The sequence below is a fragment of the Talpa occidentalis genome, unplaced genomic scaffold, assembly GCF_014898055.3.
Source record: "Talpa occidentalis isolate TD23 unplaced genomic scaffold, MPIMG_talOcc4v2.1, whole genome shotgun sequence".
Taxonomy (NCBI): domain Eukaryota; kingdom Metazoa; phylum Chordata; class Mammalia; order Eulipotyphla; family Talpidae; genus Talpa; species Talpa occidentalis.
The window spans coordinates 44,032,027-44,176,205 of NW_026555331.1; the positions used below are offsets into that span (position 1 = coordinate 44,032,027).

Genomic DNA, 144,179 nt, shown 5'->3' on the forward strand with positions numbered 1-144,179 from the left:
AGAAACTAATAGAATCAAAACAGTGAATGGAAATTGAAATAATTTTATCTAACTCATCTTTTTACTGTTTAACATGAGGAAACTAAAGGCCCAGAAAAGAGAAATAGCTTCTTTTTTAATAGCAAAGTTGTGATGAAAACATGATATTTAGTCTAAAGCCCTTTCAACCATCTCATCATGGAACAAAACATTATACATGACAACATATTTATAATAAATACAATAAGAAATTGTAATTGCACAGCAAGATAGTCTTCTATTAATTCCTGACCTTCCCTAGACATTTTAACAATAACTAAAACACAGAGAACACATTCTATTTAAATTCTATTTACAGAGATTACAGGAATAAATTTCACTAAATTAAAGTAAGAAAATAACAAGCATTAAATCAGTAAATGACACATAGATACTAAGGTTGCTTACACAATTAAAAATTCTCCATTTTTGGAAAATCTCTCAGCAAAAACAAAATGATCAGAGGACAGACAACTTCTTTTCTTCCCTAACATACTGCCTCTTTCTTGGGAAACTCCTGGCTCTCTCACCTTTCCTTAGGTTTTAGTTTTATGAATCCTCTCCAACTTTCTGAGACTGTACATCTCATTATGCACTATAGATAATATTTGAGTTTATAACTCCCCACTCCTTCTCAAATCTTACAAGGGAAAATTTCTTTGCAGGATAATAGCCATGTATTTTCTCAATCTTAATAAATATGTTGATGGTTCTGCATGTTTTTGCTGCCATGATGAATAGATTTATTTCTAAATGGGAAATGATTAGAAAGTCTAATTTAGTAAATAGACAAAATAGAATTATACAAAATTCATCTGGGAAAGGGGGTATAAAGGAAATGAGGCGTAATCACTTGAAGACTATTAAAGAAAAATATAATTTTTAAAAGTTAATACTTTTAATCTGAAGATTTTGTTTACAAAGGGAAGAAACATAAATTTCAAAGACATCAGAGACTGGTATTTAAGGTGAAGAACACCCCAAGGAATAGGCAATCAACATTTGGAAGTATTCAAAAGATATATTACTACAGATCAAGAGAGAAATGTTTGTCCATGGACAGCTGAAATTCAGATTTAAGCACTTGAGAGATAGGCTAGCTATTAAAATGCTATTAACAGAGAATATAGTGTTTTCAAAATTAAATTCAAATCAATTAGTTAACACAGTAGAGTTACAAAATAAATGTCTACTACTACAAGATGTGAAAAAAATATGATCTTTTTCATAAACCACACTCCACTGCATAATAGGGAAATTTAAACTTTTCAACTATTATCTCAGTCACTTACTTTTTTTTTAAAGATTTATTCACTTATACAAGCACTGGGGTACAAGCCAGAGGTGCGGGAGGGTGAGAGAATTCACCAGATACAAAGCAGGGAGCAGAACAGGCAGAAGGACCAAAATTCACTGCTGAGAGAAGCAGTAGGTGAGACAGGAGAAGTTTGCCACGCCATGTGGGAATCTCCCCGGCCGGCTGGAAATTGAACCAGTGCTGCAGAGGCTGCTGACAGCTTCACAGTGCTGCGCTCAACCCACTGCACCACTGGGGAGGCCCTCAGTCACTTCACTTTTAACTACTCTCCTTTTAGAGTACAACACTCCCTTTCTCCAGTAAGTATGGTCCATGGATTACCCCTCTATTTTCCAAAGTTTGACTGAACAATATCTCCTATTCCACTTTTTCTTCCACAACATGACCTTGCCATTCTCCATCAAGAAAAGTGATCTAAACACAAAAATAAAATAAAAATTATGTGGAACCATAAGTCCTTAAATAGTGAAAGCAATTCTGAAAAAAAAGGAGAAAAATGGAGGCACGATGTCTCCTAGCTTTTAACTATACTATAAAACAACAGTAATTAGAACAGTATGATACTAGAATAAAAATGGATCAATGGAACAGTATCATAATCCCCAGAAGTAAGCCATGCATATGTTAATACTTAAGTCATGATAAAGAAGAGACCCATAACCACACAATGGAGAAAAAAGAATCTCTAACAAATGTAAAACTGGACAGCCATGTGTAAAAGAATAAAACTTTGCAATGTTTATTGCAGCATTCTTTACAATTAGGACATGGAAACATACACACACCATGGAATATTATTTAGCCACAAAGACATGAAATATTGCTATTTATAGCAAAATGGAAGGAGTGCTGGGGAATTATGTGTATTGAAGCAAGTCAGAATAACAAAGACAAATTGGACATTTACAAAGAGGACAATTCAACAAATTAAAATACTTATAAAAAAGCAGCAGACACTAATAAATGAAGTGAGATTTCTGAAATTAAGAGGGAGGTGCATGAGAAAGGGGTAAAAAAGAAGAAATGGAGTCTAGGTACCTTCCTTTCAAATCGGGATGACCTTCTAATTGCTCCGAAACAACAGAGTCTAGCAAAAGTGACATATGTTGAAGTTCCAAACTAGGTTATAATAAAGGATGTCTACGATTCATCAGCTCCATATACATCTTTGCTCTAGTAATTCTGTTCAATTGATAAATATGCTCAACTACATTTGTATTATTTACATATTTTGCTTTTTTTTTAAATTTTTGTCCTTCTGATAGAAAGATCTGAAAATAATCAAAAAAGAGGAAGAAAAAATAATTCATGTAATATAATCAATCTTCAACTTCACTTACAACTTCACTATACCTAAGCTAAAATTTGTTTTTTGGAGGTAATGTACAATAGACACTCTAGGAAAATAATATAATTTAAGTAATCCTGAATATTATAGCCCTTTGATGAACTCCAAAATCTTAAAATGTTTATGATTACAAAACAAGCTTGTAGCAAGTCTCTATTATTTTACATTATATATTATATATAATGTGTGAATTGTTTACCATTTGTTGAATAGAAATATATATGTTAAAGAAAAAATACATTTTAATGTTGATTATTTCAAGACCCTTTTACAAAAAAGTCTTCAAATTTTCATTTAAATTCAAAAACAGGGCCTCCCCTGGTGGCGCAGGCAGTTGAGCTCCGCGCTGTGAAGCTGTCTGCAGCCTCTGCAGCGCCAGTTCGATCCTGGCCGGCCAACGAGGGTCCCACATGGCAAACCAGACCTCTCCTGTCATGCCCACTGCTCCCCTCAGCAGTGTATTTCATCAATCTGCCTGTTCTGTTCCCCCCTCTGTCTCTGATGAATTCTCTCACCCTCCCGCACATCTGGCCTATACCCCGGTTCTTGTGTAAATGAATAAATAAATCTTCAAATTTAATTAATTAATTAATTAATTAAATTCAAAACATATTTATGTGCCAATCAGAATTGCCTAACTTCATAGTGTTTACAATCAAAAAGGATAAAGAAACATGGGGTGGAGGGGAAATGTGTGTGTGTGTATGTTTGTGTGTGTGCACACGTGTGTGTGTAACTGAAAATGTCATGGGTGACCTATATAAAATGTATTATGAAAAAATATGAGAAATGATTAACTGCCCCTGGGAAAACTATGGAAGTTCTTTTAGATGAGGTGGTTTTGAGCCAGGCTTTAATTTGTGGAGGAATCTATCAGATGTAAGAAAGCTAGCAGAAAGAAAATTCCAGGCTTAAAAAAAAATGTATAATTAAAAAGTGAACCACCCAGCAAGTATACGGGACATTCAATGGTTTTGTGTGACTCTAACAAGGTATATGAAGGGATGTTTTACCAGTATGATTCTCAAAAAATGTCTCAGTTAAGATTACGATGGAGTTCTTACATCATGATAAGGAGTATTAACTAAGATCTCAGAAGTAATGGAAAGCATTTTCTAAGCAAGAGTGTAATGTAATTTGGCAAAAAGATTTGGAAAAGAAGAATCACTTGGGATAATGAAGACACTGAAGACAAAGATTATAATAAGGCTATTCAAATGGATCAAATGTGATGACAAAAGCAGCATCAGAAATAAGGGAACGGAGGGAATAAATTCTGGGCATCTTTCAATAGCGCATTTGAAAGAACTTGATGATTGATTAAATGAACCATGAAGGAAAGAGATGAATCAAAATATTTAAGCTGGGCAACTGAATGGATGCTGAAGAATTTAACTAAGCATGTAGAAATGCCCTTACAAGAAAGACTCAAAGGTCATAAATGTAAAATACATCAGCAATTATTTGCAATTTAAAAACTCCACAATCTTCTTCAACTTTTAATATGAAGCCATAGATAGCGAAACTTATTTCCCAATCCCAACATCATTTTCCATGTGAAGGGAGATTTTGTCTTCACACCCTTGTCTCTCTCCTTCTCCTCACTCAGTTCTAGGACAAATAGGAAGACTTAACCGATAATTCAATGAATTTAGAAAGTGTGTTATTCAAGGCCTCTGAGAAGCAGATACAAGATGAGGTTAGACATGTAAGAGGCTCCTTGGGGGAAATGCCTGATAAGGAAGAAGGGACAAGCACCAGGGGAGGGGGAAGAGAGGCTTTAGAATGCAATGCAGGCCTGACACCTGCTAAGAAGAATAAGTAAGAAGAGTCTCAAATTGCAGTGTTATTCCATGAGAGGTTAGGCAAGGCCAATGGGGCGGTGGGGGGGGGGGGCACTTCACACCAAGGTTTTCCATTAGAGGAGTCTAAAGGATCAGGCCAATACCAGTTCCCAATCTGTGCACAGACACTTAACACAAGCAGCTGGCAGGTGGCTTCAGGGCTATTGCAAAGTTGACTCCAGAGGGGCAGAAATTTGGGCAGTTAGATTATGCAACCTACTGCAGAAGATGGACGCTGTGCATTTTTCATGTTACCCTAGAGGGAAATTCTGAATATTACCTAGCTCCTTCTCTCTCCTTTCTCTTGGAAGTCATAGTCCCTTCAAAAGGTTATAATCTTGGGGCCTCCCTAGTGGTATAAGGGGTTAAGTTGCAGTACTATGAAGCAATCTGCAGCCATTGCAGCACAGCCACTGCAGCACAAGTTCAATCCCTGGCCAGGGAGGTGACCCACATGGCACAGCAGACCTCTCCTCACTTGCCCACCCGCTGCTTCCCTCAGCAGTGTATTTCAGTTGATCTGTCTTTTCTGTTCCCCACTCTGTCTCTGGTGAATTCTGTCACCTCCCATACCTCTGGCCTGCACCTCAGTTCTTGTGTGCATAAATAAATAAATCTGTAAAAAAATAAAAGATTATAATCTATAGTGCCCCAGATCAGGACATAAGGCTTATCCTATAGTGAGTATAGTGAGTAAGGAAGCCTGTATTTGGTGAGGGGGTAGAGGGGCAGTGAGATGACAGGGAAGGAAAAATGTCTTGTACATGGGGGCAGGATTCTCACAACAAAAAGAATTAAAATTTGAGGGATTAACATACACCAAGAGTGACTGAGACTTGTAGGAAAGCTATGATACATGGATTAAGTTTTTTCATTTTGACCATGTAGAAACTTATATCAGGCTCTATTCACATTTACAATTATAAAAATAGTTTTTTAACTGCCCTGGATTAAAAGACTTTAAGCTTTAAATCCCTCACATGGTGGTAAAAGTTTGTTGTGTTGGTTTTTTTTTTCTTCCCCACAGCTTATGGAGGCTTTCTTCGAGGGCAGTGACTGTATACCACTGCTAAGCAGATGATAACCATAAGGGATGTGGGTTAAGGGTTTTACCAAAGGACTGACTTGCACAGGGATACTGCTGCATGACACTGGACCATATAGGTACAGCTTCCAAAGCAGGTGTGGCTAAGGAAACCTCTAACTGTATGAAGCAGCCCTCTTCACACGCAGGTCTAATAGACAGAAGGCAGAAAAAAAAAATTGCTTCCATTACATTTTAAGGGTTTAGCATGCATTAAGAACAGATTTATCTACTACAATGTACTGGTAAGTTTCTAAGTTTAGATTATCAATGTCAGGCATAGATAAGCATTTCAAAGGGGAAATGCAAAATTAAGGGCCTTTGAATATCTGGCCTCCTCAAAAAAGATTTTCTATCTAGATTTTCCACCATTAAAAATTTCTACACTTTGAAAACAGCAGCAGTATCTAAAATACCACTGTCTTTGAGAGGAGCTAGCATACAGAATTGGATTTCTCCAAATATGCTGAATGAAAAAGTAAACCTCTTGCTGATTTCTCCTACTTGGGTTTATAAATTCTGGACCAAGTGACATCATGATAGCAAGGCTAAATCATGAATATATTCTCAGTCTGAGCTCCTCTTCAGATATTGAAACTACACCGTGGTCTCTTGCAAAAAAAATGTTTAGATAGACTAGATCCTGGGTTCTAGATTCTGCAAAAATTGTTTTGCTCCGTGTAACTGTTCTAGGTACTGGGGATTGCCTCATTTCAAAATTTGCTAAGCCTAGAATTGTGGTAGTCTGATATGCCCATTTTATCATCTGGTCTCTTTAAACATAACTCACAAATCATTTGGCATTAAGCTAATACAACTTCTAAGGCCCTGATGGATCTCCAGCCATTCCACAAAGGGACAGTCCTACATGCAGCTTTTAAAAGAAACTTGACTTTACCAAGTACTGAGAAATTACTCTAGCTGGGATTAAGCAGAATATTAAGTTAAAAGAATGGACTTCGGACTTAAATTTCTTTGGCATTTTACAACACAAGAGCAAGAGAATTTGATTTGGGACTTTATTTCCTTCACACTGTTCCTGAAACTTGAATTTATGAGCTATTTTCTTCTTACTCTCCCAAATCATTCTTTACTGTTTTGTGCCCCAGAGGCTGCATAGGCCCTAGTTCTCTGACTTCCTCTAGATTCAACCCATGGAAACAGCAAGAGGAGACAAATTAGATCACAGAATTTACTCTCTTGGTCTCTTTCCTGCCAGGTCATTACCATTGCAGTTGGTTGCATTCTCCTATATAAGGTATCCCATCCATATAACTCTTTCTTCAGCTTCCAAGGCTTTTTCCTGCCTTGTGCCTCTTCAGGGCTGCAGTAGTGACAACTGCTGTCCACTCCAGAGTATTGTCCACCATGTTGCTTTCCTTCTACCCTGACTCCCATTTGGGAGGTAAAGCAAATATATAAACAAAGTTCAAAATGGACTTAGAGGAGTTAATATAACTAATCATTGTTATAATCTATTTTAGAACTTTCTGGGTGAAAAATCTAAACTGCCTGCACATGGTACCAGTAGGTACTCAATGGAGTAGTGATTAATATTTGTAGAGCACCTTCAAGCAAGTGAGAGAAAAGTCATCTGAGGGATTGCTGTTCCCCTTTCCTGGTTTTGGGTCCCTATCTTATCTCATATTAAATCAAAGAGATAATAGTTAAGTCAAATGAATTAAGAGTAAAAAAACTTAGGAAATGTTAGTGGTGACAGAAGGAACCTCATTAATAAGACACTCCTGACCTCTCCCCAACCCCTCATTATGATTACCTAAATGACTGACATGACTGATGAGTCTGAAAGGGAAACTTGGGTATGAAAGTCTTCTCTCAGGAAGGCCCTGCCTATTGTGACTGGGCCATTGGCTCAGTTCCAGTCACAGACTCTTGCAAGTTGGTGTATGTTCAGGAGGGGCTACCTTAATCTAGACAGTTATACCTTGGTGAGAAATTTTCCCTAATCCCAGAATTCGGTTTTAAGAAACATGTTTGAAATATTCTGAAATATTAGCTTTAAATGTACTAAAGACATTATTTGAATTTCTATCTATCCTTCTCCTTAGGAAAGAAATATTTATTTGTCCTCTCAATTTGCCCCCAACAAATACTATTTTAAAAGTTTCTCAGACAAAATTCATATTTTTCTAATATAATCTCCCTGAGTTTACTGCACACTGTACAAAGCTTAAGATAAGTAATATCATTAACCTACTACCAAAGACTAAGTTGCAATTTCATTACTTGTTTAAAACTATAATGCCCAGCAAAAATGCAAAGCATTACAATTATATAACAGTAAGTAAAATAAAAAATAATAAATATGCCATTGTTTGAAAGATTTCAATAGTTTGTTAAAATGGGTATGCAATTTTAAAAAATCACCTTAAAGTTACTAAATTACAAAAAAAAAAGGTACAATTTTTCATTTAGTGCTGCCTTTTCTGACTCTCCCATCATTTTCTGCTCAGATAGTCTCATGCTTTTTCTCTTTGTCCTCAATGTGTAGAAAAAAGGTCAAAATCTGAGAATACATATCTGTGGTTTACTGTAAGTACTGATGATGGTATCTGGCAAAATAGCTACTGACACTAGGTCAGCATGAGTGATAGAAAGAAACATTGAACTGATAAAAGTATAAGACCTTTCTTGTCTTGTGTCAAGTTTGATATCCAGTGGAGCACACTCAGAAAGAGCGGGGTGACAAAGATATATTATTATGTGAAAATTATTAGTGTTGAAAAGAGGAAATTTTATACTTTGGAGAAATATTTCTGTATTAAACAATTGAAGAGTTGCCGGAGCAGGCCACTAAAGTTCTACTGAGTAGTTTATTCAGATAAAAATACTGCTGGTGGGGATATTTTCTAACACAAATCACCATGAGTCCAACATTAGCACTGGTGGCTTTATAAGACATATCTCTTGTAGATTTCACATCCCAAACAAACCCTCCATTCAACAAGGTTTGAGCTAAACTATACTTGATGCCTTGGATATAAAAATAATTGTCCAGGGAGGGAAACTAGCTTACAATGTAAGCTGCCTGAGCAGAAGGAAAAGCATGGAACAGTCCGGCAGGCAACATGGCCAGGCCAAGAGAACCCCAATATTCATGGGAAGTTATTCTATGTGTGAACTACTGTTCAAAAGGAGGAAATGATTAAGAGGAAGAAAGGGAATTTCACTTTTTCAGTGTTTGGTATTATCACCTCACATTCATCAACCACATTATTGTATTGAACACCATCCTTGTGTCAGAAACTTTGCTAGGCAAAGGAAATAGCTGCTCCCAAGGAACAGACTGTCAACTTGAGGATACAAAAGATATTTATTGAAAGATAAATAAGAAGCAAATAATATATAATAGATGATGGTGAATAAAGCTAACACTGTTTTTACATACACCAAGCTCAAGCCATTATGATTATCTTCACAAGAGCATTGACCCAAATTACACTCTTGAGGATCAGGGTGGCAGTTCCCCAGGAAGCAGTAATAAAGGTTATACCACAAGGCTGGGAAGAGGAGGGGAAGTGATGTCCCCATATACTTGCGTATAGAGAAAACTTGTCTCTTTCTGGGCAGTGGCATTTGTTGCATGAAGAGGGCTGCAAATTCTGAAAGGATTCAAATGGTGGATTTTGAGCTGTGGCTGATCACAGTGAGGTTAAAAGCAAGCAAAGAACTGACTATAAGTGACATAAATGTGAGCATAGGTTTGAACAGAGGTTGTTAGGTATTCACTAACTGAAACCCCTCTTCCTTTATCCATGAAGTCTCAGTAAAGTCTAAGCAAGAATTATCATGGTCTCAGTTGTGTTGTAAACCATTAAGAAAGGCCTGGTGCATGCATTTTGGGAAATTATGTTACAAAGGTAATTAATTCCTTCTCTCCATAGCTTAAAAAAGAATGCCAGGGGGCCTCCCTGGTGGTGCAAGAGGTTAAGAGGCAGCTGCCCGCAGCCACTGCAGCACCAGTTGGATCCCTGGCTGACCAGAGAGGTGACACACATGTCGCAGCAGACCTCTCCTGACTCGCCCGCTGCTCCCCTCGGCAATATATTTCAGTCAGTCTCACCCCACCACACCCCACCTGTACCCCAGTTCTTGTATGCGTAAATAATCTTTAATTTTTTTTTTAAAAAAGGACATGAGGGTGAGTGTGGGAGGGAGGGAGAATGTGGGGAGTTTATAGAGTTAGGCAGTGCAGGAGCGCCAGGTGGAGTAGCTGTCTTATAAGCATCAGTGATTAGGATGGCAAGTGAAGCATGAAGTTCAAATGAAGAAGACTGAACAGAAGAAACTGAGGGGTCTGTGCCTGAGCAGATGGGCAGCAGTACTCTAGGAATGGCCAGAAACAGCTGAGATTCATTTTGATGAAACTCATTTCCTGACAATTAAGTTCATGAGAGATTTGTTGTAACAATTTGCATGTAAAGTTTGCTCTGATTTGGTAAGAACAGATCTGAAAACTTAAGGCTCCACTCTTCATAGGATAACTATCTTTGTCCAAGTCAGTTCCAGTATATACCAGCAACTCTACTGTAATTCTCAATAGTATTTTCACTATCAAAAAAATCCCAGCTTGAATAATTATGTGGTCATCCTAACTAAGCAGTACAATGGGGATACAGAACAGAAACCCACTAGTATAGAAGGGAGACATCATTGAAGGATAAAAGAGATTGAACCTGAAATGTGTTTTGAAGAAAGGGAGGGCTTTAAATAAAGCAACAACAGGGACCTGCCTGGTGGCGCAAGGGGTTAAGATGCAGCACTCTGAAGCTATCTGCAGCCACTGCAGCACGAGTTCAATCCCTGGCTTGGGAGGTGACCCACATGATGCAGCAGACCTCTCCTGACTCACCCACTGGTCCCCGCAGCAGTGTATTTTAGTATATCCACCTGTTCTGCTCCCCACTCTGTCTCTAGTGAATCCTCTCACCCCCACCCCGCACCTCTGCATAAATAAAATCTTTAAAAAAAAAAAAAAAAGAAACAACTATAGGAAATTTATAGGAAAAAGGAATGGTACATGAAAATAAATTCAAAAAGGTATATCCGCCACTTGTTGATTTTACATATATGAGCACTTTTATTCCTCATAACAACCCTATAAAATAAATACTACCAGACGTTTTTTCTTAGTGAAGCACAGAGAGTTACCCATGTACCACAGTGAGGAGAAGGCAGAGCAAGAACTGACACCCTGACCTCTACAATAAACTATCAGGGAGTAACAGTAGATTTACTTCGCTAAAGTTTTTTGAAAGAACAGTTATAGTAAAGTTGACAAGATGGATTAAAGGGTCCACAGTGCCTCGATAGAGCATTTATATTTCATTCTTTAAGCACTGTAGTGTTAGGGTTTTGAGATACTAATTTGAGCGATCTTATATTCAGGTTTATCTTTGAGAGTAGCATACAGAAAGAATCAGGATTAGATTTGTAAGGTTGTTTTAATCACACTGGTTTATAATCTCATATTTCTTTCATTTGTTACCCTTATTCTGCACACTGGTATGAAGATAGATGACATCTTTAAGAACTGTTTGCAATAAAGATTTGTGGAGAATAGCTTAACAATCTGAATACAGAAAAATAAAATAACAGAGAAAGAAACAGAGGACTATGAAATGAGATCACTGTTTCAGTAAAGATTAGACCATCTGCATGTTAGTAAAAATGAGTCCAACAAACAAAAGTTTCCATTTAAATCAAGAAAGAATTTTCCAACAACTACAACTACCCAAGAGTAAACAGACTTGATATAATTTTATGAGCATTTGATTTTAAAAGTTTAATCTATGGAATATTACACACAAACGGGACAGAAAAGTGAACCCGCAACCATATATATACACAGAAGATAGAATGTGTTTAGCAGAAGGAAGAATAATACACACAGTATATATACTATGGATAAATTGTTGAAAGATGGACAAATAGATTGGTAGAACAGAGATATTAACTAGAGAGAGAGAGAGAGAGAGAGAGAGAGAGAGAGAGAGAGAGAGAGAGAGAGAGGCAAATGGACATTATTATATTGTTTTACTAAATCTCCCAGATTCTAAAAGTGTAGACTTAATCAAAATAAGACTCCAAGAGTTTAAAGGCTATGCTTGAATAATGATTTACATGGTCCATGTACCAGTAAATGAGAAAAGGAAAATGATCAAAGGCTTTGGTAATTATTTCTAACATCTGGATTTGGACCATTAGTATTTGTTCTTGAGGTTAAAAATGGGTACTATTTCATAGTATTAAAAATCTAATGAGTATTGGAGTTTACGGATATCATTTTCCCTGAAAGGTAAAATGTAAATATTTTAAATAAAGTATTTGCTTTTCCCAGGTGACATATAAAGAAAATTAATTCATCATTTTTCCTTTTAGAATCAACATTTGGGGGCCTCCCCGGTGGCACAAAGGGTTAAGTCACAGCACTATGAAACTACCCGCCAGGGATCTGACTCACATGGTGCAGCACCTCTGGTCTACACCCCAGTTCTTGTATGCATAAATAAAATAAATCTTAAAAAAAGTAATCGCACAAAGTAAATCAATTAAAATCATGAACATGTGGATGCTCTTTCTCTCTCTCTCTCTCTCTCACTAACACACACACACACACACACACACACACACATACACACACACAGTTTTAATTCTTTTGCCAAGGTAATTTATATCTCATGGTGGCCCAAATGAAAATTCCAGTAAAAAAAGTCAGACCACTATCTTCTTTTATTACTATTATTATTATTGAGATGCAATGAGTATATAGTACAGTATTAATTTTACATGTACAACATAATGATTAGATATAGACATATAGAATATTACAAGATGATTACCACGATAATTTTAGTTAACATCCATCTCTACACACATACAAAAATTTTTTTCTTCTGATAAGAACTTTTCAGATCTACTCTCTTAACAATTTCAAAACACAATACAGTACTGTTAATTTTAGCCACCATGTTGTAGATTATCTCCCAGGACTTACCTTATAACTACATGTTTATTCCTTTCGATCATTCGCCTATTTTATCCACCTCTCGTTCCCCACTTCTGGCAACCAACAACCTGTTCTCTTTACAAGTTTGTTTTTTTTTTAAGATTTCACACAGATAAGTGTGATCATACTAGAAACTTGCCTTTTAGTACTTATATGTATTATTATGAGAAAAAAGAATTCTGCAGATAAACAGCAATAGAAATGTGTTCATGTTTAAATCATTCATTTCAGCAAGAGACAACTAAAATAGATTTTTTGTAACTTATTTTTTAGGCTATATAATGAAGTCATTATTTTCAGAGAATAATTCCTCTTTCCAATTGCTTGTAACCATTGTCATAATAATTTGATTTAGATTGGAAAGAAATAATCATAGTCTCTTTTCAATTAAAAGACATACTTCATTTTCCAATACAGTCATTCTCTTCATTTCCTCTAAAACTCATTACAAGACAAACATTTTTATTCAGTCCAAGCAACTTCTGGAAAATACAATCAAGGGTTACAGTATAATTGTAAAGTTTTAGTGTTGTATTTTACTTTTCTTGGGAACATTATAATAGGTAGAAACTACAGATTTTTTTAAAAATATTTCCATAAGGTCATACATCTGCTGTAAAAATAAAGTCTAGGAACACTATAGCTTTCTCCTGTTATTAGTATGATGTAACATTATTTCAAAATACATTGTGAAGACACAGATGTATCAAGGAACAATGATTATTCCTATATGGTCAAAGGAAGTCAAAGGAAATTTTTTAAAACAATGACAATACCAGTTTGTAGATTTTTAAAGTCAGCAAAGTCAAAATTCATTCCTCCAAATACACATTTTTAACCTATAATTTCACATAAAAGACTATTCTTCTGAAAGTTAATAATCAAGCTGGACTTTACAAAAACATATATAAGGGCTAAAATAGGGCCCTTTTTATAATTTATTTTTTTTCTGACATTATTACTTTTTGGACAGTATTTGATTTCTCCCTTCACATTAGTCTCAGTACTTCTCCCACCACCATAGCACCCGTGATCCATCACCACAGTTCCTAGTGCTCTTCCCTCCCTAGTTTTGACCCTTCTCCCTCCATCTCCCCTGCAGTATGCCTCAGGTCTATGGCCAGTTTGCAAGTTTTGTCTTTTTCCTGACCCTTTGCAGGCCTTATACTTTCAGATTCAATACTGAATTTATTTGGATCTTGGAACATGATTTATCTTTAATCCTAGAAAATCAATCCATGCCACATGTCTAAGACCGATAATTAAAGGTCTCCATGTCTTCATCGCAGGTCTATCTAACTAAGCTCAGGACTGAATCTACAACTACCATATAAATCTCAAAGCACATCTGACACTTAACATTCGAAAGCACTTTCATTTGAATTACTTAATCTGGGCACAATAACCATATTTTAAGTTACCCACAGGAGTTCAACAGTAACAAAGTTCTACTATTCTGCTATTTAACCTAGTGTGAATACATATTTATTTTGACAAGCATTTGTTGAAGGTCTACTTATAAGCAAGGTTCTCATAAAAGGAGTTATCAGGATAGAAAGATTAATCAAATTAGACAAAAATCCCACCCTGAATAAATTAAGTATCGCATTTGAAGAGGTGGAGAATCATAAAATATTTTCACAAATAGCACTATTTAAAGCAAAAGTGAGTAGGTCAACTGCTCTGGGTAACTTAAAACACAGTGATTGTGCCCAGATTTTAATAACATTTGCTAAAGTTAAGATCAATTTATATATCAGAGAAGTCCTATTAATTGATTTGTATACAATATCAATACCTTTATTTTGCTATGCAATGGATTTGCTTTAGAGCTACTTAATATTTCTTTCAAAAGAAATACTAAATTTTGCCACAAGGTGGCTCATTTACATTCTAAATTAACTATCATAAGCAGTTCTGAGCATGTAATTTCCATAGAGAATATATTATCTCTTACATGTTCTCCAAAGAAAAGTGGCACAATTTCACTGTGGTCCACTCTTTCTTAGGATGCTGACCCTTAGAACCCAATCACCATGTTGTGAGGAAACGAAAAACAGAATGCAAAGAAAGATATGGGGAGGTGCTCTGGCCAATAGCCCCAGTGAAGGTTCCAAGCAACAATGAACATCAACTGCAGACATGAGTATGAATGAAGCCCCAGATGATTCTAGTCCTGGGCTTTTAGCCCACCCCAGGGGTCACTAAGCAGAGTAGAGCTGAGTTGTCTCTGCCAAGGCCTGCTCACAATTGCGAATACATCAACAAAATAAATGTTGTTACTGTCTTAAGACACTGTTTTTTCATGATTAGTCACCCATCAATAAGTAATCAGAACAAGCGCTGCAACTCACAAGTAAGAAAACCCAATGTGTTCTTTCAGAGTAGCATAGACAAGGACACAGGGTCTAAGAAATATTATGAACTTGGAAGCCCAGTGCTCTCAGTTTACTATCAAATACCTCCTGAGCTCTACAACTGCATCTGCAAAATCAAAGTAATAACACTTGCCCTCTAAGGATTGCTAACTACTGTAACAAATAATCATCCTTTAATCTTACCTCCCTCCTATTTATTTTGGACACCAGAGAAATCAGTTTGAAAGATATTCTGAGTTCCTTCCCCTGCCTTCCCATGGCCCAAGCCTAACGGTTCATTTCTAAGCTTCTCAACCTTATTTTCAAGATCCTCAGTGTCCCAGCCTTTCTTCACTTTTTTGCTCCATCCTGAGTCCTCCCCAATCTACACGTTTTGGTACAAGCCCTGGGATTTTTTTCTTTTTCTCTTCTTACATTTCCCTATGAAATCCAAAGAATTCCCATGGTCCAACAGAGTGCAGTCTCTACATAGTGTTCAGACACAGAAACATGACCCTTATGTTCAAAAGCTTGAAGGATAGAGTGGATCTTAACTATGAGTTTCTTAAAGAGGCGACAAAGGAGTTTACATGGATTTTCACCAAAAGCTGCCTAAACATCCTGCTCATATAATAGTCCTTTCCCCTCAAGAGAAAAAATCTTTTTCTCTCTCAAAACAACTCTTTTACAGCCAGTTACCTTCTCCCTCCATTCTACCCAATTCCCATCATGCACTGTGCTTAGTCCCTAGTCTTACCCTCAATCCTAATAGCAAAATTAATCCCATTCCAGAATAATCAGGGTCAGAGAATCCTGAAGGTACAGGTTCCTAGATTTCCCTCAATTCCTCACAAGGGAAGCATGCATGGAACTTCCAAGAAAAAGTAGTCTCAGATCTCTCTTGGTCGCTTTCCTTATTAAATAATAAGCCCATTAACAGATAATGTAAGAGACCTAATATGCAAGATTAACCCCTTCACCTTAAAGTCAAGGATGGATGGAGAGAACACTGTAATATATATTCATATATTCATGTTTTGCCCCTAATACATTTGACTTTATCATTTTTTTCACCTTCAGACCCTAGGAAATACTTCCTGCTTATAACACCTTTGTCTCTCCTCTTCCAATTCCCATTCCCTTCATCTGCTTAACTTCTAATCACCTTTCAGGTCTGAACTTAGATTCTATTTGCTCTTGCAAGCACTCATGGACTACCCACCCTAGAGCCTGGATTGGCATACTCCTATTGTGTGAACACCCTCTATTTTTACTCAATTATGGTGCTAACTGCACTGTATTATAATTGCCTGTTTGGTCTGTCTCCTTTCAATACACCATACCAAGATGGCAACAACTAATTCTGTTTTAATTATCTATCTGTTGGTTCGGGGGGTGACAACCCTAAGTGCTCAATAAATATCTGTTGTTGGTGAAAAGAATAAATAACATTTGTAAAATGACCTACAGAGAACCTAACACTAAATCCCTGACCACAGTAAAATTGCTTCTCTCTTCCTTATGCTGATCTCTTTGTGAAGTGATCCACCCCAGCACCTAGACATTTTCATATTTTTTATTTAAATGCCTATTGCTATTTAATTGCTGACAGAAGTTAGTAAATATAAAATGCTTATTTTTAAATTGCCAGCACTTAGAATGATTCTTCTCACATACACAGCATTCAACAAATGTGGACTGACTGAATGAATGGGAAGATAAGTATGTTATAAAGGTCAAAATCTATACAAAGGACAAATAAGAACTTAGAGGAAGAAGGGCCTCCCCGTTGGCGCAGTGGTTGGTGCAGCGGTTGAGCGCTGGGCTGTGAAGCTGCCTGCAGCCTCTGCAGCGCCAGTTCGATCCCCAGCCACCAGGCAAGGGTCCCACATTGCACGAAGACCTCTCCTGCCACGCCCACTGCTGCCTTCAGCAGTGTATTTCGTCAGTCTGTCTGTTCTGCTCCCTGCTCCCTGCTCTGGTGAATTCTCTCACCCTTCCGCACTTCTGACTGTATCCAGTGCTTGTATAAATAAATACATAAATAAATAAATCATAAAAAATAAAATAAAATAAAAAAGAACTTAGAGGAAAAAATGCCAACTAAACTTAGGAACATTATGAAAAACCACATAAAGTATTTAAAAATGCGAGCTTTAAGAATGGATTATGTTGAAGGAAAAAGAAACAACATAGACCAATGAAAGGAGGCATTTCACATTTATGACAAGTGCTTCCAGCAAAATATGAACTAGAAAGAGAGAAAATTAAAACTAAAAATGATTGTACTGCAATGGTAGGCAGTGTCCATATCATAAAGGTCTGCAGGTACTGGCTGTAAGACTGAAGAGCTTTACCATTTACCTCCTAATAATAAAGGATGCTTAACAGGTGAATTATAATGCATGAGGATTTGTATTCCAGAATGTTCACACTAGCAGCAAAAATGAAGACTGAATGTCTGATTTCAATGAGTATCTGCATAATATGGAGCTTAATAATTCCAAGGCAATATATGTGGATGTGTGAAGGAAGGCATCCTGTTAATGATTGAAAGGGTAAAGTTTTGAAAGATCATCCAGCTGGAAAAATGGCAAAGTTGATCTTACCCCTAATTATACTTATACCTCTTCAGGGTATATGAAACAGAGAAGGGGAAATCTGGGGCAATTTCCAAGTTTTATGCTTTGAATGATCTGTTAGGTAGGAATAATATCACCAACCAAAGAAAACAAAGCAGACAAGGAAGAAATGTTTTTAACATACTGATGGGACATTTAGGTAAATACTCAACTAGCTATTGGAAATAAGCCTAAGTGGTGTGCTCCTTTCTTTTCTGTTCCAGAGATTATAGCTTTTCACTGTAGGAAAACTAGGGGTAGCATCAACTTTGCCATTTTTCCAGCTGGATGATTTTAGCTCAGCAGATGTTCCTTGCTACAAAGAATCCACAATGAAGTCAATATCCCTGTGGATAGCTAGAGGGACATACACTCCCTCACATCTATTCTACACACCACCTAACCTGATTTTCCACAAATGAATACAGCTCCTAATGGAAGTATAAACTGACCTTTATTGAGAAAGAATTTTTCACAGCCATCCCAACCTCTCTCTAAAAGCTCTTGCAATCAGGGAAATGCAAATCAAAACTACCATGAGATACCATCTTACACCAGTGAGAATGGCACATATTAAAAAAACTAGCAACAACAAATGTTGGCGAGGTTGTGGAGAAAAAGGAACTCTTCTGCACTGTTGGTGGGAGTGCAAACTGGTCCAACCACTATGGAGAGCTGTGTGGAGATTTCTGGACCTACTAAACATAGAGCTTCCACAGGATCCAGCAATTCCACTCCTAGGTATTTACCCAAAGAACACAGAAACATCAATTCCAAAGAACACCTGCACCCCTATGTTTATAGCAGCACTGTTTACAATAGCTAAGCTTTGGAAACAGCCCAAATGCCCAAAAATAGATGACTGGATCAAGAAGATGTGGTACATATATACCATGGAATATTACTCAGCATTCAAAAAAGATAAACACATGCAATTTGCAGCAACATGGATGACGCTGGAAGGGATCATGCTCAGTGAAATAAGCCAGAAAGAAAAAGAAAAATACCGGATGGTCTCACTCATAGCAGGGATCTAGAAAACTTAAATAAGGGACCAGGAAAATAAACTATAAGAAAGTGAAAATCAAAATCAACAAAAACTATGAACCAGAGACACTTTTTGGGGGGTGGGGGGCGGGAGGGGAGGGATTGGGGTCAGAATGGGGGGATTGCAATTGTATGGGGAATATAAAAATAAAATTTATTAATTAAAAAAAAAATTAAAAAAAAATTATTGCAATATTGAAAAAGCATTAGATAAGGGCTTCCTTCGGTGGTGCAGGGGTTAAAGTCTCAGCACTATCATGCTATCACCAGACACTGCAGAATGAGTTTGATCCCTGGCCAAGGAGCTGACCCACATGGCACAGCAGACCTCTCCTGTCTCACCTGCTGCTCCCCTCAGCAGTGGATTTCAGTCAGTCTGCCTGTTCTACTCCCTACTTTGTCTCTGGTGAATCCTCTCACCACCCTACCCCCAAACCTGGGGCTTATACCCCAGTTCTTATACACATAAATAAATAAAAATAAATCTTGAAAAAAAAAATAAATAAAAAAAAATAAAAGCTAGAGGGGGCAAGCACTCCATTGTTTATCCTGACAGCACGGTGTAGGTGGCTTGTTACAATGGTAATGCTAAGTCTTTATCTATTTAATTGGGACATGGTCACTGGAAAAATAATCACCACTGTGATGAAAAGTGTGAATAAAGGAGATTTATTTTCAGAGTCAGAGATGAGGCCTAGTTTGGGGTCCAGTGCAGAGAGTTCTGGTCAACTGCATGGCCCTCCTGAGGTAGGTTACAGCTTCCATACCATTGTGAAAGGTGGGCTGAGCACAGTAGAAAGATCACATTAATTATTCTGTAACAAGTGTTTTCAAAACAGATATCGAGTAATCTCCTTTCACTGGCTGAAAATAAGAGGCAGGGGAGTGCATTACCTCTGTGGTCAGATGCTATCTACATCTGAGAAATGCAAGAAATGCAAGAATCATCTCTTTTATTTTTTTTTAATTTTTTAAACTTTTATTTTTAAAGATTTATTTATTTACTTATGCAAGCACTGGGTACAGTCAGAAGCACGGGAGGATGAGAGAATTCACCACAGCCAGAGAGGAGAACAGAACAGGTGGACAAAGTACACCGCTGAGGGGAGCAGCAGGCGGCAGGAGAGGTCTGCGTGCCATGTGGGACCCTCGCCCAGCAGCAGGGATGGATGGCAGCTTTGCAGTTCAGCGCTCAACCACTGCGCCACGAGGGGAGGCCCAAGAATCATCTCTTTTATTTTAAAGGGTATCTTTTGTGAACTTAGGGTGTGGGCAAGCACTCTATTGTCTCTATTGTTTATCCTTCCTGCAGTGACAGCATGGTGTAGGAAGCTTGGAACAATGGTATGCTGTGTCTGGGGTAGGAGAGCTGACTTAGCCCTCTGCTGCTCCTTCTGTGCCCAAGAACGAAGTTTCTACTATTTCCTCCCACAGACATTATCCAAGTTCTTCTGCCCCTTATCTATGATTCACATATATCTCCATCCTTGAACACCTCTCATTATGTCAGTAACTCTCCTTATGGAGAACATTATTGTTTTTCAACATTCAAGTGCAATCTCATTTCCTAACAACGTCCGGATTTTTATTCAGATATCTACCTCAGCCCCCATGCAACCCATAAATTTGGGTAAAGTCAATTCAAAAGTCTCCTATCTCAGGGGTAGACCTGGGTTGACTTAAGCAAGCAAACATATTTCATTCCCCCAGCCACAGTCAACTGGAGTATTGCTGGTTGAGAGATGCAGTCCAGTCAGGATATAACTCAAGACACTTGCTCAGAATATTCAAACAGAAATCCATTATTCCACAAGAATAAACAAAGAAACATATACCTAATACTATTGGCAGTCATCCTGTATGGTGAGAACCTAAAAGATAGGGTACTGTGAGACTAAACAGCACAGAAAATAGTACCATTTAGTCATCAGATCACCCAAACCTTAAATTTCTCCTACTACTGGACTTTCAGGTAATTGTGCTAATACATTGTCTTATTATTAATGTTTCAGTAAGTATGAGCCATATTTTCTATAAAACGTATCCCTTAGTAATACTAAGTAATTTATAATGTGGTATTTAAACATAAAAATGAGTTGGATGAGAGAAGCATGAAGTAGGGCATATTCCTGACGGCGGAGAGTTGGCCATTCCTGTAAAACTGAAAAACTATTGGTTAAACTGTTGGCTATTGTGATGGGAAAGAAACAGCCTCTTTTCACAAGCACTACTTTCTCCAAAAGGACATGCCGTCCTCCATCTCCAGGCCTCCTCTAATATTAACTGAGTGATGTAGGTGATTGAACTACTCCACTGAGCTAGCACCCCTTAATAAGAATTTTGGCGAACACGCTTGGTCTCAATACTTGTGCACTATATGCCTAGAACATGGAGTACTTAGTAACTTGATTCCTCAGGTTTGGAATTTAGCTGCCACTTCACAACAACATAGAACTTATGTCTCTATCCCTATGCATACAAGTAGCTATGCATCTATATAAATCTATACATTCAGCTGCATACAAAAAATATGCTATTGTACCACTAAGAGTGTTGTAACAGTTCAATGAGTTAATAAATATAGGTGCTCAATGAATATTTCTTCAATGAATGAAAAGTGCTTCTAACATTTTAAGTTCAATAAAGTATGGCATTATTGTATTAATCACAAGAAAGGCAGTAACAACAGAAAATCTCAACTTAAAATGGTTTATCAATGAGGAAATTTATTATCTCATAATTTCAAATCCAGAAGTAGAGCAGACTCTAGGCATAGTAAAAATCAAAGGCTCAATGATTGTCAAGATGTTTTAACCCTCTTTACTCTGCCACCCTCACATTTGCTTCATCTCAAAGTGATTCCCTTGTAGTTGCAAGAACTCTGTGTCCTTGCTTGTACCCAACTGAAGAGAAGAAAATATTTTCCCCCAAGCATAGGAATTAAGTTCTTTTCTCTTGGTCTTTTAGTCCTTCTCTTCCATTGCCTACGTGGCTAGCAGCCAAAAGTGGCTCTGCTGAATTTAAAAGTAAAGGTTGCATTTTTAAAAATAATAATGAGCTCACAGACTCTCTGAGAAGCTTGAGAACAGCACAGCCAGAAACAAATCATAAAACCAAACCACAAAACTACTCTTGTGAGTATGCTGCTACTACTGAGCCCTCGGCCTTATACCTTAGACCATGACAAGCATGGGAAAGGATTCACATGATTAGCAATGCCTGGGGAATGTATCCATACTCTAGTCTCTAATGGAGACTGAGGCAGCAATAAATGGCAATTTAGAATTTTGTTGTAGAAAGCGGGCTGGGCCTTTCATTGAGATTCATTGAACAAATGGCAAGGGAAATAAACACAAAATAAATAAACAAACAAACAGATTACAACAAACTGAAAAGTTTGTGTAGAGCAAAAGAAACCACTACAAAAACAAAAAGGCAACCTACAGACCAGAAGAAGATACTTGCACATCACACATCTGAAAAGGAGCATTATATCATACAAGATCTACAAAGAACTCATACAACTCATTAAGAGAACAAATAACCCAAAAAATGGGGCAGATGAGCTAAATACACTCTTCTCCAAGCTATCTGTAAGTTATAGATAGCTTACAGGCACAAGAAAAATTGTTCATCATTACTTATGATCAGAGAAATGCAAATCAAAACTACAAGGAGATACTACTTCACACCTGTAAGAATGGCCCATTACAAAAAGATCAGAAACAACTAATGTTGATGAGGGTATGGAGGAAAAGGACCCTCATAAACTGTTGATGGGAATATAGACTGTTCCAGCCCCTATGAAAAACAGTAAGGAGGTTTCTTAAAATATTCATTTCTAGGTATCATTGCAAAGAATACAAAAAAAAATTAATTTGAAGGGATATATGCAATCCTGTGTTCATTGTAGCACCATTTATAATAGCCAAGATATGAAAACAAACTAAGTACCCAGAAGTTGATGAGTGGAGAAAGATGTTGTATATACACACAATGAAACTATTAAAAACATGAAATCTTGTCATTTGTGACTACATGGATGAAACTGAAAGAGAAAATGCTAAGCAAAATAAGACAGAAGAAGAAACACAAATATCAAATTATTTCACTCATATCTGAAACACTAAAAGGAAAATAAAGAAACAGACAAAACTAAACCAAAATAAACCCTAGAAATCTGATGGTAGACTTGAATCAACCAGACAGGAAGGGTGGGAGTGAGGAGTAAAGGGGATGGGGGAGGTCTAGTGGATGATAGTGCAGGATTAGGGGTATGTCGGTGATGGTTGTGGTGTGGTAACAACAGACATCTGAAGAAATGTGAACCTATATCCCTAAATCACATGCAGTGTTGTGATTTTTATTATAGTTTTATTTATTACATAAATAAAAAATAATGTAATTTGAAACTAAATAAATCTATACCAAGCCAGTCTCCCTATGTTCTGTAAAATGAAAGATATTATTTATTTCACTATTACCAAGAAAAATATATTTTAGGATTTTTTTCAAATGGAGCAAGAAATATGTTCATTTACAATCACTAATTTTTTTTAATATATATAAATTTTATTTTTATATTCCCCATACAATTGCAACCCCCCCATTCTGACCCCATTCCCTCCCCTCCCACCGCCAAGCCCCCAAAAAGTGTTTCTGGTTCATAGTTTTTTGTTGATTTTGATTTTCACTTTCTTATAGTTATTCATTTTCCTGGTCCCTTATTTAAGTTTTCTAGATTCCTGCTATGAGTGAGACCATCCGGTATTTTTCTTTTTCTTTCTGGCTTATTTCACTGAGCATGATCCCTTCCAGCGCCATCCATGTTGCTGCAAATTGTATGTGTTCATCTTTTTTGAATGCTGAGTAATATTCCATGGTATATATGTACCACATCTTCTTGATCCAGTCATCTATTTTTGGGCATTTGGGCTGTTTCCATAGATTAGCTATTATAAATAGAGCTGCTATAAACATAGGGGTGCAGGTGTTCTTTGGAATTGATGTTTCTGTGTCCTTTGGGTAAATACTTAGGAGTGGAATTGCTGGATCATATGGAAGCTCTATGTTTAGTAGGTCCAGAAATCTCCACACAGCTCTCCATAGTGGTTGGACCAGTTTGCACTCCCACCAACAGTGCAGAAGAGTTCCTTTTTCTCCACACCCTCGCCAACATTTGTTGTTGCTAGTTTTTTTAATATGTGCCATTCTCACTGGTGTAAGATGGTATCTCATGGTAGTTTTGATTTGCATTTCCCTGATGACAAGTGATGTTGAACATTTTCTCATATGCCTGTTGGCCATTTGCATTTCCTCTTCAGAGAAGTTTCTTTTTAGCTCTTCTGCCCATTTTTTGACTGGATTATTTTCTTTGTTGTTGTTGAGTCTCATCAGCTCTTTGCAGATTTTTGTGATCAGTCCTTTATCATTAGTGTTGTGTGCAAAAATGTTCTCCCAGTTGGTGGGGTTTCTCTCTGTTTTTGTTATTGTCTCTTTTGCTGTGCAGAAGCTCTTTAATTTGATGTAGTCCCAGCTGTTTATCTTTGCCTTCACTATCACTGCTTTGGGTGATGTGTCTGTAAAGATGTCTTTGATGTGCATATCACGTAGTGTTTCGCCTATATTTCCTTCTATGTATTTTATGGTTTCAGGTCTTATGTCTAGTTCTTTAATCCATTTTGAGTTGATTTTTGTGTATGGTGTGAGGTAGTGGTCAAGCTTCATTCTTTTGCATGTAGCGACCCAGTTTTCCCAGCACCATTTATTGAACAAACTTTCTTTGCTCCAATGCATAGTCTTTGCTCCTTTGTCAAACATTAGTTACCATAAATCTGTGGGTTTATTTCTGGATTTTCTATTTGATTCCATTGCTCTGTATGTCTGTTCTTGTTCCAGTACCATGCAGTTTTGATGATTATGGCTTTGTAGTATAGTTTGAAGTCTGGGAGTGTGATGCCTCCATTCCCTTCTTCTTTTTTTTCAGGAGAGCTTTGGTTATTTGGGTTTTTTTGTGATTCCATATGAATTTCATCAATAATTGTTCTATTTCTTTGAAGAATGACATTGAAATTTTGTCCAGTCACTAATTTTAAAGAAAGTTTTGCAATATTGTCAGAGAATACTAATAGCTGCTTACTTTCATTATATTCCCTGAAATAAATAAGTTCTTATATATGCTAAAAATTAAAAATTGAAATAACATATGATCCAGCAATATCACTCAACAGATGATAGGATACAGAATCTTTGGTATTTATACCCAACAGAATACTACACAGCTGTTTAAAAGAAGGAAATATTGCACCTTGGGACAACATAGATGGATCTTGAAGTGATTATACTAAGTGTAATAAGTCAGAAAGTGAAAGAGAATTACTGAATGATTTCACTCATTTGCAAAACATAAATAGCAAAAAAAATTTTTTTTTAAACACAGACTGGCAAAATACAATAAAATAACTTAGATTCTGTGACAGGTGTTATGGCTACCATAGGGTATGGGTGTACAGGGGCGAGGGGGTAGGGTAGGGTTAGCGTGATGGATAACACCTTGGTACTGGAGCTCCGGAGGAGGGCAAGTGAAGCATGTGCACAAATTGAGGTATGAAGTTGTACTCCCAAAATTACATCATTACCTAAACAAATGGCAAGTCAAAAAAAAAAATAATAATAAAGCAAAAGATTCAAGGGGTAAGAAACCTAGACACCAAATGATTCAAGTAGTTGGCAACCAATAAGGTCCACTTCATAGCTATTAACTCAGTGATTCACATGCTACAATGCTCCCTGGGGAAAAGAGGTCTGGGTAAACAAAACTGCAACAGGCTGGCTCATCAGACTTCCTACCACTTCAGGATTCAAGCAAAAGTGAAAATCCTCCATTTCAATTGGTGCACTGTGGGTTCAGTAGACAGGAAATTTCACTGGAAGCTCTCCAGCTTGCATCTTGGTATAAGTTTGACTCAAGAAAGGCTGAATGTGTAAGCTGTTAATGAAAAGGCTAATGTAGAACTGTCAGGGCAGGCAGTGACTCAGCCAGCGGCAAAAGCAGTGACAGCAGCTCATCCAGCAATAGTGACAGGGAGCAATAACCAGAATAGATTCCCCAGATGGCAGAATACATCCTTAGGGATGTATTCTAGTCTCCAAGGCTAAAATTCCTTAAAATGAAGTGGGGACTTCAAACTAACAAGATATGGATATTAATGTTAAAAATCAGTGTCTCAGAGATACATGGATCACGTGTGATTAAAGAATTATCTGTCATCTTCTTTCCTGGAATTAGCTCTCAGGAGGAGGAAAAAGGAGCATTTTTCCAAATAGTTCCTTTTTCTTCCTACGGAACTTGTGAGGCAGCTTTCCAAAAATGCTGTGCCATCAGATTTTTGCAAGGTTGTTTTCTTCTAGATAATCTCAGCAATCAAGACACAGTCTCAGGGAGTTCTGATTTGATACCCCGGTATATAATTGATTCACATCCCCCTGCCCCAGCCATTCTGATCATATTTCTCTGGTTTATTGTCATAAAAGAACATAAATTTAGCTAAATTCTTAAAATTTATTTCTTGTTATGTTTATTGTCCTTCTCTACATAAACATTCACCAGAATGTGAACTCCATGAGAAGAATGACTTTGCCTATATTGTTACTGACAAATTCCTGTAGGCTCAGCAAAATAACTGGCACATATGGTAGGCACTCAGCAAATATTTGTTGAATGAGTATTAAGATTGGATTTCTCATAGAGTTGAGGTCATTTGATGCCACATAAAAATGAAAAGTTAATTTCTGTAAGTCTTTAATTTAAACAACTTTGTCTCCCATTATTATGCAGCTCTATAAAAAAGATCCCCACCTTTTCTTATTCCTGGAAAACTCTACTTCCCCTCCAGAAACATACTTCCACCAGTTAATTCCTTCACAGTCTTTCTGGTTCATCCAGTCTTTCAACAAGGAAGAAATGTGACATCAGAACCAGTATCAGAGAACAAGTCAGAATAACAACAGAGAAGCTACTAACAGAACAGGCTCAGGATAAGTTTATCAAGACAAGTTATTTTAGGAATTAAAGCTAGAATACATGATTTACACAAGAGCTAATAATAGGCAAAGAGAAAGAAAAAAAAAATCATTCGAGATAGATAGTAAGATATTAAGAGGAGTGAAGAACCCAGAAGTTCCTGAAACTAAAGTCCAACACTTTGTTTTTTACCAATGTCTTGTTGAGTGTTATTCTTTGAGGATCTAGGTACTGCTCCTCACAGTGATGGAGACTATGTGGTGAAGTAGCAATCTGAACATGGGCTTCAAAGAAAACAGAACCCGGCTTCAGTCCCAGCCCTGTTATCCTCTTAGCAAATAACACTCCCATGTCAAAAGGACAAGCTATTCAAGGACTCAGGGACTCAATCTGCACAGTATCAATTATAATAATAAAATCTATCTCATGGGATTATTTTGAGGATTAAGCAAATTGATGCAGGTAAAATTAATAGTGCAGTTCTCTATTCATAGTTAACTGCTTTTCATTTTTTTATAACAAATAGCTATTTTCTTTTTTTGGAGTAGCTGAGCTACCTCGTTGACTCAAGAAGTAATAACAGTCATTGTTCATTTTGCCAGGCACTGTATTACGCACTTAACAAGCATGATCACTTTCAGTCTTCACAGCAACCCTTTGAAGAAGGACTATTACTGTCATACATGACAAATGAAAAAGCTGGAAGTAATGCAAATAAAATACCCAGATAACCCACATGATTTAAGTCTCCCTGAAGAGGTATCAAGGTCACCTAGAAGATGAGCAGGAATGTGGTGTTGATGGACTGGAGAATTGCTACTTCTTCCAAGGTTATAATTTCCCCTGAAAGCCTTTTCTTTTTCTTTTTTTGAAAGGGTCGCTAATACTCTGGAATGTTGAAACCTAGTACTGGAACCTCAAAAAACAGAATTCCTTCTGCATGTATAAACCAGGAGTTGGAACATATCTCAAACTTAAGACAAAGAATTAAATGTACATTAATATCACATTCATTGGTCTATTTAATTTCAGGAGTTTAGTTTTCTTTTTGCATTTTGTTTTGCTCTGGCTAATGCCTTTTATAGATCTTAGCATTGCCAACCAGGTTGTGATATCTACTCAATTGCCCAATTCAGGTTTCAAATGACACACATAAAATCACAACACTAGATTTCAGAAATCATAATATGATTACTTTGAACAAATGAAGGAGACCTATCTCTTTACCAGAGTTATTTCACTTTGTTTCATAAAGTAAGCTTCCATTTAATGTTTCTTTGAAACCAAATTCCACTGAGAATGTGTATGTATGTTAAAATGTGTGTCAATACATTTTCTAAGCTGATATATTCCTGAACATCAATTGCAGAGATGCATTTGGGGATGAACTCCAATGGCAAAGGAAACAGAAGTAAAAAATAAACAAATGGAACTGCATAAAACTAAAGAGGTTTTGTATCACAAAAGAAATCACCACAAAACCCAAAAGGTGACCTATGGACTGAAAATGTATGCACATCATACATCGCATAAGGGATCAATTTCTAAAATCTATGAAAAATTCAAACAACACAATCAAAAGTGGACATTTCTCCAAAGAAGACATTCATATCCTCTAGACATCTAGACAAATGAAAAATACTCAACATCACTTATTAGGAGGGAAAATACACATCAAAACCACAATAAGATACCATACCCCTTACCCCTGAGAAGGACCTATTTCAAAAACACTAGAATCAACAAATGTTTGTGAGGATGTGAAGGAAAAGGAACACTTATCCCTTATTAGTGGGTATGTAACTTGGTGCACATTCTACGGAAAACAGTATGGAGATTGAATATTTATAAACATAAAAATGTAAGTGACTATGATACAGCAATATCCAAAGAATATGACAACAGTAATATTAAATGATTTGTGAACTCCTGCATTCATAGCAGCATTATTCACAATAGCTAAGACTTGAAATCAACCTGAAGGGCCATCAATAGATGAGTAGATAAAAAATATGTGGAATATATACTGGGTGGAATATTACTCAGCTATTAAAAAGAGAAATATTATCTCTTGGGACAAAATGAATGAACCTTGAGGTGATTATGCTAAGTGAAATAAGTCAGAAAGTGAGACAGTTGACAAATGATTTCCTTCGATTATGGAATAAAAAGAAACAAAGAAAAGAAATTGGCAAAACAAACTGGAAACAAATGTTAAGACTGTGAAAAACATACTGGTTACCAGAGCAAATAAGGGAAAGGGAGGAAGTGATAGGGGAAAGTAGGTGACACCTGGAGTTTTGGTGGCAGGTGAGTGAAGCATGTGTGCATGTTGAGGTACAGTGTTATACTCCCAAAATATAGTTATGCAAACAATTGGAAAATCAATGAAATTTTTTAAATGTAAAAATATTATTATCCCTTCAAAAAAAAAGTGTAATTACTTCTTTTCACCCATTCCTTTATTCAGTTTGGCAAAACTACATGCCAGAGGTCCTGCAAGTCCTGGAGAAGAAAGTCTCTGTCTCAAGGAGCACATGTTCTAGTCAGCGAGGCAGATGCATAGAGTAACCAGATTGCAATGGCAGTAAGGCAGTGAGGGGACAGTGAGCACATGATAGAGGGGAATTTAGTAGGTTTTTGGAGAGGAAACCTCCTAGAATTGAGCCTCAGAAATGGAATGAGAGAAGTTGGTAGGTTCCAGGCAAAAGCAACAACAAATGCCAGTAAAATAAAAAATGGAGAACTCAGAAAGATAAATAATTGATATTGACCAAATGCTGAGGTTCATTGCATGTGATACTCAATAAATAGCTCACTGGTTGAGTAAATCATTAATTAAACTAGGGGAAAGAGAACTATAAAACTAGATGAAAATCAGTTCCTAAAGGGATTCTATAGCCCTATGCAAATAATTTGGATATTATTTTCTAAATCAGGAGTTGAAAATGCAAATGGTTACAGGGATCTTACAGAAAATATGAATGAAGGGGACCAGATTTTTTTTAAACTTACTAATGAGGGGGACTACCCATGAAATACTTGCCTTAATCATGTTCTGATAAAGTACTGTCAACAGACAGCTGTCTAATATATGATCCTTGCTCTTGGGCTACACAGATAAATAAGAACTCACAATATTTCCCCATTATTACTTTGGTTACTTCCTGTTACTCTAAGAGTAGATCACCTGTGATTGTATTTGTGGACTTTTACAAAATAGGGAGCAGTAGCGTAAATTGTTTCCACTCACATACCAAATATGAAAGGATCACAGAGGAGGGGCTTATTTGATTCCATCTGAGGAAATCAAGATGATATTGCTGATAAGATTATGTTTCAGATGAACTTGAGAGATGAGAGTCTATTTCAAGCTACACTCTAACACTCTCCTTCCAATACAATCAAGTTGAACTCTTCACCGTCCCACAACACTCCACACCGTTAATGTCCTCTCTCAAATCTTTCACTTTACTTAATGTACTCTACCGCCTTGCTTTACTTATCCAATTCCTCCCAATCCTTAAAGACCCAATGCAGACCCTCCTCATGCATAAAATCCATAACTATTTCCTAGTTCTCAAGTGATAATTGAATTGTACCAGAGACAAGACACTATTGGAAGGCTGAAAGACAGTTAAGACATAATAGAGTATAGATGTACTCAGGAAAGGGTGTCTTATTGTGTGTGGCAAGAAGTTTGCTAGTATGAGTCAAAGACTCACTGGCTTTGTGATGTCTGGCAGATCTTTTGGCCTCTGTTTTCTTCAGAACAGAAAAATAAAGGCTTATCCACATAAATACTTTCAGTACTAACATTATAACTGCAATTATTTATTTATTTATTTGTTTATTTATACATACAAGCACTGGGTACAGTCAGAAGGGCGGGAAGGTGAGAGAATTCACCAGAGCGGGGAGCAGAGCAGGCAGAAGGACCGAAGCACACTGCTGAGGGGAGCAGCGCGCGGCAGGAGAGGTCTGCGCACCATGTGGGACCCTCCTCCGGTGGCCAGGGAGCAGCCGGGATCTAACCGGTGCTGCAGAGGCTGCAGGCAGCTTCACAACCCAGCGCTCAATCGCTGCGCCACTGGGGAGGCCCTATAACTGCAATTTTGAAAAGAATTTGGTCTCGATATTTCTAGTAGGATTTCCACACATGCTTTCAATACTTTCCTTATGGACAATAATGTGAGTGGAAAATCACTGATCAGAAGTAGCAGTATTGAAGAGTGTCTTCTCTGTGCATTGTAAAAGGTCATATAATCCTTACCCTGAATTTAGGAAATTTCGTAGGTCACAGATTCATAGTAATAAAGTTAGCTGTCTTATTTCCCTATTATTACTTTGGTTACTTCCTGTTACTCTAAGAGTAGATCACCTTTTACAAAATAGGGAGCAGTGGTGTAAATATCCTAAGTATTAAAATTACATATAAATTGCTTTGGAAACAGTCTATTAAATCATGCCAAAACAATAGTTGAAAGTTTTTATGTTAGTTATTATAAATCATTGAGAATGAATTGCTTGCATTTTATCAACTTTTTGCTACTAATATTCAGTTTGCCTCATTCCAACTTGCTGTATTAGTTATAAGCAAAAGAACCAGCTCCATCTAGATTTAAACAAAAAGCAAATCTATTGAATGAACACAAAGGTATTAGATGAACTCCAAGGGAAAAACAAGTATGGAGAAGACTCTATCAACTCTAGGGACCTGAGCAATGGGAATCCATGGACCTTCTTACCAAAGAATGTTATTTTATCTGACTTTAGTTCCTGTGATTTTCTGCCTATATTCCACAACCCTGCATGCCCTTTCAATTCCTAGGAGACAGAATCTTTTCAGCACAACTGGGTCAAATGTCCTCCCTGGGCAAAATCCACTATTAGGAAAAACATGTTACAAGAGTGATATAATATAAACATGGTCACTAGGGTCCTGCATTGTAGAAGAGGGATCAATATCCAGAGAAGGGAGAAAGGCTGGGATCCAGGAAATCACCTCAAGAGTGCTGCTGCAATTACTATTTTCTGCTGATTTTTTACCCTTTCCCACCCCTACTCCCACTTTCCACAGTTACCTGTGCCTATTTAACACTGTCTAAAATTGTGCACTGAATGGGATCAAATGCTTTTCTAGGTAGATATATATTATAAAAATTATAAATGATTTTAATGGCCTTCTGTAACTCTACAAATTAAAATGTATACAATTCCGCCTCCCTGGTGGCGCAGGGGTTAAGACACAACCTATGAAGCTATCTGCAGCCACTGCAGCCAGAGTTCGATCCCCAGCCAGGGAGATGACCCACATGGTTTAGCAGACCTCTCCTGACTTGCCCACTGCTTCCCACAGCAGTGTATTTCAGTCAGTATCCCTGTTCTGTTCCCCACTCTGTCTCTGGTGAATCCTCTCAACCCCCACACTTCTGGCCTGTACCCCAGTTCTTGAATGCATAAATAAATAAATCTTTAAAAAATTAAATAAAAGGTATACTTTGACTCTGCACACTATACAGAGGCAGTCAAGCTTAACTAAAATATTCCATACATGGAGAAGAGCCATCAGATACAGTCTGATAATGTAACTTTTACTCTGGTAACAACAGGATATTCTTTTTTGATTATCACAGATGTTCAGTTCATTTTCTGAAAGCTAAATCTAGACAGCTATCAACATCAGATATTCTGGAGATAAAGGCACACACAGTATGTATCAGTATGTCCTTTATGTGCTTTACAATAACCTGTAAAGGAAGTCATTCTTGGACAATTTTAATAACCTTTTCTAGATTTTTACCCTCATCCTAGCTGGTATCTGTACACCTTTACTTCTTGAAAATTTATTTTTTTCTTGTCTGCCTTCATATTGAACTATCAGTTTTTCCTTCTCATAGGTCTGTTTTGCTGCCACCTGCAGCCCTAACCAGGAGAGAAATATTCTAAGGCTCATTTTTCTTTTCTCTCTATACCCTTACTCACTGAACTCATCAATATAACTGCCACCTCAAGGCCCTGATTGGCAAGCGTATGCTGAAAACTACCCATGTTTTACTCTGCTGTTTCTACAAAATTATTTTTCATAGCACTGGAAGAGCAATATTACCACCCCAAACCAGTATTATGTCACAAATCAGATCACCTCTCCATGTTCATTTTGAAATTACAACTATCAGTTTTTCCTAGTCTTAACAATATTCCTTTTGGAAATTCTAAGGTTTTCCTTAGAAATCATGAATAGTCTTTATGTCAAATTGCACGATTCTGACAGACTTGCAGACTGAACAGAATCTTGGTACTTGACTATCAAAAAACGACTTTCCCGATAACGTTAATGTGAACATCTAAATCTGTATCATTTGAGATAAAAACTGCTCCCCAAATAGTGGAAGGGGAAAAGAAATTCAGGAGTTACGTGCCGATGAGGACTTCTGAATTACGTAGGACCTATGAGCTGCAGCGCAGTGCCCTTTCTCTATCCATTCATAGACTTCAGTGTCATCCCTTCAAGTGCTCTAAATCTGGAAAACCTATAACCTCCTCTAACCAGCCTAAGTGCCCGGGGGGGGGGGGGGGGGGGGGGGGGGGTTGTCATGACTACAAGTCCCATGATGCAAAGCAGGAGCCCGGACCAAGGTAGGGTGTAGTTCCCACTGAAAACTGTAGTGTTCTGATCACCTGCCATACAAATAAGACATCACATCCTCCATTTCTCAAAAGTTAACTTATAAAATAAAAGTTAGGACAAAATGATCAAATTTTTACCATAAAACTGGCGCGAATCCAAATGCAACAGAGCTGGGACCCCCAACTCCACTCTGCGCCTCCGGGGGCGGGCGCGCTTTACGTGACGTCACTTCCTGGAGCTGCGTTCCAGTCTGGCCCCTCCCACCACCTCGCCGGGATCCGTGGCCGGGCGGCCGGGGCTAAGCTGGGAGCTACTGCTTTGGGGGTCGAAGGATCACGTGAGGCTTCTCCCTGCTTGGGGTGGGGACGAAAAGGTGCGGTTAGGTACTAACCTGTCCCGGAGAAGCGTCCTCCAGCGGGATTGCAGGGGGGGCTGCGGTAGGAACAGGTTAGCGAACGTTATGCTGGCGCTTGTGGGGTGACACCTGCGCCCCGGTAGCTGCCTGGCAGTGGGCAGGGTGGACGAGGAGGTTGGAGGGGCGCTGGGGGCGCCTCCTGTCCACCTTCAGGCCACCGCTGAGTCCGCCCAGTTTGTAGGAGTCGCCTGCCGCGCCTTGGCAAGCCGGGGTGGGCCATTTGGGGAGTCCCCGGGAGCCCAGGGATCTCGCCACCAACCCAGCCGAAAACCCGTGACCTGTTCGGGACACCAGTCGGACTTTCCTGGGGTCGAGCTGCCCCTGGGTTTTTTCACTTTTCTCATCCTCATCGTATTGCACAGGCTCAGGCTATCTCACCTGCCCAAGGTTTTCCGGGTAGGAATAGTATGATGGTTCTTTGGAGCATCTCGACCCCTGGGCAAAAGTGATCACGCTCCCAAGGAGCCAAATAAGTTCTCTTAACATTTGGGGAGATCTCACCTCTTTGCTTGTCAGCCATTGTGTGGAAGGTGCTCCAGCCCCTTCTTCCCCTGCCCTGAGTGCCCGGGTAAAAGAGTGGCAAAGGGCAGCAGGGCGATCCCACAGGCCTGGAGAAGGTTGCGTTTTCATACTTATTTATTTCTTTGGGGAGCCATCAGGCGGAACCGAGGAGCAGTTGAATCAGCAGCTCAAATTTTTTGAATCTTTAGTGATTGGGAAGGTTGCCCAGAGCCACGTGCTGGGTTGAAAAATCTTATTTCAGCTTCTTTCCAAATTTGAGCAGTTCGTGTCTTTCGTTTCCCAGCAGTTGAGTTGACTAGATGTGATTGGATAGGCAGACCTGTTGCTTTATATCATTTCTCTGGTCAGTAGTTACTCCATTGTCTTAATTTATTATTTAACAACTTAGTGGTAAACCTTTTCACCTTTGTATTATTATGAAATTATTCGTACTCTAGGTAAACTAGTCCTTTGACAACATAGATTCAAGTCTGAGTTATAAAGTAAGTACCCTCAGTTCATGGCATAGCAGAATTATTGATGATATGGAAACTGCATAACCTTTAAATTTAGAATTATTTAATCTTGTTGGTTATAAATTTTGGGAGTTTTACATGATTGATATAAACAGTTTCATTTTTTTCATATACATTTGACCCTGGGTTTAATAGATTGCTATTTTAAGAGTGGCTGTAGCATATAAACTTCAGGTTCGCTGTTATTATTCTTGTTAATTCTTTAGTTCATTTAATCATAAAGCAATGTAAGTGATTTTCCTCCCTTTCTTTCCTTCCCTACCTACCGTACCTCATCTATTCTGTATTTTATGTATTACTGACAGGACTCTAAGCAAAGGAGTGAAGCCTGAGAAAGGTTTTTACCCTTCTTCCTCTTTTCAGCTCTTTCTCATAGATGAAATCAGATTACATCAAAGGAGATAAAATGGGGGGGGGGAAGTAAAATATGTAATAGGAGGGTCAAGAAAAAAAGGTGTGGAGTAGTTCTGCTCTCTTTAAATAAAGGTCCTTTATGGAAGATATTTTGAGATTAAAGGAAGAGGTTTCAGTGCATATTTTCATTCCAGTAGAGTGTCACAAAATTCAATAAATATGAACATTTTGTTTTCTTTCAGCTAATGCTCTATTTTAAAGGTTAACCTTTCAACATGTCCTTCTCATTTTTAGATAGTGAATTCCTAAGAAGAAAATAATGGATTGCCTAATAGTTATTGTCTAAGTGTTTGGACTCAGCAGCGTGTAGGTTTTTGCACAGGCCAAAAGAAGATGGCAACTCCTTATGTCCCAGTTCCTATGCCCATAGGGAACTCAGCTTCCAGCTTTACAACCAACAGAAACCAAAGAAGTTCTTCTTTTGGAAGTATCTCAACAAGCTCAAACTCTTCCAAAGGCCAATTAGAAGACACAAATATGGGTAATTGTAAACAGACAAGTGTACCTGATCAAATGGATAGTACTTCATCTGTCTGTAGCAGTCCCCTCATTAGGACTAAACTTACAGGTGCAGATCCTTCCATTGAGTATTCTACTAGACCAAAAGAAAATGAAGAACAAAATCCTGAAACAGTGAATTGGGAAAATAGACCTTCTACACCTACTATACTGGGTTATGAGGTGATGGAAGAAAGAGCTAAATTTACTGTGAGTATAGTGACTTATGCTATTCACCAGTAGAAAGTGAGACATTGACTAACTTGTGTTCTAAACCTGTGTTGATTGTTAGCCTATGCTTGTAATTTCTTGAACATAAAATTCAAATGGTTTTTATACCTCAATTCTTATGTGCTGAACTTTTGTTTTACTTGAATGAATTTTCATAAGCCAAACACACCTATGAAACTAGCACACAGTTCAAGAAACAAGAACATTGCTAGTATCCTAAAAGCCCTATCTCCAAGCTTTCTTTCAGTCAGTACTCACTCTGCTGATAATCTAGATTTATTTTGCCTCTTTTCGTTTATTAACTAAGTGGAATTATGGCATATGTACTCTTTTGAGTTTATGTTTGTAAGATTCATCCTGCAAGAGTGCTAGTTATAAGGTTGATCTTACATGTAGTTGTAGGCAGTTCATTTTTAATACTGATGGTATCCTTTATGGCAGTATCACAATTTATCCATTCTATTGTTGAAGAGTATTTGGATAATTTCCAGTTTGGGCTCTTACAAATACTCTTGTTATGAACCTGTTAGTGCTTGTCCCTCAGTAAACACATGTACAGATTTCTGCTTGATATCTCCCAGAAGTAGAGTTGCTCATCATGTGTCCAGCCTTAGAAGATACTGGTGTGAACAGGGTACCAGAATAGTCATACTATAAGCAGTGCATGAGAGTTCCAGTTATTCCACATGTTTCCAACATGTAATATTTTTCCATCTCACGTCACCTGTTTTAGTGGGTATACTGGTAATCATGTTGTGATTTTAATTTATATTTTCCTAATTACTAATTTGAAGACTTTTGGCCATTTCCATAGTCTTTATGAAATGTCTGTTCAAGACCTTTGCTCTTTTGTGTTTTGGGAAGTCTTTTCTATTTTGATTTGTATGTTCTATGCATTTTTGGATTTAAATCCTTTATCAAAACATGTGACTGTCATCTCTCACTCTGGCTTGCCTTTTCACTTAATGATGCATTTGATAAAAGTTTTTTCATTTTAATGTAATCCAATTTACTAATTTTTCTTTTTTGGTTACCACTTTTTTAAATCATTGCCTACTCACAGATTGCAAACATATTGTCCTGTGTTTTCTTCTAAAAGCTTTATCTAGTTTGACCTTTTACATTTAAACCTGTAAACTACCTGGAATTGATTTTTGTCCATAATGTAAAGTAAGGCTCAAGACACATTTTTTTTTCCTCCATATGCGATCAAGTAATCAGGTTATTGAAAAGACCACTCTCTCCTCTACATTTGCACTGTTGTCTGTGTCATACGTTAGGTGGCCATAAATCTGTTTTTGTGTCCCATTTTCCTCTCCTTTATCAATTCTGCATTGTTAATACTAAAGATTTGTGGTAGGGCTTGATATCTAATAGCTTAAGTACTTTAACTTTGTTGTTAATCTTGAATATTTCCTTGGCTGTTCTTTGCCCTTTCCTGTGGGGTTGTGTTGAGTCTATAGACCAACCTAGGGGGAACTGACATCTTTATATTACGTAATCGTTGGATCTATGAACCTAATGCATTTACTTAAATCTTTAATTTCTTTTAATAATGTTTTTTAGTTTTCAGTGAAAAGGTTTTATGTCTTTTGGTTAATTTCTCGGTATGGACGTTTTCTGGTGTACTCAATATCTTCGTTTTTGTTTCCTCGTTCCAAGTTTATATATTTTGGTCTCATGTATTCGTGTATATTTCTGTATTTAGCAACCTTGCTAAATTCACTGATAAGGTGAAATAGTGTTTTCTTTCTATTGGATTTCTTGAAGTTTTTATATTTACTTCAAAATTTCATGCTATAAATATACGACAGAATGGAAGGACCTCTAGGAAAAAATTATTGACTTAATTTATGGAGACATACTCTAGAGTTACCTTAAGATTGCTAATGGTGTGGGTACCTGCATGGACCTGCCTTTTTGAGAGTGATTTTAGAAATTATAATAAACTCATGGCTTATTTTCTTATAATGACCTACCTACTTTATGAAGGAATGAGCATCCACTGAGGTGATGTGTATATTTGAAAATACAGGTTCATAGACAAATTTAAGCAGTGGCATATCAATTATCAATATAAGTCTTTGATGACATATAGAGGAAGAAGAAAATGGCAGATGTGAAATTAGTCATAGTCATTTATTCATTAACTCAGCATTTTTTTTCAGCGCCCATTAAGTGCTAGGCACCATTCCAGGCAGAAGTTGTACAGCAATTCAAATAAATAAATGAATGAATAAATGATAAGTACATTTGTTTTAAATGCTGGTATGATAAGTGCTAAAAAGAGATAAAAAAGAGGAAAGGCCTGAAACTGGAGTTGTGACTTAAACAACCTTGTTAGTCAAAAAACGGATGTCAGCACTAAGAGGAGGTGAATCTTGATAATATCTGTTGAAAGAACTTTCCAGATAGATGGGACAATTGCAAAGACCCTTGTGACTGACAGCAAAGTAAACAACTGGAGAATTATAGAAACTAAGACAAGGGAATATGGCACACAGATCAAGTAGGATATGCAGACAAGGTAAGGTCTTTAGATTTTACTGAGTTAAAAAGCTAAAAAGACACTTCTCCAAAGAGGAAATGCAAATGGCCAATAGACACATTAAAAAATGTTCAATATCACTTATAATCAGGGAAATTCAAATCAAAATCACAATGAGATATCACCTCACACCAGTAAGAATAGTCACATTAAAAAAAAAAAAACTAACAATAACAAATGCTGGTGAGGATATGGAGAAAAAGGAATCCTTTTACACTGCTGGTGGGAATGCATACTGGACCAACCACTATGGAAAGCTGTGTGGAGGACCCTCAAATTACTAAAAATAAATCTACCATCTGACCCAGCAATTCCACTCCTAGGAATCTACCCAAAGGACACAAAATCATTAATTCAAAAGGAAACCTGCACTCCTGTGTTCACTGCAGCACTATTTGCAATAGCTAAGATATGGAAACAATCTAAATGTCCAAAAACAGATGACTGGATCAAGAAAGTGTGGTATATATACACAGTGGAATAGTACTCAGCCATCAAAAAAGATAAATTCATTCTATTCGCAACATGGATGGAGCTGAAAGGGATTATGCTCAGTGAAATAAGTGAGAAGGAAAGAAAAATATTGAATGGTTTCACTTACAGGAGGTATATAGGGAAGCCAAATAAGGGGAAGGGAAAGAAAAAAAAGGGGAAATTAGCAGGCAGACTATAAATTGGAGACACTTAGCAGGGAAGGGGAAGGAAGAGGGATCAAAACAGGGGAGGGAAAAGCACAAGAGCCTATGATGATGGTTCACAGGTGACTTAGTGGGCATTTTAAGGGGATTACACCTGAAAGGAAAAATCAAACATACAAAAATGAACGATGATGTGAAATATATATATATATATTTTTTTTTTAAAATACATTCAATTTTAAAAAAAGATTTTACACTGCTTTAGATGAAAATCTTCAATAAGATTTTAAAAGGAAGAGTCATCTGATCCAACTTAATTTTTTTAAAGACTCGTCTGGCTGCTAAATTGAGACTAGGTTTTGTGGAGGAAGAATGGAAACAGAAGGTAGTTAGATTCTTGCAGTAATTCACCAGAGACATGATGATGGGCATGGAGTAAGGTGGTAAAGGACGTCCAGAGAAGTCATAAAATTCTGGATCAGTTTTGAAATTAGAGCCTTGGAATTTGACTGGAGGAGAAAGAGAAATCAAAGATGATCCCAAAGTTTTGGACCTAAACAATGAGAGGAATGAGGTGGTCGTTTAATTCGATATTGAAGGGAAGATCAAGATACTTTGGGACATGCTAAGTGTGAGCTGTGAGACATCAAAATGGAAGTGTCACTTATGTGTGTGTATGTACATGTGAGTGTGTACACATGATTTTGTGTGTGTGTGTAGATATATGACTTTAGAGGAGAGGTATGAGAGATATGTTTGAAGCTTATTAAGTTTGTAAAATTTTTCCTAGATAGACATCTTTTTAATTGCTCTCTTAAGTAAGTATTAGAACTTCTGGTGAGTTCTTACATAGTGTAGAGTCTTTGAAAAGATTGATTAAAAATAAAAAGTGACTAGGATCAGTCATGAGTAAGATTGGGAGGGGACATGAGATAGGCTTCTTATATTAGTAATCTCTTGTTTCCTGATCCTGGTTCTAGTTTCATGGATGTGTTCACTTCATGAAAATTCAGTAGTTATATACTTATGTTTATAATTTGTGCACTTTTCTATATGTATTTTATACTTAAGTATATGCTTTCTGCATGTTATAATTTACTTTAAAATCCTAAAACAAGGACTCCCTACAAAAGTATTATATAAGTTTCAAATGGAGTAAAAACAGTAACTGCTATTTGGAATGATTAGTTCTGTCTGTCCATAAAGCTATTGTTGAGAGTACTATTTAAACATGTAGAAAGGAAAGAGAACTTTTTACATAAGCTAAAACACCGAATTCTATACTTTGTCTTTCCTGGAAAAATGAGTATTCAGGTACCTTTATGGAAAGTAGTTTAGTTAGAAGGGAGGGCTTATGTTCTAAAATAAGAAAATAAAGTCAATATAGGTTATGTACAGGTTAAGTTAACTTTTGGCATGCATCAGTTAATCATACTCAAGAGTTCTGAAATTAATGTATCCCTTTTATTTGACTTGGTAGCTCCTAAAAAGAATGTTTCCTTTGTCCCATTAGAACTATCTTAGATCAGGACTTTCTGGAGACTTTAGAGGGTATCCGAGTGATCTTCCACACCTCTTTACATGTTACAAAGGCAAATTGCTTTTTACTTCAAAGCTAAAAGATTCTCCTTCTTAGAAGATTAAAGAGAATTCTTCAAGGGAGAAAAAATTACATGATAAGGAGATTATACTCTGTGTAATGAATTTGCTCTGGAGCAACTCTGTCCAATAAGATTATAATGTGAGCCACAAATATGACTCATATTTCTAATTTTTAATTTTCTAGCAGCCATGTAAAAAAAGTAAAAAGGAAACAATTATTTCTTTGTTTATAAATATTATTTTATCCTAATATATCCAAAATATGATTTCAGCATGTAACCAGTATAAAGTCATTTTAACAAAGTATTTTAGCATCATATTTCATCTTATGTCTTTATATTAGTATGCATTTTGCACTTACATTATATCTCAATTTGATCTAATCATATTTCAAGTGTTCAAATAGCCACATGGCTAGAATGTAGCTATACAGCTAAAGTTGAAACTTACTGTACAGCAATAACATTGAAAGAGCATTTAGAGAGTTTTGCTCACTTAGCAAATTATTTAGCACTTCCTATGTTCCATATATTTAGCTTAGCCCAAAATACTTGTACTGAAAAACCACCAAGAGGTTTTTCAGTTTCTCTGAAATTCTGTTCTAAGTAGTACTTTCTCATAATATACTCAAAAATTACACTTATAGGAAAGAAAACCTATTTTTCTTATGTTCTTTTTAAAATATTTTGACTTGCTTCAATCAAGTTTTTCTATTTAATAACTGAGGCAATTGTGCACAGTTGTAGAAATGTAAACTTATCTAACATTGATGTTTTTAGTTTATATTTCAACTTGAAGATTGAAACATGAAATTTATTGGAAAACTTTGATAGTTATTGAATTTAAACATTATATTGGTTATCCATGACAAGAGTGGCTTATTTTCATAGCTTTTTCAATCGTGATTGATTCTTTTGTCAGTTTTAGAATATGCTGCTATAACATAAGCTTTGCAGACTGATGAGTTCATTACTAGTGTCACAGAAAAAGCACACTAGTAATGCACAGAGATAGCATTTGTCATATTCATCTTAAAAAATCTTGCTGTGGTGCCTACATTATTTGTACATTTCAAATTTGTACATTACAAATCATTATTTGGTAAATTATTTCTGTTTTTTTTTTTTGTTTTTTTTTTTTACATAATGTGATGATTTAGGTTGTCAAGTAAAAGTTTTTAAAATATTGGATTGAGTTTTTAAATATCTTTCTCTCTGTCTAGGTATATAAAATACTAGTAAGGAAAACCCCAGAAGAAAGCTGGGTAGTTTTTAGAAGATATACTGACTTTTCTAGGCTTAATGATAAAGTAAGTATTTTAATAATTTAAAACTGACATTTCAATTTTGAATTATTATCTGTCACCTATAAAATTATTATCTGTCACTTCATATAAAGTATGAAGTCAAATCTTTGCTACTTCAGAAGAAAATTATTTCATTTTACTTTAATATTCTGAAGTCCCATCTCTTGAATTTAACGTCCCTTTTTTGGAAACCAGTAAGTAAGTATTTTTAGTATGAAATTGTGAAAATCGCTAACATATAAATATGTTTATATAAATCTTGTGAATTTGAAAGATATAGTCAAGCACACCTGTTTATTATCTACTGCCTTGTGTGGGCTAAGCTAGGTTTGATGCTTAAGGTCAAACAAGGTCAAAAACAAACTGTAGACTTAACTGGGCTCCTATCTGGTGACTATGAGGAAGAGCCAGCTTCCAGGTTTATCAGGGTCCTTGGCTACCTTGATTTTCTTACAGGTGTAGGGCCATGGTCCCTGTTTCCTTGTTGGCTATCAGCAAGAGGTTGTCCTTAGCTCAGAAAGACTGCTCTAGGATCTTTGCACCTGGCCCCTCCATCTTCCAAGCCAGGAACAGCAAGCCAGGCCCTCTGTCATTCACTTTTAACTGCCAGTCAAGAAAACCCTACTCTACTTTTAAAGATTTTATGTGATAAGATTAGATTCACATAGATAATTGCCTATCTTAAGGTCAACTGATCAAAAATTCAAATTAACATTGGCAAAATTTCTTTTGCTATGTAACATGGCAAAGTCACAGAAGCAACACCAGGAGCGAAGATGACAGGGCCACCTAGATTATGCTTGCTATACATATGAAACAGGGAAGATTAATAATAACTTCAATATATTAAGAACCCTTATAAAGTAGACCCAAAAGTGAAAAATACAGCAAATAATATCAGGATAATATTACAAGGTAATCCACAGAAAAAAATATAAAGTACCAATAAATTTGGAAAACCAAAGTGTAAATGCTAAACTACAAACTTCCAGGGAAAAAACAGAAGAAAATTTCTTCAACTTTGTCATGAGCAAGATTTTCTTAGCTATGATCTAGAAAAAAAGCAAAAACTATAAAAAAATGGATGAATTCAGTAACATTAAAATTAAAAGCATATGTGCTGTTGAAGAGTCAGGCCACAGTCTGGAAGAATATATATGTAATGCATATTTCTGACAAAGGACTTGTATCCAAATATATGAGAAACTCATATAACTTAATAATAAAAATAGAACCTAGTTTTTTTAAGTGAAGGGGTCAAAACATTTGACTAAAGAATTCACCCAAGAAAATATGTTAATTCAAGTAAGCACATGAGAAGATATTAAAATCTAAAGGAAATGCTACTACATACCCATTTAGAATGGCTAATATTAAAAAGTCAGATAATGCCAAGTGTTGACAAGGATTCAGAGCAACTGTTACTCCTGTATTACACGACTGATAGAAATGAAGAAATAAACAAGAAGCTTAGCTGAATTTGATCATACTCTTTAGAGCTTATGAATAATTTTACATTGTCAACAGGATAGATTTTGCACAACTAATATAAGTTGAATATTGTGTTTTCTTTTTCCTTTTTCAGTTAAAAGATATGTTTCCAGGCTTTCGATTAGCACTTCCGCCAAAACGCTGGTTTAAAGATAATTATAATACCGACTTTTTAGAAGATAGACAATTAGGATTACAAGCATTTCTTCAAAATTTAATAGCTCACAAGGACATTGCTAACTGGTATGTAACAAATTAAAATAAGAGGTTATTAAAAAAGCATTCCAACAACTCAAACTAGGACCATAGGGCCTTCCTGTGGCCTAGGGGTTGAGTCTCAGCATTGTCAGTGCCAAGCCCTGAGTTCAGTCCCCGCCAGGGATCTGACCCACATGGCATAGCATACCTCTCCAGTCTCCCTGTTGCTCCTCTCAGCAGTGTATTTCAGTAGATCCGCCTGTTCTGCTCCCCACTCAGTGTCTGGTGAATCCTCTCACCCCCCACACCTCTGGTCTAGACCCTAGTCTATTTTTTTAAAAAATCTAGACCTATAGTCATTTAGTCACAAACATAACTATATATATATTTCCTCTCTAATAGAGGTGATGGGACTTTTTTGCTTTTTTTTTTTTTTGATAAGGCTTTTTTTTTTCTGGTATTTGATTTGTATTACACTTTGAAAAAGTCAGCAAAGTTAAAAATTCAGTGTATTATATACTCCATTTGCCCAGCTGTAAACTCAATTTTAGTATTTTAGCAATTATTTGAACAAAGTGGTCCACATATTTTGGTTAAAATAATACTGTATAATTTTCAGAATAATATTCTTGTATTTCTCCAAAATAATGTAAAAACTGTGAAGTTGGGTTAATTTTATAGGAGGGGAAATGAAAATGCCAAAAACCATTATAAAGGGGAAGAAAGGATCCATACGAGTTTTTGCTTCATATTATAAGAAAATTGCTTTATTATTTTATATCAGCTGGGCATATAGTTTTGGAACTTACATTATCAGATATATTAGAACCATTTTCAATTAAGAAAAGGGCATTACAATGCATCGCTAGCATATTGTAGATACCTATGTCAGTAACTATCTTCTGCAATTTTTCACATATTAAGAAAGCTAACCTGTCTCACTTTTTCTACCTACCCTTCTCAGTCTTTATGTAAAGCATCTTATGTATGACACACTTACTATGCATTTACATCTTACTTCTTAGTGTGTGCTTCATAAGCTTGATGGCTTCTTGAGAGCTCTACCCATCCCCTTGTTTTCTTCTATGAAGGAGACTACAAACCAGATCCCTTCTCTTAACTCAAGTTTCATATATGTAATTGCCTCCTTAGCATCTACTTTAGATGTGACCTCAAACTTAAACGCTTACTCTCCAGACATTTTCCCCAGCATCATTTACCCAGAACCCAAAGTCATCCCTTACATAGCCCTTATTATCCTTATCCCTTCCTTTATATTTTAAATGCCACTCACATCTGTTTCTCTAGTTCAACCATTACCTATAGTCTAAGCTATGAACTCTCACCTTAATTTTTGCAGAAACTTTCCTTCTTCATCCACTTCCGCATCCACTCTTGCTTCTGTAATCCATTGGATTCATGGTAATATTTTATAATAAGTTTGACAAAGTCATTCTTTCTGGTCCCTGTCTATATATATATAGTCTGTCTTTCTAATTGTATGTTTTAGTTTTCCTCCCCACCCCCATTCAGTTATATCAGCCATATCAGCCTTTTAATTTTCTAAAATCACCTTGTTCCTTTGTCCCTTAGAGCCTTCAAATATGCTGTTCTCTGGGAAGACAGTGTTTCACACTAGTATCCTCAGCCCTAGCCTAAACAACTCTTATATATCCTTCAGATTCCAACACAAACTTCAATTTTTTAAAAACTGGCTTTCCTGACCAGTCTCTCACCTCCTTCCAGCCTCCCACAATCACCACCACCAAAGGCTCTATCAGTTTCTTCTCATAGTATCTGTAGCAGCCCTTTTCTGCTGGTTCTGAGGATCAGCTCCTAATGCCTTAAGACATGTATGTAATGAATTAACTTTGATAGTATCTAGGATGATACCAACTATCCACCAGTGTTCAGAGAACTAAGGAAATTGTCATTAAGTTATTGTCAGTTGGGTTTATTTCTCATGGAGTCCCAGCTGAGGCTAATCAGCCCTCTAATAGTATTTCAGTTTGTAACTATTTCTGAGATTATTTGATTGTATTTCTCTCTCCAGCTTGTAAGATTCACAAATCATAGAAGTGTCCATTGCTCTTTTGTTCAGTTAAATGTATAGTGCTTAGCACAGAGCTGACGCAGAATCCCTGCTTAATAAATACTGTTGGAGGAATAGCAGAACTGTTGATGTTTGCTATTGTACTTTTTATACAGAAAAAAATAGACACAAATATGACAAGTACCAATTGTCTATTTTAGGTTGTAGGAACATGGGTGCTCCCTACTTGTCTATATATATTTTACCTTTCTCAAAAGAAGAAAGATTAATGTTAGTTCAAAATCACAAAGCAGGAATTAAGACTAACAAACTCTAAAATTGTAGGGAAAGCCTTTGAATATATTTTAATACCATAAAAGAAGACTTTTAAACTAAGAAGTCAACACATTGCCTTTCTTTTCTTCCTCATTCTGTAAACTTTATTGTCTGTTTTGAAAATGTGGTGAATTGAAATCAAATTTATCTTGTAAGCAACTATAGTCTAGCTAATGAAATATTAAATAATATGAACCACATAAATAAATTCAACCTTGTGATTTCTTGATTTTTTTTGAAAAGTGAAAGTGCATTTAAGTCTGAGTTTCAGTTTAACCCTGAACATTTCCAGTCACATCTAAATGGTGAAAGTGTATCATTTTTCAGTTACTGATAATTTATCTCCCTCTCTGAGGTCGGCATTACGACATTGGAGATCCTATAGTTTCTAAAATTGCATACTCTACAACAGTGGTCTATTCAATTCATAAATAAGTATTTCAGGGAAAGAAAGATTTCTTGACCAGATAACTTGGGGAAAGGTTTGATTTGACTTTCCTGGAGTATTAAGATCCTAAGAAACCTGACATGAAAGAATCTGATATGCCTCGCATCTATTTGCCTACTTACTTTCCTCATATCATCAGATATTTAGGAAACAGTAAGATAACTTAAATTGAACTAGAAATAAGATATGTCCTGTTTATTCTAGGGTCCTCATTATCTTTTTTGTGGGAAGTAGGTAGCATTTTTTTAATTTCACAGTATAAGAAATTCCTTATTAAAGTATTCTTTAAAACACACATGAAGGGAGGGAATGAAGTGTTAGTCATCTGTATCTGCCCTATACCATACTAAGGTGAACATGACAGAAGCTAAGGGCATACTCCTTTGGTCTTAGAATTCATTTGAAGATATTCTGCTCTGTTTGAACAAAATAAGTGATTTTATGAAATGTTACTGGTATAATAAAGATGATAAAAATAGCAGAAACACAGAGAAGGGTAAACACAAGGATCAAGGAATATGGTAATTAGGAGGTAGAATTTGAAAGCCTTGAAATGCTGTGGATTAGAAAATGAATATGAGTCAGAAAGAAATTATTAAAAAGATATTTTAGAAGTCTGAGGTTACCACATATCCATTTATGAATTGAAAGTTGATCCATTAAAACCAACATAGAACTTTCCTACATTGTTTTTTTATTTTATCTCTCACCGTCAATACTATTCAGAGGTATTAAGGCACAGGTCCAAAACCAGGGACAGCATATAACTCAGTTTGTCAAAGTGAAGGATATATAAAGGCAGATGGAGGGGATAAGTCTTATGTTGCACAATCTGTTATAGTAAAATATAATTATTTATTGCTTTAGGCTGTTTTAGGCCATTTTCATATTGATGCATCATTAATAACCACAGTAAATATTTTACTGTTCTTTGTTTTCAGAGGTACTATATATGTGTCTTGATTACAAAATTTCTCCTTTTTCTTTAAACTAACTTGCTTATTTTGATATATCAGCAGTAGCAACTTGTTTAGCACTATATCTTCAAAGTAACTTCTGCTTTTTGCTATCTTTTATATACTTAATTACACCCAGGCTAATTTTTTTTTCCTTTGAAAAGCCTTGCAGTAAGAGAATTTCTTTGTCTGGATGATCCACCAGGTCCATTTGATAGCCTCGAAGAAAGCAGGGTAAGTACTGTATTACATATCAAACGAAAAGAGGAACAAATAATACAGTACAATAACTACATTGTTTTTTTAAAGGGAATAGCCCACAGAATATTATTACTTTGGACCATGCTAGTTTTGCACAGAAAGCTTTTAATATTTGAATCAAAGATTTCTTTCATTGGCATACATATGAAAATTTATACATGTCACATAAATAATGCAGCTCTAAAACCTAAACCTACATTTTATTCTTTTGCTGTTAAAAAAAAAAATTGGAAATTTCTTTATTTGAAGTTGAAAGTACTGTTTGTATATTGCAGTTTCTTCCATCTGAGCATCAAAGAAACTACAGTTAAAAATCAAATTTGAAACTTACATTTAGAAGTGAAAGTTATTGTCTTGTTACCAATTCAGCTCAAGCTTGATGCTACTCAAATAACATTAATTGACGTGCTCAAGTGGCCTATTTCTCAAAGCAATTGGCTAGATGGACAAAACAGATTTGGTAATAATGGACTAGGTAGGATTTAGTTTTTCCCCAAATGTTTAATGGTGTTTAAATGGAACAGATTTAATTGCTAGATTTGTAATGTTTTTGATTAAACTGAATCAGTTCCTTGTATTAGAGTGAATGGCATAGAGGTTTTTTTGTTGTTTTTTTTTTTTTTTTTTAAGATTTATTTATTTATGCATCAGGAGCTGGGGTACAGGCCAGAGATGGGGGTGGGGTGAGAAGATTCACCAGAGACAGAGTGGGGAACAGAACAGGCAGACTGACTGAAATGCACTGCTGAGGGGAGCAGCTGGTGAGTCAGGAGAGGTCTGCTGTGCCATGTGGTTTGCTCCCTGGCCAGCCAGGGATCGAACTTGTGGTGCAAAAGCTGCAGATAGCTTCATAGTGCGGTGCTTAACCCCTTGTGCCACCAGGGAGGCCCATAGTTTTTTTTTTTTTAAACAGCTCTCTTGAAGTAAAATTTTCATCCAAAAAAAATTTTTTTCAGCCATAAAATTCACCCATTTCTTCTTTTCTATATAATCTTTTATGCTGATCACTTTTTTCATGTTTTTAGCAATGTAGATGAAAATGTCTTCTCAAGTTTTTTGCCCAGTTTTTCAGTTGAGCTGTTTCTCTTGTAAGAGTTTGAGCTCCAAGAGTCTTTTGTTTTTCATACAAATCCTTTATCACATATGATTTACAAATAGTTTTTTTTTCAATCTGTATATGCCTGTTCATCTTTTAATAGTGTATTTTGAGTGTTAGTTTTTGTTTTAATTTTCATTTTATCACTTCTTTATGGTTTATGCCTATACTTTTGTAGCTTATGTTGTCTCATAAGATCTCTTTTCCCAATGCAGGATCACAAAGGTTTTCTTGTACATTGTCTTTAGAAGTTTTATAATTTTGGCTTTTACATTTAGGTCCATCATTCATCCTGAAGTAATTTTTTTGTAAGGTATGAGCTAAGGGCCTTAAGTTCCTATGTATACCTAATTGTTCAGTACCTGAACTGAAATGTGCTGACACCTTTTATCAAAAGTCAAGTGAACATAAAAGGGTTTCTTTCTAGACTCTTAATTCTCTTCCATTGATCTAACTACTTAGCCTTATTCCATTATCACACAGATTTGTTTACTTCTTATGATTATTGTTTGTATAGTGTGTTTTTTTCTATCCTTTTATATTTAGTCTGTGTCATTCCATCTAAGGACTGTCTCTTACACATAACATATAAGTGGGTCTTGATCTGTTACTCAATCTGATATCTCTCTGCCTTTTCTATCTGTGATTTTGCAGTGTTTTCTGTCTCATCTGTTTTGGTCATCCTCCTTTACTGCCTAATATTGTATGAAATAAAATATTTTTATATTAAAATTCCAGTGAATTAAAAATGACTCCAGTATATCTCCTTTTCCTTCCCCTTTGTGTGGCATTGTTGTGTTTTTCATATCTATATTTGTTGGAAGCCCAACAGTGCAGCATAATAATTTCTTTTTACAATCCTTTATCTTTTAATGGGCTTATGTGAATAAATAAGAAAAAATACTTTATACAAATACTCTATACACTTTTATATTTAGCCATACATTTGCTATTTCCAAGTTTTTTCATTCTTCCTTTGGATTGGTGTTTAATATTATATTCTTTCAATCTCAAGCCTTTTCTTTAGTATTTTTTTATAAGGTAGGCCTGCTGACAACACATTCTCACAATCTTTGTTTATCTAAGAATGTTCATTTTTAAAGGCTTTTTGGGTTTTGTTGTTTTTTACTTTCAGTGCATTGTCATTCCACTGTCCTTTGGTCTCTATTATTTCTAAAATCAACCTTTAATTAAATTGTTTTCATGTATATGATGAGTCCTTTTGCCTTCACTACTTCCAAGACTTTTTTTCTTTGCTTTCAGTAATTTGATTGTGATATATCAAAGTATAGATCTCTGCTTATCAGAATTTGAGTTTTTTTAGTTTTTTGGACTTGGCAAATTAAATGCTCTACATCAGATTTGGGGAGGAACTGGCTATTTTTTTTTTTTTTTGAGGGTTTATTTAATCAACTTCAGTCAAGTGTAAGTAAACTTAGAGGCCAAAAGAGGGAGGAAGGTTAAAATTTTAAGGGAGAGTATAAGTGATAGATCAAGCTTCCAAAGGAGGTAAGGCTTCATTTGAAGAGTCCCTTGTTCTTGAGAAAAACAATAGGATGCAGATGCAGTTAGGATTCAGTAGTAGTAACATATTGTAGGGGGATTTCTCAGAGGTGAAGGTTTAAAACAGCCAAGGATAAGACAAGAAGTGATAGATAACTAGGAGCAGTTTTAAATAATTCATCAGCAATACTGAAAACCTCAATATAAGTAATCAAAATTTTTTCATGCCATCATTCTTTATGGTAGTATAATTTTGTTTTTTGTTTTAATCTTTATTTTAGCAATGGTTAGTATCCTGAAATATAAAGAATAGAATGTCACTTTTGAGTTAAAATGAGTAAGAAGCAAGTGCAAAGTAATGTTGAAGGTGCTATTATTTTAAAAAGTTGTTACAGTAATATGTATGCTGAGCTAATAAAAGTATCATGCATAGCCCAGCTTTTAAAAGTGTAATCATCTAAAACTGGGCAAAAACAGGAGAATGGAAACTAAAACAGTGGTTATTAGTTATTTTCTTCCTAATTCTAATTAGAGAAATATTACATATTCACGTTAGGCATATGGGTTTACTCCTTAATACTTCTCGAGAAAAGGGACTTGCAATTATAAGTCCCCACCTATGTAGGGACTAAGAGAGCAAGATAGCAGAGATCTCAGAAGTTAGTGTGAAGAACAAATCATTTGGGTTTCATGCAATGGGTTAATTATCCATGTTCCTTGACTCTTCAGTTATGCTCTTGATTGAAGTACTGCATAAGTAATTTTATTCTTTTTCTGCATGTGTTTTTTGGTTTTAAGGCTTTCTGTGAAACTTTAGAAGAGACAAACTACCGTTTTCAGAAAGAACTACTTGAAAAACAAAAAGAAGTAGAATCACTGAAGAAACTGCTCACTGAGAAGCAGCTTCATATAGACATGCTAGAGAACAGACTCAGGTATGTTGTAACACTTACATTTTGTCTGTCTAATTCAGCTCTTAATATGCTGGCATAACTGCCCTTTGTATTTTAATATGATTTAGGAAATTTCTGATGATAAAAGTCATAGACTGTTGGCACACTTCCTTATAGATTGGGAAAACTATCTTTTGATATTTTATTTAGGAGACATGAGACATTTAAAGAATGGGAAAAATCAGAAAAATTAGTATACAGCTATTCAATAAGATAAACACCAATTTTAACTGTATCTTTGGTATCATCTAGGCATTTATGCCAGCTTTCAAAGTTTCAGTTTGCTCTTTGCAAAATTTATTGAATTGATACTGAAATAATTTTAAATTAAGTACTGATTTCTCTCTCACCAAGTTAGCGTTTTATTAGCCATATGACTGCATTAAGACCTAAGACTGAAGACTCCTAAAGCTACATATTTTCTATACTTTATTCATAGAAAATAACTTACTGCTGTGATTTACTTTTAGAACATTATCCTTAGAACCTGAAGAATCACTTCACATGTCAAGAACAGAAGAACAAGAGATGTTAAAGATGGAGTCCTCTGCACTTGAGGTTGACCAGGATGTCTTGGATGAAGAATCTAGGTATATAATGTTTAGTTTATTATTGCCTAATCATCTGAATGATTGGATGGAAAATACCGTGTATCTTTTTATGAATTTGTTATTGTATCATGAATCTGTTGCTCAGAGAAAGATTATAGATATTCTAAGTGTTCCTAAAAAATGAGTCTTTGACATCCAGACTGTAGGTTTTCTTATTTCTTAATTTGAAACTATGTCTGAACTAAGTGGGCTCTGATTAAGGTAACTCATTCATTTTTTAGTGTTGAAAAATTAATCTCCTGTGATGTTACTCTTTTTCCATTTAAAAGGTGGGACACTATAATAGCAACCACCCTGCCTACCTAATTGGAATGATGAAAAGATAGTATATTTGAAAACACAAAATTTTTATTGCATATAAACCCAAGGTAATTATTGCTACTTTAGTAATAAAGGTTAAACTGTAATTATGAGAACAAATTGTAAAATGACAAAGTAGATTTTTATTGGTAAATGGTTCTGGGGAGAACTAAAAGAATTCAAAATTATCTGAGTTATTATATGGCAACAATAATTTTAAAATACTAAATTCCTAATGGAACATTTAAATGTTCCATTAGATATTTTCCATTGAAAATATTCTTTATTTATTATGCTTTATATAAGGTCAAAGATATTAAAGGTAATAGTGAAATGAAAGTATATATGCAATCTCTTCATTGATGTTTCTCTCTTTTTTTGTAGAGCTGATAATAATCCATGCTTAAGTGTTAGTGAACCTGAAAATTCTTTGTCAGAGATAGAAGTAGCAGAAGTGGCATATAATACTGAAGAAGACTAATTCATCACAAGAAGTTTCCATCATTTTTGTTTTGGCAAATTTAAAATAGATTGACAAATATTTAAAAAGAAAAAAAATAGACTGGAATATTTGTAGAAAATAGCTAGAATGCAAATGTATAAAGTTTATATAAAGAAAAGTTTTTTTTTAAGTTATTGGAATAGAAAATATATTCACTACTGCTTTAAAATGTTTTATCCAACCTTTGTATTTAATAAACTAAAAAAATCTAGTTATTAGAGTTCTGTTATCCAGGGCCACAGTCTTATATACTGTGCAAGAATTACTTTGGTGTTTTGCCAGTATATTACTCCAAACTAATGTGTGCATGTGTTGTGTGCGTGTGTTTAAATCACTTAGAATGGACAAATGGACATTAATTGCATGTTGCTATGTCTACTTGATAGATATTTCTTTGTAACTCTGACATGATATATTTTCATTAGTGGGTTAAATCAATGGTAAAGATGAATTGAGTTTTAGATATTGACATGTTTACTATCTTTAAATAAAAATTGCTTATTTGAAATGCTACTGCTGTTTAAAAGAGGAAGAAAACTTCCTAGGAACAAAAGAAAACTATTTAAAAGAGGTATAATAATATAGCTAAAGTGATAAAATAACCTTGATTTTAAAAGTTAATTCGTTGATATAAAAACACTATAATTATCCAGTTTATTGTGTTATACTTGTTTATTTTCCACATATATTTATCTTAAATCTTTACCTGTAGAATCAGTGAGTTTGCCTTTTCAAGACACTACCTCTTTTTGCTAATGAAGGCATACTCTTTTGAAAATATACTATAGATTCTAAGTAAATAAAAAAAATCAAAATAAAAAGCCATATTAATACAAAGTTCTTAACTATGTTGAATTCTGGCATGGCATTTTTATTTCTACATATGTGAATATGTTGCTATGGTGTATTATGGTTGATTTTCTTTAATATATTTAGCCAAATGATGCACTTTATGATAATTAAACTTTTTTGTGCCAAGTTTAATTGGTAAATTTCTTTAATAATTGGAGTTATGAAAAAGAATTATGTAGTGCCTTTACTCTTACTTTTTAGAAAAGTCTCATAGGGTCTGTGAGTCAGCTTTATGAAAAAGTGTTTATTTATGCTTCTCATATTGTTGTTGAAAGTGCCTTATTTCATTTTTATCATAAGAATTTAGTCATTTATTTTCTACTTCTACTGTTTTGCATATTGCTGTTAATAAAGATTATAGTCATGTTGGCATTTTGAAATACCAGTTGTTGATGTTGAACTACATATGCTTTGTAAAAATGGAGGGAAACTTATTGGGGAAATAAAATAATCTCCAATGTTTATCAGTATCTTGATGTATATATTAAGATATGGTTGCTTAAATTCTGCTGACATATTTTAAATATGCATTCGCTGTTGATAACCTTTAAGCTAAAAAAGTCTGCTTTTTAACAAAGTACACAGAATTTTTAAAGTCTGTGAAAATGCACAAGTGTGCTGTCTCAGACAGAATATTTTCCACAAAGTGGAGTTACGTATTAGAAATGTGTTTACTCTTCTAAAATAGACAAAGAATATAAAATAGTCTACTTGTTTATTTAAAATATTCTAGGTTTTAAAAAGGATTTTAAAAGGATGATCATATAAGTTAATATCATTTTCAGTCTAATAAAGCAGAATGATAATTTGCTAAATTTCACATATTATAGTGCTACATGTCAGTGTTAGAAAGTGAACCACACACTTTGAAAACCTGGCCCTTAAAAAGATTGTATTTTAAGTTTTGGATGGGTCAGGAAAACTCTTGTTATTAGGTAAACCACTAGTATTTATATTTAGAATTTACTTTTTTTACTTTCATAATTCATTTTATTCATACTATGTTCATTTAATAATTTTTTTCAGTACAGCAGTAGCTATGTTGTTCAGATGTTGAATGCCATTTCCCCCTCTAATCCCTATGTTCTCATCCCAATCTCTGATTATTGTTAATTTCATTATAGTTAACTGCTGCATTTCACAGATGTCAACTGAGTCTATGACTTTCTTTTTAAATTTGTAGTTTATATTACTGATCATTCTAAGTCTTTGTGAATAGGGGCAATGTACTTCAAATGTAACCAGTATTAATTAAAAAAAATTGAACATATCTGAAACAAGAATACTCCTTTGTTGATACTCTTAGCTTTTTAAAAATTAAATTCACATGTACGTAGTATAACCATAAAACTTAGCAAATGTGTTTTGTACAATTATGCAGAGACTCACCATATTAAAGCATATTTATTTAGAAAACCCCCAGAGCAGATGCAAAGTTGTAAAACTATTTTACCTCAATAAACATAATTGGTGGGGGAAAAAAGCAAAAAAAAAAACACTTTCTTTAGTTGAATCTGTATAGTCTGGTTGAACTGCCTGTGATAGTAGAAAGAAACAGTAGCCTTAGGTTCAATAATAATTTAGTTTTGAAGTGAAGTTTATTATAGGAAAAGAGAAATTTGGAGATTATGTTAAAGCAGTTTGTTTTCTCAACTATAGCAGTGCATCACATAACAAATATTTCAGTTGATGACAGACCACATGTAGGATGGTTGTCCCAGAATTTCTCCTGCCTAGTGACTTTCCTCATATCACAGCATGTTAGACAGCTTTCTCATGTTTATCACATCTCTTGATAGCATCTTTTACCCTTGTACTTGATTTAATTTCATATTGACTTGATCATGATGGCCCTTTAAGTATACAAAATTCACTGCTAAGGTTGCCAATAAAAGGTCACAACAAATGATTGACCTGGAACTGAAATGAAAGGTGATTAAGTGCTACAAAAGCAAAAAATCATTGATGGTTATTGCTCACGAGTCAGGCATGTCCTGCTCCACCAGAGCTAGGATTTTGGAAGTACAAGAAGTTCTTGAAGAATCTGCTTCGTTGAAAGCAGCAAGACTAACAAATTTTAAAAAGGGCCTATACCTTCCCTGGTGGCGCAGCGGTTGAGCGCTGGGCTGCGAGGCTGCCCACAGCCTCTGCAGCGCCAGTTCGTTCCCCGGCCGCCAGCGAGGGTCCCACCAAAAAAAAAAGAAAAGGGCCTATAGAAGATATGGAGAAATTTGTAGTAACCTAGAGTGAAACATAATATTAGACACAGAATCATGTCCTCTCAACATGATAATCATAACCAAAGGAAAAGTTTGTGGTGTTGAAGTACTGGACCTGACTATAACGTTGAATTTACTGCTATCTCTAAGGGATTTAAATTATGTGATAGTGAGTAGTGAGTTGTTAGTGCTGATGTAAAGATAGTGGAAAAATTTTTGGAAACTAGAAAATCTAATTGTAAGTTACTTACCAGAACAAGTCTTCCACATGGATAAAACTATTCACGTCTGAAAGGACTTTCTCTGAAGGAAAAAGGAAATCAAGTGAGTGCCAGGAAAGATGGAAGCAACATGTGTTGCTGAGGATGTGGAGAAAAAGGAATCCTCACACTGTTGGTGGGAATGTAAGCTGGTGCAACTTCTATGGAAAATGGTATGGTGAAATTGCATTAAAATAGAAATATAAATATTAAAATCGAAATATTTCTAAAAATAGAAATATGATATAGCAATACCTCTCTTAGGAATTAATCTGAAGAATATGAAAAAACTAACTCAAAAAAAAAAAGCTTGCATCCCTATGTTCATAGCATTATTCAAATTAGCCAATATACAGAAACAACCTAGATGCCCATCAGTGGATGTCTGAATAAAGAAATTGTGGGATAGGACATAGACTCAATGGAATACTATTCAGCTATAAAAAGGAATTAAATCTTGCCCTTTTGCAACATGCATAGAATTTGAAGTAATTATGCTAAGCAAAATAGGTTAAAGTGAAATATAGTTGCTGGATGATTTCATTCGTGTGGAATCAAATAAAACAAACTAGTTGTTTACTGATAAATGAACTAATAAAATACAACAGAAAAAAAAAAATGAATGTTACCAGAGGGTAAAGGAAAGTGGGAAAACAGGTAGAGGGGTCAATTTGAGAGTGTAAATGGCACTAGAACTTTTGTGGTAATTGAGGTGATGTATCTATTAATATTGGAGTGCAAAGCTGTACTCGAGAAATTGATATAATATTATAAACCAATGTTAAATTGTTATAATTTTATTAAGTATGATTCTAGGGTTTGTCCTAAATTATGTACAGTATTGTAAACCAGTAATACCTCAATCCTCAATAAGAAAAATAAAGAGGATTTTAAGTAAGAAGAGTAAATATGGAACAAACTTAAAAAGCTAGCCAGTTGTAAGCTATGGGTAGGTTTTTGGCCAGAGCACAGTATTAATAAACTCAAGTTACAGTATTAAACACCGCCACAAATTAGAACAGTTTCCACTTGCCACTTTCTTACATTTTTCATTAATAGCAAAGTATAACTGACATTTCTACACAGAACAAACAGCGATAAAAAGCAATATAGCCAACGTATACTCAATAAATGAAAAATAGCATTTTATTATAATAGATAAAGGTGAGAATAGGTATAGTCTTTAAATACCCTAACATAACGCCTGCAGCCTCGCTAATTGTAATCGAAGAGGTATTAATGTTAGATCATGGCTAGAGTCCTTTGTAAGGGCTTTACTAACATGCGAAATGTACAACCCCACCTTGGGTGATTAAGCCTCTTAACTAGAGGATTCTCTCTCTAGAATTAGCTGATTTGCCAGTCCAGTTCTCTGTATTGCAAACGCTATTCAACAGATCTTTGAATTCCTTTTCTCCTTTGCCACCCCTGAAAAAGAATTGGATAACTACTTGCTTTCTCAGCTCCATTGCAGCTAGTTGTGAGCCTGTGGCATGACTATGACCAATGAGATGTTGAAGTCAGTGCGTAGCTTCTGGGAAATGTCTTGCTTTTCCCATAAAACAGAAAACAGCAGCTTGCTGCTAATCTCAGGTGATGCTCCTAAGTACTAGAGCAGACTTCTTGCAAAAATGAGGTGTGGTAACTATGAGGAACCACTATAAATTTAGTGTTTTGTTAATTGTACCAAGATAAAAACCATCTTAAATTTGGATTGTAGATTGTAAGCATTGAGGGGGAAGGCAATGGGGAGGGGAGCAGGGCTGTGAGAGAGAGCTTTTCAAAGGAAGAAACATTAGACATCAAAGTTCTGCTTTTGACAAATCAAATATGAAAAACAGTTCTCTCTCTCCTCTCTCTCTCTCTCTCTCTCTCTCTCTCTCATATATATATATATATATATATATATATATATAAATCTGCTCAGGCTGCTACGACAAAATACCACACACTGGATGGCCAAAAAAAAAAAAAAATCAATTTTTTTCTCACATTTCTGGAGGCTGAGAAGTCCAAGATCAAGGTGCCAGCAGGATATCTGGTGCAAGCACTCCCCTTGTGTTGAACCTCTTTATTGTGCGCTCACTCAGCCTTTTAGTGCCTCTGCATATGGAGAGCGCGCTCTGATGTCTCACAGAGTAAGGACATTAGTCCTATTGAGTCACAGTCCCACTTTTATTCATTTAACCTTTATTAACTCCTTGTAGAGACCTTGTTTTGCAACCATCACCAGGCCAGGTAGTTTCACCATAGGTTCTAACAATTTGAAAGAGAATTTTGGAGCCCTTGGCATCATTTTCACTGGTTTTAATGGTAAGCAGGGGAAACAAGCCAGCTGGGAGACAGCAAGTTGAGCCTCCTGTGAATCTCTATCTCTGGGCTTTTTCCAGCTTTCTCTCATGGTCTCGTAGCCATTGCTCCTCCTCTTGATGCTGCTCCACCGTCTCTGAGTGACGCCACCCTTATGTCCATGACCTCTAGGATCAGGTGTGCACACTTGCAAATGCGCACACACCCATGCTCAGGTGTCCATAGTCAGGCACGCGTGCCCCACAGCCATGCGCCCGCTGTTAACAAGAACAAGGCCACAGGTGATGGTCATAGAGGCCAATGGAAAAGCCTGACCAACTTCATTTACCCTACAGACCTCATTTCCAAATACAGCCAATTAGGGGTTAAGGTTTCAACATAAGAATTGGGGTAGGGGGAGCAGGTTAACAAACATTCAATACGTAACAGTATAGTATGAGCATAACATCATTAAATATTTACAGAGATATTTCTCAATTCAAGAGAGTAAAGTAGATGGCCTTTTTTTTTATTTGCTCATTCAACAAGCTGAGTGTTAGGTGTTGACACTGAGTTATAAAAATTATTGAGAAGCATATGCCCCCTGTAAGTTCAGAGCAGTAAATTTTTTTATACAGTCTGATCTGTATATTATAGTATTTTAAGTATTGTAATAGAAGTTTTTGTGATAAATTTTAATTTTAAATGCAGCTGGTATATGCAAATTTGGAAACAAAAGTTGTTCTTGGTAATCACCCAGCTGGGGGAATGGGGGGCAGGAAGGTAGAGAAGGGGGGAGAGAATAGGAGTGTAGGCTTTCTAGGAAGGTGCCCCCTAACCATGAGAATTCAGGAAATGAAGGGTGTCACTGAGTGTTCTGTCTAGAGAAGATAAGTAACTTTTGCAATTAAAGTGCATTCTGAGGGCCTCCCTGGTGGTGCAGAGGGTTAAGTTTCAGCACTATGAAACTATTTGCAGCCACTGCATCACAAGTTCAATCCCTGGCCAAGGAGCTAATCCACATGGCACAGCAGGCCTGCTCCCCTCAATAATGTATTTCCATAGATCCACCTGTTCTACTCCCCACTCTGTATCTGGTAAATCCTCTCAGCCCCATCCCCCATACCTCTGGCCTGTACCCCAGCTCTTATACACCTAAATAAATAAATCTTTTTTTAAAATAAAGTGCATTCTGAGGTTGAATGACTTACCTACCCTACCAGTTCTCCTCCACTCCACCACCCTGATTCAAATCACCAAGATATTACAGATGAGCTGATTTATTAACTGACTCCCTGCTTTCATTTTTGCCCCACTATAAGCCAGTTTCCAATAGTAACCAGTTTTTTAAAAAACCTAAATCACATTTTTTTAAAGATTTATTTATACAAGAACTGGGGTACAGGCCAGAGGCACAGGAGGGTGAGAGAATTCACCAGAGACAGAGCTGGGAGCAGAACAGTCAGAAGGACTGAAGTACACTGCTGAGGGGAGCAGTCGGGGAGACAGGAGAGGTCGGCTGCACCATGTGGGTATCTCCCTGGCTGGCTGGGAATCTAACGTGCCCTGCAGAGGCTGTGGACAGCTTCACAGTGCTGAGCTCAATCCACTGCGCCACCTGGGGGATCCTAAATCACATTTTTTTACTTTAAAAAGTGTAAAGCTTCCCCATTGTGTTTAATATAAAGTTCATTACTTCTACACATGATTCCACTCTGCCGACTACTCTCCCTAAAGCCAACCACATGGCCAGCTTTCCTCTGTTTGAGTCTGTTAAGGTCTTCTATGTCCCAACCTCACCAGAATGTTATTTCCAGAGTCTAGAATGTTATTTCCAGAATCCTAATGGGCTGCCACTCAAGTCTTAGGTTAAATGCAGCGTCTTCAAGCAACCAAACGTCTGCATGGCAATCACTTGGATCCCCAATTTCTTACTTTCTTATTGGGTGTTCACCTGCCCACCTCTCTAGTGTTTCTCAAATAAAAACAAAAACAAAAACAGGGTTTGGCCTATTTTCCTCTGATCTCTGATCCTCTCCCAGTTTAGAAGAGAATTTGGCACATCATAATTGTTCAAGGGTATCTATCTGATTATGATTACAAGGGCCTGATGTAGGAAAATACTATAAAGTCTAGAGGTATTTGGACAGAAAATTCAAACCTTATAGATTGGTATTATCTGAGAAGATTGTGACACTACTAACAGAATGAGACCGGCACAGGGAAGAGGAGTTTTGGGGAGACAGAGGGCAGATTCAGTTGGCTTTGAAATTGTGTAGGTGATCAACTAAGCTCCACAGGGGAGCAGGCAATTAGACACAATTGTCCAGGAATCAGGGGAAAACTCTGCCTTGTGGAGTCCCAGTCAGATTAATTAGGCTATGAGGACATGTTCATCATATTTCTTGCCCATAGCACAGTGGGCTAGAGTCCATGAGAGTCTAGTGTTAGGAGCACTAAAATGAAGAAGACCATAAAAGCATGATACTGTTTGTGCCATGGTGACAAGCGTCACAGAAATATGCCTGATGGGCCCAGGTGTCTCATCCAGTTAATTTGTTTTTCACTTCATAATTTGTTATCACAAAAGATCATGTTTTTCTTCCTTCAGAGACGATGTAATATTAGCACAGTATCACAAACTTTCGTCTTGTTTTTTTTTTCTTTTTCTAGTGTGATATTAAATAGCAAAATGTAAGAAAAAAATTCAAATAGTAAAATGAAAAAGATTTGATCTCACTAGGAATTAAAGAGATATATTGCAACTACAAGAAGGCAATATATTAACAAAGCTTTTAATGATATTTTCATTAGAGTATAGAGAAATAAAATCTATTGCTGGTGGGACTGAATTGGCTTAAGAATAGTATTTCTGGACAGTTCTCATCCCAAGACTGCCCACCCAGGTCAATGTAGGTGTCTCTTCTAACAAAACTGTTCCTTTCAGAGGCAGCTCCTTTGCCCACTTGTATCTGTTCAAAAGTCTTCTTGTCTTCATATTCTAGTAAACATGTCATTTTAAAAATATAAAATAATATTTCTAACTTGGCCAAATATAATATAACCATTAAAAATATTCCTAATCTTCAACCCAGCAATTACATTTCGAGGATCTTAAATTACAGAAATGTATGTAATGTGTAAAGATTTAACCCAAAGGACTATGCCACATTTATCACAAATACAAAATTTCGAGGTTGGAGGTGGTATATTAAATATTTTTGTCATATTGAAAAGTAGACCCTTTCATACCCAACAAGTGATGCTGCGGAAGATTTAAGGATGTTCATGATGTGCCACCAATTGAAAAAAGCTAGTCACAAAATACTATATCTCACTTCTATGAATGAAAACTATATAATTTATGCATTTGTATGCAGAAACAAAGGTAGTTCAATGACAGCTATTGCAATCTATATGATGGAATTCTGAAGGAATTTTGTTTTTCTGCAATAAACATGCACTACATTGTAATTTTTAAAAATTATTCATAAGCTAGTAATAATTAATGTGCATGTTGCTCAAACATCCATTATGTTTTCGACTTATGGCAAATTCCTTAACCTGCCTGCATCCCCACAAGAGAAGATAATGCCACCCAAACTATAGCGTTGGTTCTCTGGTGAGTGTGAAGACACCAAGCCCAGGCTACCTCATAATAGGTCCTCTGAACAAGCGAGTGGACTCTAACACCCAACCTCCTACATTGAATGCCATTGTCATCAGCCACTGAGGAACCCATCTGTAAACCTAAAGTACAGTGGAAATCCATTATTAAACTGATGGGTAGACAGGACAAACCTAATTTCATCAACTAACTATGTTATCCATAGTTTACCCTGTTTAACGTCTGGAAGGCTTGAATTGTGGGGGAGATGGCAAGGTGGCGAAGGGACGGTGAGGGCAGGGGAGAGCAGTGGAGTGTGGTGGAGGACTGTGGGCATGTTGGTGGTGGGAAAGCTCTGGTGACCGTACCTGAGAGAAGAAATCCTATATTGTGAAAAAATAAACAAGGATGTTTAAAAAAAAAAATAAAAATGCTTTATTAAACTATAAAATACTGGACATTTGTATAATGTTTGCGATGGGACAAAACAATTTTGAACTGGTAAACAATAATAATATAGTAACATTTTTATCTGTACACAGGGCTTGAGGGAAGCCATTTAGACATGAAAGAAAAGTGGAGACTTTTGTAAAGAATCCAGTGGAAGAATTTAAAGTGAGCCAGGTAAAACACAAAGAGATGATAAAGGTTTGAAGTCTGCTAAAAAATGACAACTCTGACTACCCTAATTAAATAGACAGTGTTAAGATACATTCCACAACGGGGGCCTCCCTGGTGGTGCAGCAGGTTGAGTGCAGCACTGTGAAGCTGTCCACTGCCTCTGCGGCACAGGCTCGATTTCCAGCCGGCCAGGTTGATTCCCACATGGCGCAGCAGACCTCTCCTGTCTCACAGTGTTTTCGCCTCAGCAATGTTTTCGGTCGTCTACCTATTCAGCTCCCTGCTTTCTCTCTGGTGAATTCTCTCACCCTCCCATGCCTCTGGCCTGAACCCTAGCTCTTGTATAAATAAATAAATCTTAAAAAAAAAATTTTATTCCACAATGATAAAAATGAGAGAAGTAGCTCCCAAATCCCCCTGGTTTTCCTCCCCAACTCCTGTGCTCCATCAGGCCCAAGTGGGGCCTCGTCACCCTGCAGGCTGCCTGTATGTAAGAGGATAGCTTGCAGGGCCACAATTAGCTGACAGTTCTGTTTTTCAAAAACCAACTCATAATGTTCCCAGCTCTTTATAGAAGAGCAAACAAATCAAAAAGTATGAAGTAGGGGCCTCCCTGGTGACGCAAGGGGTTAAGCACTGCACTATGAAGAAATCTGTAGCCTCTGCAGCACGAGTTCCATCCCTGGCCAGCCAGGGAGCTACCCAAATGGTGCAGCAGACCTCTCCTAGTTTGCCCACTGTTCCCCTCAGTAGTGTATTTCAGTCATTCTGCCTTTTCAACTCCCTACTCTGTCTCTGGGGAATCCTCTCACCCCCCACACCTCTGGCCTGTACCCCATCACTTGTATGCATAAATAAATAAATCTTTTTTTAAAAAAAGGATGAAGTAGTTTAACAAGATCAAGAAGTCATGCAGCTGACAGTAGGGCTTAAGCCCCATGGTGCCTGTGCACTAGATTCCCCTGTGCCCACTGCCTACAAAGTGTAAAGCCAGGCTATTAGCCTGAAATTTTAATATAATTAAATACCAAATTCTAAACTACCTGGTTAGCTAATACTTTATGAAGGTGAGAAGTGCTCAAGTACATTGACGAAATGTTTAATTAGTGCTAGATTAGTTTATAATAGTAGAGTGTATACCTTCAGTTACCCCCTACTTGTCTCCATATTCTACCTCTACCCAAGTTTTCACTATGGGACCTCCCCGGTGGCACAGGGGGTTGAGCACAGCGCTGTGAAGCTGTCCGCAGCCTCTGCAGTGCAGGTTCAATCCCGGCTGGCCGGCAAGAATCGCACATGGCGCAGCAGACCTCTCCTGTCTCACCTGCTGCTCCCCTCAGAAGTATATTTCAGTCAGTCTGCCTGTTCTGTTCCCTGCTCTGTCTCTGGTGAATCCTCTCACCCTCCCGCACCTCTGGCCTATAGCCTAGTGCTTATATAAATAAATAAATCTTTTAAAAAAAAAAACTGAAAAAAAAAATTTTCACATAGTGACATAGTGAAATTTTCACATAGTGAAAATTTTCACAGGAAAATTACATCTTTATTAGTCTTCTGAAAATTCCAAAATTATTAGTTCTTGTGCCCAAGTTTTTTCTTTATTTAGTTGTATTATATCTGATCAAATTAACATTGGTTTCCAGTACTGTATACAACTTAGAAGTACAGAGTCACACCTGCGAGTGTATGTCACCATACCACACCCACCACCAAGGCACCTAGTCCTTCACTACGGTGCAGCCTCCCCACTTTGCTTCCCACCCCCCCCCAAAAAAAAACTCCCCCGCCAGTGGTCTCATTTCTGCATTCATATTTTAGGTTTGTTTGGGTTTGGTTTCTGACATTTCTAAGTGTCTTCATGCGTGCAGTAGGCCAAGTCACGGCCTGTCACACAGGGCTTCAGAGGAGATGGCTGGCTCTGGATTTTGTTTGTTTAGCATAAGTCTTTCCATCACCAGCTCAAATTGTATGAATATTAATCAAAATAAAGGCTGTGCTTTTGCTGCACACAGAATAAAGATTATCCTATGGTAACTGGACAGGAGTTAGAAGACAGAGGAAGAAGGGAAATTCTGCCCACACGTGAATTAAAGTATGCACAGTAAAAGAAGGAAGTCACAACAGCATGATAACTCCAGTACTGAGAGCAAAGGAAACTATGGTAAGTAAAGCTGAGTCCAACAAAATCAGGTGGACACGAGTCTGGGGGTTGATAATTTGGTGTGTGTCAGACTACTGTCCTTCAGATACTCAATGATTCATTTAGTCTGGTGCTGGAGAAATCAGTTTTATAATATGTGAAAAACTTTCATGTTCAAAATAGACCTTAATTGTATGTGTTGAAAGACAGAATATATTTAAAATGTCTTGCTTTTTTAGATAAATAATACATTAATTACTCCCTACAGATCTCTATAGCCTTCATAAATATATACTTACAATGCCTTGCTCAAAATATATTTTTTTAATATGTTAGGTTGACTTTTCTGAGTGTTTCACAGCTGCAAAATGTTTCCTAGTTTTTTCCAATTCTTCAGGACTCACTACCTTCCAAGGTCCCTAACTCCTTTTTATTTTAAGATTTATTTTATTTATTTATGCGTACAAGAACTGCAGTGTAGGCCAGAGGTGGGGGGAGATAAGAGGATTCACCAGAGACAGAGTGGGGAGAAGAACAGGCAGATCTACTGCTGAGGGGAGCAGCAGGCAAGACAGGAGAGGTCTGCTTTGCCAGGTTGGTAGCTCCCTGGCTGGAGAATCAAACTCCAGCTGCAGCGGGTGGTGATAGCTTGATAGTGCTGAGACTTAACCCCTTGTGCCACGAGGAAGGACCTAAGATCACTAACTCTTAACCCAGTTCTAGTTAAGAATATACTTTAAACAGGCAGACCTGAGTTTGAATTTTAGTTCTGATTCTTAGGAAGTGGGGCAAATAATTTTGCCTCTCAGTCTCCATGCGCTTTTAAAATGGAGGATCCCGGTGCTCACCAGTTTGGCTTATTGAAAGGAATACAAGTGAAAGGGCATGTAAGCGGTCATAGCCTCTCCTATGGCCTGCAAGTAGCTATGCGCATCCGCCATCTCCCTGAGTCGGCAGAGGGTGTTGAACAGCACTAAGCGAGGCTGCGCGCCCTCTCTGGGCAAACATGAAGATGTATGCCTGTCGGGTATTTCTGCGTTAACCAGGGTCCACCAAGATGTTATGAAAACAATAACAATTTGGTGACAATATGGAGATTTATGAGAAAAAAATAAAGCTGGGCCTACCCGGTGGCACAGCAGGTTGAATGGCACGCTGTGAAGCTGTCCCAAGCCTCTGCAGCACGGTTTGATTCCCGGCGGGCCAGGGAGAAACCCACATGGCGCTGCAGAACCTCTCTCCCCTGCGCTGCTCCCCTCAGCAGTGTCTTGGGTCCGACTGCTTGTTCTGCTCCCCACTCTGTCTCTGGTGAATTCTCTCACACTCCAGCACCTCTGATCTGTACCGAAGCTCTTGTATAAATAAATAAAAAAGAAAAAAAAAGAAAAAGAAAAAAATTAAAGCTACATGTAGTACCGAACTATCCAACTACCCTTGTTCCTTCTTTCTATAGCCTTAGTCATGGTGGAATCTCTGAAAAGAAATTTTCAGAGATATGCATTTCTTTTTTTTAAACATTTATTTATCCATGCATATAAGAACTGGGGTACAGGCTGGAGGTCTGGAGGGTGAGAGGCTCCACCAGAGACAGAGTGGGGAACAGAATGGGCAGACTGACTGAAATACACCGCTGAGGGGAGCAGCAGGCAAGCCAGGAGAGGTCTGCTGCACCATATAGGTCACCTCCCTGGCTGAGGATAGAACTCGTCCTGCAGTGGCTATGGATAGCTTCATAGGTTGCGCCTCAACCCCTTGCGCCACAAGGGAGGCCCCAGAGATAGACATTTCAAATGCATCCAAGTTGACAATAAATTGGAGCTACCTCTTCCACCTCATCTGTCACTGTTCCTAGTCACTGGCCATACTAGCCTTTTTCAGTTTATTGAATGTTCTGAAGATTTTCCTGCCTCAAACTTTCAAAGAGAATATTGTCTCTCAATAGAAGAACAAAGCCAAACTAAATTAAAGAAATCTTAAACTTCCTGCTTTTGCGTTTTCCCAACAAGTCTTGTTTCATTTAAGATGCTTATAAATTGTTTCATAAACACTGAAAGTTAAAACGAAAGTTCCAGTGTAAAAGTATGGAAAAATAGTCACATTATAGAACGCAAAGAAATAGGGAATTTAAGGAAGTTGATCTATTCTTGTTCCCTTAATATCAAGCTCTCTTAAATTTATTTTTGGAAATATATTTCTTTTGGTTCAGTGCCACCTTTCAAATATGTCAAAGAAATAATATCGATTTAGTATGCTGTTAAGGTAGAAAAACCTGATATGAAAATCACTTCCTAACTTTATTTTCAGAGCATAAAATGGTCACTGTGACCAAACATAGTATGCCTTGTGCTTTGGTTGGTGCCTCATTCAATTACAAAGCAAGCCTTAAACTTTAAAATGTTTGAAAGTAAATAATATTTCAGTAACATTATCCCATTCCTTTTTCACAAGCTTCTGTTAAAGTGAACCACACGCCAAGAAAATTGCATTTTGAGAGATGGAAATAAGAACTTCTGTAAATTTAACCAATATATCCATATATACTAAGATTCCTGTCCCTGTCCATGGAATTTCCAGAACAAAAAGGGCAACAAAAATACCACCAACAATGACCTTGGATTCTGACTAAGGAAAGTTCTCAGAAATATTTTATGCACTGTTCTCAGTTACCCCACATTTTCTTATCTGTATCCATTCAGACAGTTAGTCAACTAATACTGACCACCCTCTGCACTTGGCAGGGCATCTACAGGTACTGCAATGAGCCAGGTCTCCGTGACCAGCGACTTCTCCATCCTCAGCTTGAGCTCTCAACCCCAGGCATGCTCTGTCCCAGCTGTGCGAGTGATATTTCCACAGGATGCCCAGCAACTAAGACCTATAGCACCCTGTACTTTCCTCTTGTCGAACACACTTAATACCTTGCACTGTGCTCATTTGTTTTAAGTCCATCCACCATACAGACTTGATATAGCCCTTCACTGCTCAGGCCTCAGAGCAGCATCTATACACCAGGTGTGCCATCGGTCACAGGATTCATGTGAATGGGCTGTGACCAGTCTCAAAAATAACATTTAAAAATAGGGCATTTTGGGCCTCCCTGGTGGTGCAAAGGGATAAGACACAGCCTGTGAATCTGTCCGCAGCCACTGTAGCACATGTTCAATCCCCGGCCAGGGAGAATCCCACATGGCTCAGCAGACCTCTCCTGTCTTGTCTGCTGGTCCCCTCACCAGTGTATTTCAGTCAATCTGCCTATTCTGTTTCCCACTCTGTCTTGGGTGAATCCTCTCACCCCCCACAACTCTGGCCTATACCCCAGTTCTTGTATGCATAAATAAACCCTTTAAAAAAAAATAGGGCATTTGGAACTCTTAGCCCTAGTCACTTAATACTTTATAAAAAACTCATAAGTAATAGGCACCCTAGTATAATTAGAAGTAACTTAGATGTTATTTGGTGCAAACTGACCTTCAGAGCAAGTCTCCAGTCCCACAGAAGCAGCTGGGACTTGGCAAGCTCTCCTGCAGACTTGTGGGGTGGCCGTTTGCAGACAGCTCTGACTTGCTAAATTCGACTCCTACTTAGAACATTTATGCCTGAAGGAACCTGTCAAGTCTCTTCCAAACCTCTCGTCTTACAGATGAAACCTCAGACCAGAAAGATTACATGAACACAGTGAGTGAAGGGTAGAGCATCAGGAAAGCAAGGCTCTCTGGTTCCTGTCTAATGCTGATTTATTTCATATGCATCCCTTCTGTGTTTGATTAAATCCATAGAGACCATGAGTGGTAGATTAGAACCATTGTCTATAAATTATACTTTTCCACAGCCAGGGGAGAGAAAGTTCTCAATTTTGTCCCTGATTCCAGGTTCCAGTTCTATCCCTTTGGCTGAGGTTGACAGAGCAGATGGGTGAAGAAGGGTGATGAGTCACATCTGACACAACTACCAGAGGCCAAGAGCTTTCAGCCTGAGCCTTGCTGCAAACATCACACCCACCTCCTTTGAAAACTGCTGCCTATTCCAAAGCCTGGAACCTCATAAGCACAGAGAGCTGTTTCTCTGATTTAACTGGAATGGAAGCTCCCTCTGTCACAGTCATGCAGTCCTGCCTCCTCTCTGCCAGTGAGCAGTGAAAACCTTTCTTCTTTAAGTTGGAGAAATTACCTTTAGTGTGTGCATGGTACACCGGCATGCTGGGTCCTGTCAATTCCTTGAGAAGCAGCAGTAGGTTTTCCAGTAGAACGAGACATCTCCCTGTTAGCAGAGTCCAGGCCATTTGTACTCGGGGAAGCATCACGAAGTGGGGATGCCCACTCAGGCTGGTATTGTCACTTTATTAGTGCATCCAATGCTCCAGAGTCTGAACAGAAGCAAAAACAAGAATTCTAAAGGCTACATACGTTCAGGGTCAGTAAAACCATATGGCTTTCCTTTTTGCCTAGTTTATGAAGAGCTTGTTTCAATTAATAAAATCCAGAATGTTATCAACTTCCCACAAATGGAGCCTCCTAGGGGCACATTTTGCTGGTGCATCGTCGTCTCATTTATGATGAGCTTAGAGTGCCGCCTAGTGGGAATGACGAGTAATAGCGCTTAGTAACAGGTTCATCTACTTGAATATTGAAAATGGTCTATTTGAAAATTGAAAATCCTAAGGTCTCCGTAACTGGCTGCTGTTTTAAGGATATCAGACCTAAAAGAAATATACACCAAAGAGATTCTCTTTAAGTGACTATCTCATCTAACAATACTTCCAAAATACTAACAAGGATGTAAACCAATTACTTAAGAAAATCAAAATAAATAATAAAAAAAAGAATTAGTTTAGTCAAGGTATTCATCCCAGGTAGATCTCAAATAGTCTAAACAGAAGTATATTTCGCTAATTAGAATATTTTGGTGAATTTTCCCCCTTACCTTCATAAGCTAGGGAAATGAAACTGACCCTTGCCTTATCCATTTTTGTATTTATAATATGAAATGTTATTATCAACTATTTTTGAATTCTAATAAACTTTTCCACTTACTAATATCTGTTATTTTATCTCTTTTTCACTGGACTGCCAGCTACACAACATTGAAAGTTGCCTATTTTTAAACGGTTTCAATAATTCTCTGCCAAAACACCCCTATATTATTCGTTTTTCATTTCTCATCTTCTCTTTGCTCCTCTACAAAATCTTCTTTAGCTCTATTTTTTAAACTTCGACTTATTTTCTAAAAGTGGTTTGTGTCAGGGTATCATTTAATAAGGTTAAAATCTAAGCCACTGCCCCTTGCCCAATCTGCATGCAATTTTGGGAAGCTTGAATCGATAAAGGGAATTGATTAGGTTGCTATGGGAACCAGGCCATAACACTGATCAATTTGACCCTGTCTGAAGAAGTAGGGCCAGGATACATTCTGCAAAAACAGGTTGTAAAGGGGACCCCCAAATCTTTTGTTGCCCACAGACTTCTGTCTTGCCTGCTGCTCCTCTTAGCAGTGTATTTCAATAAATCTGCCTTTTCTGTTCTCCACTGTGACTCTGTCTCTGGTGATTCTTTCACCCATGCACCTCCGGCCTATGCCCTGTTTCTTCCCCACAAAAATATGCATAACTTTTTGTCACCTTCTCTTGAAAAAATAAAATTCTTCCTATTAATCCCTAACTTCCTTTTAAAGGGGAGTCTGATATTCTGAAAGAAGTGGCTTTATTCTAATTTAAAATATGGAAAGTTGCTACTTGACTGGATGGAAGTAGGACATTTTTCCATATTGCCAAAACATACAAAAACAAAACGTACCCAAAAAAGTCCTGGATTTTCTATTCTTTATCCAACTCTTTCCTCAGCTGCAATTTTTACTAATGGATGTTGGCCTGTCCTCCTCCACTCCACTCTTTTCTCTGCAGCCACAACCTGCTGACTCCAAACTCTGGCTCTTACGCAACTTATTCTCTGTACCTCAGTCCCCTTGTAATAATCAATTGGCACAAAATGCCTCAACTCTGATATGCAAAACCAATCCAAGCCTTCCCCAACACAGCGCTGCTCCTTCTCTCATCTCATAGAAATGAAGTGGCACTAACATCTGCGGAGCCACCCACACCAGAATTTGGGGGCTTTCTCTAACTCCTTGCTCTCCTGGAGCTCCCTTCACATCCAAGCCCATTACCACTCTCAGTCCATCGCTGCTGCTCTTAGTGGGTCTCCCTGTATTCAGTTTGCCCTTCTATTTTTCACTTTTCTCTATTTTTGTGATAGGTTGGACTTTGTAAAATGCAAATTGATTACCATTTAAAATAAAAGACCTCCTTTAACTCTCCAATATCTTCAGTATTCATTCAAATTAATGGATATTCAAGACCTTTACATCTGGCTCCCCAGCACCTTTCCCACTTACCATCTCCCCACTAGCTGCCTTACACCCTGCGTTCCATTATCACATCATAGTTCCCTGCCTTAGCCACTGCTCACCACTTCTGCAGACCATTGCTTCCAATATCCAACTCAGGCAACAGTTTGGCCAGGACAGCAGCCTAAGGCATTAAAACACCATTGCAATATTTTCCACACTCTGTTTTATGTTTCAACCTTAACCCAATTAGACTTCTGGAAAGCAAGAACTCTTGTTACTGTGAAGCCCAGTGCCCTACAGAGTGGTTGTTACATTTGCTAAAGAAGTTGTGAACAAGATAACCTTTGTGCCTCCTTACCATGCCTGAGGCACTTCTAGGATGTTACATGTATTTTTAGATTTAATCCTCATATTGATCTTATAGAGTATTTTTAAATGTTTATTTCACAAATGAAGAAAATGAGGGTCAACAAAGTTAAATTATCTACTATCAAGCTGTAGCATACTTGTTACAGGGCAACCCCAATGTGAAGTGGGTTGGCCTGAGTATGGGTCCTCACCCACATGCTTCAAGGGATTTAGAATGACTCAACTGCAGGCACACACAAAAATGGTTAATAAAGGGTTTATTTACAAAAAGGGAAAATGAAGAGAGGAATAACCCAGGGAGAAAGAGAGAGTTCCTACCAGTTCCGCTGAGCTGGGACCGCACTAGCACGCAAAAGGCCGGTAAAAAAACAACAACCCCCCCCCCACACACACACACACACCCACAGGACCACAAGTCTCTGATTATATACCAAGACTGGCTATTTAACTCCACCCTTAGTTCCCAGTAATCCTGCCTTCGGTGGCAATGATATTATGGGATTTGTAGTCCTTGGTGCCTTGTATCTCTCTGGCCTTGGGTGGGGGTAAGGTCTGTAAAGCCTGAGTTTGTGGAGTTGGTTCAGGACATACTCTCCCCCCAACATATTTTCAAACTCCTCTTCAAGATAGTACTAACTCCCTCATGTGCTTGGAATATTGTAGGTGGCACTCCTCACCCTGTTTTCAAGGCAGCCATATTCAATAACTGATCCTCAGGGAAAAATGACTTAACCCAGATTTCACATTGGAGTATCCAGTGGGGTCAACTAAGGTCTCTTTTGAGACTGCATTGCAGCTCAATTTCTTCTATACAATCTTCTTCCCCTCTTTTCCTGTGGTTATTGAGGCCAAAAATACCCATAATAAAGTTTCTGCATTCTACTCTCCATCTCCAAGTCTGCTTCCAGAGAACCTGGCCAAGATTGGCATTGCTAGTCATTGACAAGCCAACACTTGCACCAGATGATCTTAATCAGTAATTGAGCTCTTGACTCACTAAATTTACTACTTCTTATGATAATTACCCAGCTTATCTTTATATCCCTGATACTAAGCATAGATATTCAATAAGTACAACTTACTTTTTCATCTATTGTTTGGTTTGGGTAGTTGAGTCATTTGTTCATAGTTCTTGCCCTCAAGAATCTTACAATCCAGTCTATTTCCATGAAAGAGGCGGCCGATAATAGTCTAACATTTATGATTTTAGAAGAAAGTCAGTAAGTGCTGAGTTTAACTACAAACAATATACAGATATCCTCTAAATTTAGACTTTGTTTTATTTATCAAAACTTTTAGAAACTCAAAATTTCAGCAATTATATTCCCACTTCTTAAACATAGCCTAATCCAAGTCTTGTTTATGTTGAGTTTTAGATATCTTTAAAGTCATTAAAATCAAAATGTTTTAAGAGGGCGTAAGGGCAGGAATGGACACGGTGCAGGTTTCCTGATCCCATGTGTAGGGTAAAGAAAATGTCAGGCTTTTCTGCCCTTCCGCCTTCAGGATAGATGATGGGTCCTTGTCCTGAATGCATGCCTGATGGCGGGCACCTGGAATAGGGTGTGGGCCTAGGTAGATGGGATTCAGCTGAGCTAAGACTGTGCTTTTAAGGGCGGCGTCACGGGGACGCTAGTAGCAGCACCAGTAGCAGCAGAAGCCGAGAAAACAGCAGTAGAAGCCGAAGCCGAGAGAGAAGCCGCAGAACGAACTCCAGAGAGCTCAGATAGAGTGAAGACTTGCTGGGGGCTGGGAGGCCTGCCAGCCTCCCAGCCCCCCAGCCAGCACCCCTGCCTGCCATATGCCTGGTGAACCCCAAATAAAAAACCTGCAAAACTACTGAGGACTCTGACTCCTCCTTTACCCCGTCTGCATGAGATCAGAAAACCTGCACTGTGCCCGGTCCTGCCCTTACACCATGCAGACCGGCTAAAGGAGGAGTCAGAGTCCTCAGTGGTTTTGCAGGTTTTTATTGAGTTTCAGCGGGTACATGGCAGGCAGGGGTGCTGGGGGGCTGGGAGGCTGACAGTCCTCCCAGCCCCCAGCAAATCTTCATTCTATCTGGGCTCTCTGGCATTCTCTGCTTCTGCTTCGCGCTTCTTTTCTTTCGGCTTCTGCTGCTGCTTTCTCGGCTTCTGGCGTCCCTGTGACGCCGCCCTTAAAAGCACAGTCTTAGCCCAGGTGAATCCCATCTACCTATGCCCACACCCTACTCCAGGTGCCTGCCATCAGGCACGCATTCAGGACCGCAAGGATCCATCATCTATCCTGATGGCAGGAGGGCAGAAAAGCCTGACATTTTTCCTTACCCTACAGATGGGGAAAAAAAACAACAGAAGATGTTTACAAGCATGTAAGGAGCCCAGGTCTACAGGCAGTGTCTGTGTCAGGAATTTAGCTTCCCTATATTTTAAAATCTGTACCTGGTGCCACAAGCTCTGTCCCTCTGAAGCTCTTGGCCATGGCAGAGTGCTCTAGATCCTGCCAACAGACATCCTCAGAAAAGAAACCAGAGTAAAAATAGCTCAAATTCCTTTAAACTTTAAACTATGATCTTGAACCCTTCGATTTTGACTAACAACTAGGCTACAGAAGGGCTCATTTTCCAGATAGGTGCTGAAGGGAGCACTTTTGTTTTTCCAAATCAGTCTTTGAACTGTTACTTGGCTTAATCGTTTTTCTTTTTTGTTTTTGGTTGTTGTTTTTTTTTTTTTTTTTTGGTTTTTTTGTTTTTGTTTTTGTGGGACCGTCTTGGCGGTGGGGGAACGAACCGGCGGTGCAGAGGCTGCAGGCAGCCTCGCAGCCCAGCGCTCAACCGCTGCACCACCAGGGGAGGCCCGGCTTAATCGTTTTGACTGAGGTTTGTTTTTTTCTCTGCAAACAAGAAGAAAAGTTCTTTTTTAAAAACTCTGACAGAAAAATAAATATTTCAAAAATGTCAATCTGACCCACTCTCTTAAGAACACAATACAATTTTAGATCTATGTAATAAATGTTGCATTATCCAAATTAAAATAACCTCGAAAAATGCTAGTAGAGAGGTAGTCTTATTTCACACTATGGAATAGCGCTCAATTTTTTTCACATTCTGAGATCTCTCTGCTGCCCTCTATAGTCAAGGAAAGGCAAAGAACATTTTTTCTTTGCATCTACTGTCTGGAACTATTAATATTTCCTTAGGGATTTTATATCTGTGTCATTTTATAAGAGAAGTGTAGATTCAGCAGAGATTCTGGGGAAAGGTTGGGAACATATGTATAGACAAAAGGAGAACTAAATTCAAATTCTTAATACAATTTAGCAATTGTATGACCTCAAGATTTTGCTTAATTTTTCAATTTACTACTAAAGTCTACATATACCTTCCTAGGAATGCAAACATCATAGCCATATTTTACAAACTAAATAGAACATTGAATAAGAACCTGTGCATTCAGTTGACATATAGATGACACAAGACAGATGGGTATTACTTAAGGTGAGTTTGTCACTATGAGAATTGACAACAGGAGGAGAAAGCATTTACTAAGCACTAACTTTGTTAGGGTTACTGTACTAGCTTTACATACATATCCCTATTCAATTCTCCTGCCAATCCAGTGAGATCAGTAATAGTATTACTATTATATCGTTAAAGAATTTTATTCTTGGAGAGATTAAGAAACTTTCTCTGGGTCACACAGTTAGATTACAACCTACCTGTGATCAAGATCTGTGTCTGGTTTAAATTCACACCTATCATTAAGTGGTTTTTAGGAATTATTCATGAATACATGAATAAATGAATGAATTGAGAAATGTGTAAACTAAATATGTATTATTTCCCCATGCAGTGCAAACTTTGCATATGTCACCCTCAAGAAAACAAGAGTCCTACTAAAATGTTAAGGAATGATGCAGATTGTAATTATGGATTCCTAAAAGGTACAGAGAATAATATGTACCACTTCATGCTAAATATTTTGGTTTAAACAATATGTTCTAGTTCCAGGTACTTATGAAATATAACTGCTGAAAGAAACTTCCAACCAAGAACTTTATAGTCAGCAAAAATATTCTTCAAAAATATGAGAGATTGTTATTTATAGATAAATAAAAACTGAGGGAGTTCATTACTAGAAGACCTACTCTACAAGAAAATGTAAATAAAAGGCGTTCTTAAAGTTCAAATGAAAGGACACTAGGCAGTTGAATCCACACAAGGGAGGACCAGTAAAATTTTCTAAATACATAAATATATAAGATGTATTAACATGTTTTTTTGTTTATAGTTCTTTTTTTGCACAATTTGATTTAAAAGACAAGTCCCTAATGCAATAACAATAAATCTATGTTGATGGGCACATTTGTATAAAGATATAATTTATACACATTAAAGGGGGGGTTTAAACACATAGGAGTGAAATTCTTATATTCTATTGAAATTGCTGGCATTAATCTGAACTGGATTTTATAAATTAAGGTGTAATTTTTAATCCGCAAGGCAGTCACTAAGAAAATAATTCAAAATCATGTAGTAAAAGAAACCACAAGAGAATACAAATAGTACATTAGAACACATTCATTAACTTCCTTAGTGATAGAATGGAGAATGTAAGGGGAAAAGAGACATAACACACAACAAAATTGCAGATACAGGAACTACATTAAGGGTAAATGATTAGTTTCTCTGATTAAAAGATAGAAATTGGTAAATAGATAAAAATGTACTATCCATTATATGCTTCTACATTCACTTTAGATTCAAGCACAGATAGAGATTGAGAGTAAAAAGATAAAGATAGTCCACGTTAGTGGTCACAAGAAGAGCACTAGAGTGGTTATACTGATACCACACAAAATAGCCTTCATGACAAAGATGTTGATATTGAAGAGATGGCAGGAAAATGAGAGGAAACCTTTAACTGCCACCTTAAGTTAGATATCATGGTTAGAGTTCAGGGTGTAACAGATATTTAGTAAATATTAGTTGACCAAATGAATACATTTATGTATGAACTCGAGTCATTCCTGTAGAAGTGATAATTTAAAGTGAGTTCTATGACAAATGTAAAAAGAGGAGTGATCGAATAACTAAATCATGGGAATGTGAGAACGATTCATATTTATGAGGGAGAAACAAGACTGAGCTATCCAAAGAGAAAGATAAATGAGAGTTGGAATTAAGGAAATACTGGAGCTATGAAGGAGCTATGAGTAGCAGACTTTCAAAAGTAAACAAAATATACACATACTACTAAATATACACACATTGTATTAATATAGAGTATGTTTAATCTGTATATGAACACATAAATCTACATATCTGCATTTTATATAACTATATTGTGTAAAATCAAAATAATCGACCACATACATGTCATCCTTTCAGGACTCCATAGAATAATCTAAATTGGAGTTTTTCTGGCTGCTGAAAGGGCACACTTAATCTTCCTGGTGCCATAAATAATAGTGTTTATATAACCTTCAATAGCCTCTGCATACTAGAAATGGTCAGGAGAATCATTCTTAATCAGAGGCACTGCCTACTTGCTCAGTGTTTGGACATCTCTCTTCTAAATAACAGCTCTATTGCTTGGCCCTGTTTGTCCTACCCTAAAGTATACTAAGTCTCTTCTTTCTGAAAAAAATATCTCAAGTGTTGTGTATATAGTGCAATAAAAATTCCGATAAGCCTAGAAACAAATGATGCAAAGTAAATTTGAAATTGGAGGAGGATTTTAGCTATTTTAAGAGACACTTTCTCCAGCAGAAACATTTATATCTGTCTTAAATTAAGGCAATGGGAGGAAGGAAGTGCAGAGATGAAATAGAAATTGACTAACATTCCATCAATTTATTCCCTAGGGCTGCAATGCAATGGAACCAGATATCCTTATTAGCCCCAGCTTCCTGGGTTTTTCCTTTCTTCATACTTGAATTGCTAACTTTGTCACATTATCCAATTTGTTTTAGGAAGAGACATACCACTGTGGTGTATAAACTATTTGCTGCTCCAATTTATACTAAATAAATCAGTGCTTAGATCTATGCTTGCTAACAGAGAAGATGCTATAGTTTAAGTGAACAGCTGTTAAATGGTCATCTATTGTGTTAGGTGATATGTTTAGGTTTTAGGTGACCAACATTTGTTCCCATTTCCCCAGGTAGGAACACCATGATTACGCTTTGACATCCTTCCTTGCTTTTCAGTTCATTCAGCATCCACATGATTGACTCCAGAAGTAATTACATGAGCCAAGAATGGCCATGAATTAGGGCTCTAGAATTCGACTCATGAGCAGAATAGCTTGCTCCAAATGGTAGGCACTCATCTTCCCCTGCAGTTGGCAACTCAGGAGTTTCTTAGATCAGGAGCCACTCTAGTGTCTGATCTCTCAGATTTGCATTTTAGCATTTCCCTTTATTCTGGGAATCATCCAGTAAATCCAAGTTTGTTTCAAGTTATCTTGAATGTGCTTATTGTAACCAAAAAGAATAAAACAACCTAATTGATGAGTTGGGAAAGATTTTATTTAAAAATACAAAGCACAAAGTACAGTACTGCCCAAACCAAGGCCCACCACAAGGTTCTGATGTTATGTTGGGTCCATGTCCAACAATAAGCTCTCTGCAGACCTCCAGGGCGCTTCTTGCTGCCTCCCCACCACCACCACAACCTCAGCTGGACATTGGAAATACTTCATTTGTTTTCTTCTCTCAGGAATCATAATCTAGTGCAGTCTATTGTTTCATACTCTTGTCCAATTTCTTTATTTTTTTGAGGGTGGAAGGTTGGTACTATTATTATATCATGGTTCAAAAGATGTCAAATGTAATAGTTATTTAATAAATATTTATGGAATGCCTACTGTATATAAGTGCGGGGGATACACCATTGAACTGAACTACCCACAGTTCGTGCCTTCATGGCTACCATAGTCTGGCAGGGAAGAGCAACAATAGTTTAGTAATCATTCAGGTAAATGTGCAACACAAGCCAGGATAAGTGACAGGAGAGAAAGCAGAGTCCTATGAAGGCAGGTAATGGAGAGTCTTGATTTAGTCTGTACAGTCAGGAAAAAAATCCCCCAAACCCAAAGTGCTTTAACTAAGATTTAAGGGATCAGTAAGATTTGGTCTCTGTATTGTGGAGGGTGGAAAAATTACCAAGGAGAAAAGCTTATGGAACAAGGCTGTGGGAAGGATGATATTTTCAGTTCTCATGAAGTCCAACTATTAGATTTCCTGTGAAGAAGCCAAGATTCAGTTTAGGACATGCCTGGCCATAATGTATTAGTGGTAAAGCAGGGGCTGGAATCCAGAACTCCTACCTCTGGGTCTAGTGCTCCTTCCGTTTCATCATGGTGCTAAGCAAGTGCAGGGGTTACTAGGATGCGTCATACAATAATATTTGTCATGTTACGGTCTACAACATATTATGGGCAATACATAAATATGTAATTTACTTTCATTTACAAAAAATATTGGGCAAAAGTTTATTCAAGGTAAACTTTTAATTGTCTATATTTTTATGTATTTACAAGAAATATGCTGTAAAGTATAAAGAAATGTATCACAGAGTACAAAAGAGAAAAGAATGCACATTCACACATTTAGCACGCTGAAGCCATAACAGCATCATAATGGCCTGGGAGTGTTAACGCAGCTTCCTAAGTGGCTAAATTACACCCAGGGGATCCTTGCTCAGCAGTGTAAGCTGTTAGTGCTTTCAGACATTTTGGGAAATGCATCCATTGCCCCATTCCAAGCTTAATTGGCATAATAAATGTCAATTAAAGCTTCTTTAAGATTTTAAACTGCAAAACTCAAGTGAAACTACCTATGGATAGACTCATACAAGACATCTCTATATGAAGTCCCTCCTAAGAGGTGTGGGGTGGTTAGAGTTACCATGGGCTACATCTCTGCTAACATGGGTCAACCAGTAAACTTGCATTCGCATAGTAACAAGTGAATTCCCCCCAGTTATCCTACACATATCTCTCCGAAATTAATTATAAACTGTTATGTGCTTTTTGTGTTAACAGAATTCAATTTTCTTTCAACAAATACACAGAGAGCACCAACTATGTGCCAGAATTAGAAATACAGTAGTGCTGAAGGTAGAATTCCTCTATCAGTAAGAAGGGATCCTCCAAGAAGCTGCCAGAAAGCCCCTTTCCACCCCTGATTCTGTCTACATGAGACTCCTTTTATAACTTTTACTTTTGAGGCTTAAAGGATAATTAATTATTCCTCTAGTGCAAATATAAAACAGTCTTTTAAGCTTCTGAACTGGGCACATTTTTTTCATGTCTTATGTATAGCTCATTAAAATAGGTGTAAAAAATTTCCATGTTAGTTTAAGTAGCCCAAGCTGCCAGTTGTTTGAAGTCATCATCCTCTTCTGTCCTCCTGGAAGATACTGAAACATAAAATGGATACAAATTAGTAATTGGTGATATTCACACTTTCAGCACAGAAAACAGGCTATGAATTATGTATGAAAAGATGCATATTTAGGAAATAAAACAGTAAATGCTCTAAGGTAGGAGTGTGGCTATGATTTGAGGCCATTATCTGACCAATGAGGGTGATGGGGAACAGACCTGCTCGGGACCGATGTGCAGAGGACATGCTTGGTACTCTGTCTGGCTGTGCTGGGAGGGAGGAGGAAGGCACATTTGGAAGTCGGGTATTTGTCATCTTCTTATTTAGTTCCTCTTGTTCCAATTCTTCAAGTTCTGCCATCAACTCATCCTGAACGGAGGAGAAAGAAAGAATTACGGAGTTAACGTTTCAAGAAGTGGGTTTCCCCAAACACAATCAACATCTGCTACCCCATTGATATGTGAGAACCCAGTGAAATGGAATATTTATTTTAAGACTAAGCCTTTTTTGCAACATTGAACAATGATTAAAAAATGAATATTTGGGGTGGTGCAAATTTGTTGCAGTTAATCTTATAATACTTCAGTAAACAGATATTCAATTTATGCTAGCTGAAAATATAATCTCCACAGTTTCTAGGAAATTTACACCTTGCCTGTCATTTTCGCAGTGTCTTTTCACTTCTGTTGAATTAAGAATCTGTGAAACTTTAATTGGAGAAAATAAATGTTTTCATTTGGGCTAATGCTACTGAAAATAAAATAAGTACAGCAAACCCACAATAATGTACAGAAAGTAAAAAGAATCAAAGATAGCATGTCTTCCTTTGTTAAAATACCAAAGCCAATAAAAGTCATGCTGTATGCTTGGATTAAGAAAGTTACAACTCAACGTAGATAAACTGCATCTCTTTCTTTTAGCAATAGTCCCAGAGAGTATGGCATAATCCTAAACTATTTTCTGAGCCAAGAACCTTAGAGAGGTAAAACTGGTTTGAGATTTTAACAGTATGAGTTACCTGATAACAGATCTAATATGACTTGTACTTGTTCAGATCTAGCTGGCTCCAGAGGTCCTTAGGGAAATTCCAACCACCTCAGCTAAGTTTGTCATCACTGAAATTCTGTTGCTGTCACCCCTAGAAATTACCTAAGACTTATATTTGACCAAAGAGACCCTTCTTGTATTCATTCATTAATCATTGAACAAATTTATTGAGAGTTCACTCTGGCACACATTAAACTCAAAGCTGGGGAGGCAAAGTTGAACCAATGGTCCCTATATTAAGGAATTTATTATTGAAAGTAGGGAAAATGCATATGAATAAACACTTATCTGATAATGAAATGAGAGCAACAATACTATGAGCCAAGAGAGGAGGTATCTAAACTAAGCACAAAATTTGATCAAATCAATGGGTCAGACTTGCGGCAAGATGAATGATTATCTGACCTTCGTTAAATCTACGCCATGAAAAGGAAATAAAACATGAAAGCATTCGATCATGTGACTGTCGAATTGTGGTGTAGTGTATGCTTTCTGTGAATGTCGAATTGTGGTGTACTGTGTGCTTTCTGGTTCTCCACAGACTATATAAATAAAGAGCCTTTAGAATAAGTATTTTCATGAACCTTTTCTGCTCACAAAACATTAGGGATAAATATAGTAAATGGTAGAATACACTATACTACATTGATGTGTGCCCAGAATTCTAATAACACATGACAGTTATCAACAGTCTTGAAAAGACACTGATTTTTTTTTTTAGCAAATGAGATAGCAGAATATCATCTCCGCCATCATTTTCAGCCTTCACCTATCAAATACTTATTTGATCATTGATAAAAGAATTTTAGAATTTAAGAAACTTTAGAGATAATCTAGCAATCTATTAAATTTCACTTTATAGATGAGAAAACTAAGGGTCAAAAAGGGGAAGGGACTTAGATAAATTTTAGTAATAAATGGTAAGTCCAGATGCCCTCATGAGTCCAGAGTCCATTCTACCAAATCATAATGCACTCATTAGATGTCTGTTAGTCTAACCAGAGGTTGGCAAACTTTTTTAGTAAGGAGCCAGGTAGCAATATTTTAGGCTTTTCAGGTCGCATATAGAATCTGCTGCATAATCTTCTTTGTTTTGACTGCTATTCCTTACAATCCTTTAAACAGGTAAAAACCATCCTTAAGTCATGGTTGGGAAAGATTTGGCCTCAAAACTAAATTTTTCCAATTTCTACTTGATACCCAATTCTCATTTTCTAGGATTCTAAGCTCAATTCTACTTATTAGAAGTATCATTTTTAATACCATATAAATGTAAGAAGTGAGATTCTTTGCCAGACAAATGTGAGGATTAGAAACTTTTCAAAATACATACTCATTCTATTTGTGTATGCTTTGCGTGGAACACTGAAATCCACAGTACAATACTGCCATTATAATTATAGTTTGCATTATTGAACTGATTAATCTAAATGGAATGTGTGTTAATAACGTACTCCACATTTATTTTGTTTCACAGCCTGAGTAATAAACAGAGGCAGCCTAACCCCTAATTTAACAACTACAAAGCATAATACGTCTGTTCCGTGCAGAGTGACACAGCCTGCTTTGTTTTGCCCAGATGTTTGAGCACTCAATTCCTCGTAATGGGGCTCTTTAGGCTTCAACCATTAAAAGTCACTAACTTAACATAATCACATGCTGCTTTTCCTTAATAGCTGAAAACTTAATTAGGGACTGTTTGCCAAACTATATTAATCTTTCCTTTAAATCGGAGCAAACAACACTTCATTTTCTTCTCATGAGAAGTACATTTCTAACAAATATTGCTTACTGTTTAAGTAATAAGGAAACCTGTCTGCTAGATATAGTGGGAAGCTGTCATTTAGAGCAGGCACAATGCCACATTCTTTATACGGGTCACCCACCTCATCAAAGTCATCACCAAATCCAACCCGTTGAGAAAATGCATCTGAGATTTCTTGGGCAATATCCTGTTGCTCCGTGATCTCTTGCATCAAATCGTCTATTTTGTTTAGATCCCTGGGAAATAATATTTTATGAAATAGTTTAGAATTTTAGTTTCAAATGATAAATTGAGATATAATTCCATATGAAAAATGAGTCAATTTAACAGAAACTCTTACTTATTTCAGCAGGATAACAAAAATTCTGGGGATAATACTTATCGATTTTAAGAAGTTTGCATTAAATAATTAGTAATCCTGTATAGGCACATATATTTTAAATATTAAATGATAGAGCACAAGGGTCTATGGTGATGGTACACAGGTGAATTGGTGGTGGGAATTTCATGGGGACTATAACCGAGATGAGAAAGCATACATAGTACAAAAATGAAGAATGATGTAAAAAAATATATAAAATAAAAAAATAATAAAATTGAATGATTAAAAAAATAAATACTAAATGATAACCATTACATTGGGAGTCACTAGAGATAAAGTTAATTTATAACTTAATATTTATAGGCTCATTCTGCAATTTTGTCTGGTAGGAAATAACTAAATTTGAACATATGTTGTTATGTATCAATTCTTCAGGAAATGGTGCCAGGGACCACCCAGGACCACCATGACTCAGGGAAGCGGTGGCCCCTCTCAGCAGTCACTATCTGACAGCAACCTTTTGTTGCTAAACTCTGAATGAACCATCTATTTTCTAGAATATTTATTAACTCAGAGATACTGACTCCCTGAGGTTTTCCCATAACTGCTGATGCCCTGGAAAATTACTGATGAGTGCAGGGTGAAGCCTATGAACCCTAAGAAGAATTAGCAACTTCAGCAAAAGTATTCAGGTGACCATCGGCCTAGAATGGACAGGTTTTTTTTTATATAAATTATTTTATTTTATATAATTTTTAACATCATTTTTCATTTTTGCATAATGTATGCATTTTCATTTTGGTTATATTCCCCATACAATTCCCACCCCCCTTATTCTGACCCTAATCCCTCTTCTCCTTCCCCAACCCCCCACTGTAGTGTGTCTCTGGTCTATAGCTGCTTGGTGATTTTGATTTTTACTTTATTGCAATTAGTCTTTTTCCTGGTCATTTATTTAGGTTTTCTAAATTCCTGCTATGATGAGTGAGACCATTCGGTATTTTTCTTTTTCTTTCTGGCTTATTTTGCTGAGCATGATCCCTTCCAGCTCCATCCATGTTGCTGCAAATTGCATGAGTTTATCTTTTTTGATTGCTGAGTAATATTCCATTGTGTATATGTACCACATCTTCTTGATCCAGTCATCTATTTTTGGGCATTTGGGTTGTTTCCATAGCTTAGCTATTGTAAATAGTGCTGCTATAAACATAGGGGTGCAGGTGCCCTTTTGAATTAATGTTTCTGTGTCCTTTGTCCACCTAGGAGTGGAGTTGCTGGATCATATGGAGCTCTATTTTTAGAAGGTTAGGAAATCTCCACACAGCTTTCCATAGTGGTTGGACCATTTTGCACTCCCACCAGCAGTGCAGGAGAGTTCCTTTTTCTCCACATTCTCGCCGACATTTGTTGTTGCTAGTTTTTTTTTAATATGTGCCATTCTCACTGGTGTAAGATGGTATCTCATGGTAGTTTTGATTTGCATTTCCCTGATTACAAGTGATGTTGAACATATTTTCATATGCCTGTTGGTCATTTGCATTTCCTCTTTGGAGAAGTTTCTGGATAGGTGTTTTGAAGACATTTCCAGCACCTGGGTGCCACAGGCCCCTAACCACCAGCTTGAGTTGGAAGCTTCTAAATGCTAGGATCAGACCCACTTCTCTATTCCCTGACTCGGAATCATTCCTCCAAGTCTGAAACCAGGCCAAACTGATTAGAACAAAAGGAGAAACAAAAGAAGTTTCCTCATTGTTAATGATCTAAACAATGAAATTTTGATTCTCAGTGGGAAAAAAAAACTTGCAAATTTCCCAGACTCTATATAGTAACTAAGAATACTTATGCCATCTACCTATTATCCTTTTCCCCCCAGTTCTTATATACATTATGAATATATAGAGAATAGCTTTATGGAAAAAATGTATATGAGAAAGGTATGGCTAAAGTTTGGGCCTATGAGTGAAATTTTCTCAAAAGGAACACAATGTGACGATGCTGTAAAGCTACCTAAATAGAAAGGCGATGGTTCCTGAATAATTTTAGCACCTGCCCTACTACAAACAGAGGACCTTTGTGAAGTTGTCTAAAATGACAGCCGATCATCAAGACAAGAAAATATTAGCACAGATGTCTTCACTGACCCATCCTCTTCCACCTTTCCAATCCATGGAAACTTCTCTACATCCCTCAGGTACTTACTGCTCTTGAGCATCTTTGGCCCAGACTTTACCCTGATATCTAATCTCAGGAAATGATCTGGGCCCAGTAATTGATTTCCCAGTGTGAATGTAAACCAAACTGTTACCCACCCCAATACCAATTCAATATTAATTGAGAGCTTACTTTGTGATGGGAACTATGTCAAGTGCATTATATTTAGTATTTCAATGAATCTCACAATTATCACCAGGTAAGTGGTTTACACGTAAGGAAAAAAACCAAGAAGAGGCAAAGTACTTTGCACTTTGTAGAACTGGAATTTTAACCTAGAAAATCTAACCCCCAAATCCATATCCTTAACTAATATTTTATGTCAAGATTCTCAAATATTGATTACTATCAGAATCACCTTAAGAACTTGATGAAAGCGAACAAACGAAAAAGGGCCCGCCTTCTTGAAGGAGCATTTGTGGTTTTTTTTAGAAGCTCATGAGGTAATCCTATTTCCACCAAAGTTTGAGAACTATTATTTTATAGTTCTAATATCCTTCCTGAATTTGACATTCAAGTTTTTATAAGATTATAGAATGAATGTATTTTAAAGGTGGCGTGTTGGGCAATAGTGAGTTGACTCGACATCATTAACAGGGAAATAAATGTCCTTTTCTTCATGTTTTGTTTTGTTTCCCTTTACCACTACAGCTTCTATTCTTTGTCTGAAGAAGCATTCCATTCCAACACATCATAAAGCCTCAAAAGAGTAAGCCCAGTCCTGTCAAAATCATCATATAGTTCCAAGGCTGTTCCCAACACTGACTCAGAGGAGACCAAGTCACTTACATGTTTTCGTGGACAGCTTTCATTGCTTTTGCCGCAAAGCCCATGTTCCTTAACACCTCGGTGTTGGTGTGTGAGTTTTCCAGGGCTTCTCTCTGGAACTCAATGGTGGATAGTGTGCCATCAATCTGGGTGAGCTGCTTCTCAAACCGTTTCTTTCTCTTTAGTGCCTGTAATGCAGCTGAATAAGGAAGAGGCCACATTTATAACAAGAGAGAGCCTATGTCACTCACTCGAGACATTTGCCTAGTCCCAACCACAGACTCAGCATGGTTGACGCCTCAACACACAGAAGATACCAATAAAACTGAGAAAATTAAAGGTAACCACTGGCCTTCCAATCACATGCACCAGCTACAACCCCCTCCAACATTTTCTTAATCTTTTCTTCCAAATATCTGGCAAGTATGAAAGATAAAAGGTCAGTTTTCATACACTATGAAATATACTGTTATGGGAACCCAGCCATCTTAGTGATGGGAGCCAGCAGAACAGTGACGTCCTTTCAACCCTGCGGCCCCACCCCAAGTCAGTTGTCAGTTGTGGCAGTTGCTCCTCAGAGCCCAGTAACTGCCATTTGTAATGGACCAATCAGGTGTGAGCCATGAGCTGACTGGTGCTAAATGGTCCAATCAGACTTGTGGGTGAAAGAGGATATAAACCAGTGTTAGAGGGGGGCTAAGGGAGCCCACAGAAGAAGGAGATGATGACCAGAGCTCCCGGAGAGAGAAGAGGACAAGAGAAGCCCCCAAAGGAAAGGAGATGATGACCCCAGCTCGAAAGAAGAGGACCAGGGCCCCGAAGAAGAAGGAGCGACAATGTCAGACCCCTGAAGAAAAGAAGACAGTTCCAGCCTCCGAAGAAAGAGGAAAAGAAGCATCCAGCAGCCGCCCTCCGAGGAGGGAAGAGAAGCTAATGGACTCTGTCAAGGACTGGGCCTCTGTCCTGTATCTGACATTGCCTGAGAGGACCACCAAAAGCCCTGGGCCTGGTGCCTCAAAGAGCTGTTTGTTATTGGTACCTGGGTGAGCAGCCACCACTTGTGGGTACAGTGAGCTCTTTGTTTGCCCTGTTTGTAAAAAAAAAAAACCCCATGGCTGCTGTTCCTGGAGCTGAGGTCTCTTGCAAGTGTGCACTCGGGTGAGAACTCAGACAGTGACCTGTCCTCTTATCAGGCACTGTCCTTTGTTAGTCTATAGCTCTTGGTTTTTGTTTTTGGCCTTTTGGGGCTTTTTGGAGGCTCTCTGGTCTCAAAGATCCTGTGGTCTCTTTTGTGGCCCTCTCTGTGTCTGTTTCAATACTGCAGAAAATGTTTCTGTCAGTGAAGAGTTTTGGAAAAAGAATAGAAATATAAGTGAAAATCATGCAACAGAGTATAATGCTTTAGGGGGAGAAAGGACCTGAATGACTACGTATTCTAGCCCCACTTCCCTATTTTAAAGTCAAGTTAGTTGAGACACAGAGAAATTAAAAGACTTGCTTGAAGGTAAACAATCAGCATCTAATTCAAAACTTAGGATACCGAGCTGTGAGAATAGCTTATACCAAACAGACCAGAAACTGTATTTATTGGTGAGGGTATGAAGAGAAAGGAACTCTTGTACACTGTTGGTGAGCATATAAAGCAGGGCAGCCCCTGTATAAAGGGTATGGAGATTCCTTAAAAATCTAAAAATGGAAATACCATATAACCCAGTAATACCTCTTTTAGATAGTTATCAAAAAATGCAAAAACAATTCAAAAAGATTTATGCACCCCTATTTCACAGCCACATTATTAATAACAAATAAGACATGGAAACAATCTACATACCCATCAATGGATAACAGAATAAAGAAGTTGTGGTGCATATACGCAATGCAATACTACTCAATATAAAAAAAAAATGCAATTTTGCCTTTTGTGACAACATGGATAAAACTGGAGTTGATTATGCTAAGCAAAATAAATCAATACAATCCCATGAAGCTGGGTGGCTATTGTGGGAATAAGTGATAATTTATGGAAAATAATTTGTTAAAGTCCCTGTGTATGGTAGGGACTTAGAACTAGGTATTATTATTAGTAGTAATAGTGATTTACAGAACATCATTCATTAATGAGATTTTATATCTTATTTCTGAGACAACTAAGCAAAAAGTTACTTGTTTTTTCACCACAACTCCCCTAACAGGAACATAACACTATAAAACAGCTCCACATTTGATAGGTGCAGGACAAAAATTATTCATCATAGTAAGAAGCTAAGCTCCAAACTGTCCATCTCCACCCAACATACCCAGAAGTACAATGCTCAAATTGTGTCCCCTCCTTGTCAGATATATCTGCTTACTTGGAACCTAACTGATACCAATGGACCAAAAGCATTTACAATTTTTTGAGAGTTTTTTTAAGTTTTCCGTTAAAAATCATACCATATTTCCTAGCAAGAATTAATTTTAGATTCCTTTCAAAAATCAAGAAATGTAATTTGCTATACAGGATAAAGCTTTAGAGTCACTGGATCTATATTTTAATCTATCTCTAACAATTAATAACTGTGTAGAATAACCTTGGTGCATGACCTTAACTCTCCTTACGTGGTATCTCCTCACTTGAATAATAACAAAAACAATAGCGAGGAGATAAAAACAAAACATTGCGTGTGTTTTTTTAAAGATTTATTTATGCATACAAGAGCTGGGGTACAGGTCAGAGATAGAGGGGTGAGAGGATTCACAAGAGACAGAGTGGGGAACAGAACAGGCAGACGGACTGAAATACACTGCTGAGGGGAGCAGTGGGCAAGACAGGAGGGGTCTGCCTCACCATGTGGTTTGCTCCCTGGCCGGCTGGGGATCGAACTCATGCTGCAGAGGCTGCGGATTGCTTTACAGTGTGGTGCTTAATCCCTTGTGCCACCAGGGAGGCCCAAAACATTGTGTTTTGGAACTAAGTAACCACTTCTAAATCTGACCCCTACTATCCATCGCTACATGGCCTTACATGGTACTCTCAGGAAAGGAGGCTATAACTCATTTGGTTGTTATGGATTAATTGAAATGGTGAGTGATCACTAAATTTTAGGGATTTTCACCACCATCATCATCTCTTTCACAAAGTTTCACATCTATATGATGGAGACCATGTGATATAATGCCCAAGTTTGTTGGTTATTAATAATAATAAGTTCTTGTTTGGGCAAAATTTCTGATGCCTATGTTAACATATGGCTTCTGCCCTCAAAATACATGGGAGAAATTTAAAAGTTCACTAAGAGTTGAGATCTCAGCTTATACTATAATCCCCATTCCCACAAACTACACAGGGGTCACAAATTCAGGAGCCAGGCAAGTAATGAAAATAAGAGAAGCAGAGAGAGGTTAGGGAAAGACCTTCTTTTTTTTCTCATCTGTGTGATAGACAAAGATAATGTATTTCTCTGGGATAGCAATAAAAAATAGTATAAGAGTGACAATAAATGGCAGCATATACTGAACTGGTATCAGAGAGTCAACAGGAAGAAGTGGGAGCTCCATGACCAGGAGAACATAAACCTGATCTAATGGAAGTAACGCCACATGGCTTCAGCCCACAGGAGCCATACAAACTGTAGCCCAGTCTTCCACACATTCAAAAGAAGCAAGAAATCTGGATTTGCATGCAAAATCTCCCAAATTTTAATGCCAGATTATATTTCCCCCAAAACCATGTATGAACAAAACTGATGACTTCTACAGGACTGGATCTGGCCCCAGGATATCTAACACTTCCTGTGACCTCTGCGCAGCACATTAAGCTTTCCCCAAAACTTACAAGAGGCCTCTGTTCCAAAGAGCCAAGAATTGTATGTGAGGAGTTTCCCATAGGCTATTTCTCATGTGAAATTATGAGCCCACTGGCCCACTCTGAGTTGGACAGGCTTTAACTCTGTTTTTCAATAAACAATTTGGAGGAAAAAGCAGCTATATATTTTTCAAAGGCATGCAACAAATGCTGTAAGTCAAGCATTACTCCCAATTTGGCAAAAACCGACATTTTTAAAGCCAAGTAATTTAACCTGTGTGGAAGGTGCAATTCAATCTTCCAAACTCCTGGATGTGTTTTTTATCAGCTGGTGAAACCTGAACAACATCCTTCCTAAAACAAAGGAACCTACTATATTCCTGTGCTAGAAAAAACAGTCAGGGGTTTGTCTCTTCACGTAACAGTGGTGTTCCTTCAGTAATGCAGAATTGTGTCCTGTAGCAGCACACTGCTGCTAAGGGACACGAGAAAAGCCCTTACTACAGCCCTTTGAGAACTGGGACTAACATTTTAAAATTGTCCACTTGAATTAAAATTAAAGTACCCCATTCAGCTTTACTGTGCTGCTGAGGGAAGCTTTTAGTCATCTATGAAAAATAACTTGAAGTAGCAGAAAAGAGTTCTTATTGTATTGCTCATATAATGCCCAGGTTGTCCTGGTTTTAAAGGTCAATCTGTGGTGCTTTCCTTATTCAGGGTGTATAAATGCATGCATTGTTAAGTTGGCAAAAAGTAAGAAAACTTTAGGAGCCGTCTTATGCAGGGATAACCTCTTTTGTGAAATGTGAGACTGTATGACACTGTTCCTCTGACCCAGGAATGGTTGATCTCTACAGAAGGCCTAAAAATTGAGGCTTAGAGAGGGCATAAGATACATATGTCACAAATAATTGTAATGGCTTCTGTTGCTTTTAACTCAGATGTCTCATAATCACATTGTTTTATTTGAGAAATTTTAATGTAAACCCTGATCTTCCTCATATACAAATAATTTCATTATCTAAACAATACTTCTATTTATGGAGCCTCCTTTAAGTTCTCAAAAAATACAATCTAAATAAATGTCATCTTAAGTATTTCATAAATGGAACAAAAACAAAATGTTCCTGTTCAAAATTGCAGGTTAGATTGGAAAAAATTAGGGAAATACTAGAAAGTTCTAACATTCACTTGACTAGGGAAACCTCATTGTGAATTTCCCTTGCCTTTTTACCTTTAAAAAGATATTCTTTATCCATTAATTTCAATCGCTCCACAAGTATATACTGAAGATCTAGCACATGCCTGGCAATATATCAAGAACTGCAGAGACAAAGAAGTAAGACTATGATCTCAGAGGAGGCAAAATATGAAATGAGCATTCAGTAACTCATTCATCATTCAATAAGTATTTATTAACCATCAACTATGTTATAGGCATTGTACAGGGACACTATCATGCATAAGTTACAGAATTCATGTCAAGCAGTAGAGGAGACATAGAGGAGAATGACAGGAGACATATACAAGGCATAGTGAATACAAAGACATATCCAAGCTCTCTCTGCAGAGGAAGGGTCAGCTTCACAGAGGAGGCGGTGCAGATGAAGTTTTGGTGACTTCCTACACATAAACTCAAACACATGCTCAGTAAGGAATATAAATGTTGAAAAGTATTACTCAAATGATTCTTACAGCTCCCAAGCCTCACACTACTGCAAATCTCATACTAAACAAGGTAAAGTTTCTAAATAAGCTATATTAGAAACCAGGAATCACACTGGCTTGCACACTAGGTGGACCTTATATGTGAACTCCATATTTTCAGAAGTTTCACCAATATTAAATATCATTAAAAAAATAAATAAAAATCTAAAAAAAGATTAGAACACAGTAGTGATGTGTGGGATGGCATGATGATAAAGCAGATACTTTATAGAACAGTAAGAAGGAAAAAGAAATAAGAGCTCTTTTAAGGAAAGGGCACTGAAGTGGAGTGTTGATGTAAGCTTATCAGTAACACTGAGCTGAATTTGTATAAAAAATGAGATAGTGATTGATTAATATATTAAAGCATAAAGAGTAGAAAGGTATGACCAGTGCCCTCTCCTATCTCTAGAAAGACAGTAATTAGATAAAGGAAGTTAAACTCCTTTTCCAATAGAAGTGATGCCCCTCTCCTCATTCTAGAGAGCTTTTGGAGATGATACAGTTCTTACTGCCAGGATGTCAGTAAGAGGAAACAAATGTGAGTGGCTAGGTAGGTCATAACCTAAAAGAGCTATCAGCCTTGAGTTGTCAAAAAAGGGAAGAAATGCTTGTGTAAAAGATTCATTTTTAAATACTTACTGAAATTCTTATTTCTTATAACTAATTGCCTCCAAGGTCAATTGCCAGGCAAGTAGAATTAACCTGATATTGGAACAACATACCAATAAATTAAAATCTACTTCATATTCTTTGCAAAACCCCAATTAAATGTCTGGCACCAGACATTTGAGTGAATGAGTTTTTTACTGGTTATTAGCTTTTTTCATAACTTCACAAATTGGCACTGTTTATGGGCCTGCTATTACCTGGAATATAAGGGAAACAGTAGGAAAATCAAACCAGTAAATATCAAACAGAAAACTACATCTACAGATATAAATTTATATTGTATGTGTGTATATATTTATACAAGTATACACGTGTCTGTGTTTATATGTGTGTATATATATATGTATATATGTGTTAATAATATGGTTCTACATTCTACTTTTGAGCAACTATTTCTTGTTCATATGATGCACCAATAAATATTTCCAACCACTGTGCCTGTAGCTTGCAGGTGCCCCTGTGAATCAATATATTTTATACCTATTGTCCCTTTCAACTCTCACTGTTTATGATCCCATGACTATTCTTTTGAGATACTCTGATCAACAAACCTCAAGAACTATATTGCTCTATCTTCAAGGTGACTGTTAAACTATTTAAAATTCTCAAATAGGTGTACCTTGAAATTGATGAACTCTTTAATTAAAGAATATTAAGTATTCTTTAATATTTCAACTAGAAGAATATAAGAATATTCTTATAGAATACCCAATAAATCAAGATAATTTACATAAATAAAAGTTTCCATACTCTTCACAAAATGATAAAATGCAGGCTTGTGTGTACATGACCTTTAAAATATGTTTAAGTTGGTAATATATGTAAGTTGGTTTACCACAATCAAGATATTTTTCTTGCATCAGTTTACATAATACAAGTTTTGAGTTATGGTAATGTCTTTGTTCTAATTCAAAAGCTATCTTTACATTTACTTTACATGCATGAATGCATGGAAAGAACTGGTAATGTAAGTAGCACTGCTCCCTGAGAAAGGCCTGTTGAACGTCACTGCAGTAGCAAATAAGACACACCCATTATAACCTTGGCGCATGCAACACTCTGTAAAAAACAAAAAGATTCACTAGACATTTCATATTTAAATAAGGAATAAAAAATTCAAAGTGTTTATCATTATTTGGTTACATAATTTTATCCTCTAAATTTATATTTTAGCCAAACAAAAGTGTAAACTTTATTTAAGTTAAACTTTAAATTTTAATTGCTCAATGAAAAATTTCAATGTCTAAGGCAAGGATTTCTAATTTTTAGCAAAGAATCATCCATGCTTCCTTCTCTGTAATTTTAAAATCATCCTTCTCATTTGGTTGCTTTTTTAGGTTTGTTTTGTTTTGAGGGTAGCAATTACAGTGTTGGTATTTAAGGCACTAAATTGTTAGATTAAGGAAAAGTTGGAGGTTGCACAGAGCAGATGAGAATAAGACTTTTAACCATCCTCTTGCTGGAAACACTCACAAGTTAGAAATACGAAGAAAGGACTTAGCAATAGACGGAGCCATTCCTGGAGGTTTGGAGTGCTTACTATTTTAAAGTACGACCATATGAACTTTGATCTGGGTTCGAAATATTTCCAACAAATAATTCCCAGCTAGCACAACTTGTCTGAGGTAAGGAATCAAAATCTCTGATAGATGATAGTCACTTTTTCAGGAAGTGCATACTATATGCTTCATATTTAATATAGATTCTTGCTTTTTTGTTTCTTTCCTGTCAACTTTTTTTTTAGAGCTTTCCTGTCAACTTTTAAGACAATTGTATATTTGTTAGGACTTCTATCAAGTGATAGTCAGAAAACATAGGAGAAACAAAATTACTAGTACATAGTAAGTGTTCTGCTTACAGTTTACTAAGGCAAAATATTGAGAATGTAATTTCTGAAAAAAAAATTCTCAATATCCTCTCTATATTTTACAAATATATTCCTGTATTCTTTAGTGTATTACAAAAAGTAAATAAGAATAATAAATTATTCATGCCCTTTTCAGACATAACACCCAAAGCACAACATCATAAACTTTAAAAAGCATTAAATTCAGCATTATGCTGAATTTTTTACATTGCTTTATATATCATTGTTTAGAACACTATGCATTTTTTTCTATTATCTTGAAAAGGATCTGAAATAAATAGTCTTAAACAGTGGAAAGCACACAACTAATAGTAAGCACATGTGAGGCCAAGCTCTCTGTAATCTCCCACCATAGCTTCTTGAAACTGTGTTAAGTCAATAACATAATGAAGGCATAATCAAAGCACTTAGCATAATCAAGGTGATAGTAATAAATTTTCTATCTTATTCTACTTTATTGTGCCTGATTCAATAAACTGCAAAATAGCATAAGAAAAAGAAAATTCTTTTGTGCACGTGTGTATGATATTTTTTAAAGAGTTATTTATGTATACAAAGAGCTGGGTACAGGCCAGAGATAGAGGGGTGAGAGGATTCACCAGAGACAGAGTGGGGAACAGAACAGGCAGATTCGCTGAAACACAACGCTGAGGGCAGCAGCGGGCGAGACAGGAGAGGTCTGCCTCACCATGTAGGTTGCTCCCTGCCTGGCTGGGGATCAAACTCATGCTGCAGAGGCTGCAGATTGCTTTGCAGTGTGGTGCTTAACCCCTTGCGCCACAGGGAGGCCCCACAAAGAAAATTCTCAATGCAAATATTTCTCAAAATGTACTATATTATCCACCTCTGTGGAATTTAGATGAAGAAGAAAAATGAATGTTCCAATATTTATAATACTGCTCCAAATGTCTGAAGGGAAAAACAAACTCCATGTAATGTTACATAACACAAGAAACAATACCAAGTACCCTTCTAGAAGTTGCTACCAATCAAAATCTGTGCCACAGATACTTGAAAGAACAGTGAGGGATAACTGAAGACAGAAACACACAACGCTCTAGTTACTGATGAATTAATTAGAAAGGAAGACAATGGGGCCTCCCCTGGTGGCGTAGCGGTTGAGCATTGGGTTGCGAGGCTGCCCTCAGCTTCTGCAGTGCCAGTTCGATCCCCAGCCCCCAGCGAGGGTCACACACACACACAAAAAAATGGAAGACAATGATAGCTGAAATCCAGTATGATTTCACAAAAATTAGAAATATCAAACTAATCTCATAGACTTCTTTTTTTTAAGTAAGTACCATATTAACTCAATCCACTAAGTTACAGTTTTAAAGGGGTTACTTGTGAATGTATATTTTAACAAGCCTTCTCCAGGAATTCTGATGCAGGCAGGTGATCTAAGGACGACATTCTGAGAAACTCTTTTAAGAACAGAGGTCAGGGGCCTCCCAGGTGGTACAAGGCATTGAGATGCAGCACTATGAAGCTGCCTGCAGCCACTGCAGCATGAGTTTGATCCCCGGCCAGGGAAGTGACCCATGTGTCACAGCAGACCTCTCCTGTCTGGCCTGCTGCTCCCCTCAGCAGTGTATTTCAGTCGGTCTACCTGTTGTGCTCCCTACTCTGTCTCTGGTGAATCCTCTCACCCCCCAACACCTCTGGCCTGTACCCCAGTTCTTGTATGCATAAAATAAAAATAAATGTAAAAAAAAAAAGAATGGAGGTCAAAAAACATTAATTCAAAAGAATACATGCATCCCTATGTTTACTGCAGCACTATTTGTAATAGGTAAAACTTGGAATCAACCCAAATGCCCCAAAATAGATGACTGGATCAAGAAGATGTAGTATATCTACACAGTGGAATAATTTTCAGCAATCAAAAAAGATAAAGAACCATTCGCAGCAATATGGATGGCGCTTCAAGGGATTATGCTCAGTGAAATAAGTTAGAAGGAAAATGAAAAATACTGGGTGGTTTTACTTATAGGAGGAATATAGGGGATCAAGAAAAAAATAATAACAAAAAATACAACAAAACAAAACAAAAATAAACAAACAACTATAAATCAGAGACATTCTGCAGGGGAGGGGAGGCAAAGGGAAAGAAAACAAGGGTGGGAAGAGCACAAGTGACTATGGTGATGGTGCATGGGTGAACTGGTGGTGGGAATTCTATGGGGACTACATCTGAGAAAAGAAAGCAAACATTGCAAGGGAAAAAAATAATTAATTTTAAAAAAAAAGGCCAGAGGTCACAGGTTAGTACTATCTCCGGGAAGTTCCGTGTGTCCGGCTTCTAAGCAATCTGTGTGTCTCTTCTATTACCTAAATCACACTTTCGCCCTTACTAGATTGTCACTCATCTAGCTGACATGGATGTGTCTCTCTTTACACATAAGTTCTCTGGTCTCCAGTGTCTGAGACTGCAGAATTCAGCCCTAGGAGAGCTGAATGAAATAATAAATAAATAAAATAATAAAAGGCAAACTCAGGAGTCTGAGGAGGGCCCATAGCACTGAGCTAAACCAGTGGGATTGCGCATACACCTCTGATCCCAGGAAGACCAAGTCTGCCTCATGACTCCAAAATCAAACTCATTCTTTGCAAAAAATAAAAAAGTAAATTCTTCAGGATTCAAAGTGAGCTGGTTTAATTAATTTAAATCAAAGACTCTCTGCTTTAAGGTCTCATTCACCAAAAGACACCTGATGAAGAGGTGGAATGGCCTCAGCACCTAGTTTCACTGGGATCCCTTGTAATGAGGAGGGGTTGTGGCCAAATTCGCTTCATCCCTGTCTCAAGCTTTCCATCTTTATCAACCTATTCCAACAGCCTGAGGCCTACTGATACCCCCAGACTGGATGCATCCCTTTTCATATAATTACATATTTGGAGTTCTTATTCCGTATGGGACAAGGTAAACACTAGGATCAGGACTAGTGTGGAGGACAGAGAGGTATCTAGGGTACAAACTTAAGGAGGCACTTGCACTCAGGGTCACACAGTGTGTCCTAGGTATCTTACTCACCGCACCCTAGACCCAGCCCTGATGAGGAAAAAAAAATCTCAGCACAGTAGAGGGTAACTGAGGACAAAGGTGTGAGGTTGTGGAACAGGAGACTCAGGGAAGTGACTGGTGACTTCAGTTATGAGAAAAGTCTTCAGTTGACAGATGAAGTAGATTTATTAGATGTTATTTCAAAAGACAAAATTTGAACCTGTAAATGGAACTTACTAGGAAGCTAATTTCAGCTTTAAAAAATGCTTTTTAAAATAACAATAGCTAATATTTATAGAGCACTGAGTTAAGGACTTTGCACCATTATGCATTTATCTTCACAACTGTAAGAATTTAACCTTATCATGGCCATTATGTAAATGACAAAAATGAGAATTAGACAGGGTGAGTAAATAGATAAACTCACTTAAAATTTCTTAAGAGGTAGGGCAGGGCTAGGAGTCAAATCTAGGACTGTCTGCTTTGAAGCTCAGGCTCTTAACTACAATGCTAAGTTATTTTCTATCAAATGTCTGAAAATTGGACAAAGCAAAATACCTATGGCCATGTCTTAGTGATATTATTTTTAAAAGATTTCATAAAGGAGGTTAGCACAGTGACCCCCCCTGAGGTATTCCACCAAACCAGTGTGGTAGGAGGTATTTGTCCTGAGTGAAAACAGGAGCCTTTGGCTCCCAAGGCCACAGGCCCAAGGCACTGAGTCCAAGTTGCTGGTCCCTGGCTATCCCAGAGAAGCACACAAATATCATCAGTGTCCCTGGGTGCTATGATATAAAAAAGGTTAGGAACACCACAAGACTAAGAGTGCTTGTATTTCTACCTCATTAATACTACTACAGATTAGGTTCCTAATTCTTAATGATGGTAACAAGGTGGAATCACCCAGGGCCACTTTTTAAAAATACTAATGCCTGAGTCCCATCCCGCCTATTTTATCACAATCTATGGAGGTGGGGTCCAGGCATCAAGGTGACTTGAATATACAGCTCAGATTGAAAACTGCTCTAGATGACAGCACTCAAAAGAAGTAGAAACAGGGCCTCCCCGGTGGCGCAGCGGTTGAGCGCTGGGTTGCGAAGCTGCCCGCACCCTCTGTGGCGCTGGTTCGATCCCCGGCTGCTCCCCGGAGGAGGGTCCCACATGGTGCGCAGACCTCCCCTGCCGCCAGCTGCTCCCCTCAGCAGTGTACTTCGGTCCTTCTGCCTGCTCTGCTCCCCGCTCTGGCTCTGGTGAATTCTCTCACCCTCCAGCGCTTCTGACTGTACCCAGTGCATGTATAAACAAAACAAACAAACAAATAAATAAATAAATAAAGCATGCCTCTAAAAAAAAAAAAAAAGAAGTGGAAACAAAAATTACATGATGTATAAAAAGTTTCCTTTTCCACAAAGCTGATTACCAGCTAAAAAAAAGTAATAGCATAGCAATCTGAATAAATTGTATTAAAGGATCTCTGACCGCCTAAAGTTTTTTTTTTTTAAGATTTCTTTATTTATACAAGAACTGGGGTACAGGCCAGAGGTGTAGGGGGGTGAGAGGTTCACCAGAGACAGAGTGAGGAACAGAACAGGCAGATCGATTGAAGTACACTGCTGAGGAGATCAGTGGGAGAGTCAAGATCTGCTTCCATGTGGGTAGCTCCCTGGCTGGGGATCAAACTTATGCTGCAGTGGCTGCGGATAGCTTCATAGGTTGCATCTTAACCTCCTGTGCCTCCAGGGAAGCCCTGACCTCTTAAAGTTTTTAACCAAATTATAAATCTTTCTCTAGCCATTACTCTTTTAGATTATCTTTTATTATTATTATTATTATTATCATTAAGATAACATTAGTTTAAAACATTGTACAGGTTTGGGATGAACAGTTTCTGACCTCAGCAGATAAATATATCACACCACACCTACCACCAAACATGCAATCACCATCCATTGCCAACCAATCAGTCCCTCTACCTGCTCCAGGCCCCCCTCACAATCTTCCCTCTGGTAATACTGTTAGATCAACAGAGTCTTGAATACCACAGGTGTTTCAAAACCACATTGGTAGTGAATACTCAAGTCCTTTTAGTAGATTATGGTAACTGCCAAGAAGATTGAGATGAGAAGAACCACCTAGCTGAGTTACAATGAAAGCAAGTTTTTGATTAATTCTGCCTATATACTGATTAAACACACATTAGCAAGCAGGCAAAAAGTCTTTGAACCTGTGCCAGAAGCCCAATGAAGTCCTACCTTTACATCCTTTCAAGGCGTACTCCATACACTCTGGATGAAAGGTTCACAAAAGGTAAGTGACCTTCCCTGGTCAGGATTTCTTACCACTGTACCACTTGGTATAGTGAAATAGAAATCTACCAGATTTACTTGCATCTGTGCTTTCTCTGATGTAAGGAAGTTAGATTGATATTCTTAATTTAATGTCATATATAATTTGAGGGGACTTCTTTATAAAGTCAAAGTATAACCATTTTCGTACATTGTCCATAGAAAACATTTCAAAAAAAAAAAAATCAGCAAGACCTACATTATTTTACATTTGTCTTCTGAAAGCAAATCAACATTTTTACCACTTTTAAAAGAAGATGCTTATTTTTCAGATTTTTAAAACCAATATATAATAATATTTAAAAAGCACCACTTTTGGTAAAGCTATATGTGCAGAAATGAATGGATGACCAAAAAAAAAGGGGGAAAAAAAAAAGCCTGGACAGACGCTAAGTGAATGTCACTGTACACATCAAACTGAAAAGGAAGAGCCAAGTAATACAACAACCAAAGACTTTTTGGTAAGCACAATGGCATGTTCTTGCTTTAGAAATTACTATGTAGTAACTTCTCAAAATATTTTCAGACATAAAGTAAAAATAGAAAGCAGCACTTAGCTATAAGACACGCCATAACCAGGATAAAAGTTAAATGCAGTAGTAAAAAAAACAATGAAACTTTGACCTTTTTATTGTTAGCAATAAATGGGCACAATGCATCAGGCACATTTGTGGTAGGATTTTCGACGTCATCCCCAGAAGACATTCTTTTCCTTCTTTAAACAATGGCTATATCATTTAGGGCAAGCTAAATCTCTCAAGACTACCTTATGATGAAAGAAGCCTGACTTGACAATGCAAATTCAGAGTTTGATAGTGAGCAGAGTCGTGTATTATCACTTATTTTTCTGAGTCTGTCTCTGGCCTGGTGTTACAGGGGAAAAATTACTTCAACTTCTCATTGGGGTTTTATATGAGCCATGGGTGCTGTTTAGCTCTAGCCTCTATAGAGAGAGCTGTACACTTCAGGAAAAAAAAAATGAACTGGCAAAGAACAAAGGATTCAAGGTCTGCCAGGCAAAACAAAACTAATTACTGACTCAAAGTCCTTTCTTTGTGACAAAATCCAGTGATAGGAAATTTAATATTTAATTCCCTGATATATATATATATAAATATATAATTTAATTCCCTGACTATACGTGTGTGAGTATTGGTATACACACACATATGATCTCAACTGCCCAACAGTCAACTAAACTTTTCAACAGCTGAGAAGCAAGGTAAATTAGAATGTATTAGAATATGCTTCACTGGAGATTACATGCAAATTAAAATGTGGGGTTCGGTATACAAACACACAGCAGAACACACGCTATTAGTACTCAGGTCAGCAGCGCTGGCCTAGATGAGCTGAGCCAGCAGCAAAATATAAGGGACACCCAAACACTCAGATACCAAGAAATAATATTTTGAAGCAAGAAGAAATTTTTGGCGTCCCATCCCATTTTGCCATCCAGAGGGTACTTTGCTCAGTTCACTCCGGAGCTCTAGAATCAGTACCAGTTCCTAGAGAGGCTGTGGGAACGCACCTGGCCGCTGGGAGGTTACTTCCCCAAAGAGCTGGAGGTAGGAGGGAGTCAGCTCTCACCTGGGGCCGGACCCGAGCCTACCTCGCTTATTCTGCGTGCCGTGCTTCTTGGCCAGGGTGAGTTCTCTTTGGATTCGGTTTTCCAAGTACTCTTGTTTCTTGCCCAGCATCTCCTCCGTCTCCCGAAGTCGGGCTAGGGCCTCCTGGGGGCTGGGAGGCGCTCGGCTCTTGGAGCCCCCACCTTTAAAGAACTTGCCCAACTTGCTCATGGCTGTGAGGCTGGGGGTGTGCGCGCACCCGGGAACCGCTCAGGAGCACCCCCAGGCTGCGCCAGGGCAAGGTGAGCTAACTCTTCGTCCAGACTCGACTTACAGACCAAAACGGCGATACTCCTGGGAATCAACAAGTCGTCGGGAGCAGGTGACAAACACTCCTGGGCATTTCCTGGCAGCGGGCGCGGCCCCGCCCCTCGGCGCGGCTCGGGCTGGGAGGGCGTGGGGTTGGACTTGACCGGCTGGCGCCACAGGGCCCTTCGGGAGTTAAGGGAAAAGGGAGAAAATAGACCTGAAAAGACGGACAAGACTGCAGCAAAGTTGCTGCTTTCACCACACTAGAACGCCTAGTTTGAGGACTAGTTTGTGAATGACTGAGAAAAGCAAACATGGGCTGCAGGGGTCCAGGGCTGGGGGGCCTGAAACTGTGTGTTACCGAAGTGCACCCTGCAGATCCGGATAAACAAATGCTTTATTAATGCTGGTGATTTTTTATGTGTCTTTGAGAGTGTGTTAGCACAGTTCCTCTATTTAGGTCTCTGTCCTTGTAAGAATATCCGATACGTTGGTCGAATTGTATGACTGGTCGGTGAAGTGAGTGGAGACAAGGGCTTTCCGGGTTTTTGTCCCCCACTATGCTGCAGGTGTGCTGGCAAGGGGTTTATTCCAGGAGCAGCAGGTTGGACTGGGCAGATGTATAAGTTGGGCAGGTTGATGAGCATCTGGCTGCCAGTTGGCATGGGTAGATTCTAGATCATTCTTATGTGGCATGAGGTGGGTGAAAGATGGTGGTCGTCTCTTCCTATGTCAGGATTTCTTCGTGTGTTTGGTGATTGCATTTGTTTCTGAAATTAGAAATCTGAAGATTTTGGTGTGATTGTTGGTATATCAGAAAATTTGAACGGGGTGCCCTTGTGTTTGGATCTATGTCAAATGCCTTTACAGAGACACATAACAAAAAATAAGAGCTTGGCCTACAGCACAGAAACATTCTTTTGTTTCTGCTCACCATTTCTGTATCTGTTTGGGTTGGGAGCAAAGAATTTGGTAAGAGGAAAGGATGGCCACGTGCAATTACAATGAATGATACATGAAAACATGCTGAGTATGAAGCTGAATATGGCACTGAGTATTTTCTAGTTTTCAGGGCCTAGCATATACCACACATAATACAGCCCAATTTAAACAACATTACTCAACATCATCAGAACCTACTTGTAATTGTTAGCTGACCACTGATTGTTAAAAGGGGGTTGCAGCAAGCATCTATAACTACAAGAAATACTCACTATTAATGACCCAGATTTTTTTGTCATCCTAGTTAACACGGAAACAGAGGTTGATCAATTTTATCCAACATTGTATAGTAAGCTTCAAATTTTGCACAAAATTAAATTGAACACCTTCATAGGAGCATAGTGGTACATGTCTTACATACACCAACATGTGTAATTACCATTTTTCAGTAAGTGCCAATCACCTCTTACCATTTCCTGCCTTACCAGCACTTGTGGTATGTAACACATATTTTGCTTTAATCTTGTTTGTATTATAAACTATAATAAGCATAGCACATCATTATTATCTAAATATTTCATGAATTTGTTTTAGAGTTTATTTTATAAGTTAAATTTTTAAGTCCTTGAAAGGTAAGAGCTAGCACATAATTTGCCACAGGTTCTATTGCTGGTCAGTTTAACCAAACTTTATTGCATGTATTCTCTGTATAAGGTACTTGGAATGGAATTACAGTCTGCTGCTTAGAGTTTACCTTCTAGGCATAGCAGTCACAGCTATAATCTTTTGAGTTGCTACAGAAGGCAGGCATATTGCATGCATTATTAATAATTGTCTCAGAAAAACCCACAAAATAGGTATTGTTATTCCTATTTCACAGATGAAGAACCCAAAGTTCAACTGGTAACTTGGCCAAGCTCACAAGCTATAAATATGGAAGAGATCTTTCTGTTTTAAAGCTAATGATGTTTTTTCATTATTTATCTGACCTTCTTCCCCTCTGTGTGGCTTAGTCCAGAGGACAAACTCATTAAATTTTTATTTAATTAAATAACACCAGGGTGAAGAGACTGTTATGTGTTAGATTAAATAACTAACGTTATTGAATTCATGGAGGAGTACATTTAAATAGAAATTTTTACAATACAGTAAAGCATTTCTTTGTAGTTTAGTAACCACTATTTTTTTGTTGTTGGGAAAACACTGAACAAATGAAACAAAAGGTCTGAAAGTTATAATGAAAAATTGTTTAATTATGTCTCCATCATGTTTTCATTCGCAGATATTTGTTGGGCATCTCTATGTTACAGACATTAGGCTAGGTGTTGCTGGATATGATTAGAGCAAGACAGATATTTTCTGTCCCAACTGGGCTTAAGAAACAGGAGTTAAGCAAGTTATCTCACAATTAATGGACTTTATAAGTTAAAGTTCTATTAAGTTCTTTTGGAGACCTCAGAAATACAAGAAGTTCACACAACTATAAGAACAAGTAATAGTGGAGCCTGATCTTAAGGATCAAAAAAAAAAAAAAAGGAAGCCTGGAAAAAAAAGTGATATTTAAGCTGGAGTTTCAGTGATAAGTCTAAGTCCATACATCTTTGGAGTTGCCTTTCCAGTAATGGAAGACAATCAATTAAGAAGTAATGTAATAAAGTATGTGCCATATGGAAAAAAATAAAAACAAGTTGTGTCACAAAATTAAAATTTTAGGCAATAAGTACAAAAATCTTGAGTCTGAATTATTAAGGTTGGAAAGAAGGCCAGGGTAGCTGGGGCTTGGAGAGAGAAGACAGTTTTGTAAGATTGTCTTTAAAGTTAGACACAGTCTAGATCACACAGATATGCTAAGAATCTTCTCTTTTCTCCAAAGGGCAAATGAAAATCAATCAGAAATTAAAATAAAAACTTTAGTCTAATGCTGGAGACCAGCTCCAGCTAGAAGTCGTGTCAGGGATCTTAGGAAGGAGAGGACGGTGTGAGTGAAAGTTTTCTCTCCGAGTGTTAGGGGGAAAAGGCAGTCCCAAAGCAAATTCCATACAGGCTTTGTGGACTCCACCCCCACCCCAGGTCAAAGCCAAAGACACTGGGAACTCCAAATCCCATCACCACCAAAGGGAAGGTGGCTGGGACCTGAGGGTGGGGTTAAGCAGCCAGGTGGATACAAAAGGCAGACACGTGGGCTTTGGGGGCTCTCTCCATTTTGGGGCCCTCGGCCAGCTCGCGGCGTCCGTCTAGCTCTGAGAGTGACTTTGGGGTTTCCAGGTCGTCGGATCGGGTAGGACGCATTAAAGACTTTATTTCCCTATTTTCTCCCTGAGTTGTACATTTTCCTTATTTCTTTTTCTCTTGTAAATAAACCTTTTATTAACCCTTTTGCGTGTGTCTGTAGTAGAGTATTCATAAGTCCCTTTAAAGCGCGCGGGTGAGGACCCACAGCCAGGAACCCGTTTAATATCGGGGTTGCTCTATAACAGCAGGGCTGAGGGGAAGTGGAGCGAGGTAGGAGTGAGGAAGACACAGACACCTTATTTCGTGCAAGTATCTCCTGCTGAGGGTCTCAGCGGGTCTTTATTTATACCTTAAGGCCAGCGGTGAGATTACATCAGCATAAGCATTGAGGCAGAACAGAAACAATCAATACATATTTTCCCATGAACATGTAAAGACTCCCTAGGTCTCACACCTAAAGGGCATTTCTCTGGTAACCTTAAGAAAATTAGTTTCCTAGGTACAGCTCATTTACTAACATGATCAATCATATAAGACAGCACAACATTTGGCAACAATTAAACTTTCCCAGTTACAGAGTGGGTGTAAAATTCCTATTCTATATCCAATTACTAAAATCAATCTATCTCCTAGCACTCAATTAACTCAATTAACTTCAAATAACTCATCAAATCTAAGTTAGTTCTACTGAAGTCTAACTCTTAACTAGAAATTCCTAACATCCACACTGCCTGCGAACTATTGACCTCTTGCATACACCAGGAAATGTACTGCTGCCGCAAACATGGGCCCCCCGTGTTAGGCTGTGGCTTCCAAGCACAACTGGTTCAAGGCAGCTTGTTCTCCATAGTTCTCAGGGCCGAAACATTTCCTTCCTAACTATACCTTTAGCATTTTGTACTTTCTTTGATAGTGATTCAAGTGTAAGAATAACAAATCAATTAATGTCTAGGTCCGAATTGGGTTTTCACATGCCAATTAATAACTAACTAACTTCTGCATTAACCAAGAACAAAGAGGAGAGCATTAGCAGGCGTTGCCATGGAGACTCCCTAGTTCAGATCTTCTTTGGGAAGTACAACTTTCCCTCTTCGGGGGAGCACAGGAACTCCCCACTTCTCCCCCAATGTCAAGAGACAGCATGGGAGGCGCAGCCTGCCGCAGTCTAATCCAGTGGGAAAGAAACCAATCAATTTTATCAAATTTAATGTGCAGTTTTTCAGAAACATCTATGGTGTGCAAAGCAAGATACATCCAAGCAAAAAATCATTCCCTTCCATTAATATATGAATTCAATGAAAAAAGATAATACTTGCAAGCAAACAAACCATCCAAATTTATATTAGTGTTTAATCCAACAATAGGACACAGAGAATAAATTTTTAAATCAATGATGAAGCTGAAAATAACACATTAATCTTCATTCAATACTCATCCTACAAATGGAGTTTCATAAAGAGTTCTCAGCATCTAGTATATTTTTTCATTTTCTAATCTCAATTGATCTCAGCTAATAAGCAGGCTGTTGTTCAAAAGAATGATCTTGTTCAGGATGATTTACCATGGTTAAGATAGCAAAGGAAATTGGAAATTTATAGATCTGTTAAAAAGACCTAGATGTCAGGCTAATTGATACATTATGGCCACCCCTTGAAATTACATCCATTTTGAGAATACCAAATGAACTGTCTAAAGCAACAGAAGAAGAATTACCCTTTAAACATACTGCAGAATCATCAAATAGTTGTTTATTAAGCAGCTCAACAAGCATGTACAAATTCTTTTCATCAGCAGTTCTGTTTCTTTGACCAAATAGTCATGTATGTAACACTCAACCACAATGAGTATAAAAGTAACCATTAAGAAAAATAAAATTTTGCAAAAATAAAAGTTTTATTCCCCAAATGCATGATAAAGAATTTTTGACTAAGTTTTGCCAGCATAGCTTTTTTTCCCTAAGATTTATTTATTTATGCATACAAGAGCTGGGGCACAGGCCAGAGATGCGGGGGGTGAGGGGATCCACCAAAGACAGCAGGGTGTAGAACAGGCAGACTGACTGAAATACACTGCTGAGGGGAGCAGAGGGCAAGACAGGAGAGCTTTGCCTCACCATGTGGGTTTCTCCCTGGCCAGCCGGGATCGAACTAGTGCTGCAGAGGCTGTGGATTGCTTCATAGTGCGGTGTTTAACCCCTTGCGCCACCAGGAATGCCCTGCCTGCATAGCTTTTTATTTTTATTTTCTCATATCTCTGCCTATTCTCTGATCAGAAAGAAGTTAGAGAGTATAAGGGTTATGGTATTTGACTGTAAATGTTTTCTATAACAACCACTTAATGTATATAAAATGAAATGTAACCTTCTCCCTTAATATCACCCTTACTGCATAACCTACCCAAATTGACCCTTAGATTGTTCTTTACCTCTAGAATTTCACTACCCTTAAGTAGAATTACATGAGATTTTGTATCTAATCAAGGAACACAGATTATCTTCAACCCGTCAGTGAGCGATGATTGTAGCCTTCTTTTTGCTCAGACCCAAAACCTTGGAGTCATCCTTGACCCCTCTTCTTTCTCTCACACCCTGAATTTAATCTATCCCCTGCCTCATGAGCTCTAACTACCACAAAAACTTGACAATTTACCACCACCACTGCTAAAACTGCTCTGAGTTACTGCCATCTCTCAGCTTGGTCATGAACTAGACTCCCAACTCACCTCCCTGTGATCACCTTGACCTTGTTACTATCTTCCTGCATAGCACATAGCAGCCAGGCTGAGCCTGTGTTAAAACTCCGCATTGACTTCCACCTCTCTCCAACAAGAAACCATAGTTTCCCCAAATGTACGTAAGTCCCTACATGAGGTAATGCTGAATGTCCACCCTCATTTCACCAGTATGTCCCTTTCCACATACTTTACCATCTCTCCCAGTCCATTCTGCCCCAGTAACACTGGCCACCCCAATCTGATTGAACTATTACAGGCACACTCCCACGGCATTCCTTTTGCACTGACTTCTGCCTAAAACCTTCCCAGACATCCATTTTGTTCAATCCTTCACCTTCTTTATGTCTTCATTTCAATACCTTTATTTCTCATCCCACATTATTTAATTTGCAGCCCTCTCACCTCACCCTCTTCTTTCCACAGAACTCCTATTCCCTCTTCCAGCTTTATTTTCTCCATGGCACTTAACACCAGTTATCATATACTGTTTCGGGTTTTTAATTGCTTTTCTATGTTTATCTGTCTTTATTCTGTTTATTTTTTGTGATTCTCCTCACTAGAAAGTACCCCATGTGAGCAGGAAATTTTTATTTGTTTTTTTTTCACCAATATTTTCCCATTTCCTAGAACAGAACCTGGCATATAATAGGTGATCTGTCATTATTTGTTGAATAAACAAATAAAATGAAAAACTACAACACATGTGATAAAATATTCAATGACAGTACAAAATACAAACTATTAGGACATGCAACTCCTAGATACAGTAATCTATTGATAACTCATCATTCTGGTCCAAAAGGGACACCCATAGTTATAAGCTTTACATCTCTAGACAGTATGCAAAGGTTTTGCAATAATTCTGGCCATCTTAGTTGGAGAAAAGGAAAAAGCTTTGGACAAAACTAGCATTCTGCAATTGAGAACATAATCAGTTTCTCATATTAAAAATGAATTCTCCAGAAATTCATATTTTAAAATATTTGATTTCTTTTCAGAGGTTGTCTTTTCAAGGAGTAAAGTTAATAGTAGCTTTTACTGCACTATCAAAATAATCCTACAGTTAACTGATTATATGTGTATATCCACTTTGTGCCAAAATGCAATATAGCCATCACATTAAATATAATTTTATGTATACTTATCAGGACAACAAAAGCACCTCTCTAAAGACTAATTATGAAGTTCCCTTCTGGGATAAGGTGTTGATAAAAAAAGATGAAGCTTTTCAAAACACACATTCAGCACACACACACACACACACACACACACACACACAAACCCCCTCCAGCTCCCATGATGATAATGGTGATGGTAGTCTTGATGATAGATTTTTCTTTGTTTCACATTCTCCCTCATCTCTACTGATTAAGCCATAGCTATCATAAACACTCTAGAGTTTACATGCCTTTTTTCATTTTTCATGATCCTGTTGCTTTCCTTTAAATGCCCCAATCTGCCTCTTTCCCATATGAAATATGGTACTCAGAATGAAGCACAATAGTCCAGGAGTTTTTGACCAACCAAGTAGGAAAAAACAAGTTACCATGTTCGTGTTCCTTGTTCTGAAGATGCTATTACTATAAATGCTAATTGTCAGGGTATCATTTAATAAGGTTAAAACGCAGCCCCCACTCCTTACCCAGCTGACAAGTTTGGGAGGCTTGAATAGATAAGGGGAACTGGGCCATAAAACTGACCAAAAAGACTAGAAAAACCAGCCAAGCTCCAGGAATGCAGAAGCAGGGTTAGAACACATCTTGTGTCAAAGGCCAGCACCTAGACCAGCCATTCAGGCAAATAACTGGTGCAAACTGGTGCCCCAAGTAAGAAATCTTGAAAAAAAGAGTATAAAAGAGAGCCTCAAATCCTTTCCACGCAGGTATGTATCTCCTGTCTCACTTCTGTTCCCTTCCTGGGTATTTCAATAAATCTGCCTTTTGTGTTTTCCACTGTGTCTCTAGTGAATTCTTTCACTCTCTAACTTCTACCTCTCCCCACCCCAATCCCCCATGTTACACTACAGTGATTAAGATTATAAGTGCTTGGGCCTCCCTGATGGTGCTGGGGTTAAAGACAGCACTATCAAGCTGTCGCCTGCCTCGCCTGCTGCTCCCCTCAGCAGTGTATTTCAGTACATCTGCCTGTTCTGCTCCCCCCTCTCTCTGGTGAATCCTCTCACCCACCCCCCGCACCTCTGGCCTGTACCCCAGTTCTTGTATGCATAAATAAATCTTTAAAAAAAAAGATTATAACTGCTTTTTGAAGAACCCAAAGCTCAAATGGTAACTCAGCCGAGTTACAAACTGTAAAAAAAAAATGGAGAGATCTTTCTGTTTTAAAGCTCATGTTTTTTTCATTATTCACATGACCTCCTTTCCCTCTGTGTGGCTTGGTTCAGAGAAACCCCTTCAGTTTTTATTTAATTAAATAATGCCAGGGTGAAGAAACTATTATATATTAAATTAAAGCTTAAGCATTGAATTTACAGAGGGCTGCATTTAAATAGGAATTTCCCCAATACAGTAAAGCATGTCCTTATAGTGTACTAACCACTAATATTTTTGTTGGGAAAACAATGAACAAATGAAACAAAAGGACTGAAATTTATAATGAAGAGTTGCTTAATTGTGTATTCATCATGTTCATTCAAAGTCCTTCACAGATGAAAAAAAAAAAAAAACAGAATTACATGCTGAAGGTGGAGTAAGGAAGAAACATGTTTCCTACCCTAATCTGATTAAGAATGAATGTGAGGGTAGTAGTTAAATAATACAGTTTCCCAGGACCTATACAAGACCCTCTAAATCAGACCCAGGGAAGGGTACAGACAATATATTTATTAACAAGCACTCCCACTGATTCTTATTTTCAATAAAGTTTGGAAAACTTTGATATAGTGAGCATTCAAGGAAAAAGGAAAACATATGCAAAAGTATGAACATATGAAAGAACCAGAAGGTATGTTCAGGAAAAGGTCGCGGAGTAGAGAGCCTGAAGGGATATGATTATTGTTGAGGCTGGAGATTGTGAAAAGTTTTCCCAATAAAGCTTTCTTTTACTGAGCTAATGAGTATTGTGGATGATGGAGAAACAGTAAAGCTCTTTGGCAAGGAAGTGAGTTATGGGGGAGGAAATAATGAAAAGTAGAGGTTTGAGAGAAACTTCTGAGGCATAAATGGTAGCGTTAATGGTTATTTCCATGAAAGAAGTAAGAAAGGAGAATATGAGGTTTCTAATGTGGTAGACTGTCTTTGTTAGGGAGGGAATAATATGACTTGAGTTTTACATGACAATGGCCTCAAGTGAATATATCTATCATAGAGATGGAATAGAACTCTAGTTAGGAGAAAGTTCTCATGGCTGAGAGCAAGGGTAAGAGTGTCTCATTGGAACCAGGAAATTTTGCTTGCATGAGGATGCAAATTAATAAAGAGACTAAGGACAGATAGGTTTAAGCAGCACCTAAAGGACAATTTAACAAAGGAAACAGAGATGGAAGAGCTCTAGTAACTGCAGTCTTGACTACTCTAATCATCTAATTCCTACACACCCAGTTTAATGAACTGAAAAATTAAAAAAAAAATGCCTTTATGATTGGTCTGATAAAATATATATTTGCCACCTATCTTGACATTCAAATACTTAGCAAAATTCGAGAAAAACCTGTTTTTGATTCAATCAGCTAAACTAAACACACAAAATTCAGGTAACCCGCTGATTTTTAGATTCAAAAACACCAGAGATCTTGATACTTGATTTTAGTCCTAACTTTTCCACTAATTTGGGCAAATTATTTCACTTTTATGGTGTTTCCTCAGCTTAAAAAAAAAAAAAAGCTATGGAGACTGGGATAGTTAGGTGATCTTAGGTTGCTCCCAGCTGTAAAATCCTTTTTTCCAGATACCCGAGCAAATCTGAGCTGGGAATCTTAAACAGATTTATTCAACAGTAAATACTGAGGTAAATTTCCCAATCACATCTTCCTCTTAGATTTGGAAATCTCTAAAATTATATACTAAGCACTGTATACTTGTCCAGTTGCTGTCATGAGTAGTGTTGTCATTTATCCACTGAGTCGTGTCTGGTCTCACATCAGTGGAATGGCATCCATTTGTACCCCACCTAGAAGAACTTCCTTCCTTACTCCTTTTCAAGTGGCTCATAAGGCACAGGAAACTTCCCTACCTCCCCGTGGAATCACCATAAGCTCTCTAGACTTGAGGCACCCTCTGCGGTTCAGTACACGCTCCGGAGCTAAAGAATTACTCCTCCCCCACCCCCATCAGAATCTTTTCTAAGAAAACAAGTAAAAAAAAAAAAAAAACAAAACAAACCTTTACTTTTTAAAAAGACTAATTACTCCCTTGCAAGGAACATTGAACTATATAATCAAGTAACACTGATGTCTACGAATCAGGAGTTGAACAGCCACATTACCTCCACTTGATTCTCACAAACACTTGTGTCTTCCTACACGAAGAGAACCCCAGCACACAATTTTCCACTAAGTCAAACTGAGAATATCCTTAAGAACTAGGCGACAGGAGTGCTGCCTGGGGGAAAAGACGATCAGAACAATTCAGCCCTCTCTGTCCCGCCTCACTTACTGCCTGCAAAGCCTGTTTTCAGGGCTTAGCCATACAGCCACCTGACCAACTCCGGTCCCCGCCCTGCTCCCAGCTGCAGGCCCCGCCCTCCTCCCAGCTGCAGACCCCGCCCCAGCTGCAGGCCCCGCCCCAGCTGCAGACCCCGCCCCCAGCTGCAGACCCCGCCCGGAGTCCGCCAGACTCCCAGCAGGCGCCGCGCGCGCGACGTCGCCCCGCCCAGCCGGCTCCGCCTCCACCTAGTCCCACGCGACGTAGGGAGATGGCGGAGTTGGACATAGGGCAGCACTGCCAGGTGGAGCACTGCCGGCAGAAAGGTGATCGAGTCCCCAGTTCCCCCCCACCCCCGAGCAGAGCCGGACCTCGCTCTATCCCCACGAATGTTGGCGGCGGGTGAGGGGCGGCAGAGTGTGGGCGGGTGGAGTCTGAGGAGGCGGGGCGGGCGCAGCCCTTCTGCATTGGCTGTGACTTTCTTTGCTGCTTTTTTGTTGCCCCTGAGTTTGGAAGAGGCTTGTGGTCTCCTTGAAGGAAAACCAGGGGATTTCTGAAAACTTTGCAGTTTTGCAGTGTTCACTTTAGTTTGCGAATGCACTTTACCACGAAGTTGCGTCGCTCTCACCCCTCTCTATGAGCAGGACGAGTTGCCTTTTAATCCTGCCACTGCGACTTTGGGAAAACGAATTCTTTTTCTCAAACTTTTTGTTTTCTTATTTGTTATTTGTCAGACCGAGAAGTTGGGCGAGATCAGTTTTTAACCCGGAATTTGCGGGTTTTTCAGGTTACAAGCCTCTAGTGAGAAGGCTCTTAGCTTTTATGAGATTCTCAAAGGGATTCTGAACCTCAAACTATTCTGCCAGTTGATCATTACCCTCTTTAGCTTTGTTATTCTTTGATCCTGGTATCACTAGCATAGATTCAGCAGACATTTAACCGAACATTATTTTCGTGCTGGGACTACAGAGAAGTATAAAATAATGGTCTTTTCTATAGGAATACTTGCAGACCAGTAACCGCATTTTAGGATATGTTTTCTCTCCATTGAACTGAGTAAAACCTTGTGATACACATGACCCAAACCCATAGTCAGTGGATATGTGGTTATAAGGCTTTACTATGTCATACATCTGAAATGGGCAAGATCCTGAAGCATTGGAGCCACACGGAATGCTCATTCTCAGATTCCTGAGTTTCATCCCAAATGTGTGCTATCACATTTGGCTCATACTACATAGAGTGGTAAATAGGTTTTATCTCCCAGTGCAGCTTCAGTCATTGGGAAGAGGTACCTGAATCACCATTAAGAAGGTCTCCGAGATTTGACCCAGTTTTAACTGATTAGTGGATGCCTGCTATGGGAGTGGGCAGAAGGACACCATCCCTGCTAGACTCTTGTTATTTATAGCATTTTACTTCAAATGCAGGATTTTGCAGTGTACAGTCCTCCAATACAACACCTAGTAAATCTGGGGAACAAAAACCAGCAAACAAATCTACAGGACTTCTTTGTGTTATTTAACATGCTATTACAAATAACATTTACCTCCTGATAATTTAGCCACTTTTTTTTTGATACTGATTGAGGATGTGATGACTTTTTTTAAACCACTGTTTGCTGTGCTAAAATATTGATGCAGAAGAAAAAAATTCTCTTGTGGAGGTGTTTCTGTACTTTGTGATTCTTTTTGCTAAGAAAACTAAAAATCAGATACTGACCAGTTCATAACATTTTCCCCTCAATTTTAGATTTTCTTCCATTTATATGTGATGGTTGTTCAGGAATATTTTGGTAAGTTAAGTTTTTATGCGGGATTTGGAAGTAATTTTAGTGTTTGTAATAATTTATTTCTGAAAAGCAGAATAATTTAAAATAGTGATAACTTAACCATTGATATTTGGTATCCATTATGGTAATTACTTGGGAAAAAATTCAGATTGGTAATAAGCTGATTGTGTGTGCAAATGTGGCTTATTTTTAAAATTCCAGAAATGGGTTTTTAAAAATGTTTTTTATGTAAAGTTATGTGTTTTTAATCACAAGGAGTCAACATATTCACAACATAAAGTATATTTTTAAAAAAATCCAGTTGTGATTATTACGCTGTATTAATAAAATGAGGCTAATTTAGACATCTCTTAAATTGTATATCACATGTCATGCAAAGTGAAACTTGAAAACTAAACATGAATTTTTTAGAAAATGGATTTTCCTTACAATTAAGCTTCCATGTATCAGGCATTGAATTTATTAAACAGTACATTGAGAGAACAAATGCTTTTCAGAAGATAATTTAGAAAAATTTATTAGAAGTCAATTAAATTAAGGGATATTTTTAAATTATTTAGAACTCGAGGATTACTTTGACATTTTACTACTGATAGAGTTTAAGAAATAAAGAATAAAAAGATCCATTGTATTGTCATGTACCTTAAAGCATTTAACATAAAGGTAATTTAGCATATTGAATTCTTTCACTCATTGAAGAGTTGTATTTAAGACTCTGATACCAGATACTCCATCTTTAATTCATCTGCCATTTCAGTTTATTCTTATATGCACAGTTGTTAATGTAGTAAGTATAATTAATCTTAAGGATTTATATCATTAAAATATCTCAAATTACTATAGTTTCTTAAAGTACATTATTTGATTATGTTTAAATAAGCATTTTTTAATTATTTAAGCCTTGAACACAGAAGCAGGGAGTCACATAACTGTCCTGAGGTATGTTAATAGTTTTCCAATTTAATAATACATGCTTGTATTTATATACCTTTATTCAGCATTTAGATTTAATACCAGTCAGTGTACTGCAAATTAAACTAATAATGTTGTGAATGGCTCTTCATTTATATTATTTTTCTCAGTTTGTTTTAATGGAAAATTGGCCTGTTTGGTATTTATAAATATTTATTCATATAATTCCTACTCTTTTACATTGCAGTTCTGTTTAGGTAACCCATTTAAAACTTTGGGCTCCGTATTTATAAATATTCAAGGTAATTAATGCCTCATCGTGCACTCCTTCCAGTTTTCCTTCACTCTTGTATTTATTTTTGCTGGTGCCTCAAGTTAGGATTCCATGATAATGAATTTTTCAGACTCTTGTCAGCTTTATACCAGAAACAGCTGTAGTTCAACAAAATCCCTACCCTAATTCTAGCCAAATTGAGAGATTAAAGCTGACAGAAAAAAGTTAAAATATCTTTATTACTGATAGAGGAGAAATTGAATGATGAAGCTTAGTGTAGAAACAAATGAGTTTGCAGAAGAAATCCAGAGTTAGATAGATTTACCCACCAGTCACAGCACTGCTGGACCAGGAAAGATCTCATTGAGAGCAGCTCAGTTCCAAGATGGGAAAAGAGAAAGTTGAGCCCACTATGCATGATGCAATTTTCTCAAATTTGTAATCAGATAAATTGCTGTGCCTCCCTTGGGTCAGAGAGAGGCAGAAAGTTAAACTGAATTCCCTTCATTTGGAAAGAAACATTTGCCTCATATTTTTCACTTGCTATTTTCATTTTATATTTATTGCTATCCTTCATTTACCAAGCACTTTGCTAAGAATTTTTAAAATCTGTTCTCTCACTTATAGGTAATTAAGATTAAGTGAGCTTCAGTCAAAATTTGGCGCTTTGAAATTTAGGTAATTTGAGGAAAATAAAAAATTATTGTAACAGCATTATGCAAGATTGGTTAGAAGGAAATACTCATTTAGCATCATAATAAATATATGGATGTTTCTTACACAGCTTGTATATTTTCCCTGTGTTTTTATTTTCTTTATGATATCATTTGGTTTCTATGAATCTGCATCATAGAATGTCTCAATTAGATCTCATTCATTAAATAGTGAAGTAAAACACTGGGAAGTGTGTTACCTGTAGAACACTGGGAAATTTGGAAAAATAGTTAAGTCAGGGCCAACAAATTGTAACTGGCATTTATATAGAGGCATGCCCTATACTTGTAGATTTCAAGGATTTATTTCTCTTATGTTCATTCACTTCTAGAAGACTACTTAATACTTAAAATAGCCTGACTGATCTATTTTTTATATTATGTCAGTTTCCTCTGATGTAATATTTGCTGGTAGTAACAGTATTAAACACAGTATAGAGAATAGTTTATCACTGTGAAAACTAACTCTTAACTGTCTGTATCATGGATAAATCTACATGTTTAATTTCCTAAAATTAGTGGAGAAAATAAGTATAATTTGCTCTTTGAGGGTTGATGGGATGATTATCTGACTGTATTATTATGGGTGTATCTTTGTGTGAGACCATTACAAAGTAGACGACTAGTCATTTTAACTTGGTTTAGAGGATAAATGTGCCATAGGAGGAAAAGGTAGAATAGTCAGCACAGTAATTGTTTCTCATACATTTTATTACGATCTATTATGTAAGAGTATGTTAGTTGCAATTATTAAGTTTAAGCAAAAGTGATATGAACCCTACCTTCTGAAATATATTTGTTGGGCCTCCCTGGTGGCCCAAGGGTTTAAGCACCTCACTATGAAGCAATTTGCAGCCTCTGCAGCACTAATTCAATCCCCTGCTGGCCAGGGAGCAACCCACATGGTGCAGTAGACCTCCCCTGACTTGCCTGCTGCTCCCCTCAGCAGTGTACTTTGGTCAGTCTGCCTGTTCTGTTCCCTGCTCTGCTGTCTCTGGTGAATCCTCTCCCCTCCCCCCCCCCCCCCCGTATCTCTGGCCTGTACCCCAGCTCTTGTATGCATAAATAAATAAATCTTTTAAAAAAATAAAATAAGGGCCTCCCCTGGTGGCGCAGGCGGTTGAACGCAGCGCTGTGAGGCTGTCCGCAGCCTCTGCAGCTCTGGTTCGATCCTGGACGGCCGGCGAGGGTCCCACATGGCGCAGCAGACCTCTCCTGTGGTGGCCGCAGCTCCCCTCAGCAGTGTATTTCATCAGTCTGCCTGTTCTGCTCCCTGCTCTGTCTCTGGTGAATCCTCTCACCCTCCCGTGCATCTGGCCTATACCCCTGTTCTTGTGTAAATGAATAAATAAATCTTAAAATAAATAAATAAAATATATTTGTTGATTTGCTTTAAATGTGAACTATAATGCCATTTCCCCTTTTTACATTATCAGGTGACTGTAATCAACAAGACACTGAAGTCAGATAAGAATACATCTTACTCATGCTCATTCAAGGATTGTACTGAAAAAGAGCTTGTGCCAGTTTTATGCCCTTACTGTGAGAAGAATTTTTGCTTGAGGTGATCACTTGAGACTATTCAAACTCTATATATTTGTTTAAGCTATATGCAAATAAATGGGCTATTGTCATTTTTCTGTTCGCAGACACCGTCATCAGTCAGATCATGAATGTGAAAAACTGGAAATCCCTAAACCTCGAATGGTTGCCACTCAGAAACTTGTCAAAGACATTATTGGTAAGTATCATATTTTTTTTTTTTTACTGCTGTATTCTGTGTTAGTTCCAGAATTCCTGCTTTATATGTCAACTTGTTAGTTGATACATCTTTAACAGCCCCAGTGGTTGTAATTTGCCATAGATTTTAATGACATTCTTGTGGCAGCTTTTGGTCTCCCTATCAGTGAAAATTTGGAAAGTCTATGGAAGTACCCTATTAGGTGTTCCCTTTACTGAGCCACTTGGATCAGATGGTTTACCATCTTGGCTGGAAATGATATTTATGAGACTGAGGTAATGGTTTGTATTCTCTAAAGACTAAATTTAAGCCTGCTCTTGATAATCTGAAGTACCAGAAAATAATGTGTCTGTGACCTAGACCAGTCTTTCTGCTAACACATTAATTCATGAGAATTTTCATTCTGTGTTAAGGGCAGTCCATTTATTAAAATCTTGTATAACCAGATCTTAAAGTTCTCTATAGAAGTATTAATGATTACTTGGGATAGATAGATTTAATTTGGAAAGAAACACAAAGTTTTTTGATGTGCCAATTGCTTAGATTGACTCAATGATTTTCATTTTGTTAATAAAATTATCTACAAAATGAATGGCCTGTATATATCTCTATTGTATGTAGTTATGTACAGTTCAGGGTCATAATAATAATAATAAAACTCTGGAAAATGTGATGTAAAAGTCCTTATACTTATTTCTTAGATTCCAAGACAGGAGAAACTGCAAGTAAACGACGAAAAGGTGCAAAAAATAGCGAAACCGCTGCAAAGGTAGCATTGATGAAATTAAAGATGCATGCTGATGGAGATAAATCATTGCCACAGGTTGGTCTTAGAGATTTTGAGAAACAAAAAAGTTCCAAATGTAATTGAAGCCCCTTTTTACTCCCATCAAGGAACAACTAACCTGAACCTGATTGTTATTACTAATGTTACAAGCTATATGTTTGCATAAATACTACATAGTTTTGTGAGTTTTATAATTTTATAGAAATGTTAGTAAACCATATGTACCCTTCTTCAACAAATTTTTTTTAACTTGCCATTATGCTTTTAACATCTGTGCTGATAAGATTTAGTTCATTCATTTTGGTAACTGCATATATTTTCACTTTTTTAAACAGATTTTTGCTATTACACAGTGTTTGACAGCGAAAATCCTTATGGATATATTGGAATGTTTCTCTAGTTTAAAACTGCATATTATCAATTTTGTGTTATATATAAAACTATACAACAAATTGGTATACACACATTTACATACATACATACACACAACATACCTTAACACAATTTTAGTACTATGTAAACTTAAACTGTGTGGAATATACTTTGAGATTTTTTACTGTATTTTATTTCATTTTAAAGACTTGGTCTTATGACTCTTTGAAGGGTTAAACCCCATCAGATTGAAAAATGCTACTCTTGGAAATACATCTTGAAATAGAAAAGCTAGGTCACAGGTTTTGCTGTTTTGCAGCTTTACTAGGTGGTGTTCACTCTCTGTTATACTGATTTATCTCCATCTTGTATTGGCTGAGAGTTTTACTACTTCCTGCCAGCACTGAGAATTATTCATTGTTAACAGTCTGATAGGTGTGAAATGATATCTCACTGAGATTTAAAGTTGAATTTCCCTTGTGTTTAGTGAGGCAACTTTACATGTGTTTACTGGCTATTTGACTTTCTTCTATGAATTATTTTTTCATATCCTTTAGCTAGTTGGCACTTCTTTTTGTACATTTTATACACTTTTTGTATTCTTTCTATAAGTTTTAATATACTTTAATTTCTTAATGATTTCAGTAGGATTTGTACTTTTAAGAATAAGCTGTTTAACACATGCAATTTGCAGCAACATGGATGGCGCTGGAAGGGATCATGCTCAACAAAATAAGCCAGAAAGAAAAAGAAAAATACCGGATGGTCTCACTCATAGCGGGAATCTAGAAAACTTAAATAAGGGACCAGGAAAATGAATAACTATAAGAAAGTGAAAATCAAAATCAACAAACAACTATGAACCAGAGACACTCTATGGGGGGTCGGGGGGCGGGAAAGGAGGGCTTGGGGTAAAAATAAGGGGGTTGTAATTGTATGGGGAATATAAAAATAAAATTTAAATTAAAAAAAACAAAACCAAAAAAAAAACCTATGAATGAAAACCAGAAACCCTTGTCAAAAATCTATGCTTTGATTACTGTACTACATGATATAAGACAATAATTAATGTCTTCTTTCCTACGGTATATAATCTCATTCAAACTTGTGATTGGCAAGGAGTTGTCTCAGAGTGAAATCTGTCAGACTGTTTCTGAGTTTGACTCCTCACTCACTTTCATTATCTATTAAACTCTTGTCTAATTATCACCAAAAAAAAAAAAAAAGCTGTTTAAGGTATATTTTTATTTTGTTTTAATAATTTAAAATATCCCTTGTTTTTTTAACTCTTTTTTTCCACCTGAAATTTGATTGTAATTATGGTGCAGATAGAAATTTCCCCTAGTATGTATTACCTATTGTCATCACCTAATATATTGAAGAGTTCTTCCTTGTAATAATATCTCTATCATATACCAGATTGTTCTAAATGTGTGAAACTAGTTTAGGGTCGCAATTCATTCCCTTTGGTTGGTTTTCTCTCTGCATCAATAACAAACTGTCTGAATTACCATAGCTTTATGGACAAATCTCTCTACCTTATCCTTTGCTGAGGGTTGTCTGTTTTTCACATTTTATTCTTTTGTAAAAAATCGAGGCGTATTTTGTCCTCTTCTATAAAGTTGGCAAAATTTTAGGTCTTAAGCCTAGGCATTTGGGTGGATACCAGGGTTAGTATTCCCACTAAAAGCTCATCATTGAGGGTAATCTTCTGACCACAAGAAGAGAGGAATAGATATCACTAAAAAAAATTAAAAATAAAAAATAAAAAAAAGATGTGCTTCATGTGTATAATCTGTATTTTAACTTTCTATATTTACAGACGGAAAGAATATATTTTCAGGTTTACTTACCTAAAGGGAGCAAAGAGAAGAGCAAGCCAATGTTCTTTTGCCACCGATGGAGCATTGGAAAAGTTGTAGACTTTGCAGCAGCTGCAGCCAGTCTTAAAAATGATAATAACAAATTAACAGCTAAGGTAACAAATAATTGTAATTTTTCCCTAAAAATTTTAGGATTATACATGCAAACTATTTCTTTATTATAGTGTGATATATTTCTCTTTTAACAGAAATTAAGGTTATGTCATGTTACTTCAGGAGAAGCCTTACCCTTGGACCATGCTTTGGAAACTTGGATTGCTAAAGAGAATTGTCCATTATATAATGGTGGGAATATTATTTTGGAATATCTTAATGATGAAGAACAGTTTTTAAAAAATGTTGATTCTTATTTGGAATAATCAGAGATTGAATTCAAAGATTCAAGTCAAGAAATCATAAGGAAAATTCTATGTTATTTTCTTTTAATACAAATGCTGTATATATTTTTATTTTTAAAAGTTGCCATTTAACTTATTTTCATTGTTATAATTTACATTATCAGTTTTCTATTAAATTTAATTTGAATTTTGTGTTTCAAAGTTTGAGATAATTATTACCAGATTCTTGCATTTAACTAGCTTTTAATAAATTAGGCCGTAGTTACTGCAACAAATATGTATTTCTCATTTGGTTAATATCAACTGATGATTTGCTGTAACTATGCTACGATTCATCTTTACTCCAAGATCTAAGCTGAAGGCAGAACTCCCTTTGGTGACATTGCCATTTTTATAACAGTGGAAGAAAGAGATGGCTTCTAGAAAATGCATAACTCACTCTAGCTTTAAGAAGGTCACATGGGGCCTCCCCGGTGGCGCAGCGGTTGAGCGCTGGGTTGTGAAGCTGCCCGCAGCCTCTGCAGCGCTGGTTCGATCCCCGGCTGCTCCCCGGACACTGGAGGAGGGTCCCACATGGCGTGCAGACCTCTCCTGCCGCCCGCTGCTCCTCTCAGCAGTGTACTTCAGTCCTTCTGCCTGCTCTGCTCCCTGCTCTGGCTCTGGTGAATTCTCTCACCCTCCCGCACTTCTGACTGTACCCAGTGTTTGCATAAATAAATAAATAAATAAATAAATAAATCTTTAAAAAAAAAAAAAGAAGGTCACATGTCCAAGAGTAGCTTTATGGGGCTTACTTCCTGTGAGATGTAAATGGCTATCTCCTCAAAGATCACACATACCATTTACCTGAGTCAAGGCCATCCATCTGACCATTGTTGTCATTAGAGTCTTCGGGTACATCAGGGTTGTGATGGTGGACAACAAGGATAGGGATGTAGGGCTAGCCATCAGCAACCTTGGCTTACACTTCAAATTAGCCTCTGTTCAGTGGGGATAATCTCCCCACTTGACTTTCTTTTCTAGTCACCTTGGATCTTTCCTCATCATTATTTATCTACAGCATAATACATAAATTGATATGTGTACAGGAATCATATAAACTCAGAGATCATCTCATTCAGTCTTCTAAGTTTTGGGGTAAGGAGTCTCCATCCTAGTAATGGGGAAATGATTTTCTTGGTATCACTTCACTGCTTTGGGCCATATCTCTGATAATGACCCTCCTTCAGTTGATTCACCTTTTCTGCTTGTGCAAATATAGTACAAATGCGAAGGGAAAAAATGAGAAGATGAGATAGCTCAACTTTATTATAGTCTGTACGTGCCAAAGAATAATGCATGCCAAAAGTAATTACATTTTGCCAGTAACCCACATTAATGCTTCTTATTGATGTATACCATTTATACTCATCTGTAATCTACATAGAAAGAAAAGTATTTGTTATTTTGTCCCGTTTCTATTTTAATTGTCATGAACAAGTATAATGGGTTTAGATTTAATTAAAGGAATGAACTCACAATGTTTATTTCATCTCTAATTCTTCATATTATTTTCATGCAAAGAATGGAGATAACTTCCAACTTTTATGAAATGTTTATACATTCATTTATTAACATAGTTATTTGAGAATTTACTAAACATGGATTTTATTCTAATTTTGCCATGGTGGTTATGATAAAAAGATATATATTTATACTTATAACTATTGGGTAGTTGGAAAAGTCGATACGTATTCTATGTTTTTCAAGCAAAATATACGTCATGACTTTTCTGACAACCCAATATAATACAAGTTAGTGTGACAGATACCAAATAAAAAGTATAGCTATATTCCTATAGCTTTTGTATCAGAAACTATTAAGATCACAAGTAGAAATGTTTCTACTTATATATTATACAGCTATAGTTCCAGATACCCAAAATTTTAATACAAACTAATACTTTATCATCTGTCATAATTACTTGCACATAGTAGGTGATCCACACATGTATCATGAAATGATTAGAAGCTAAATATATGAGAAAAAAATAATACCGGTGGGGTTGGTAGACGGTGGTAAAGCTGGCAGAAATTGAGTTATATACAAGGAGGATAAAGAAGAGATCCTGTCAATAATTAAACAGAAAAAAGACCAAGCATCAAGGAGGGAAGAACTTATGACAGTAGGCAGACAGGTGGTAACTTAAGTCAAGTCCCAGATAGTGGAGCAATTTAGACTGGAAGGGCACCTATAGCATCCTCAGACACTGGATATTAGAGGCTTCCATATGAGTAGTCTTGTAGGTATGATAGTTTTTCTCTTTGAAAAGCTTTTCACTTTCAAATTACCGTGAAATCAGGCAACTTTCTATGACTTTGTTTTCAGGCTTTTGTTGAGTTTAATGAAGTCTTAGGTTTCACAATCCCCATTTAACCTAGTATTTTCTACCTGCTTCCAGGCAACTAGAATTAGAAGGAGAAAACCCACAAAGAGAAGAGAAAAAGTTTTATATTCAGATAAATAGTTGTAATAACACCAACACAATGGAGCTTTGCTTTAAATGTAACTAGGCAGTAAAATATGTGAATGATAGATTACTCAGATTTTGCCCAGATTTGTTTTATTTCCCAGTTTTCAGATAAGAAGGATGGAGAATTTGAAGAAGGGGAAAGGTTGTAGATAGAGGAGTCTGAGGGTGAAAAAATTTACGTTCATTAACATGTTTGACTTAGGCAGCATATATTGTGAATTAAATATTTGATTATAAAGATAGCATAGGTTTCATAAGCTTTTTGTTTTAATGTTTGTTTTGTTTTTGTCATTTTAAACAAATGAATTTCCCTGGAATTTAACTGAGTTTCCTATTGTCAAATTTGGTATAATGTATCTTATTTTTCTTAATGGGGTACACAGAAGTACAGTTTATGAGATATATAATCTTATATTTGAAAGATTAACCAAAATAAGCTAAATTTTTAAAACTGTAAAACTGTCTAATAAAAATTGCTTTCATAATTTTTGAGGAGCAAATATTATTATGATCTAAAATACTTAATACAAACTCTCACTGTTGGCATTTAACACAGATGATATGAGACATAAAGAATCTGCTAAAATGGTTATGTGTTCAGAGACTACTAGCCCTATAAACTCAATGGACAGTTGTACTGAGCTGGTTGTTTTCTTCTTTGGGAAGTATACAAGTACATGAATATGTGGGTTAAAGTCCTAAAAGCCTGGATTTTTCCTTATTTCTGGCAGGAATATGACCTAAATTTTGTCTGTTGAAAATGTCCTTGTCCCTAGCTATGAATAGGGAATATTGTTACAAGGAAGGAATAAGAGATTAGAATTAGTGCCAGTGGCCTTCCATTGCCTCACTGTGTCAGGACTGCCCAGCGGTAGCCACCACTTAACTAGGCTTTGTACTTTTGGCCTTGCTTCTACAATAGCTACATGCTTTCGCAAACTATTTGGTAACCGTTCAGGAAATGTTTTTTCTACTTAAGGGCACAAAAACAAGTTTCAGTTCTTGTATGACTTATATAATCACTCTTTAGAGTGGTAGGACAACTATTAGCAGTGTGTATCCATACACTGCAAGGGCAATTTATGGGCTCTGCATTTCCTGAGTAATGATAAGGACCCACCTACAAAGCTCCAGGAGGTCAGAGACCTCATCTGGTTAATTATTGTAGTATACCAATTCTTCGCTTAGTGTCCCAGCAAACATATGCAATAAATATGTATTGGATTTTGGACATGAATGCACTAACATGTAACAGCCACTATATGACTTCTCAAATCCTTTAGATTTTTGGATCCTGATTGCTTTTAGTGTAGATTTTCCTTAGGAAGGAAGAGAACTAAAAAATTATGACACTAAGTTTTTAAATTCAGATTAATAGGAGGTTGGATTTTCACTAGCAAAAATGAGGAAGTCAGGAGGAAAGAGGTAAGGTTTCTACTGTGGTAAATTGAACCTATGAAATGCTATGGCTTTCACATTTTCATAACTACAGGTTGAACAGGTTGTGTCACTCATTAGATAACTTTGTATTTGTTTGAAAAGCACAATGGTCCCTCCTACTGGACTTTGAGCTAGCTCAACTTTTACCTAACAACCTCAGATTATTACTGGAATACCTCTATGAAGAATATTCTCCAGTTTTCTTTAGAGATTTTGGCATATGTGATTGATTTAAGCTTCCGAGATGGCTGGAAAACTTTTTACTGCTCTGCTTTTGTTTTTTGTGAGTCTGGGAGAAGGAAGGAAATCATTTCTCCGTGTTCTGAATATAGAAAAGACAGAAATACTATTTTTCACAAAGACTGAAGAATCCGTCATCGTAAGGTCAACTTACAAAGATAAACAGCCCAACTCCAGCTATCTATCTGTGCAATTAGATGATCTGAATATGCTGCAAGTGGTAAATGTGACCAAGACCTTATCGGATGATACAAACTTTACAATAAATCTGGTGACAGATGAAGATGGAGAGACAAATTTGACTATTCAACTATGGGATTCTGAAGGTAGGCAAGAAAGACTCATTGAAGAAATAAAGAATATCAAAGTCAAAGTGCTCAAACAAAGAAAAGATAATCTTTTCCAGGCATCAATGCACATCAACAGGAATATCCTAATGCTTATTCTGCCTGTGGTACTGTTAAACAAATGTGCATTTGGTTGCAAGATTGAACTGCAGGTGTTTCAGACAGTTTTGAAGAGACCTTTGCCAGTAATTCTTGGGGCAGTTACACAGTTTCTTCTTATGCCATTTTTTGGATTTCTTTTGACTCAGATTTTGGCATTGCCTGAGGCACAAGCATTTGGATTTGTACTTACCTGTACATGCCCAGGAGGGGGTGGAGGCTATCTCTTTGCTCTGCTTCTAGAGGGAGATATCACTTTGGCCATTTTGATGACTTGCACATCAACATTGTTGGCCCTGATAATGATGCCTACCAATTCTTATATATATAGTAGGATGTTAGGGTTATCAGGTATATATTATATTCCTGTTTTTAAAATTATGTCAACACTTCTTTTCATTCTTTTCCCTATATCAATTGGAATAGTCATCAAACGTAGAATACCTGAAAAAGCAATCTTCCTGGAGAGAATAATTCGACCTCTGAGTTTTATTTTAATGTCTGTAGGCATTTATTTGACTTTTAGAATGGGACTAATGTTTGTAAAAACAGTTAACCTAGAGATGCTACTATTAGGTGCCTTAGTTCCTGCTTTGGGTCTGTTGTTTGGGTATTCCTTTGCTAAAATGTCTATGCTGCCTCTTCCTGTTTGTAAAACTGTTGCTATTGAAAGTGGTGTACTCAATAGTTTCTTAGCCTTTGCCATAATTCAGCTCTCTTTTTCACAATCTAAGGCAGCCTTGGCTTCTGTGGCTCCTTTTACAGTGGCTATGTGTTCAGGATGTGAAATGTTACTGATCCTTTTGGTCTACAAGGCTAAAAAAAAATGTATCTTTATCATAGAAGATAAAAGAAAAAAAATTCCTTTGGTCTAACAAAGCATTACTGAACTCCTACTTTGGGTAAGGGATTGTGAGAGATCAAATAATATCTAAAATGATGCCTGTTCTCATCCTACTTATGATCTTCTTTAAAACTTGACATTAAGGGGGAAATTTTATATATAAAACCATGTGTTAAATTCCCAAAGAGTAGAACAGACTATCCAAGAGTTCAGGGAGGATGATCACTTTTTATAAACATTTGAAAATACTTGATAGAGTTGAATTTGAATGTTTTGTTTCATTATGGTCTCTTAAATGGCAAAAGCCCCTGTGTTGGTTATGATATATCCTAAGTATTTATAGAAGGAATATCAAAATAATATTTATTAAATGCTTACATAGTTCATGAAGATGTGAATTCCGATTTGGTTTTCTTACTGGTTTCGTAGAATCAACTGGTCTTAAAATAAATGTAGCTTCTCTGGCCATAGCTGTGCTGCTGCTTATCTTCCCCATTTGCCCGTCAAGCACAGGGTTCCCTTTCTTCATCTTTCTTCCCTGTTTTTTATATTCAGGAAATTTCTTGTACTATCTTTTTTATCAGTCTCTTTTCCATTCTAATTACTATCACTTTTGTTCTGTGCCCTATTGCTTCTTCCCTAATCCTTTGTTAAACTGACTTTTGGCCTCCATGCACCCTCCAGTTTCTATCAGGTTAATTTTCTTACATTCTAAATTTCATCATGTATTTTCCATGCTATAAAACTTTTTTATCTTTTGAATAAAGTCTGTATACTTAATGAGGTATTTATTGTGCTCAATAGCTGACTTCACTCTAGCTTGCCAGTTTCATCTCTTCTCCCTCTTCTTTACAGATAGCCTTTACTCCAGCCAAACAGGATGACTTGATAGCTCATGAATATGACTTTGTTCTTGCAATACACCTCATCTGTCTAAATTTTAAACACTCTTACAGACCTGGCTTAAATATCACCCTTGTCGTGAAGCTTTTGCTATACCCTTTGCTACCTGGAAGCAAAAACTTCTCTAAATCCTCATCACAATTTTTTATACTCAGTACTTAGCCTTGACAGCTGTTTGTGTTCCTGTTTTGTCCTTTCTATTCTGCGTAAATTCTTGAGCGTTAGAATCAGAACCATAATATATAGACAATAATATAATATCACCAATATTCATTTTGATATTCCCCATCATGTCCACCTCATTTCCTATGTGCTTACTTAAATAAAGCTGAAGCACAGACTAGGACCTGAATGAATAATGTACATATTTTTATAGCACTTTTCAATTATCAATGATAATTTTTAGAATCTAGTTCCAACTTGCATTCTTCCCCAAAGAATGTGGGAATCAAGAATGGGAAAATGTTACTCTAAATAATCCTGTTCCCCCATTCCCTACCCCTGTAGTTACAGTACTTATTCTCCCTATAGCCCAGTTTCCTCATGTAAAAAAAAAAAATGGAGATAATAGTGTGAATTCGATCGGGCTATCATAGGATTAAGTGAGAGCATACATACAATGTACTTAGAAACGTCCCTGGGACATAGTACATGGTCAGTAAGTGTTAGCTGCTATCATTTTTTTTTAATCAAAATTTAAACTTTTGAATCTGATAGATCTGCCATTGATGTGAAATATCAATCTGATAACTCTATGGAGGGGAAAACATTTTTTGTATAGTGTTATTTACCATTTACACATAGTATTAGAATTTTTGTTTACTTTGCCAGCTGATAAAACAATCAAATTTCTTTTTTCTCTAATTTCACTAAATCTAGTATATGAATACCAAGATTTTTAAAAGATCTGGATTGGCATGGTGGTAGATAGCTGTTACTCGTTTTATAAAATTATAATTGCCTGCATGGAATATTTTGCTACTGACTTCTTTACATAGATATCTGTTTGGAAATTTATAGTATAATTAAGCTTGCACAAATTAAACTTACTAAGATTTTGACAAACATTTCACTTATTGGAATACAAGAAACTGCCTTTTTTTGCACCTTATCATTAACTTTGTGACCTGAGCAAAATACTTCTCTGTACTTCAGTTTCAAATCTGTACGATGAAGAGATTCAGCTGAGGCTTAAAATCTTACTCAACTGCCTAAGTCTCTGGTTCTGGTATAAACTCTAGGACCTAGCATGGTGATGGGGTAAGGAAGGAAGGTTCAGGTTGATGAGCATAACCACTTAGAGTTGCTGCTTTCTAATTAAGACAACAACTGAAATATAAACTTGAGGTTGGGGACTCCATATTCTTTGAATTCCCTACAGTTGTTAGTACAATGCCCTGAACAGAGTAGGTACTTAGGAACATTTATCAAATTACTCAGCAATACCTATAAAGGTCAAAATCATATACTCAAGTCAGACTATTTCTGTGTCCAGTTCCAGTGCTGTTACTAGTTGGGTGACATTGGTCAAGTTACTTAACCTCTCCATCTAAATACACGCGGGAAGTGGGGATAATGACAGTATCTGCTTCATGGTATTGTTATAAGGATTAAATCAGTTAATATGAGTAAGATCCTCACAACAATGAAGTATAGTAAACTCAACTGTCATTCTGTGCAGATTTGAATGATTTTACAACTTAAAAGTGGCAGCTGTGAAAGTGCATGAATGGAACTTGGAATATATTATTATTATATATTATTATATATTCCTACAGTAAATCCTCAATACCAATAAGTTCCTGAAAACTTGGACTGTAAGCTATAAGAAAACCAGGTCCTGGAAAAATGTTATTTCCTTCAACATCAGCTGGGATTCTTTTTTCCACATAAACATTTAAGGAAACAATATGGAATGAAACAACATTATTTGAGTACCTGCTATATGGTGGAATACTTTTAGATAGTAAAATTTTTAAATTGAATGAAAAAAAAATTTAAACTTTTCTAACTTGAATGAAAATGAAGTTACTCAAATTAAGAAGAAGCATAAAGCAGACAGTCTCATTGGTTGAGTTCATGTCAACTATTCTACACAGCTATGATTAGTTAGAAAAAGATCCAGAGGCAGAGGGGTAAGCTATTTTTTTTTAAGTTCCTTTTCAACACTTAAGAAAGATGATTCTAATGAAGGGATTAGAGCAGGGTATCCCAAAATATGCCACCTTGGCATGTGGATTATTTTGAGTCCAAGGCAATCAAGACACAAGAGGCTAAAGAAAAACTTACCTCTCACTTAACTACCTGAAGAATTTAGATATGGGACTAGGGCTAGAAAAGACAGTGATTAAAAGAAACAACTTTTTATCTGAATGACCTATCTATATATAGGGTAACAGCTAATTGCCAAACATCTACTCCTTACCTTCCCATGAATTACTCTCCTCCCCTTTTAAAGCCCTATGCTCCTAATCCACTCCTTAGTTAAAGATGGTATATAATCCTGTTCCTTTTCTGCTTGTATTTGGAACTCATCTTTTAGGTCCCCATATGGACAAAATTAATTTTTTTTTCTCCTGTAAATGTCATATGTCAATTTTATTATTAACTCACCAAAGAATCTAGGAGAGTAGAAGGAAGCTTCTTCCTCCTCTATACTATACCTTGTCCCAAGAATAAAAATTCTATCTGCAATTCCAATCTATTATATCAAAACAAAATCTTGTTAGGTATTCTGAGATTCTTGCCCTGAAAGAATCTCTGCACATTGTATATGTAAATTTTTACCATTTATAACCAAAGTTCATTAAGCAACCATTAATTAAGAAAGTCTTCATATGTGGGTTCTGGATTTTTTTTTTTTTTTAGTGAGTTACCATTTAAAAGAAGCCATCTCCAGAGACTAAGAGACCCCAAATCTCAAGATAACCAGACTTGCTACCTAAGGAATCACCATGGTTTTCCCTCTTTATTATGCAAATACAGGACAATTGACCACTTTGGGAATTGATGACCTGGCAACTTTGTGTTTTGACAAAAGCCACCATCCTTCTCCAGAATCTCTTCCCTATTCACTCTGGTGCCTGGGGAAGTGTTAAGGGCATTGTATCTTACCTCCACTTTGAGGTTCTGCATAATTAGAATGACTCATACATAGAACTTTAGCTGATAGCAAAGGGTATCAAAGTTTTCCCAAGAGATAACTAACCATTAGGGGAGTCTAGAAAATGACCTGGACATCATTCCAGAGAGCAGATTTTGTCCTGGTAACTGCCCCCTCCAGACCTGTCAACCACCATAGCATAACAGATAAACTTTGGGATTGGAAAAAAGGCTATAACTGTGACTCGCTTTAAAAATTATCCCATTGTGAAGCCAACAGCACTGTACCTGGTGCTGAGTCTCTCCAACCATCTGAACCACTCATAGCACTGGACAAAAATCTGGATTGTGTGTCACCAGTGTGCAACATTACCAAAACTGGTTTCAGCACTGGGACACCTTGACACTAGAAGATTCTTCATCTCACTTTCAGTCAGCATTTAGAAGTTGAATGACCTCTGGACTGGAAAGAAACCCTGAGTTACTTGAGGTAGGGCATAAGGCCCTTAGAAAAAGACATTGAACTTCCTTCTCATTTGGTTTTGTTTTGAAGGAAAATGATATTTGATCTCTTATTTCACATTGCTTACACGGATTTCAGCATCTTTGCCAAGTCAGTGGGATCATGTTCATTTAAATGAGGTTTAAAGAGGACTGATGGCATTTCTTCAAATGCCTGGAAAATTTTGTTTACAAATCAACACTTGTCATTGTACAGTTGGTAAGCTTTTTCTTTTAAGATGATCAGCAATGAAGAAACAAAAAGCTGATTTTCGAGGCTCTTTTAATCATGAAATATCATTTACCAGACACAAGCAGATGTTCACATCAGATTTAAGGCATTGTGCTTTAGAAGTTTGAAGACAAAGTTCTGATTCTGTGGTCTGAGAATTGACCCCACAATTCATGAACTCTTTTCATTTGCAACACGTTGGTGACAACATTGTGTCTTTTGATCAAACTAAGGGAAGCAATCACCAAAAAATCAAGAAACTGAATAACCCACTTTCCTAGTCCTACTGTGGCAAGCACAGCTTTATATCTGTACAATGGTTTTTGCATTCTAATAGTAAGTCTATATAACCATTATGTCAGACTTGTTATTTCAAGAAGAGGATGCACTCCAAGGACCGCATACTAATCCTCGTGTCTCATATAATACAACCTCGTGCCATAGATTCCCTGAGTGTGGTCTTGAGTCAGTGTGTCCACTCATTATTCTTGCTGCCTGACCTGAGGACAAATTTCTCTGAGCCTTAGTTTCTTTACACGTGTAATGAAACTAATCATGCCTTCCTAACAAAACGGTTGCAACCTTTAAGTAAAATAATACATATAAAAACAATTGCCCAAAGCAGGGTAAATGCTGGATAATTGGTAGCTGAATGAATTACTTAGAACAGGGAGAGTTGGTTCTGGCCATCATTTATCTACCTATTTATTTCAGCATAGGTTTGTTATAATATATAGTAAATAGCAAATAAAAGTTGCAAAATCAAAGTAGTGCCTGAGTAGTGCACCTCCAATTTGTTTGAGACCAGTGTGGAATAAATGAGAGAAAGGAAAACGGGAAAGCAGGAGGATAAGAAATGGGTGAGGAAAGGAATTTAAAATTTTACGGAAGAAAGTGAAGGCAGGAGAAAAGCATCCCAGACCTGAAAGAGGAGGCCAGAATCCGGCGGAGCAAGACCGGGCGGGACCGGGTAGGAGCCCCCTCCCGAGCACACCTCCGGGCGGCTTGGGGGCGGAGCCTCGAGGTAGTCACGCCCCGGTGGGCAGGTTCGTAGGGCGGGACTTCCTGTTGGACTATTTCTCCTCTCGCTCCGGAAGAACCGAGCCACGGATCCCCCCGATATCCTAGCGAACCTGACGCCTTCCAGCCCAAGGTGAGATCTGCATTCTGCAAGCCCACATCGGCCTTGGGGCGGGCTCGGCGTGTGCAGCGGGCCAGGGCAGCGCGGGGCGACCCCTCCCTATTCGCTGCCTGAGTGGGGTGGGCGCGGTCGGAGGTGGGGGGGTCGGTGCGCGCGGTAGGAAGTGGGGGAGTTGGTACCCAGGGACTGAGGCCGCGGCCGGGGCCCTTCCTTCCTGCGGGCGTAGCCTGATCCACCGCCGCTTAGTGACACCAGAAATAGTCTCCACTCTAGGTAGCGGTTTCGCCTACGCGATCTCACTGAACCCTTGTGACTACTTAAGTAAAATAATGACCCCCCTTTTCATTTTACTGATTCCGAATGTCAGGGAAACTTGGCCTCTTCCCAGAGTCGCGTATTGGGTAAATGATGGAGCAGCGCCCCTAATTCCCTGTTGTCCATAGTCGCACTGCTGGGGACAGGTGCCAGACGAAGGGGAAAGTGGCCTGGCTCCCACGCCCAGGAAGGCTGTGATCAAGACAGAAATCATTGGAAATGTTTCGGGTTTTTTTATGTCTTTGAGTAAATGAAGTTGAATAAAATAGGTCCCTTCCATCAAGAAATAAACACATATGGGTTGAGAAAATACGGCATGCGCACAGATCACCAAGATGTAAAGAAGGTACTCCTGAGTGTCCTAAGAATGAGGTACAAAGTTTTAATGACTTTTCCAGGGAAAAGTCCCATCCAGGGATATCCTGGCCTTCCCAATGCGTCTTCCCTTCTAAGGAATGTTAATCAGACTCAGGATTCAGTTTCTGCCTTCTTAGATGACTTAGAGGTTTATATCTGCAGGACATACCTCTTCTCTAAAGTCAGGATCATATATTCAACTACTTGTAGATTCCATCTCCTGTTGGTAGCACAAAGACCCCTCATTCTCTTTTGGTTCAACTCTTAAAGTAAACTTCATGTCTCCAAGTCCCAAACTTGACTCTTCTGTTGCTCCGTTTCAGTAAATGTCATCGATATCCATTCAGTTGCTGTAGTGGAAATCTGAGCAGCATTAAATTCTTCCTCTCTTTTGCATATCCCATATCCATTCTGTTACGAAGACCCCCAATAATACCTCCCAAAGTAAATATCTCTTCTCTTGATTTTCTCAACTTGTTTACCTAACACCCCCTTCCCATCCACCTCTTTCCCACATCTCCAAAAGCCCTTATTTCCTTTCATGTTCAAGCCAACCATCATGTCTCCTTTGGACTTCTATATCTAAAATCTAAATCTCCTTATTTATCTATGCTCGTAACTGATCTACCCACATTTACTCTACTCTCTGCTCTCCCCTCAACCCTCCAGTCTGTTCTTTTCTATAGCCACAGGATAATATTACTCCTCATGGCTCTCAAATTAAAATCTTAGATCTATGGCCTGTCACAGGATGATCCCTGGCATCGCCAGCCTCATCTCTCCTTGTTTCTCTTGATCCCTGAGCTGTTACAGATAAGTCTTGTAGTTACTCCTTCTTGTACCAGACAGGCATCCTGCAGTTGAGTTAATGCCTAATCATGCCCTTAAGAAAACCTGTATCCTAAGACCAGTTCAAAACTCCGGTTACATGCTTCTCATTACACTTTTCCTACTTAGCTTTTATTACATTTGTTATTTTGCAGTGTAGTCTGTGATTCTTGAATAGTTTATTCCTCCCACTAGAGAGTAAGTGTGAACCAAATCCCTGTTTTTCCTTACAGGTTGCAGTGTTTAGCATATAGTAGGTATTCAGCACATAGCTATCAAATGATTAAACAAGTGACTTCTGGGTGGGTAATCCCTAGAAGAAAGGGTCACTTTTGAAGAGTGCACCTTGAAGATATCAGTGCTGTTGAGAAGGTGGAGGTATGAGTGAATTGAGCAAGAAAGCAAACTTATTGTTGACAACATCAGTTAAAAATTTGTTAAATTTAGAAGAGAGGATTGGGAGTAAATTAGAATGAAAATAGAAGAGTTTGGAAACTATTCTTAAAGCACTTTAAGCAGTTCTGTAACTCAAAAAGGGGCTTCCTTATTACATGCTTTTAATGTTTATACCAGAAAAGGCATTAGCAGAAACAGCTCACTGTCTTTTGCCCTCACCTCAGTTATAAAGGAAACAAAATTAGGGTTACTTTATAAATGAATGATGTTACATTTTTCTAAGTCTGATAGCTTAAAAGACTGTACTAGGTATAGAGTTTCAGGGTACGATCAAGCTGGTGATTGAGTTATCTTAGTTTTCAGAAGTCAGAGGAAAGCTGAACAGTTCAGAACACAAAAATATGTTGTTTACCTTTCATAAATGCTGGGAAATAAATTTTTTTGTTACTTTTTTTAGTTCTGGAATTTTCTTTCCACAGAATGTGAGAGCAGTGGATTTTAAAATCAGAATTGTCTTCTGATTTCTACAACCTGTTTATATAACATTAGGCAGATTATTTATTTCTGAGGTCTAAGTTTTTCATCTTTACAGCCTTATTAAAAATTTACGAATGTATACCATGGCATGCCCTGACATTCAATTAGTTTACTAAATAATGTACTTATGTGTTCATTTTCTTTCCCTACAAAGCTACTTTTATTTCAATATTCCCATTATTTTTTCTCTTATTTTCACTTTTTTCTCCACCCAGTATACAACTTGTGTCCTTTCTTCTCCATTCCCAAATAAATGTTTTTTAAGATATATGATATGGGCACTTTGGGAGACACTTTTATACAGTATTTTTGTTATGAAAATATTTCTACCATGAAACTGAAGTGATTTAAGTTAAAAAGGTTTTTTAATGGATCTGTGAGTGAATCTTGAAAAGATTGAACTCTATAATCAGGAAGAGAGTGAATTACAAATGAAAGTATTTTGCTAATTGAGATGCTTTGTGTGAACTGTTGTATAATTAAGATTTTTAGAGTTCTGTAACTGTGTTGTCCCAATATGTGTTAAATCTATTCAGAAGATGGCCGATCCTTGGCAGGAATGCATGGATTATGCAGTCACCCTAGCAAGACAAGCTGGAGAGGTATGAACTGAAGTCTTGGCCACAACTGATGGTTGTGGTCACTGTGTGGTTATCTTGTTTAAAGAAATCATATTTTGATTAAAAATGCATTTTCATTTTACTGAACTCTTTAAATGGAGTGATTTAAAGAGTTTATGGTTGCTGCTGGCAACATGGCTGCTGACTTCCCTCAGATTAACCAATTTCATGTCATTAAACTTCTTGTGATGACAGGTGTTAATCTAAAATAGCATATGCGTTTGTGTCAAGAACTTCATAACTTCTTAAGGCTTATTTTGTAAACATTGTGATAAGAAGTTTTTAAGAATATCATTAAGACAGAGTTAATGTTCTAGACCATTTTTGTACTTCATCTTTAAGTTTGATTTAAAATTACGTACTTTTTTTTCTATTTGCTTACCAAAAAATATTTTTAGGTGGTTCGTGAAGCTCTAAAAAATGAAATGAATGTTATGATTAAAAGTTCTCCAGCTGATTTGGTAACTGCTACTGACCAAAAAGTTGAAAAAATGCTTATCTCTTCCATAAAGAAAAAGTATCCATCTCACAGGTATTTTTTATTTCAATTTCACCTGAAACCTAGGTTGGAGTCAATATACCAGACAGAAAGTTTAATTGTAGATACAGTAGAAATTGACTTTAGTTAACTTATGCTGAAAATAAATTTACTTAGGAAGTATTTGCTGGAACCGTAAGAGCCAGCCTCAGGCAGGAACCTGGGAGGAAAGGCAGAGCTAGACATTGGAACCAGTGGCTTCCAGTACCACTCGTTGACTCAATTCTTGACTTCATTGGCTTTGGATATATTTACCTCATTAGCTTACAAATCCTGGGCAGAAATATCTGTTTGTTGAACTCAGATTGTTTGCCCAAGCTGAAGCTGTCAGGGAGCAGCAAACAAGAATTATTTGTCTTTTTATTTTTATAGTAAGAAAAGTGTTTGAATGCTTGGAAGCCAACATTACAAATGTTTGCCATAGGCATGATTTAGAAATTTAATATCCTTCTCTATATTGCACACTTATTATTGTGAGGAAATGGTGGAAATTGTAAGGAGTTTGAGAGGAGCTACTAAAATTGGGGTGTTATTACAGAAACAGAAATACAGTAGAAGTAATGTCATCGTTTTAAAATTTTAGCACTGTCATTCTCTATTTCCTGGTCATACCAGTGACTATTCTGGTGTTTTAGCCATTGAGGAGGAAAAAAATTTATAGCTGTGAATAAATATGCTTCTCCTAAGAAAGCTAAGAGAAAAAGAGATAAAAGGTCCTGATAATGATTATTAGGGCAATTTGCTACTGAATAAAGGAAAAAAAAAAGGTAGGAATGGAAAGAAAAAAATCAACTCAGATTTACAGAATTTACAGAATTCATGTATTTTTTTTTTTCAGAAGTCGTGTATTTATTACAAAGTATGTTTTAGGGAGACGTGCAGACAGTAATTTTGGTGGGTGACTTGCTTTCTTAATGATATGTTATCTATTGCTGCTGAGCAAATTACCATAAAAATTTAGCAACTTTAAATAACAAATATTTTATTGTCTCAAAGTTTGCTAGGGTCAGGATTATGGGAGTATTTTAGTTGCATGGTTCTGGCTCAGATCTTATGAAATTATAGTCAAGCTGGCAGACAGGCCTCAGTTATCACTAGGTTCAACTGGAGCTGAAGAGTCTATTCATTTATGGATTGTTGGTGATTTGAGTTCCTCTGGGAGCATCTTTAGGAAGCTTCCCTCAGTCCCTAGCCATGCAGACCTCTCCACAGAGCTGCTGGCAACATGGCTGCTGACTTCCCTCAGATTAACAGAGGGAAGGAAAAGAGCAAATAAGATAGAAACCACAGAACCATTTTGTGAATAGTCCCCAAAAGTTAGATATTATTTCTACCATATTCGTTAGGTTGGCTAGAAATGAGTCACTAATTTCAGACTCACACTCAAGGCAGGAATCTGCCTCTTAAAAAGAGGAGTATGGCAGAATTTTTGGAGTTACAAATCCTATCTGCAATAAATGCCCTTTATAGAAGGTGTGTGTGTGTGTGTGTGTATGGGTGTACCTTGGTAATGTCTTCTAGAATTTTGAATTCTGGTATTTTTCACATGACTTTGCGCTATAGGAAATAAAACTTTCTCACTTTTATCAATACAAAGGAAAAAGGAACAGTAGAAATGTGTGGGGTACAAATTATTGTTATGTTTTAAAGTAGACTCTAGCTAAGGAAATGCTAAGGTTTGAAAATTATTGGAAGCACTGTAAAGAGTTCATCATTCTTGCTTTTAGTTTCATCGGTGAGGAATCGGTGGCAGCTGGGGAAAAAAGTCTCTTAACTGACAACCCCACATGGATCATTGACCCTATTGATGGGACAACTAACTTTGTACACAGGTATGTTTTAAAATTTTTAATGTGGTGAATACTGGTTATATATTGACTAATGGGGCCTTATAGTACACTGTTCAGGAATTGTTGGAGACATAAAAATGAAAGCAAGCAACATTGCTACTTTGAGAACAATTAAGGAACTAATGGGCCGATAGTGGAATGTTGTCTAATTATAATGAATTTGGTGTTCAGGAGATAAAACTGAGAAAAAGCCTAGGTTTCAGCATCAGTAGATTTGGGTTTGAATAGAGGTGCTTTTTTATAGGCTTTGTGAGCTTGGGCAAGTTCATCTTTCTAAGCATCAATTTGTTTTGACCTATAAAATGGCCATGTTAATAGTCCTGCCTATAGAATTGCTTGTTGGGACTCAATGAGTAATACATTTATATAAGAAGTTCATACAGGTATGACTGGCACAAAGTACATTTATATCTGAGTTTATTACCACTGAAAGAAAGCCTGATGGAATTGGCAATGAGAGTTAAAATGAGTAATCTAATCTGATTTGATGGGACTACACATAGATGTTATATTTGAAGTTGCATGTAGCTGTAAATATGTTTACTGATAAAGAATTGTTAAAATCTATAAAGCTAATATCTAGAATCTTTATGTGATATTGTTAACATGAAAAGATGCTCATGACATACTGTAACAGAAAATTACATTGCAGCATGTATAGTGTAATACCAGTTTTGTTAAAATGAAAACAATATTAAATATTGTAAATAGTTTTACTTTTCAGTAGTTATGTTGAACCCATTTTGCCTATTTTCCTCATTTTTATTATCTCCTGCATCTGAAATTATAATCTATGTGGTTAAACTGCCCTGTAGCCATAGTAATAATTGGCTAACAGTTTATTTTCCAGTTGTGAAGTTCTAAGTTTGATGTTAGAGTTGACAAGAACCTTTTCTTTTTATTTTTTTAAAGATTTATTTATTTATTTATACAAGCACTGGGTACAGTCAGAAGCGTGGGAGGGTGAGAGAATTCACCAGAGCCAGAGCAGGGAGCAGAGCAGGCAGAAGGACCGAAGTACACTGCTGAGGGGAGCAGCGGGCGGCAGGAGAGGTCTGCGCGCCATGTGGGACCCTCCTCCGGTGGCCGGGGAGCAGCCAGAGATCGAACTGGCGCTGCAGAGGCTGCGGGCAGCTTTGCAACCCAGCGCTCAACCGCTGCGCCACCAGGGAGGCCCCAAACCTTTTTATTCTATACAATTCAATACCTGTCTTTGCCACCAGTCCAGGCTGTGGGAGAAATTACCAAAGAAAAGTCTTTTTAACCATGACCAATTGAATATTTTTGTAATAATTCTTATTGTTTGGGAAAAAAAAATTAACATTACTATATCCGTGGCTTTCGACATTCAAAAGATATAAAATGGCATGCAGTATAAAGTCCTGAGACCCTATTTTCAAAGGGGTGGGATTTCCCCACACAAATAAACAATACCAGATAGCAGATGGATGAATAATAAACAATACCAGATAGCAGATGGATGCCTAATTCTGTCACTGTCTTCCTGGAGATAGCATTAGATGCTACAGGTTGAGGGCTCTGTCCTATAAGAACCCCCTCTTATTCTCCTCCCCACCCCCCAAGCTTATTTGAGATGCTGGTCACAAGGCAAGGTTGTCACTGTGCTTATGATCTGCCTATAAATCAGAGGTTCTCACAGTCCCTTCTTTGAGTTAGATAAGTTCCTAGAGTGGCTCACAGAACCAAGAACATCTTACTTACTGCATTACTAGTTTACTGTAAAATGACAATAACCTTGGAACAACCAGATGGAAAATATGCAAAGGGCAAAGAGCTCTGTCCCAGCATACTGCTTTCCTCTAATCTCCATGTGTTGGTTAACCTGAAAACTCTTTGGAGCTCTATCCTTTAGGGTTTTTATGGAGGCTTTGTTACATTGATTGATTCTACCTCCAACCTCTACCCCCTCCCAGATAGGGTGTGTGGGGGTGTGGAGGTGCGAGATAAAGTGGTACTGAAAGTACCAACCCTCTAAATCATTTGGTTGGTTCCTCTAGCAACCAGCCCTCCTCAGAAGCTTTCAAGAAGACACCTATTAACATAACAAAAGATCCTTTTATAGCTCTCCTCACTTAGAACCTCATTGTCGGAATGAAGAATAGAGACCAAATACATATATTGGTTATAAATCACAATATCACAGTGACCTTTTGACTTTTCTCCCCTACTTTCTCAGGATTCATCTGTGGAGGTGACCATTATCAGTTTCTTTTGGTTCCTTTCAGAGTTGTATTATGCGAAGGGGAACAAAATAGGCCTCCCTCAAATGTGACAATTTGGCATGAGGATTGTTTTGAATTGAAGGTAATCAAGACCCAGCAGATTCAAGAAAAGATTGTACCTCTGCCTAAAAGAATTTAATTAGAGAGCCTGACCCAGAGACCAATGACCAGAGATAATTTTTTTATTTGCGTAAACTATACAGCAGGTCAACATCTAATACCAAACACCCCATCTTCTTGTCATCCTATGAAGTAACCTCCTTTCTTCCCTGAGAAACCCTAGGATCTAGCCCATTTCTTAACTCAAGATGGCATAGAAGCTTCAGTTGCCCAGCTGGCCCTTTTTGCCTCCATGTGGTATATATGATTAAGTTTAGTTTTAAAGATTTATTTATTTATTTATACAAGCACTGGGTACAGTCAAAAGTGCGGGAGGGTGAGATAATTCACCAGCGCCAGAGTGGAGAACAGAACAGGGAGACTGACAAAGTACACTGCAGAGAGGAGCAGCGGGCGGCAGGAGAGGTCTGTGCGCCATGTGGGACCCTCGCCTGGCAGCCGGGGATGGAACTGGCGCTGCAGAGGCTACAGGCAGCTTTGCAGCCCAGCGCTCAACCACTGCGCCACCAGGGAGGCCCCGGTGCTCTCTTGTTAATCTGTCTTGTGTCAACTTAATTTTTGGAACAAAGAACCTAAAAAGGAAAGGGGGAACAATTTTCTCTTGTACATATACCTGTAGAGTCATCCCGAGTGTGTATATAGTCTCCATTCTCCTCCCTTGTTCCCCTCCCTAATGTCCTGAGGGTTGCATGCTATACACATTGTTCTGGTAGATGAGAGATGAGACTATATGAAAAAATTTATAGACTATTATCTTATGAAATAGCATGTTTATTTAAGTTCTATCTTGGTAAATTTGTGTTTTTTTTTTTTTAAGATTTCCTTTTGTAGCTGTTTCGATTGGCTTTGTTGTAAATAAAAAGGTATGTTTAAATTTATGGTTGCTAAAATGTCTTGTGCTCATTTTCTGGAAAAGAATAAATGTGTCTCAAGCCATAGACCTGTTAAAATTATGATAATTTTTCCAGTGAAGATAATTTTGTTTTCTGAAAAGAATTATAAAGAAAAAAAACATACGAGTAACTAAAAAAGAATTCAGTACTTATCGTTATATATGTGTGATAGAGCCCTATGTGATAAGAATTGCTATGTGATAGGAATTGCTATGTGATAGGAATTCCTATGTGATAGGAATTGCTGTGTGATCTAAAATTCGTCATAAAAAAGGATTTGTGTCAGAAATGCTTAAATAGGTGTCAGTGCAGGGATATATTGAAAGACCAGGAAGAGTTGGGAATCAAAACAAAACTGGAAAAATGCAGAGTATATGTAAGAACCCAAATACTTGCTCTATCTAAAACCTAGTAATAAAATCTGTGACTATTGCTTGTCTTTGCCATTTGACTACTTGATTATCAAACAGTGAATGCTGTTTGCTAGTATATTACATATCTTCAAGGAACTTGTGATGTATTTGAGCGTCATATACTCAGAGGTAACAAATCTCTGAAAATAAAAACACAATTTAGTTTAAATTAAATCTTAGTCTCTGGAATACGTTAATCAGTGGGAACAACCAAAATAAATAAGTGAGCTTTACCATATAATCAGCCCTGGGCTATGTCTCCTGTTCTGCCTTTCAACTCCCAATTTAGTGCAAGTTAGGTGTGGTAATGGATAAATGTATTGTGTGGTGGAACTATGAAAAAAATACCAGGGAAACTACAAGAGATTATATATAACCAATTCTGCCAACAGTGGTTTGGGAAACTCTTAACAGAAAGGGTGTATCTTAGAATCTTAGAAACTGAAGGGTCTGCCAGAGAAAGAGGAAGAGGAAAGCACTTTAATCAGTAAAAACAATTTGGAGAAGAGCATGATGTGTGTGGGGAGTGGTGAGGTGTTCTTGAATGAAACCCTGAGAGTGGCAATGCTTAGGTAGCCGGAAACCAGCCAGGTTTTTAAGTGCTGAGACCCATAACTCCAGCAATGTAGAGACTATACCAGAGGTGTGGGTGATGAAAATGCCAAAATCAGAAAGTGTTTTCAATATAAAATTTGAAGGAGGAGACTTACCTGGGGAAGGAATGAGTGATCAAGTATGAGTGATTTTCACCTGGCTAATTGAGGTTTTTAGAAGACTTAGTTCTTAGCTGTGATGATGGGGTTGATAACCACAATTGTGGTGACAGCTGAATTTGTGGATAAGAAAGAACCAGAATGTAAGGATGTAGAGAGAAATGGAATAGAAGAATGAAAAGAAAACCTTGAGATGCACACCTTTTAAGAATTAATCAGAGAAGGAGGAACTAAGAAAAAATGACTCCAAGATTGGAGAACCGAAAGAGTACTACTCTCAGAAACATGGAGGATTGAGTGTTGAAGAGTTACCAGTAATGGTCAACAGTCTGCAGAGAAGGCATTTGGTCAGTAAGAGTTCACTGATGATCTCTTTGCGGGGAGTTTCAGAAGAATGTTATGATCAAGGTAGAAGCCAAGTTGTAATGGAACAGGAGACTAGGATATGCAGAGTCTAGGTTACTCTGGCAGTGAAGGAAAAAGGAGATGACATTTTAAAGGTTTAGAATGAGAGGGAAACATTTAGTGAGGAGGTACCAGAATTGAAATTCAAGAGAAGCAGGATCAGTTGATGGAACAATTTTTCAGAGAAGAATGGGAGGGTTGGAATCATAACACAGGAAGGACTCACCTTAGAAAACAGGAGAGACAGGTTTTCATCTGTGGCAGAAGGGAGAGAGGTCCAGGTGGGTGCCCTTACACGGATGGGTCGTAGTTAAGGAGTCAGTCTGATGACTTCTTTCCACTGCTGAAGTGTAAATTAGCATATTAGTTACTCCACAGTTTAGTCACTTGAAAGTATCAGTCAGTAAACTGGATTTCCTTGTTACTATCTTAGAAAATGGATTGATTTAATCATGAGAAATATTCATGTTTGGTGAAAGAAATTTGTTTTCCTTCTGCAGATGGAATTTGGAGTTGTATACAGTTGTGTGGAGGATAAGATGTATACTGGTCGGAAAGGGAAAGGTGCCTTTTGCAATGGTCAAAAACTACAGGTTTCACAACAACAAGGTAAGTTCAGTCTCAATTTTAGGCTCAGTTGGTCTGACATAGTTGTATTTTATTGCTTTTGATTGTCAACCTATGGTGTTTTCCAGTTGCTGATTCATAAATTGTTTATTTTCTCTTCAGTTTTTAATTTCAACCTCAGTTTTGAATGTGTTAGTGGAAACAGGAAGCAAGTGTAATTGAGCAAACACTTCAGACTCAGTGACTGACTAGGTCTAGGGGGCAGGAAAATGATTAATGGTTCCCTGCCTTCTTGAAGTTCATGATTTATTGTATTGCTGCTGCTTCTCAGATTTTGTCAAATTCCTCTAATCTGATGCCACTGCTGCCAGTTATGAGACAGTAAAACTGTTAGGGGTTCATGCTCTAAAAGGGGATCTTGCCATCCACACACACACAAAGGCAAATGAAGGAAGCAGATGCTTGTGGAAGATTTTTAATAGAATTGGTGTGCAGAGAGAGGCAGAGAGATAGAGAAGAAAGGATTTCAAATAGTAGTTTCCCACTAAAAGCCTCCAAATCATTTATCCCCTTATGGGCAAATATCCAGCTACATGGGTATGGCCCGAAAGTGGGGTGACTAAGATCTGAAAACTAGCTACAAGTGTAAGACACCTTCTGGAGGGGGAACCATACAGCAGGTCCCAGAAAGCTAGGACAGAAGAAAACACCCAAAATTCCAGATATACCACATAATCTACCATGAAGAGGCGCTGCCATTGTCTGTGCCAGGCCCACGAACAGCCTATCCATATGTTTCTCATTCATGTATCTCTTCTCCAGATATCTCTTTCAGGTGTCTCTGCATGTCTTTCCTCCATGTGTCTTTTCATTCCTCCTTCAGTCCACTTCCATTTTTATATCCACCATCACTCTTTCCCGTCTGCTTCCATTTAGGAAATCCAGTTCATGACATACTGAGAGTTGTATTTCAATGCATTTGTGATCTCTGCCTGGAGATGGGGGTGGAGTTTGATCAGAACATCATTCACTGGCTTGGAGTTTGCTCCTCACTATTCCTCTGATACAAACACTTAATTTGAGAGCTGATTTTTAATTCACTTTTTTTTATTGACCTCTTACACTGTAAAGATCGGAAGGTTTGTCCTTGTTTTTTTAAAAAAGATTTATTTTTTATTTATACAATAGCCGGGGTACAGGCCAGAGGTGCGGGAGGGTGAGAGAATTCACCAGAAACAGAGTGGGGAGCAGAACAGGCAGACTGACTGAAATACCCTGCTGAGGGGAGCAGCGGGCGAGACAGGAGAGGTCTGCCACGCCATGTGGGAATCTCCCTGGCCAGCCGGAATCAAACCCACGCTGCAGAGGCTGCGGACAGCTTCACAGCACTGCGCTCAATCCGCTGCGCCACCGGGGAGGCCCTATCCTTGTTTTTGAGACGTTAACATGTGAAGGAAAAAATGCATCTTAGAATTGAAGGAATATAACTTCCATAGAAATAACTCTTCCCTTCTAATAATTGTTCACTTCACATGATATTTATTATATGATTATTAGAAGAAATACAG

General features: G+C 37.4%; 5 protein-coding genes across 9 annotated transcripts in view; 4 read left to right on the forward strand and 1 right to left on the reverse strand.

Annotated features, from left to right (window-relative positions):
* The first annotated feature begins 33,571 nt into the window (after nt 1-33,571).
* SNX16 (sorting nexin 16) lies at nt 33,572-53,207 on the forward strand. Of its 4 annotated transcripts, none has more exons than XM_037504777.2 (9): nt 33,572-33,694; nt 34,696-34,740; nt 35,422-35,895; nt 41,927-42,013; nt 43,596-43,744; nt 47,636-47,705; nt 51,130-51,266; nt 51,755-51,874; nt 52,580-53,207. In XM_037504777.2, exons 3-9 carry the CDS (start codon nt 35,521-35,523, stop codon nt 52,674-52,676), a joined length of 1,035 nt encoding a protein of 344 aa, XP_037360674.1. In that variant the 5' UTR covers nt 33,572-33,694; nt 34,696-34,740; nt 35,422-35,520; the 3' UTR covers nt 52,677-53,207. The 4 variants fall into 4 exon arrangements, with proteins under 4 accessions (XP_037360674.1, XP_037360679.1, XP_037360654.1 ...); XM_037504782.2 differs by lacking the exon at nt 34,696-34,740 and having other exon boundaries at nt 35,422-35,668; nt 35,756-35,895; XM_037504757.2 differs by lacking the exon at nt 34,696-34,740.
* Nucleotides 53,208-77,901: 24,694 nt separating this feature from the next.
* Nucleotides 77,902-101,229, reverse strand: CHMP4C (charged multivesicular body protein 4C). Its single transcript, XM_037504793.2, has 5 exons — nt 100,874-101,229; nt 85,904-86,081; nt 82,703-82,817; nt 79,988-80,138; nt 77,902-79,803 (listed from the first exon to the last, which is right to left on the reverse strand). The coding sequence occupies exons 1-5, from the start codon at nt 101,058-101,060 to the stop codon at nt 79,742-79,744; spliced, it is 693 nt and encodes a 230-aa protein (XP_037360690.1). The 5' UTR covers nt 101,061-101,229; the 3' UTR covers nt 77,902-79,741.
* A 10,637-nt stretch (nt 101,230-111,866) lies between these two features.
* ZFAND1 (zinc finger AN1-type containing 1) lies at nt 111,867-123,224 on the forward strand. Its single transcript, XM_037504806.2, has 8 exons — nt 111,867-111,969; nt 113,396-113,438; nt 114,335-114,374; nt 116,771-116,898; nt 116,984-117,075; nt 117,777-117,898; nt 120,057-120,212; nt 120,306-123,224. Exons 1-8 carry the CDS (start codon nt 111,915-111,917, stop codon nt 120,474-120,476), a joined length of 807 nt encoding a protein of 268 aa, XP_037360703.1. The 5' UTR covers nt 111,867-111,914; the 3' UTR covers nt 120,477-123,224.
* A 1,241-nt stretch (nt 123,225-124,465) lies between these two features.
* Nucleotides 124,466-126,316, forward strand: SLC10A5 (solute carrier family 10 member 5). Its single transcript, XM_037503548.2, has one exon. It carries the CDS (start codon nt 124,652-124,654, stop codon nt 125,966-125,968), a length of 1,317 nt encoding a protein of 438 aa, XP_037359445.1. The 5' UTR covers nt 124,466-124,651; the 3' UTR covers nt 125,969-126,316.
* A 5,431-nt stretch (nt 126,317-131,747) lies between these two features.
* Nucleotides 131,748-144,179, forward strand: part of IMPA1 (inositol monophosphatase 1) — an 18,849-nt gene continuing 6,417 nt past the window's right edge. Inside the window, exons 1-6 of one of the 2 annotated variants that reach the window (XM_037504828.2) lie at nt 131,748-131,828; nt 134,786-134,851; nt 135,268-135,401; nt 137,135-137,239; nt 140,438-140,483; nt 142,545-142,653. In XM_037504828.2, coding sequence (XP_037360725.1) covers nt 134,789-134,851; nt 135,268-135,401; nt 137,135-137,239; nt 140,438-140,483; nt 142,545-142,653 — 457 coding nt within the window. In that variant the 5' untranslated portion in view covers nt 131,748-131,828; nt 134,786-134,788. The remainder of the gene's footprint in view (nt 131,829-134,785; nt 134,852-135,267; nt 135,402-137,134; nt 137,240-140,437; nt 140,484-142,544; nt 142,654-144,179) is intronic. The other variant, XM_037504821.2, reaches the window with a different exon arrangement.

Excerpts from the sequence above, each read along its gene's own strand:
- CHMP4C (XM_037504793.2), bottom strand. The coding sequence starts at position 101,060 with ATGAGCAAGTTGGGCAAGTTCTTTAAAGGTGGGGGCTCCAAGAGCCGA. Across the intron at positions 86,082-100,873 it reads CGGCACGCAGAATAAGCGAG|CTGCATTACAGGCACTAAAG; the intron begins GTAGGCTCGGGT and ends TTCCTTATTCAG. Across the intron at positions 80,139-82,702 it reads TTGGTGATGACTTTGATGAG|GATGAGTTGATGGCAGAACT; the intron begins GTGGGTGACCCG and ends TCCTCCGTTCAG.
- SLC10A5 (XM_037503548.2), top strand. The coding sequence starts at position 124,652 with ATGGCTGGAAAACTTTTTACTGCTCTGCTTTTGTTTTTTGTGAGTCTG.
- SNX16 (XM_037504777.2), top strand. The coding sequence starts at position 35,521 with ATGGCAACTCCTTATGTCCCAGTTCCTATGCCCATAGGGAACTCAGCT. Across the intron at positions 35,896-41,926 it reads AAGAAAGAGCTAAATTTACT|GTATATAAAATACTAGTAAG; the intron begins GTGAGTATAGTG and ends CTCTCTGTCTAG. Across the intron at positions 47,706-51,129 it reads ATAGCCTCGAAGAAAGCAGG|GCTTTCTGTGAAACTTTAGA; the intron begins GTAAGTACTGTA and ends TTTGGTTTTAAG.
- ZFAND1 (XM_037504806.2), top strand. The coding sequence starts at position 111,915 with ATGGCGGAGTTGGACATAGGGCAGCACTGCCAGGTGGAGCACTGCCGG. Across the intron at positions 113,439-114,334 it reads GGTTGTTCAGGAATATTTTG|CCTTGAACACAGAAGCAGGG; the intron begins GTAAGTTAAGTT and ends TAATTATTTAAG. Across the intron at positions 117,899-120,056 it reads GAGATAAATCATTGCCACAG|ACGGAAAGAATATATTTTCA; the intron begins GTTGGTCTTAGA and ends CTATATTTACAG.